At 51.0% G+C, this 131,748-nt stretch overlaps 2 protein-coding genes and 1 long non-coding RNA gene across 3 annotated transcripts; 2 read left to right on the plus strand and 1 right to left on the minus strand.

Moving 5' to 3' along the window:
- Positions 1–5,481: 5,481 nt before the first annotated feature.
- Positions 5,482–9,836, minus strand: LBHD2 (LBH domain containing 2). Its single transcript, XM_084792012.1, has 4 exons — positions 9,483–9,836; positions 7,787–7,870; positions 6,085–6,241; positions 5,482–5,807 (listed from the first exon to the last, which is right to left on the minus strand). Exons 1-4 carry the CDS (start codon positions 9,582–9,584, stop codon positions 5,722–5,724), a joined length of 429 nt encoding a protein of 142 aa, XP_084648138.1. The 5' UTR covers positions 9,585–9,836; the 3' UTR covers positions 5,482–5,721.
- An 11,536-nt stretch (positions 9,837–21,372) lies between these two features.
- Positions 21,373–27,301, plus strand: LOC311602895. The gene is made up of 3 exons (XR_014780891.1): positions 21,373–21,508; positions 25,830–25,981; positions 26,501–27,301. It is a non-coding gene; the product is annotated as an uncharacterized lncRNA (long non-coding RNA).
- Positions 27,302–31,732: 4,431 nt separating this feature from the next.
- On the plus strand, positions 31,733–121,285 carry CDC42BPB (CDC42 binding protein kinase beta). Its single transcript, XM_084793469.1, has 37 exons — positions 31,733–32,250; positions 61,633–61,724; positions 67,830–67,913; positions 68,591–68,686; positions 71,965–72,113; positions 80,242–80,335; positions 82,558–82,758; positions 87,146–87,394; positions 88,205–88,284; positions 88,763–88,929; positions 89,013–89,132; positions 90,235–90,368; positions 91,401–91,643; positions 92,589–92,699; positions 94,081–94,325; positions 94,410–94,515; positions 94,798–94,922; positions 95,255–95,360; positions 98,519–98,667; positions 99,679–99,773; positions 101,557–101,636; positions 104,898–104,987; positions 105,232–105,309; positions 106,337–106,442; positions 107,591–107,727; positions 108,320–108,459; positions 109,229–109,310; positions 110,862–111,078; positions 111,198–111,260; positions 112,579–113,178; positions 115,619–115,716; positions 115,805–115,889; positions 116,027–116,144; positions 116,263–116,380; positions 116,739–116,844; positions 116,932–117,002; positions 120,009–121,285. The coding sequence occupies exons 1-37, from the start codon at positions 32,076–32,078 to the stop codon at positions 120,138–120,140; spliced, it is 5,142 nt and encodes a 1,713-aa protein (XP_084649595.1). The 5' UTR covers positions 31,733–32,075; the 3' UTR covers positions 120,141–121,285.
- Positions 121,286–131,748: the final 10,463 nt, after the last annotated feature.

The following is a 131,748-nucleotide window of genomic DNA, read 5'->3' on the forward strand; positions in this document are numbered from 1 at the left end:
AATGTCAGAAGAGGCACGCCCCCTCCTCCATTTCAGGGGGATCCCAGACTCAGCGTCTTAGGAAAGAAACTCAGGGGAAATTCAAGGACACATTCAGGCCTGTCCCGTCCTGTGCTGCTTAGCATGGATGCTCCAGTTACAGGACGTGAGAACACAGCATCACACTTTATGCACCTTCCGGTCCTGGGGCCTGAGGGCTGAGGCCCTGACTCTTCTGAGGCTTTTCTTCCGGGTCTGCAGATAACCTGTCTCCTTCTCCTCCTCCACCTCCTCCCCTACCCCTTCCTTCTGAAGACAGGTCTCATTTGACCTGAAGCTCACCACGTAGACCAGGCTGGCTTTGAATTCACAGAAATTGTTTCTTTTCATTTCTTTTTTTGTGACAGGGTTTCTCTGTATAGCCTTTACTGTCCTGGACTTGCTTGTAGAGCAGGCTGGTCTTGAACTCACAGAGATCTGCTGGCGTGTGCCACCTCGCCCGCACAGCAAATTCACAGAAATTGGATTAAAGGCAAGTGCTCTGGAACTTCCTACTTTTGCTTGTTCTTTCCTCTGTATGTGTCTGTCCAGTTCTCTCTTTACATTGCATGTGGGGCCACCCTAATACATTCATTGTTTGTTTGTTTTGTTTTGTTTTGTGGTTGCCCCCACCTCCACAGGCTCTTATGTAACACTTCAGTATCCACCTCCCAGGTACTGGGACTGTCACCTGTGTGAGCGAGCCACCTCCGTGCTAAGGATCGAGTCCAGGGCTGTAGGAAGCTAGGGCAGCGCTCTGAGGCAGAACAGAAGGATGGGAAAAGTGTGAGGACACGAGGCATAGAAGGAGCTCTTGTGGGAGAAGCACCTCACCAACACAGAGGCCAGAATCCTGGTACAATCAACACCTGCTTAAGGCCTTTCTCCCCCGCCAGCTGTAAACCTTCGGTTTTCTAGAGCTTTCACCAAAAAACCTCATTTATAGAGAAAGGACACACACTAAACTCCTAGAGAAACCTCGTCAAATTATAATTGCATACAGGATGTCTCCATTACCACCGCCCATATATCAGAAGAGGGAGAAATGGGGAAAAAATAAACGCTTTCTTAGTAACCTCTGAGATGTAACTTGAGAGTCACCGAAAATTGCTATCTATAGCTAACGCTGAGACAGTCCGTTGCTAAGTCCCCTGAGTATCTTGCATCCTCATCTGGGTGTGTCTCGCGCTCCGCTACTCTCCCTACATGTCCTCATGTAAGTCTTACACTCTTTCTCCTAACCTTCACCTGCAATCCTGTATTAAAGTATCATTAATAAAAATCTCCAACTCAAGCCGGGCGTGGTGGCGCACACCTTTAATCCCAGCACTCGGGAGGCGGAGGCAGGTGGATCGCTCTGAGTTCGAGGCCAGCCTGGTTTACAAAGCGAGTCCAGGACAACCACGGCTACACAAAGAAACCGTGTCATGGGGGGGTGGGGGGATGAGGAGGTGGAGGGGTGGGGGGAGTAGGAGGGGGTGGGAAGGAATCTCCAACTCTACTTCAGACCAGCTAGTCCTGAAATTCTGTTCTTCATTAAAGTCACAAGTCGCAGTTTGGCATAGGTTGAGGTCTGTAAAAGATTAAAAGAATCTAAAGGGTGATGAAAGTGACAGCATGGAGCTGTGCCTCCCTGTGCTGTACTCTGAGGCGATGTGCTCAGCCTCCTACTTGGCCTGATTTTAGCCCACTGTCTTTTTAGTTTAGTTTAGCTTTGTTTTGTTTTGTTTTGTTTTCGAGACAGGGTTTCTCTGTGTAGCCTTGGCTGTCCTAGAATTGATTTTTTTTTAGACCAGGCTGCCCTCGAACTCACAGCAATCCACTTGTCTCTGTTTCCTGAATGCTGGGATTAAAGGCTCCAACTGTCTTTTTAAAGACCCTGTCTCCATATAAGGTCACACTCTCAGGTTCTGGAGCTAAGGGTTCAACATATGAATAATAGATCCAAGATACCCAGCACACAGCAGCACCTCACGCTATTTGGAGACAGGCCAAGTCAGACAGAAGCCACCAGGCCTCCAGGGCACTTTCCAGTTACTCACTTCTTCAGTACTGATAAGCCCTAGGCTCCCTAGGCAGAACCACCACCCAAGCCCAAGGGGTGCCCAGCTACACCCTCCTTCCCTGCTCAGCCTGGCCTGCCTGTTGGCTCCCTGAAGGGGGCTGCCCAGGCTGCCCTGGGCTCAGGGACCTACCCATCACCACACACACAGTCAGCCGGAGACACCAAGACTGTCTTTGAGTCCCATGAGAGTCCTGGGATCTGCAGGTTCAAGTGACCTGAAGTCTAGCCTCGGACCTCCGAGCCTGAGACTCTGGTCTCTTTCCGTCTCTGTCTCTATGGCGCGTCAGAAATCTAATGCCCAGAATCAGGAGGACTGTTCTTGGGCCTGACCCAGAGTCTCGCTGAACCTCACACTGAGCATGCCCATGAAGCTCTGGTGGTTTTTTTGTTTGTTTTGTTTTAATTTTGTTGTTGGTGGTGGTTGGTTGGGACTTTTTTTGTTATGTTTTAAACATTCTTTTCAACAAAGTAAAATTTAAAATTATATATATATATATATATATATATATATATATATATATATATATGTATTCGTTTTATTTTATGTGTTTTGCCTGCAAGTGTGTATGTGCACTCCATGTGTGCATGGTGCCTATAAGAGGTCAAGGAGAACAGGTCCCCTGGCATTGGAGTTAGGGATGGTTATGAACCATCATGTGGGTGCTGGGAACTGAACCCTGGTCTTCTGCAAGAGCAGCAGGTGCTCTCAACCCTGAGCCATCCCTCCAGCCCCAGTTTGTCTATTTTTTAATGTGTGTGGGTGCTTTGCCTGCATGTATGTCTGTGCATTCCTGGTGTCATAGTCTCTGTAAACAGGAGTTACAGATGTGACAGCCAGCATGTGGGCGCTGGGAACCAGGCTTAGTTCTCTGGAAGAGCAGACAGTGCTCTTAACCGCTGTGCCATCTCTTCCGTCCAAGTTGGCTGGTTTTTGTTTGTTTGTTTGTTTGTTTGTTTTTTGTTTGTTTGTTTTGGTGGTTGTTGTTGGGTTTTGGTTTTTTTGTTTTTGTTTTTTTGAGCCCAGGTCTCAGATATCCCAGGCTGGCCTTGAACTTGCCATGTCTTGAGGATGACCTTGCACTCCTGCTCCTGCTTTCATCTCTCAAGTGCTGGGATTCCAGGATGTGCACCACTCAACGTGATGTTTCTTCTCCTTTTCCATGCTGCTTTCCCCTGGCTTTTTCAGTAAAATCCCCAGTGGAAAAGTCCCAGGCTAGTCTGAGAGAAGCCTGGGCACGGGGACAGTCAAGCTGAGGTCAGCAAAAGGCCATTGAGAGGGGGAGGCACAGCTGGGACACAACCAAACTTCAACCGCAGCTCCCCATGACCTCGGGGGAAACATCTGTATCTCTGACCCTTATCTACTCATTAGTGAAGTGGGATTCTTTCCGGGATGACGTGAGTTCAACTCACCTGGCTTCTAGGTAGGCAAGAGCAGGAAGGACTCTCCACAGACATTTGCCTGTCTCAGGGTCAATTTTGCCCAGAATGTTAAGGGCCCAAACTGGAGGCCAGTCTAAGACTACGGAGGCAGAGTTCACCCTCTGCCCCAGGCGGCTTCGGTGTATAGCGGGGTGGGGGTGAAGGTAGATTGTGCTCCACACGGAGGTCAATTTGCTACTTGCGGGCCAACCTAAAAAGCGCCAGACGGCGGCGTCGGCTGTGTTACGTAGTGACCCCGGTGTGCGCTAGGGGGAGCCGCAGAGCGATTTCAGGCCTCCGGCATACTGAGGAGGGGCTGGGCTGGAGGGCTGGAAGGGTGTAGCCACCATCCAGGCTCTTTCCCACTGCTTGGAGAGGAGTGGGCGAAGGTAAGACCCTCCGTGCCCCCTCTAGCTCTCGGACCTGCGGAACGGGTCATCACTACTTCGGGGCTACTCTGGTAGACTACGGACTCAAACTGGGCTTGGGTCCCAGGAGACCCCCACCACCACCTCTAAGGGCTCCGGACTTGACTTCTGTGGGACCCTGTTTAATTGAGCATAACCCTGCCCTGGGGAGAGGTGGCGCCATCCCATTGCTCCATTCAGCGCGGCTTCCCGAAGTGGGCAGCACTTCCTGCCATAAGTCAGCCCCTAGCCCCCCGCCCATCCCCACACTCCCTCCCATTTCCTATTCTCTCTACCCTTGCTCTAAACCAGCTCTGGGACCCACAGGAAGGGCAGGGGACAGAGAGGTTCTAGGACAACAACACTTCTAAACTGTGAACCTGGGTTGGGCCCACAGAGACATCCTGGGCACTGGACCACATCGCCCACGGATTTAAATTTAAAGCAGACTCCCAGGCAAACTTCTGCACCTCCCCTTCCACCTCTGGCGTTTGGGGCCAGCTATATTTAGAAGGAGAGCAGGCTGGAGAAATTGCTTTACTCGTCTTGGACGTTAGCAAGGAGGCCAGGAGGGAAAGAACAGAAGACCCGTGTTTCCCTCAGCCCTGCCAGCTCACCCGGGGTGGGGCCTCCACCTGGGGGCTTTGTTGAGCTAACATTCCTGGAACTTCTTCAGGCCTGTCTCAGGTTTGGCCAAGGGAGGGCAGCACACCTAAAGAGGGGGCCCTAAGTATGGTCAACTTTCTTCTCCCCAAGCCAGCCCTGCCCAGGTACTATAGGTGCCCTCTGTAGTGAGATCGAGATACTTTGTATGTCCGGGCGGTGGTGGCGCACGCCTTTAATCCCAGCACATGGGAAGCAGAGGCAGGTGGATCGCTGTGAGTTCAAGGCCAGTCTGGTCTACAAAGTGAGTCCAGGACAGCCAAGGATACACAGAGAAACCCTGTCTCAAAAAAATAAAAGAGAGAGAGAGAGACTTTGTATGATTGTGTAGGGACATGACCATCATTTAAGGCAGGAGGACGTGCCAGCTCACCCAAGGTCCCACAAGGGTGCCATGGCCAACTTGGTGGATTATTAGCCTGAGGGTCTTTCTATTGCCTTGGCCAAAACTAGTCCAGGGACAACATTTTGCACCTAAATTTTCTCAAATGTAAAACAGGACTTTTGCAAGGAATTAATGAGGTCCAGGTTGAAAGAAGACCCCTTCACCCTGGGTACCACCCTTATGCCTTAATGTTCCCAGGAAGAAGGGCACATGGGGTGCCTGGTCCCCAAGAGGTCTCCAGCAGGGGTAGGAGGCTACCAGAAAGAGTGGCCAGAGGCCATCTAGCTGAGGAAAACTAGAGAGGCTCCCTAGGCAGAGAGAGTAGCAGAGCCCAGTCTGTAGCCCTGAGCAGACCCATCCCTGGAGCTGGCCGTTCCCCACCCAGGCTGAGTGCCATGCACTCGAGTGCTTACCCACCCAATACTCAGCCTAGGTTCTTAGGAGAGACTAGAATGCCGCCGCCGACAGAGCCAAAATTGTCATCCCTAGCACCTCAAGTACCCACCAAGGGTGCCTGTGGCCACCAGGAAGGGTGTCTTTATTTCTGCTTCAGACCACTGAACAAAGAGGGGTACGCTCCAGATCTGGGCCACGGGGCACAAAGGCAGGGGCTGAGGTCCTGGCCACACCTAGCCAGGCAGGAAGCTTGGTGAGCCGGTATCAATGGTGGGCCCGGCCTTTTCTGCAAATCAGCCAGTTGTTGTCTTGGGATCCAGGCCCCCTCAGTGGTCAGAGAGCAGAGCCTGCCATGCCTTTATCTGTTATGCCTGGCACCCAGGGCTGGCACCCTCAATGCCATCACCGCCTGTTTCCTTCCCTGGTGCTCCTTGTGGACTTGGGCAAGGAGCTGCAAAACAAAACCGAAATCAATCAGACAAACAAACAAAACCCCCAAACCCACAGAAGCGTCAATATTGATGACGGAGCTATATGTGGATTGGTCCTGGGGTCTAAGGTAAAAACGTCCCCTCACCAGGCGTGGTGGTTCACACCTTTAATCCCAGCACTTGGGAGGCAGAGGCAGGCGGATTGCTGTGAGTTTGAGGCTAGCCTGGTCTACAAAGTGAGTCTAGGACAGTCAAGGCTACACAGAGAAGCCAGAAAAAAAAAAAGTCCTCACTCACCAGCAGCAGCCTGGATCTGAGGGGTACCCCGCTGGGTGCCCTCAGGTGGCCAGCGCAGCTCCCCACTTTCCACAGCACCCACTTCAGTGGGCTCTACCACAATAGAGGGCAGTCGCTGGCACAGCCGAGGGCCCTTCTCCCGGACACCTGCTGCAGCCTATAGAGAGAGTGGGGAAGGATCAGGGCAACACTGGGCCATGGACTCCCGGCCCCCTGCCTCTCCTGCCCTCTGCCCTGTCCCAGTAGGAAGGGCAAGAACAGGCAGGGTAGATGGCTCCTCCCACTTCCCACCACTGGGCAATCCACTGGGCACCCAGGGAACACCATAGGCCTCCCCTGGGCTCAGATCCAGAGAAGCCCATTTCACGGGCCTAGCCTAAGATGGTAGAGACCAATCGTGCAGGAGGGAACCCAGGACTGAGCAACCCAGTTGCTTCCTGTACCTGGAACCCAGCACGATTTCTTTCTAGGGGCTTCCTGCTGGGTCCTTGGCCTCCTCCCTCCACATGGCAGGCCAAGGAGCTAGGAAGATGTTGCCATGGCAATCAAAGCTGGCTCTCGCTCATTGTTCAGTGCCCACACGCCCTCTGGGTGCCCTCCGCAGCTCCACCTCCCATTCAAGGCTTTTCAAGGCCAAGGCTATCTCACACAGCTCCATCCCTTAGTGCCCCAAGGCCCCGACTTGTCTGCACTGCCCCACCTCTGTGCCCTCCTAGAGCTATGGAAAAGATGCTAGCCCAGTGTATGTGCACCTTCCCGCAGTGTCACGCCGCCCTCTAGGGAGGGTGGGCGCAGAGCTGGCACACTGCCACACTGCTCCTGGATGGTTGCTTAGAACCAATGGACACCGACTCCCATGCACCCCTATGCTCTGCCCAGGACCCTTTTAGCCAAGTACTGCAGGGGTGACCCTGAAGTCTGAGAACAGGTGCCTCAAGGCCGGGCCATCTGTGGAATGAAAGAACGCACAGCCTCGGAAGACAGTAGAGCAGGGACCCTACCCTGCCCCCACAGCTGGGCCCTCCTGAGGCCGACACTGCACTGGCACTGCCAAGCCGGGCCTCCTTCCCCGTCCCGGCTCTCTCCTTCCATGCTGTTTTGCGTCTTGTCCCTCAGCCAGGGGTTCTGCCCGGAGGGTCCCCACTGTGGTCCGATGGCCAGGCCAGTGAGACCTTCAGGGAGAACTGCTCTTTCTCTGACTGGCTCCACTGACCTAACCCAGCTCTGGAACAGAGCGTCAAGGCTGTTTCTATGTGTAGGGAACTAGACTCTCACTTTATTTTACTTCTGACAGGGTCTCTCGTACCCCAGACTGCCCTGAAACCTGTGAGGTAGCCAAGGCTAGCCCTGCTCCTTCTGACTCACTCTGTAGAATACTGGGATTTAATGGGCGCATCAGTGCCCCCACTACAGACTTGAGCATCTTGCTGCATCAACAGCCCTGCCAAAAAAAAATGGATCTGAGGGCACCCTAAAATCATATCACCCTACACAGAGCAAAGTGTGGTCCTCCACTTAGGGAATAAGCCTTAATGTCCCCAGGTCCAGAAGAGGTGCTGAGTAAGCAAAGTGGCTTGCTTTCTATTGCTTTATGCACCAATTTTAAATGAAAGTAGCAACGACCTCCACACACAGAAGGGTAAACTGAGGCTGGCAGAGATAAGGGGGCTCCCTCTCATCTCCTGCCCCTTCCACCACTTACCTGCCCTGCAGGGCCTCTCGTGCCCTCCGTAGGACTCTCTGGTGCGACCGGCTGAGGAGTGTTCATGCTGCCGCCGACGCTGGGCTGCACAGAGACAAGAGCAGAACTGAGGTGTCCACGGCAGCCAGTGCTAGGTGTCCTCCTCCCCCAGAGACCCACCCTACCTCAGCCCAGCCTGGCCCGCAGCTCTGGCCTGATCCCCACCTGAGCTCTCATCGGAAGAGCACAAGAGAACAGCACAGCTGCCCTACAGCACCCAGGCCTGTAGAGAAGTGTGGCAAGAGGGGGAGAGACGGACCCAGCCTTGAGGGCCAGGAGGCTTCCCGGAGGAGGATCAGCTGGCCTGGGGCCTCCCAAAGGGATGGACAGCAGGCAGCCAGGGCAGCGGAACAGCATGCAGAGTACAGGGCAGACCCGGGGACCTGGGCAGGTTTGCGTCAGGAGGCTGGCAGCATCTGGGACTGAGTCTGAGCCAGCCAGAGACCAAGGTGCCCAGTTCTTCCCCAAGAGCACCCTTCACCCATAGACCCCTGGGCCATGCCCTGAGGGAAACTGACATCTTGCCTGCACATGGCCTTGCCTACCCAGGCCAGGCATAGGTTAGGAAGGCTGGGTCAGAGCCTCCATGGTGAGGACCCAAGAAAAGTGTCCCCGACAGAAATCATAGGCCCACCCTCAGACTTTCCCCCAGCACTGCAGTGGGGTGGGTTCTTGGGGCCCAGGCCAGGCTATGAGAGTAGGGTCTAGCAAGCATTGGGCAGATTTTAGACAGGCAGCATGGGGCCACTGGCTATAGGCCTGGGAGCTGGAAGGAGACTGGGCCAAGGCAAAGTAGTGACCAGCAGGAAGAAATGCCTAAGACACTCTGCTGGGAGGCAGGTACTCTGGGCTCCCACAAGGTCATCTGTTAGCCTGGAAAATGAGGCTTCCTCTAACAAATGTCCACCTCAGTCAGCTTAAGTTCCATGGAGTTCCAGAGAAATCTGGAAGCGGGACTTATGATGGGAACCCCCCCTCCGGCAATAAGCAGCCATGTCACCTCATTAGTGCCTCTGTCCCAGAGCCCATGGGATGCTACTATCTCTGAGACCCCCTTAGGTTCCTGCCTGCATACAGGCTGTGACCCAAAGAGATGTCTTGGAGACTGAGGGAGGGAGAGGAGCCACAGAGGCCATTCGAAGAGGTGACAGAGCTGAGAGGAGAAAGGGGCAGAGAGAGAGAGAGAGAGAGAGAGAGAGAGAGAGAGAGAGAGAGAGAGAGAGAGAGAGAGAGAGAGAGAGAGAGAGAGAGAAGACAGTCTCAGGGAAAATCTGGGGAGCCAAAACAGCAGCAAGGATGGCGCTAAGGTGGGGCAAGTGGCCACAGGCTGCCTCGCTCGCTCTTGCCGCTCTAGCCGGGTGCCTGGTGTCCCAAGGCGCCCTGCCAATGCCTCCTACACCTCCATCCACTCTGGGGTGCAGAGATCCAGGTGTGTTGGACCGCAGGCAGTAGAGGGTGCTTGGTCCAGAGCCCCGCTTTTGGCTGCCAGGAGAGACCGTGGGACCCACGCCCGTCCCTTCCTCCGGGGCGCTCCCACTAACTCCTTAGCGCTCTCCCTCCTCCCGACCCCGGGCTGCCAGGGGGCACCTGGGACGGAACACTGGGGGCGAGGGTGGGGAGGGGGCGTTGCGCCTCCCGCACACTCACCGACACTCACCGCTGGCGCTAGCGGGGCCTCCACGCTGGCTGGGGAGCTCGCCTCCCTCGATCCTCCTCCGAGCTCTCCGCCCACACACGCGCTCGCAGCCGGCCGGCTCATTCACACCCCCGCCCTCTGCTCTGCAGAGCCGCCCGGAAGACCTAGCCTCCACCTCCCCAGACACCACCCTACTCCCAGAACCTGGTCTTGGCCACTTCAGAACTCCTCCCCCAACCTCAAGGTTAGAATGTGAGGTGTGGCGTTCTGTGGAGCCGGAGCTGGTAGGTAAGAAGAGGGTTTTCTCCAACCTGGCAACTGAAGGGGGAAGTGAAAAGGACAGGGAGTGGGGCAGGTTGGGGGGATTGTATTCCCTCTCACATCTTCATCCCCGTCCCATTCCCCAGAAGGTGCTAAGCAGCTCAGGATAGGAGGTCTGGTGAGCAATTCTGCCATCCAAGGCCATGGTGCAACACCAGCACACACATAACCAGCACAATTCTCCTGCTAGGATCCACTGTGGGCTCTCTAAACCATCCCATGTCCCCGAGAGATCTACAACCAACACCCACCCCTAGGTATCCAATCACCGTGCACCCAACCGTTCAACAGCAGCCAGCGCATACCATCAACAACCAAAGTACCAGCCCACTCCCCATCTATCACTCAGCCACTCTGCAGCATCTAACACCCACTCACCACCTACCGCACAGCCACTCTGCACACATCCCCATGCTCATCCTATCATTGTACCCAGCATCCATCCCCCCATCCCATCCATCTTCTCTCCACGTATCCACGGGCTATCCTGATTATCAGTCAACATCCATTAACTGCGAACACCATAAATCACCACGCCCCATCCAACCACCTGTCCGCCACCCGCATACAATTTGCTAAACATCAACCTACACGCAACCCCCACCCAGCAGGTGTCCGTTTACCGTCCATTCATCGCCTCTCCAGAATTACCCGGTATGTAACAGTTCATGCTTCCACGCACAGCTTACCTAACTCCGATTGCCAGTTTGTTGTCTGTTTACCGCACGCGTGTGTCGTGAGCTACCTACCAGCCTCTGTCCAGTCAGTGACAACTCATCGCCTGTAATTGGGCTGTCAGTTATCACTCACGCTTTTACAGACTGTAGGACCCCTCCCTCCACCTGCTGACCTTATTGTCATCTGTCATACGGCCACCTCATCAGTACCCATCTCACGCTATCCGTCATCTGCTATAATTCTCTAGTAACCCCCAATCTGTCCAAGTATCACGGCCGTCTCCCTACTTTTCTATCCTAGAGAATTTCGCTGAGTTCCACCTCTGTCAAGCACTGTCCTAGGCAATGGCGACAGAGACGCAGCAGTGAGCGTTCACCTACTACTCACACACCACTGCAACCTCCCAGCTAGCTGGCTAGTCAGCACCCACACGTCACCTCCCAGTTAGTGCTACCGTTTGGTACCTACCTTCAGCGATCTCCCACGATCCATTTGCTATTGGACCATCTGTACATTATTTTTTAAAATATATTTTATTGATTTATTCATATTACATCTCAGTTGTTACCCTATCCCTTGTATCCTCCCATTCCTCCCTCCCTCCCATTTTCCCCTTACTCCCTTCCCCTATGACTGTTCCTGAGGGGGATTTCCTCCCCCTGTGTATGCTCATAGGGTATCAAGTCTCTTCTTGGTAGCCTGCTGTCCTTCCTCTGAGTGCCACCAGGCCCTCCTCATCCAGGGGACGTGGTCAAATAATGGGGCACCAGAGTTTGTGTGAAAGTCAGTCCCCACTCTCCACTCAACTGTGGAGAATGTCCTGTCCATCGGCTAGATCTGGGTAGTGGTTCGAAGTTTACTGCATGTATTGTCCTTGGCTGGTGCCATAGTTTGAGCAGGACCCCTGGGCCCAGATCTGCCTGTCATAATGTTCTTCTTGTAAGTTTCTAGGACCCTCTGGATCCTTCTATTTCCCCATTCTCCCATGCTTCTCTCACCTAGAGTCCCAATAGGATGTCCTCCCCTCTGTCCCACTTTCCTGATAAGTGAAGACATTCATGGGACATGCCCCTTGGGCTAGTGTCCAGTACACTAACTCATCCACTGTCTGTATCACTTACTGTCTTCCAGTCAGCCACGTCACCTCACTAGCTACCCGTCCACCATTCAACTCTCATGGATCCATTGTCCCAGATGGGGTCATCTACTGTTAACCCTGTTTCCACTCACCGTGTGACTCGCCCGCCTGCCCTGAGACCACCCACTCCTTATCCACGTCTACATGTAACCCATTATCCGTGCAGTTATCAGCCGTTCATCTGCTATTTATGATGGTCACTCTTGCTTGTAACCCTAGTGGGATCTGTGAGGTCATCTGTGAGGGATTTTCTTTCTTTCTTTCTTTTTGTTTTTTTGGTTTTTTGTTTGTTTGTTTGTTTGTTTGTTTTTTCTAGACAGGGTTTCTTTGTGTAGCCTTGGCTGTCCTAGACTCACTTTGTAGACCAGGCTGGCCTCTGCCTCCTGAGTGCTGGGATTAAAGGCATGTGCCACCATGCCCAGCTAGGGATTTTCTTGATTAGGTTAAAAACAATCTACCCTAAGTGTAGGCTGTACTTTTTGGTCCCCACTCAAATATAAGAGGTTCTAAAAGCTTTGGCCTGGTTGCCTTCACATCCCAGTGGTGAACTCAACCACTTTGGGAGAAGCTGGGTTCTGATGTCAGTGAAAGCGGCAACCACCACACCAGTAGCAGCAACAAAGCGGCTCCCCGGGAACCCTCCAGGCCTTCAGCACCGGATTAGGACTGATGGCATACCCAGCAGTGGAGGGTACTCAGGAGCGAAGCTACCAGGTTCCAGCCTCTCTTGTGTGAAGATGACCGTTGCTGGATGCCCCAGACTTTATCTGGCAGTTAATCAGGGTTTTTTTTTTTGTTGTTGTTGTTGTTGTTTTCCGAGACAGGGTCTCTCTGTGTAGCCTTGGCTGTCCTGGACTCACTTTGTAGACCAGGCTGGCCTCGAACTCACAGCGATCTGCCTGCCTCTGCCTCCCGAGTGCTGGGATTAAAGGCGTGCACCACCACGCCCGGCTTTCTGGCAGTTAATCAGGTAAATCTCCTTTTAGTGTACATTCATGCCCTTGTTCCTCTCCTCTCCAGAACTCTATTGCACCATTTATTCCCATTCATGTCCCCCCAGCCATCTGCTGACACGCTCTCGTCCATCACTCACCATCCATCCACCGACCCTGTACCCATCAACCCTTTCCACTTAGTTTACATAGACCCACCATAACCAGCCTACTATTATCCACTCTGCACCGACTTATGGCTCATCTACCAAGTGCCTCCCACCCATTATCTATTACCCTCAGATCACCTGCTATCTATAGACTGATTCACTATCTGCCCTTTGACTCTTCATCAATATCCAACCCATCCTCTAGCGTCTACCCCGCCTCTCGGCCACTTACCTTCTATAGACGCCTCTTCCATCTTCCATCCAGCCGCCGTGGTAGCACAGCCGCCTCCCTTGTTTCTAGCACCTGCCTAAGCCCTGAACATACATCCTGCTTACGTCATCCTAGCATTGTGTCCCGCACTCATCCCTCCACATAGTAACTCGCCCTACTCAGCATCCCTTTGTGTAGTCAGCTATGATCCTTCCATGGCTGACAGTGTCCGACAGTCAACTATTTTCACCTCCTTTCCTCCTCCTCCTCCTCTTCTTCTTCTTTTTCTTTGTTCTTTCTTTTTTTTTTTTTAGGATTTTTTGAGACAGGGTTTCTCTGCTTTTCAGAGCAGGCTGGCCTCGAACTCACAGCGATCCGCCCGCCTCTGCCTCCCGAGTGCTGGGATTACAGGCGTGCACCACCACGGCCGGCTGCACTTCTCTCTTTACACCTCTCACTTCCATAATTTGTCCTTTCTCCTACTTGCCATTCTTCTCTCTGTTCATGCATAAACCAAGCATTCAGTTGTCGACAACTATTAAAGGTATACATATGTTTTATATATAGGGGCTGAAGAGAAGGCTCAGCAGTCAAGAGATTTGCTGTTCTTGCAGAGGACAGGGGTTCAATTCCCAGCACCCACGTGGTGGCTCACAATTGTCCATAACTCCAGCTCTGGGGAATTCAACACCCTCTTCTGACCTCCGAGAAGACCAGGCATGCATGGGGTGTGCAGACACGCATTCAAGCAAAACACTCATACACACAAAACAAATAAACCTCTAAGAAAAAATTCAATATAATAAGCATTCATTGTTCAGTGCTAGATTCTGGAATCATGAATATAAATAAGAATCAACCTAAATTCGTGGTCTGATGATCCAAAAAGAGCCAACAAATCAGTGAGGAGTGTCAGCATAAAAATGTACATTTAGGGGCTGGAGAGGTGGCTCAGTGGAAGCCTGTGCTGCCCTTGCAAAGAACCCCACATCAGGTGACTCCTGACTACTTTTAACTTCAGCTTTGGGGGATCTGCCTTCTGACCTCTACAGAAATTCACACTTGTGTGCACACAGCCACACATGCATACATGTAATTAAAAACACATCTTTTTAAAAATATTTTTCCTTTTTGTTTGTGTTTTTGGTTTTGTTTTGTTTTGTTTTCGAGACAGGGTTTCTCTGTGTATCCCTGGCTCTCCTGGAATCATTCTGTAGACCAGGCTGGCCTTGAACTCACAGCGATTGCCTACTTCTGCCTCCCAAGTGCTTTTTTCCTTTTTGAGACAGGTTTCTCTGTGTAGCCTTGGCTGTCCTGGACTTCTCTTTGTAGACCAGTCTGGCCTCGAACTCACAATGATCTGCCTGCCTCTGCCTCCATGAGTGCTGGGATTAAAGGCGTGTGCCACCATGTCCAGCTTCAAAATAAATCTTTTTTGTTTGTTTATTTGTTTTTCGAGATAGGTTTCTCTGTGTAGCCTTAACTATCCTGGGCTCCCTTTGAAGACCAGGCTGGCCTCCAACTCACAGTAATCCACCTGCCTCTGCCTCCCAAGTGCTAGGATTAAAGGCCTGTGCCGCCACCACCAGGCAGAAAATAAATCTTTTAAAATGTACCTTTGCACTGACATTTCAGTGCCTCCGGGTGGGCGGAGGAGGGGGAGAGAGGCGTCACAGCGGGGTCTGCAGAGGTCTGGCCTGCGCCTGTGGCTGCATCCTGGGAGACCGGGTAAAGTGAGGCAGTGGAGTAGGACTGGGAAAAGAAAGTGGCCGAGATCCTGCGGAGTGGAACTTGGGGATCAATCAGCCCCTGATGTAGGGACAACAGAGAGCTCCAACAGAGCTTTGGGGAGGCAAATTCTTAGAAAGGACAACTTACATACACACACCTCCACTCCAGGACAGGAAGCCAAAGGTCAGGGCCAAAGGCTCACAGGCCAGTTGATGAGGTGCCAGGGCCACTGGCCGCGGTGGCTTCAACCGAACCCCACAGTAGGAAACGCTCTGTGCAGACATCCCCTGCCGTGCGTGCAGGGCTCCATCCTGCCCCACCTTCCTCCCACAGGGCAGGAATTGCTCTCCTTGCTTATTAGTGCAGGTGTGACTGCCACCTAAGGTGTTAGCTGACAAGAGACTCAGCTGTGGGCTTGATCCTGATAGAGCTCTCTGGAAATGCTCAAGGCTGTGATGTGTGAGCTGTGCTGTAATGGGTGGGGGTAGGGAGTGTCTATAAAGACAGGGCACAGCCCAGAGCTTCCAAAAGTCACCTTGGGGCCTTGGTTTGTTTTGGTCTCAAATTCTAGGTCTTTCCCATCTTCATGTTCCCACTTGGGGTCTTCTCCAGAGAGAAAGGCAAAGCTGACAGTAGAGCTTGGTGTCTGGGCTGTGCATCCGAGGGAACCTGGGTCACTCCCTGGGCCTCCCTGTCGACGCAAACGAGGTGAGGGACAGAGCGGCTGGAAAGGTGAGACCTAAGCACCTTTGACGTCCTCAGGCAAACCTAAGACGCCAAGTCGGGCGGGCGGGTGGAAGCCGTCTCTGGGCCTGGATGGTTTGCTCTTGTCGCCCTCTGGTGGCCACTCTGCTAAAACACACCCATACTCTTAAGATGCTCAGAGACAAAATGACAAAAGCCTGGTGAGACTCAACATGGAATGCTTTTCCAGGACGCTGGAAACTCTACAGTCCTGCATTTTGTCCTCACATACTGATTTTCTGTGAGAAGACAGGTTTAGGACTGATCATTCACTCAGACCTCCTGTGTCGCAGGTGACTACAAGGGAAAGGTCTGGCAGGGCCAGGATATTCAACTCCCCTAGCCAGGAAATACTAGTCAGCTGCAGAAAGTTTCTGGACATTGCTGATTCAAACTTTAAAACAAACAAACAAACAAAAAACTACTTTTTTTTGTATTTCGATACAGGGTTTCTCTGTGTAGCCTTGGCTGTCCTGGACTCGCTTTGTAGACCAGGCTGGCCTCGACCTGGTCATGAGCTGACACCAATGGCAGCTCATGACCATGGTGGTAGGGACAGTCCTTCTCCAGTGCCTATTGCAAATAAATGACAGTGATTGTCATGAGCCACCCTTGGAGGACAAAGTTCAAGTTCTGTTGTCAACTTGTTACACCTGGAGGGAGGGACCGTCAGCTAAGGGTCTGCCTCCAGGGGCTTAGGCTGTGGGCATGTCTGTGGGGTGTTTTCTTTCTTTCTCTCTGTGTCACCCTGGCTGGCCTGGACCAGGCTGGCCTCAAACTCACAGGGATCCCCTGCCTTTGGCTCTTGGGTGCTGGGGTTAAAGGTGTGTACCACCATGTCTGGCCCATGTAGTGTCTTTTCCTGATGAATGATTACTATGGGAGGCCCCGCCCCGCCCCGCCCCGCCCCGCCCCGCTGCAGGTGATGGCACCCCTGGGCAAGGCTGTGTGTGTGAGCAAGCTCAACATCAGGGAGCAGCTTCCTCCATAGCTGGCCTTTCAGTTCCTGCCTCCAGATTCCTGCCTGGAGCTCCTGCCCTGATTCCCCTCAGTGATAAACTGAAACCTGGGATTTGTAAGATGTAGTAAATTCTTTCTTCCTCTAAATTGGTTTTGGTCACTGTTTCTTTTTTCTTTTTTAGATTTGTTTATTTTTATTTTACCTGTGCAGGTTTTTTACCTCATGCACGCCTGGGTGCACACAGAAGGCAAAAGAAGGCATCAAATGCCCCAGAACTTATAGAGTTATAGAGTGTTGTGAACTTTCTTGTGGGTGCTGGGAGTCAAACCCAGGTCCTCTGAAAGAGGCGCCAGTGTTCGTAACAGGTGAGCTTCTGGCCAATGTTGTTGTTGTTGTTGCTGTTGTTGTTTGTTTGTTTTAGTTTTCCGAGACAGTCTCTCTGTGTAGCCTTGGCTGTCCTAGACTCACTTTGTAGACCAGGCTGGCCTCGAACTCACAGCGATCCGCCTGCCTCTGCCTCCCGAGTGCTGGGATTAAGGGCGTGCCGTGCGCCATCACACCTGGCACCAATGTTTTCTATGGCAATGTAGAGGGCACACTGGGCCAGATGGTGCCTGACTCCACTCGCTGGGCCACCGAGGAATGACCTGCTAATGAGCTGGAATCCTCTCCTCTGTGGAGCAACATCCAGACTAGCTGGTCCCTGAGACAAGGCCCACCCTCTGTCCTTTCACTCAGGACTGGAGTGCTGCTATGGCTGGGATCTTGGAGGCGGGTGGAAACAAGTTAGGTTGCCAAAGGGAGTGCTTCCGAAGCAGCCAGTGGGTCCTGTCCCCATCTTGTTACTGGTTTTTTTTTTTTTTTTTTTTTTTTTTTTGCTACCCAGACCCTGTGAAACAAGGTTGCCACCTCTACTCAACATGTGTCACATTCCACCACAGGCCTAAAACAGTAGCTCCAGGTGACCCTGACTGAACTCTCTGAAGCCATGAATCAAAGTGAATCTCTCCCCTCTGGAACCAACTGTCTCAGGCTTACTTGTTGCACCGAGGGCAGCTAATGAACACAGGTGGCAAAGTGGAGGATGGAGGAAACTGTAACATGGCCTGTTGGCTCAGGCAACAAGCCCAAAGGTCTAGGCAGGCCCTCAGCCTGAGCCTATCACAAGATTCCTAACCTCCGCACAGGATTCTGGGTTAGCAGGTTTGGGGTCTCAGGTACTGCTACTGGTCCTGTTGGAGACCACACTGGGAGCTCCATGTTGAAGGGGTGGCCAGAAGACAAGGGTGTTTGCATTCCGCCCCTCCTGGGTCTCATAGGTCCACACCTCAGGCAGGATGAGCCAGCCTTGTATCCTCTGGAGGAGAGCAGGCTGTGTCCCAGTCAGAGAGAGGCCACGACGCCAGACATTAACCTCATTTAAAAGGAACCATCCTGCAGCTCTGGGGAAGGTGGGATAGCATCGCGGGCCAGGCTGCCTGGGCTCCAGACACACCGTTCTCATGCAGGTTGGAGTGGAGGCTGCAGAGCATCTGAGCACACAGTGTCTGTAGCTGGGAAGAGAATCCCTTGACCTCCATGTGGCCTCAGAACTCCCTGTCATCCCTGAGAGAGCGGAAGCTATGGGAGATTTCAGAGCAACGTTGGGAGGCAGTCAGCCGCGTTTTTCTGAAGATGCCTCTGACAGTCACTGGGAGAGAGTGAGGCTGCCAGGAGGCGTGTGTGAGGTCAGGGGCTTCCACGGGCCATGTTGATCAGCATCTCCTGTGCCTGCCTTTTCCTTGTTGTTGTCACCAGCTGCCCTGTGTGACTCCAGAATTGTCTGTGAGGGCTGTACCCACTGTCACTACAGACTGCACCTATGAATTTCCAGAAGCCTCCCTGACTTGTGAATGAGGACCCAGGGGTCGGGGGAGGGGGGGTTGGGGTTGGGGCTCGGTGCAGCCTAAAAGTGTCCCAGGTGGGCAGCTGCCGGCCTGGCTGGGCTGGCCCTGTTAGACACGCCGGAAGCATGGCTGGCTGCAGTGGGCTTTCCCAGGGCTTGGGCTCAGTATAAAGCAGGGTGGCCAGAAACAGCTGATAGCGTGATTGCAGGAGACAGCATAGGTCACTAGGTGTCCACCTCCTGGGCTGGAGCTGCCAGCCCGAGACTCCCTCACCCAGGAGAAGTGAAGGTAGCAGAAATTGGCATCCAGGAGAGGGTCACCTCTCCTTGACTTCCTAGACAGGGGAAGAACATTTAGTCAGGACACTGCCAGGTACCAATGACAAGGAAAAAGCCTGGGATAAATGCCCCTTTCCCCTAGCTGCTTATCAGTGAACCCGTGGGCCAGACAGCTGGGTCAGAGATGATGGCACCCACACAGGCACCTCCACAGAGGTAGCACCTAGAGAGGGTAAGGTGAGCCTGGGGCATGGGTGTGACAACTCTGCAACCAGCAGCTTTTTTCCTGCACCACCCTTGTGGTCCCTACCTCTACCCCTCTGTTAGGGGGTTCTTTGTAGTAAACAGATCTTTCTGGAATAATCCTCACCTGATGGTGCCAAATTGTTCCCTGCTGGGCCCTTGCCTGACAGGGATGTTTGTTTGGTGCCCTGTGAAGGCTCCCTGGCAAACTACACCAAACCTGTCTCCTGCCTGGTTCCCTTCCCCCAGTGGACCAGTTTCCCAGATAGGCTTCCTGCCTTTGCAGTCTATGTGTTTGGTCCCAGCAACTTTGGCCCTTACGATGTGACTCCCTGGTTTTTCGCTCTTAGCTCCTCCACCACACTGCACTGCTGAACGAAGAGGAGGTGTTCAGAGAGCCCCATCTCTAACTCTGACACGCCAAGCAACACTGTCCCACAGCTCTCTCACACAGCTTTCTGCCTCTTTCCTTCACATAGATGTGACACGGGCTTTTCTTTGTGTCTGATCATGGCTGGTTCTCCCTGACCTCAGTCTTCAGTGTAGCAAGCTGGGGTGGTAAAAGGAAGCCATGCACCTTCAGGAAGAACTGTGGCCCAGAAGAGTCTGGCTAAAGGATGCTCAGGAGTGTCAGTGTCACTGCCAGGATCTCAGGGGTCTGAGGACCCAGCAGGTGAGGGAGGGAAGGAAGAGACCCTTCTCGGTAGGCAGTGGCTGTGCTTGTCCAGGCATTTGAGGGTTGGCCTACCTGCTTGCTCATCATGCACACGTCCGCACCTGCCCGGTGCTGGGGTTCTTGCATCTCCCCCATAGTGTCACCCTCCTCCCTGTAGGCAAGGCACACCTTTACATGTCCTCCATGTCCACCGTCCACTTCCTCACCGAAGGCACACTTCCCCTTTGGGGGGATGGGAGGTGGGGGGTGGGGTTCAAGACAGGGTTACTCTGTGGAACCTTGGCCGGCCTAAACTCACTTTGTAGACCAAACTGGCCTCAAATTCACAGGGATCTGCCTGCCTCTGCCTCCCGAGTGCTGGGACTAAGCAAGTGCATCGCCACCGCCAGGTTCATATTTGTTTCTTTATGGCCTGGCTTGTGGTCTAGTCCCATGGTTGGAATATACCTTATACCCAGACAGGGTTTCAAGGAGAAGATGTTCCATAGCCTTGGTTTGGTTAAAAGAGTTACTTTGCACAGTTTTTAGGTGCTATATGGAATCTTCTCTCCCTCCCTCCCTCTCTCTCTCTCTCTCTCTCTCTCTCTCTTTCTCTCTCTCTCTCTCTGTGTGTGTGTTGTTATTTGTTTATTTATTTTTGTTTCCTGGGACAGAATTTTATGTAAGCCAGGCTGGCCTGGAACTTGATATGTAGCTAAGTATGACCACGAGCTTCTCATATTTCTGCGTCTGCCTCTCAAGTGGTCTTAGCTACTTTCCTATTTCTGTGATAAAATGCCAGGACCATGGCAACTTACAGAAGAAAGAGTCTGCTGGGCTTAAGGCTCTAGAAAGTTAAGAGTCCACCGGCGTGAAGGCACAGCAGTGGCAGCAGAAGGAGGAAGCTTGGATCACAAGCACGAAGCAGAGAGGCGCAGATTGGACCCAGCCCTAGTGACACACTTCCTCCAGCAAGGCCACAGCTCCTAAGCTTTCCTCAAACAGTGCCACCATCTGGGGACCAAACATTCAAATGCCCAAGACTATGGGGGACAGTCTCATTCAAACTGCCAGGTGAGTGCTGGGAATACAGGAGTGGACCCCAGGCCTGGCTGACATGGGTGAGTGTTGGGGTTACAGGAGTGGACCCCAGGCCTGGCATAGGTGAGTGCTGGGGTTACAGGAGTGGACCCCAGGCCTGGCTGGCATGAGTGAGTGCTGGGGTTACAGGAGTGGACCCCAGGCCTGGCATAGGTGAGTGCTGGGGTTACAGTAGTGGACCCCAGGCCTGGCTGGCATGGGTGAGTGCTGGGGTTACAGGAGTGGACCCCAGGCCTGGCTGGCATGAGTGAGTGCTGGGGTTACAGGAGTGGACCCCAGGCCTGGCTGGCATAGGTGAGTGCTGGGGTTACAGGAGTGGACCCCAGGCCTGGCTGGCATGGGTGAGTGCTGGGGTTACAGGAGTAGACCCCAGGCCTGGCTGGCATAGGTGAGTGCTGGGGTTACAGGAGTGGACCCCAGGCCTGGCTGGCATTCTACCTTCTGAGTGCCCATCAGCCTGTACGGACATTTAGGCTTTCACAGTACTATTCTGCGACTGTCACTGCTCACGTGACTGGATCAGAGGCCACACCCTGCAGGAGAATGGAGGAAGCCACATGAGTGGCTTGTGTACCGGGGTGTGGGCAGGATTGGTCAGGAAGAATGAGATGGCCAACTTGTGGGTCCCACTACCCAAAAGTGGGGTGGCTCGGAGGAGGGGTGTCATAACCAGAGAGAGCAGCTCCTGAGGGAGGGCCTAAATGAGTGCTGTACTGTTGGCTACTGGGTAGCTTGTGTCTTACTAGGCACCCACTGAATCCAGAGTCTCCCCAAACAGCCCCACTTCGGAGAACAAAGTAAGATGGAATTTAGGAGCTGCAGACAAAAGACAAACCACTCAGCCTTTCAGCCCCCTTTCTCCCGTGTCCTATGGAAGAAAGTGTGTCCTGAGCTCCAAGGGCCACAGAGCTGACTGTCAAGTCTCTGGTGACCATGACAACTAGGATTGCATCTACTTGAAGCCAAAGATGTGACATCACCATCAGTCTTCACATAAGGTATGCGTGAGCCATCCTCTGACTCACGCCGCCACAGGGTCCTTCTGGAACCTTCCCATGCCCTGTCTCCCTACGGGGGCTCCTTAGCAGCCCTTTTCCTTGCCTTTGGCGAGATGATTTTTGTTCTTTCAGGACCTGACTCCCCTCAGAACCCATTTGTAGCAGGCTCTCTTTCTTTTCTGCAATAAGGACTTTTAGCTTGGTAGTGGTGGTGGTACACGCCTTTAATCCCAGCACTTGGGAGGCAGATGCAGGTGGATCACTGAGGCCAGCCTGGTCTATAAAGCGAATCCAGGACAGCCAAGGCTACACAGAGAAACCTTGTCTTGAAAAAAAAAAAAAGAATGTTTAGCAAGAGTATTAGGAGTACTTCCCTGAAATTCATAGATCTGCAAAGACCACCCCCCCTTCCCCCACCTGACTGGCCCAAGGAGCTCTGAGTCTCTGGATGGTGGAGGGGCGGGGCGGGCGGGGTGGGCGGGGCGGGGCGGGGCGGGCGGGGAGGGGCAGCCTCGGCTGTAATCCTATAATCCATCTGGACTGTGACATGATGTGACTGCGTTTCCTGAAGGAAGCATTCCTTTCTTGGACACTAGCCCAAGGTCACAGGAAGGAAAGCAAAATTCCTGTGTTAGTTGGTGTGAAGCGGGAGGGGCCTCCTCCGCCACTGGGTTCCCGGACTCATCCTGTGCTGGACTCTCGGGGGGGGGTGGGGGGTGGGGGTGGCACCACCATACCCTGCCGGCTGGGGAAGGACTAGGCCACACCTTGCAGGATGGGCCGGCCGGTGAGGCCTGTCCTAGTCAGGGGATTTCATGGGCATGAGCTTTCTCTATCCTACTTCCTCCTCCATAAAATGAATCCTTCAGCTCTCAGTGATGTTGTTTGAGTTGCTATGGTGATAGATAAATAAAGCATTCTCAAAGCCCAAAAATGGTGGGGCTAGTAGAAGGGATGTGGCTGGAAAAGCAAGCCCTTGCCTGAAATATAGACAGCCAATCACCGCGTTCTCTCCGTGATGGAGGGCGTCTGGCGTCAGTAACTTGGAGAATGGCACCAGATGAACAGCACAGCATGGTCCCTGTTGATGAGGTGTGGGCTGTGGCTGTCATGTGTCAGTCTGGGTGAAGGGAGTCTGTGCCTTCCACCCTGCCTCTTGTCTCAAGTGTACCTGAGTCCTTGAGGTACAGCACTGAGGCAAGGGATGAGCTGGTGTCTTCAGAAAGGTCCTCCGGTCCATGTGAATTCTGAGTGCCTGCTCCCTACTACACCTCCCTTGGAGAATCTTCATTCTCACAGGCTGGCTTTTTTTTTTTTTCCCTCGAGACAGGGTTTCTCTGTGTAGCCTTGGCTGTCCTGGACTTGTTTGTAGATCAGGCTGGCCTCGAACTCACAGCGATCCACCTGCCTCTGCCTCTCAGGTTGGCATTTTATACCTATCCTGAGACAGGCTGGCATTTTATACCTATCCTGAGACAACACACTATTTAGGAATCAACATGGGGTTTTGCCTTGTAGGAGAATTTCTCTTCAATGATGTCTTTTAGGAACTTACCTCACTATGGCCAACTGCCACGGGCTGGCTGAAGCCGTCACCCCCCAGCCGCCGGCAATCCTTACTTCATCCTGTGTTGACTGACCATGAGGTCATAGCTGTGGGCCACGAAGAGCTTGTGAGACAGTAGGAGCGAATACTACAGGCATCAACCGCGCTGCCTACTCAGGACATCTGCTTGCTCCTTCCAGATGTATCTGGCTCCGGTGTCGTTTACAACAGCGTGCTTGTGTGCCTACCTGGTTTGGGTTTTGTTCTCAAGCATAACATTTGCTTTTCTGATGGGCCGATAAGTCAGGTTGAATAGTTCCTTGGTATCCGTGGCCAGGCAGTCACCTTTATTAACCCAGTAGCAAGCCAGTAGGAGCCTTGGAAATGGAGAACAGTCATTGGTAGAAGAAATGGATTTTCTCCACAGGCCTGGAGTACATAGTGTGATGATTCTCCTGCCAGGACTGGCTCTACAGGCCTCTGACCACCCTTGTTCACACTGTGTATGCTCCTGGGCTGGCGCGTGCACATGTGAACATGCATGTGGTGGTCCTTGAGTGCCATTCCTCAAGAGCTACCACTTTTTTTTTTTTTTTTAAATTTTAAGGATATAGTCTGTCACTGGCATGGACTTTACAGAAGTACACTGGACTGGTGGCTATAGAGTCCAAGGCTCCTGCCTCTACCTGCCCAGGGCTGGAATTACACATGCACTTTGCTTCCATGAGTTCTAGAAAGCAAATAAGTGTCCTTGTGTTTGCAATTGCTTTACCAACTGAACTATCTGTGTAATCCCATATTTTCAAAGCTTTTTGGTCACAAGGCCGAAGTGGCAGGCAGCATTCACAAAGCCTGTGATTTCCACCCAAAACTGACCATCTTAGAGGATGGCTGGCAAACAAATCAGAGAAAACCATACCGGGTAGTGATTGTTACCTAGAAAATTCCAAGATGCATAACACCAAGTCAAAGATGGCTAGTCTCTCTTTTCTATAGTGGGAGTTTTGAGTTTTGGGTTTTTTGTTTTGTTTTTCGAGACAGGGTTTCTCAGTGTAGCCTTGACTGTCCTGGACTCACTTTATGGACCAGGCTGGCCTTGAATTCACAGCAATCTGCCCTCCTCTGTCTCCCTGAGTGCTGGGATTAAAGGTGTGTGCCACTACCGTGCCCAGTTTACTGTCCCTTTCTTTTTTTTCTTTCTTTAAGATTTATTTATTTATTATTATATATACAGTGCTCTGTCTGCATGTACACTTGCAGGCCAGAAGAGGGTATCAGATCTCATTATAGATGGTTGTGAGCCACCACGTCATTGCTGGGAATTGAACTCAGGACCTCTGGAAGAACAGTCAGTGCTCTTAACTGCTGAGCCATATTTCCAGCCCTCTATTTCTTTTCTTAAAAATTATTCCTTTGGCTGGGAGTGGTGGTGCATGTCTTTAATCCTAGCAGGGGCAGGTAGATCTCTGAGTTCGAGGCCAGCCTGGTCTACAGATTGAGTTCCAGGACAGCCAAGGGTACACAGAGAAACCCTGCTTGAAAAAAAAATGAAAATTATTCATGTTCATATTCATATTATTATTTTGATTTTTTGAGACAGGGTTTCTCTGTGTAGCCTTGGCTGTCCTGGACTCACTATGTAGACCACGCTGGCCTCGAACTCACAGAGATCCCCCTGCCTCTGCCTCCCAAGCACTGAGATTAACTGTGTGCACCACCACACCCGGCTCCACATATGTATGTTTATATACACATGTATTCCTACTTACATAAATACAACCTGCTCAGTCTGTATAGTGTTACTTGTGTGTATGTTTTCAGGGCTGCCTGTTTCCCAGTGGATAGCTAGTTGGCACGCCCTTGCCGAGGGTAGACTGTTTCCTGCTCAGCGTTCCTTAGCTGCCTGTAGTCCCTGGTGTAGGGCCGAGGCCTGCTGGCCTCCTCCCCAGCCCTGCCTACTTCAGCATGTCTATTGTTATTGTCCTTGTTCAGTTCCTGCCTAGGCAACCACGCTGCTGAGACTTTACGGATGTAGCTCCCAACCTTCCGAGGAGACACACTATCACAGCACCCTCCCTGCTCCTCCGCCCCCCTCTTCCCCAGCGATCCCCGAGCCTTAAGTTTAGGAAGTACTTTGTAAATGTATCCACTGTGACTGGACTCCAATGGCTGGTTGCCTTGCCGGTTTTCTGTGATGGTCTCTGTCCATTGCAAAGAGAAGTTTCCTTGACGGGGCATGAGAACTGTTTCGGGTTTTTTTTTTGTTGTTGTTGTTGTTTTTGTTTTTGAGACTGGGTTTCTCTGTGTAGCACTGGTGCTTTGTAGACCAGGCTGGCCTCGAACTCACGTTGATCTACCTGCCTCTGCCTACCGAGTGCTGAGATTAAAGGCATGTACCACTACACACAGCTGACGGGTGAGGACTGTTGTAGGTTTTTCCTCCCACCCTAGCTCCTGGAATAATGATTCATGAGACTCAATTATTATTTTTTTCCTTCTTTTTTTTTTTTTTTTTTTTTTTTTTTTTTTTTTTTTTGAGACAAGGCTTCTCTGTGTAGTCTTACCTGTCCTGGACTCACTTTGTACACCAGGCTGGCCTCAAACTTACAGTGATCCGCCTGCGTCTGCCTCCTGAGGGCTGGGATTGAAGGCGTGCACCACCACGCCTGGCTCAATTATTATTTTTAGAAATACTTAGGCTATATAGATGGGTTCTTCTTTGATTAGCGCATATCTTAAAATAACCTATTTATTCTAATCTACATCGGACCACAGCACATGGCCAGTTACCTGAGCTCAGGCACCATACGTCCATCCTCTTCACATCTTGCCGGCGGAATCTCAAGAACCTGGCTCTATCCCAGAATCCCTTCTGCTTATGGATGTTTCACCTCTTATATATGAAGATTTGGAGCTAGGAGGTTCAGGTGAGAGAGAACATGTAACATTTGTCTTTCGGGGTCTGGATTACCTTGCTCAGTATGATCCTTTCTAGTTCCATCCGTTTGTCTGCAAAGTTCATTACTTCATTTTTATTTACAGCCAAATAGTATTCTGTAGTTGTTATTGCCACGTTTTCATTATTCATTCATTGGTTAGAGGGCGTGGAGGTTGTCCCTGTTTCCTGCCTAGTGTGACTAGAGCAGCAGTAAGCATGGCTGAGGAAGTAAGTGTCTGTGGAGTAGGATGTTGAGTCCTTTGGGTACATGCCAAGGACTGGTACAGCTAGGCTATGTGGAAGATTTATTTTTAGCTCTTTGAGAATTCTCCACACTGATTTCCAGAGTTGTGGGACCATGGTGCAGCCCACCCGCAGTGAGTAAGTGTTCTCTTTTCCCCCATGCCCCCAGCAGCATCGGTTGTCAGTTGTTTTGTTGAGTTTTGCCATTCTGAATATTGTCATTTCTTTGTGATTTTTTTTTCTTCTCACTTTTATTTTTGTGCAGGTGTTTTGCCAATGTGTGTGTCTGTGCATCGCATCATACAATGCCCATGGAGGCCAGAAGAGGCCATGGTAGCTGCTGGGACTGGGATGACCGACGGCTGTGAGGCGGCGTGTGTATGCTGAGACTCAAACCCAAGCCCTCTGGACGAGCAGCTGCTGCTCTTACCCGTGAGGCGCCTCTCAGCTCCTGTCACTATTTCTTCAAATGTTCTCTCTGCCTTCCCCTCCCCCGCTCTGCTCTTTCAGGGTTGCAGTTATTCACGTATGGTTCATCCCTTGCTGCCGTCCCAGGGCTCCCTGGTGGCCAGGTTATTTCTTTGGATTCTCCCCCCTTTCTTATTTTGAATAATTTCATTTATCTTTTTAAAATACACATACACACACACACACACACACACACACACACACACACACACTGACTTTTAGGAATTACCGCTTTCCTTTCATCCCGTCAAACAGAGGCCGTCAAGCTGTGGCCCCATCATCTCACCTGCCCCTGAATAGTTCTACCTTAAGCTTTCAGTTTCATGAATATTAGTAATATCTAATCTGTTACTAGTTCTTTGTAGTACATTTATCACTTCAGGGGCTGCAGTTTTCATCGTTAGGTATTCAATTAAGGTTTAAATGATTTGGTTAACTTTTCACAGGGAATACAGTTACAATAACTGTGTCCATATCTTCTGCCGGTTCTCTTCTGGTGTAAACTGTGGGCTGGCTTTGACCCTTAGAGTCCTCCTTAGGGGCTGTGTTTTCCTACCAGCTTGTTTGAAAGCTTGGTTATCTTTCACTAGGTGCCAGACACTGAGATTTTGCCATTTGGGATGTTAGGTATTTTTTGCCTCCAATAAATGTTTTGTTGCTTTTGCCCTGGGATGAGGTTAACTTAATGGCGAAGAGTCTGATGTTATTTCGCCTTGTCTTGCTGATCGGTTAGGTAGAAATGGAAGAGTGTCCAACTCTTCCAGGCTAGTGGCCCCTCGGCCCCTCCTCTTCTGGGCTGAACTCTTGCTAGGCCAGAGCTCTGCGTGAAGCCAGATCCTAAACATTAGGTCTAGGGCTTTATCTAGGAAGTCTGGGCGGGGCGGGGGTCGATGTCTAGAAGTGGTGATGCCACCTCTAAGGCATAACTGCTCCCCCAAAGGCTCATACTGAATGCCTGCTCCCCAGCTGGTGGCACGGGGCTAGGGGATGGACGCCTTAGCAACTGGGGCCTAGATGCTGAAGGAAATGCCGGGGGACGTGCCGTGGAGGGTGTTCTGGGACCCTGGCCCCTTCCTCTCCTGCTCACTGCTCCCTGAGTTGCCATCACGGCAAGGTCTTTGCTCTATAGCATGACCATGTTGCTCTGCTTCTGCAGGGGCCCAGCGACAAGTTAGGAAGTCACCGAGTGCAGTTTCCAAAACCCTGAGCCACAGTAAATGCTTCTTCCCCTAAGCTTAAAAAATTTTTTTTTCTTAGCCATTTGTTCACAGTGACAGAAAGCTGACAGACATAACAACCTTCCTGGGAATTCTATCTGGTGTCTGTCAGTTATGGGGTCTTCTAGCCTGGCTTGTTGGAATACCTTTTTGTCTGTGTGTGCCCGAGAGACTAACACTCTATTCTTTCAGATGCCTCTTTCCCTGCCACTGATGTTTTCTTTGAGTATAAACACTGGTAGGTAGGCTGCTGGGTTCCTTCGCGCAGGGGGAGGGGGGTATGGGCAGGCTTCTCAGGCTCCCCAGAGCATCCCCAAAGCTCTGTGCTGTCCTGAGAGTTGTAGCTGTCCCCTCTGCCCCAGCTGCCTTTCTGTCTTGGGGAGCTCACTGGGTTCCGCCTCAGTTCTCCTCTCTGCCTGACTAGGTTGGAACATTCATCTCTGCTCAACTGTATCTCAGGGAAAGGGGGTCATGCACTGCCTGTTTCAACCGGCACAGAATTTCTTATTTAATTTTTTTTCTGTCTACATTTTTTTCTCAGGTAGAGGAACAATTCTTATCTTTGTCACCCCTTGATTTTTATTTTTTGGAGACAGGGTCTCACCTATTTTGTCTTTTTTTAAAAAAAGATTTATTTATTTATTTATTTAGTATACAGTGTTTGGGGCTGCACACCAGAAGAAGGCACCAGATCTCATAGATGGTTGTGAGCCATCATATGGTTGTTGGGAATTGAACTCATGACCTTTGGAAGAGCAATCGGCGCTCTTAACCTCTGAGCCACCTCTCCAGCCCTATTTTGTCTTTGAAGTAGCAAAGAAGGACCTTGAACTTCTGATCCTGCCGCCTTTGCCTCCAGAGTGCTGGGACTCTGTACTGCTGCCCTGTGCCACCATGTGCAGTTATATACAGTGCCACATAAGCCAGGACTTAGCACATGCTAGACAAACTCTCTCCCAGCTAAAGTGCCTTTCCCCTCCCCTAGACCCTTTTGGGCCAGGCTCTCACTCTGTAGTCCAGGCTGGCCTAGACTTCAGTCTACTGAGTACTGGAATTAAGGGGCGAACCATCATGTCCCACTGCATCTTGCCTGGAAGCAGACGTTCGGGTGTTTTTGTTTTAACACATTAGATCACGCAAATTCTCTTGTCTGTTGACCCCTGTGTTTTCTTTCTGCAGTTTATTGTTCCTATCACTTGTCCTTTCTCTTTGGGACTATCTCCTGGTCTCAGTGATTTGAAAGGATACTTTCAGGTGCAAGCTCCAAATCCTGTTCTCACACTAATTTAAAAAAAAGAAACTTTGTTTCCTTCTTTCTTTCTCCAAGAAGGGCTGTCTCTGAACCTGAAAGCCCACTGCCACAGCTTGAGCTGTGAAGCAAGTCAGCAAGCCGCAGCCCCACACAACACTGGCTTCTGTAAATAAAGTTTTACTGGCACAGAACAACCCCGTTTGTTTAGATATCATCAACGCGGATGTGGAATTCTAAGATCTGAGAGTTAACCCTCCAGATTGCCTGTGTAGCTTAGCAAGGGAAATACGTGGGAACCTGTCCCCCACTCCAGACCAAGTCTTTGCTTGTGGCTAAGTTATGTTAGTGTGTGTTTTTGAGATGCTGGGATAGGCTGGCTTGGAGTAGGGTTGGTGTGCAAGTCCAAGCACTTGACTGTGAGGACACAGTGGGTTCTCATGGATGCCTGAGAAGATAGATAGTTAGGGTTCCTTGGTCAGGGAGCCAAGAACCAGCACCCAAAGCTGTGTCGCCCTTCAGCTGGTCACAGACCTTCTGATTTCTAAAATATTAACCTGAATGACCCAACAGCAGCCACCTAAGTAAGAGTGGTAAGAACAGAGCTGTGGGCAAAGTGCTACCCAGGTGGTCCCTGGCAGAATCCTTTCCCAAACCGGCTGAAATGCATAGGAGAGAGCACTTATACTTTATTTTTTACACTATTATTGTTGTTGTTGTTATTATTTCCTTTTTTTTCAAACAGGGTTTCTCTGTGTAGCTTTAGCTGTCCTGGACTCACTTTGTAGACCAGGCTGGCCCCAAATTCAGAGATCTGCTTGCCTCTGCCTCCCGAGTGCTGGTTTATAGGCAAGTGCCACTGCGCCCAGCTGCTCTTACACTTTTAAGATACAAGGAAACCCAGGTACAGAAAGGTTTATTTATTTATTTTTGCTCTCAGGCTAGTGAGCAAGCCCAATGTGGACTCACTGTTTCAAGCTCAAAGGAAGCCTATAGAAGGCACGAAACGTGGGTTTGATCTGTCCCAGGGGCTTTAAGGCATCCTAAAAGGCAGTGAGGAAACAGATCTGTGATGAACAGACACACTAAAGGCAGCTGGGAGAGGCCCCTCAGACTGGCACAGGGGGGCAAGTGTGAAGTCCTAATTTGGAGGGATTAAATAAATACTCCAGAAGCAAGCAACCAGAGAACGGACTCAGGGACTCCAGTGGCAGTGGCTGGAAGGCGGCCTGGGCCAGCCAGAGAAGAGACTCTCGTGGAGACACTTTAGGGACAAAGAGGAAGCATGGGGGCTGTGAGGGGAGAAAATCAATTGTCTGGTCACACTATTTTGGGTCTTTGTGTCTTACAGTGTTCAGACTTTAGTTTTGGGTAGGGCGATTCTCATGGTCTTTTGCATTTTAAAAACTTAGCATCATCTACATGCAGTGACTAATGACTATACTTTGTGTATAGATTCCCTCACAATATTGGTCTGGGTTCGCTCTACCCAGCCTACTATACCGGGCTATTTTAGAAACTGCGTTTTAGAAACTAAGGGGTCTGTCTGACTGTCTGTCTGTCACACACACACACACACACACACACACACACACACACGCATTGACGCGCGTGAATTCTGAGGAGTGTGCCTCTGTAACCCCAAGCAAGTCATACATCATTCCCGGCAGCCCGGACGGCTCCAGGGACCCCTTCAGTCGCTTCCTGCGCAGGAGTCGCCATTCGCTTGCCTCCTTCCCAACCAGCGTTTTGCCTCAGGCTCCTCTCAGCTTCCGGCTTCCAAACCCCACCTGCCCCTCCTCCGCGCACCACTAGCCCCCATTCTTTTGAAGCAACCCTGGGGTCCACAAAGGGCTCCTCCTCTGCCGAGGCTGGGGGGGGGGGTTCGTCTTAAGGGATGTTCTATATCAACCTTCTCAGCCGCCGAATACAGTGAACGCGGCCACTCGCCTGGAGGCAATAGTCTACTTCCCACCAGGCCGACACCCTAAAATTCAGTCGGGGCAGACTCTGAACGGGCAGGGTACTGCGCATCCCCAGTGGCGCGCGCCCGCTGGGGAGCGCGCGGCCAGCGGATCGGGGAGCCTCCCGGCAGGTGCCCCGCCCGCGTCTCGCGTGCGCACACGGGCACCGGGCACTGTCGGTCTACAGCTCGGACGAGCTCCGACGCCACAACCGAAAGCCAGCAGAGCTGCTCCTGGGGCCGCGCCACACAGCTGCCTCGCTAGACCACGAGGATCGGCCCGGAGGCCCGAGAAACCAGCCGAACTACGGGACTCGGAGCGCACACGGCACAGCTCTGCGCCCCGCCCGGGCTCCTCTGCGCCTGCGCCACCCGCAAAATCTCGGCTTCGCACTCGGCGCCCCGCCCCACCTCGCTCCTACGGTGAAGCGCGAGGCCCAAAGCGCCGCGGATCGCCGCGGGCCGAGGGCGGGGCGTCGCGCTGAGGTCAGCGCGGCGGCGGTCGGCCCCGCGGTGGTTGGCTGCGCCGCGCTGGCCGCGCCCTGGTTGGCTTGCAGGTCGCGGGGCTGGGCGTCCGGCCGGGCTGAGGTCGGGGCTCGGGCGCCGGCCGGGTTTGCGCTGTGCTCGGGTCCGCCGCGGTCCAGGCCGGCGACGGCGCGCGCGAGGGCGCGGCCAGGCGGCAGAGGGCGGGGACGGCGTGCGGGCGTGCGGGCGGCGCCTAGGGGAGGAGACCGGCCCATGGACCCGCGGGGCCCGGTGGCCCAGACTCGGTGCCGCCGGGACGGAGCCCAAGATGTCGGCCTAGGCCGAGCTGCGACGACAAGGACTGTGCGGCTACTGGACGCCGGGGCGCGCGGCCGCTGGGCCCGGGGGTGCTGGCCCTGACGCCGGGGCGCACGGGCGACGAAGAGGCCAGCGCGTGGGGAACGGGCCGCGCGGCACCATGTCGGCCAAGGTGCGGCTCAAGAAGCTGGAGCAGCTGCTCCTGGACGGGCCGTGGCGCAACGAGAGCGCCCTGAGCGTGGAGACGCTGCTGGACGTGCTGGTGTGCCTCTACACCGAGTGCAGCCACTCGGCGCTGCGCCGCGACAAGTATGTGGCGGAGTTCCTCGAGTGGGGTGAGTAAGGTGCCGCTCGCCCCTCTGCGCCTCTCTCTCCTCGCACCCGGGCCCGGCCTCCATGGTCCTCCACGGTCCTCCACGGTCCTCCACTCCAGAGCCATATCCTCCCCACTCCCCCCACTCCCGGCCATCGCCCTGGCCGCTTCCTAGACCCACCCTCCGAGTCTGGATATCATTTCCTGCAGCGCTCCCTGGGACATCCGCCTTGCCCCCGCCCCGGACTCGCTTTTGGGGTCCAGAGTCGGGCCAGGAGATACCCCTCCCAGCCCCTAGACTCTGCCGGGTGGGAGGACAGCCTCTGTGCCTGTTTTTGCATCTCCTCATCCCCCGCCCCCGCCCGGTGGGCCTTCCGAATGCGTCGCCCCACAGCCCAGCCCCGGGGACTCCACCCAGGTGACAGCCTGTCCGCAGTCCTCATGATGCCCAGGGCCTGAGCATCTCCTTTCCTTTAGCACCTCCAAGCGAATTTTAATGTTAAAAGCTTTATTTCAAATACACCATGCAAGAGCTAATAGAATATTCCCTCCCACCCCCCAATTGTAATCGTGTTGTCAGACTCGTGATATTTTGGGGGTGGGGGCAGGAGAGCTGGAACTGTCATTGTCACTTAAGAACTTTTCTACATTCCGATCGTGGTGTTTTTGTTCACTTATGGATCTAATCCAGGGATCATAGGTCGGGTAACCCATTGTGCTCTATTAGGACAAGTGCTTGATTAAGTCACTATTGATAGGTCCCAAGACCGGTTAGAGTGAGTGTAATATTTCCCTTCAAGACCCTCGGTCTCCTCACAAGGACTGCGTAGCAGGAAGTGAGGCTTAGGGTCAGGTCGAACTCTGTAAATCTTACCCTTGGGTTGCTTTCGTCACCTAGAACTGTGCAGTTTGAACCAGTCTTTTCTAATCTTTGGGACTGATAAAGCTGATACTTACCTGAGGAAACCAAGGTGTTCCACACGGAGGCCTCCTCTTCTCAGCGGCGACTGGAGGCTAGAATTTCGTGTAGAACTTAAGTTTCACTAATTTTTTTGAGGGCGTCTGTCTGGTTGCTGTTCAGTGAGACGTTGCTGCAGATGGGTGAGAGCAGCTGGAGGAGGTGCCCCGCCTCAGGACAGTCTGGAGCTTTGTTGTGAGGGGCCTCTGCTCTTGGTTACAGAGGACCGAGCCCTTATGGCTTTCCGGGGACCTTTATCGGTGACATGATTTCCAGTTGGATAATGAAGTGACTTCAGAGTCGCTTTGAAAGCGAGGTCTTTAGTGCATGCTGCAATGTGAGACGGCTCAATATTGTATTTGTCATTCTTTTCTGAGCACTGGAACTTGAAATCCAGGCAGTTCCGCTGTCGGCTTCAGCAGGGTGCATAGCATGTGAGTAATGAGACGAGGCAGCGGAGGGAAGGCTTATTGCTAACTCCTGAGGTGTGGCCCAGGTGTCCTCTGGCCTAGGAGGCCTGCGCAGCGTCTGGGTGCTGGCCACTGGGGACTCCAGTCTTCGGGGAGGAAGCTCTTCTCAGAGCATGTGCAGAGGGCAGATTTTGTAAGCTTTGACCTTTCCAAAGCTAAACAGAAGCTCTGCTGTAGTTTAGAGTTTTAAAATTGTCTTTGGCTGTTGGAAATTGTGATTACAAATAAATTATCCTCTTAGCTCAGTTCCTATAGCCAAGTCAGTTTTCAGTTAAGAGCAGTCCTAGTGTGGTGGCGCACACCTGTAACCCCAGCATTCTGGAAGTAGACTGGAGGAGAGGAATTGAAGGTTGACCTCAGCTACATTGTGGATGAGGAAGCCAGCCTGGGGCTACCTGAGAGAGACTGTCCATAAATAACAAAAAACACAAATCAGAGAACAGGGTGGTCTTAAATACAAGGTAGCATTTTAATGAAATAGTAACATAGTTTAGACTGCTGTGTCTGCTTATATGCCCCCCCCTTTGTAACATTGAAGTTGTGTGTTACCAGTAAGAACACATGTGTAGTCACTGTTAAGGTGTTTTGGTGACAACGCGAAGAAAGGACTGTCCTAACCTAACTTCATGGCTCCGCGCTATGGCTGTGACCTGGCCTTCTTCACCAGCCTGTTTTGAAGTCTCTGGGAGCCCATTTCTCCTCACCACACAGGTCTTGGCAAGTGTCTAATGACAAGTAGATAGGGTTCTTGAAACTTCGGAAGGAAAACAGCTAAGCCCTTAGGAAACATTAGGGAATAGCACTCGGGAGGCAGAGGCAGGTGGATCTCTGAGTTCCAGGACAGCCTGGTCTATAAAGTGAGTTCAGGACAACCAGGGCTACACAGAGAGACCCTGTTTTGAAAAACCAAAAAGAAAAAGAACGGAGGAAAAAAAAACCATTAGGGAAGTCTTTGAGGAAATTTGGAAAATAAAAGTAATTTTAAAAGCTTTAAAATTTTAGGATCATTCCTGGCTCTCTGTGGCCACTGTGTTTGTGTTGGCCGCTCCACTGCAGCTTTCACTGGAAACTGCCTTACCTTTCCCTTTGATTATGTTTATCATTTGATTGGTTTCCTCTATGAAATCCCAGGCCGTAATTAAAAGTTGGGAATACCGTGCTGTGTATGTGTGTTTCTTTTTTTCTTTCCTCCTCCTCTCCCTCCTCCTCCTCTTCTGTTTACCTGAGACAGGGTTTCTCTGTGTAGGCTTGGCTGTTCTGGAACTTGCTCTGTAGACCAGGCTGGCCTCGAACTCAGTGATCTGCCTGCCTCTGCCTCTCTAAGTGGGATTACAGGTGTGGGACACTGTACCTGCCTAAGCTGTTTCTTAAAATGTAAATTAGAAGCTGCTTGAAGCACAGCGTATGAAACACTTTAAATTTCCAGTGGCAAATGGTAAAAGACAGACACCCCAACATGCTATCTTTTCTCTTTGTATAAAAATGTGTTTTCACATGCTGAGTTTTTTCACAGCTCAAGTGTAATCTTTGGAAGCTCTTCTGTTTGAAATCCCAGGTTGCCTCACTGCGCAGGCCTCTGGCCCGAGACAGGGAGACAGGGCAGGTGCCATGGCTTTCCAGTTCCCTGTCCTGGGCATCTTCTCCTGTTGTGTTGGACTTCCTAAGGAAGTCCTTCTGGTGGTTAATTCCTTGTAGTTTTTCTCCTCCCCCTCCTCCTTTTTATTTTTGGTTTTTCGAGACAGGATTTCTCTGTGTAACAGCCATTTTTGGGTTTTTCAAGATAGAGTTTCTCTGTGTAGACCAGGCTGGCCTCGAACTCAGAGATCTGCTTGCCTCAGCCTCTTGAGTGCTGGGATTAAAGGTGTGTGACATCACAGCCAGCACGCTCAAGCTCTGCCCCCCTTATTTTTATCTTGTGTGTGCACAGGCATGTGTGGTGTAGCCTGTGTGGATGTCAGAAGGCATCTAGCAGGAGTCAGCAGGTCTCTGAGTTTGAGGCCAGCCTGGTCTACAAAGCGAGTCCAGGACAGATGTGGTTGCACAGAGAAACTCTGTCTTGAAAAACAAACAAACAAACAAACAAATAAGAGATTTAGAAGACATCTTTTAATAAGATTTAAATTGGAAGGAAATACTGGAAATTGCATGATAAAAAAATAGGCTAACATAATTTTTGTTTTACAAGTAACTCCTTAAAGTGCACAGTGACACTGAGTGCACACATGAGACAGGAGAGTGGCAACAATTACACATTAACAGGTCCTACTTTGCCTCTCCTCGCACCACTTCACAGATGTTAACCGTCGCCCAGTTTAAAAAAGAGCTTTTAGAATCTAAAACCATGTATTCTTGTCTGTGACAAGCCACACCTTGGGTCCTTTTCCACTTTGGTGTTTTATTATTTACTTATTTTTAAAATGTTACTTTGTGTGCACGTGGAAGTCAGAGGACAGCTAGTGTGCTCGATCGCCCTGGGCTGTGGGGAGGAAATGGAAGATAATCAGGCTTGGTAGCAGGTGCCTTCCTTAGCCTCTGAGCCATCTCAATGGCCTGTACTTACTTTTACTTTTTATTTATGTATTTTGAGACAGGGTTTTATTTACTCCAGGCTGGCCTAGAATTCCCTGTAGCCAAAGCTGACCTTGAACTCTTAGTCTCCCTCGAGCTGGGATCACAGACACAGATCACCGCGCCCAGCTGAGGCTTTATTCTCGGGTGTGGTGTATCAACAGGACCTTCTGATGAAGATGGGGAAGGTGAGGAAGACCCTGTTCCTCAGTGGAAAGTCGTGTGTGTTGTGACAGTGTGATGTGTTTAAGGCAGTTCTCTTGCTTGTTTTGGAAGAGGCTATACTCTCAGCCCCCAGAGAGTAATTTTTTCCACAATTTTTTCTTTTAATTTAAAGTCTACCAGAAAAACTTGGATGTGCAAACAGAGTAGGCACTACCTGTGAAGTAGCGGTCAGGCTTTGAGTTTGATTTTAAACAGTCTGTGTTGACAATTAGGTTTTGGTTCATTTCATTGGTTGGTGGGTAACTATTTATTTATTTTGGCTGTTTTTAGGAATGTGTTGAAAACCCAGAAAATTTGAATTATTACACTCAAATTCTGTCCTTGGATTAGAGTTCCTTTGGAGAAGCTTCTCCCTCTCTGTTCCTCATGGAACCCATGGTCCCTGTGACCTCCGGATGAGAGTTTTACACACTGGGGTGCGCCCATCCCGTGCTCCTCTCCCCTCAGTGGCTGGCTCTGTCTCTAGTAAATGGCCTCTAAACATTCTGAGGTAGTGTCTAGCCTTGTGTGACTCTTCCCTCAGGACCACAGTCATCCTCCATCCTCTTGGCTGCCAGTTGGTAGTTGATTTTTGGCTTTTTCTATGGGTCCCCTTTAGCACTGGTCTAGCAGAAGCTCTTGACCCCCAGATGTAAGTGGGTGCTTCCCCTGTGTCAAATCCTCTGCAGGGTCAGTTTCACTGTGCTCTTCACTTCATTGCTTTTCCTGTGATGCTTCACAATGGTGCCTTTTAAAAAGTCGGCTGAAACTCAAGAGTCCAGGGGTAGGGTTTAAAATGGACGAAGAAGATCCCTGTAGCTGTAGTTTTAGAAGTTAGGGTTTGCCGGGTGTGGTGGCGCACGCCTTTAATCCTAGCCCTTGGGAGGCAGAGGCAGGCGGGTCGCTGTGAGTTCAAGGCCAGCCTGGTCCACAAAGCGAGTCCAGGACAGCCAAGGCTACACAGAGAAACCCTGTCTCGAAAAAGAACAAACAAACAAAAAAAAGTTATGGTTCAACATTCTGGACTGAATTTTCTGTACATTTAAATTTACCTTTATGAGTGTGTCACACTAGGTAGAGCCTAGAGCTGTGGAATTGAAACAAAACAGCAGCCCCTTTGCTCCCTTGGCCTCGGACTCTGACTTTTGTCTACTGTTTCCGTCTGTGAGTTAGGATCACACCACGTGCATAGAGAGGAAAACTGAGGTACAAAGCCAAGGCTGCCTTCGCTGTTGCCGAAAGTTGGGGTGTCATGTTCCAGGGTGTAAGACACCTTGATGAGATGGCTGCTTTTCCAGAGGACTTGGCACCTTTTGGTTTCCCAGGACAGGCATGGTGGCCCATAAACACCTGTACTTCCAGCTCCAGAGGACGGAGGGAACCGCCCCTTATGTGGTATACAGATACACTTGCAGACGAAACACCCACACACATTTAGAAAGTGTTGGGATGTGGATTTGGATTTGGAGGTCCTCTGACCTCCAAACTCACTTAAGGTATGCATCGGCACGTACACGCAAAACAAATAAAAATTTGAAAACTTTTTATGTCCATTGATGTTTTTGCTTACATGTATGTCAGTGTGAGAGTGCCAGATCCTCAGGAACCTGATAGGCGTGAGCTGCCATGTGGGTGCTGGAATTGAACCCAGATCATCTGGAAGAGCAGACAGTGCTCTTAACTGCCGAGCCATCTCTCCAGAAAGCATAGCTAAATTTTAACCTCTGTGTTGTCTTGGTTTTGGTTTTGGTTTTTCAAGACAGGGTTTCTCTGTGTAACAGCCCTGGCTGTCCTGGAACTTGCTTTCTACACCAGGCTGGCCCTGAACTCGCAGAGATCCCCTGCCTCTGCCTCCTGAGTGCTGGGATAAAAGGCATGCACCACCACACCTGGCCCCTCTTACTGCAGCCCACTTGCCAGGCGGTGTCCAGCCCTTCCCGTTACTGTGGAAAGCCCTCGCATATCTGTGGCTGCTTACTTAGCAGTTCCTGGCTCATTTGCTCTTGCACAGCCCACTGTGAGGCCCTCCTGTCTCTTCCCTTTGGCCATCACCTGCCTGGCTTGGCCACCTCAGTACTTACTTTCTGCATCCCTGTCTGCCACTGCTCTGGGGATTGGCTTTGCCTTCCCTTTCTTTCTCCAAACACTGTTACATGATTTAGCTTAAGTTGATACTCAGTTGCTATTTTTAGAAACAGTGAAGATTATCACAGCTAAACCATAAAGAGTTAATTTAGGAATTTTGTTATGCAATTGAAGTGAATTATCTGCCTTTTAGCTTTTCTGTAAACAGACTTGAATTTCATACTAGGTTTTTATTTTTTTTATTTATTGAAACAGGATCCCACTATGTAGCCCTGGCTGTCCCTGAGCTGGCTTTGGAAACCAGGCTGACCTTGAACTCACAGAGCTCCTCCTGCCCTGCCTCCCCAGTGCTGGTACTAAAGCTGTGCACCACCATGCCTGGCTTCATACAGAGGTTTTAAAATAAAACTCTCATGGTGTCTGTCTTTCTTGTTTCTTCTAGAGCCTTCTGTGTTTTCTGCTTTGTTTTAGGTTGTGTTTTAGGTTACTACTGAACAACTATCCATAGATTTTTTTTCATTTTTAATGGGCATTTTCTCTTTTAGGGTGTGGGGGAAGGTTTGAGGCACATCTGCCAGACTGGCCTTAGCCCTCTGTGGTCACCTCCTCAGTGCACTCCCGTCTGGCTTTCCTGGGGCTTGCCTTCATTTCATTCACTTCTGGACTGTGTCGTCTCCCTTCTACTGAGTGCTTTTTCTAGTAGCTTCTTGAGAGAATTCATCAGAGGTAAATGTTTGAGACTTGATCTGCCTAAAGATGTCCTTTCCTCCCAACCGGGATGCCATGTGCCTGGGCATGAGATGTGAGGAAGCAAAGGGCTTCCTTGAGCTGTTGAAGAATTCAGTTGCTGTTTCTGTTGCTAGTAAGGCGAAGTCCAGAACCACTGAGGCTCCAGGGCCTTCATGCCACCTGGGTCTGGAGGCCTTGGCATGTGTGATCTGTCCTGTGCTGTCTGCTCGGAACCTTGGATCCTACGGCTCTGAGTGATTCTGTTCCTGGGTTCTGTGTTGCGTGCTTCTGAGTGAAGCGGTTATTTGTATCTCCTAGTCCTTACGGAGTCTGCTTCCCTTGTACCTGCTTTCATAGCTAGGTTTTCCTGTTGTTTAGTATTTCTTTCATAGCTTCTTGTTTTGTTTTGTTTTTTAATTAAGTCAATAGCTTTTAAATGTATTTTTATGTTTTAATTGACTTATGTATCCATGTTCTCAGACATTCTCTTTTATTCTAGTTTCTTTGTCTCTGTGCGTTATACATGTGTGTGTTCCTGAGTGTGCATGTGTGTATGTGGGTGTGCATGTATGTGTAAGCATGTTCCTGTGTAGAGGCCACAGATAGACATTGGATGTCTTCTTCTATTGTTCTCTACCTTATTTTTATTTGTTTGTTTTTCAAGGCAAGGTTTTTCTGTGTATAATAGCACTGGTTGTCCTGGACTCCCTTTGTAGACCAGGCTGGGCTCGAACTCACAGAGATCTGCTTGCTTCTGCCTCCCAAGTGCGCCACCACACCTGGCTTTCTACCTTATTTTTTGAAACAATCTCTTTACTGACCCTGAAGCTCACTAGACTGCTAGACTAGTGGCCAGTGAGCTCTGGGGCTATGCCTGGCTCTGTTCCCCAGTGCTGGGGTTGCAGACTGTGTGTGTCATGCCTGTCTTTACGTGGATGCAGGGATCTGAACATAAGACCTCATGCTTGCACAGCATGACTTTCTTTTGGGGGGGTGTATTGTGTTCGTCCCCCCTCCATCCCCCGAGACAGGGTTTCTCTGTTACACAGAGCCCTGGCTGTCCTGGACTCTCTTTGTAGATGAGGCTGGCCTCAAACTCATAGAGATCCGCCTGCCTCTGCCTCCCGAGTGCTGGGATTAAAGGCGTGTGTCACCACGCCTGGCTCTGCTGTTACTTTTATCTTTCATTTCACAGTTAACTCTTTTTCAGAGCTGGAGATTGAACATGAGGCCTTATGTATACGATACTAATAGTGCACCCTTGAGCTACATCCCCAACTCTACAAAATACCATGAAGGGCTCAGGCTATGCCAGCACTGCCTGGGTCACTGAAGCTTGCATGTTCTGGTTGGGCTGGAGTCTTCCGACTGTAGGTGAAGGGCAGGCTGTGTTTTGTGGCCTGCACATGTGGCTGCGGAGTGGCTGGCTTACTCTTTTCTTTGATTTGGATATATTGCTGTGTCAGTTTCTATGCTGTTCATTCTCTTGAAAGAGACCTAGGTTGAGTAAAAGGAGGAAGTGGAAGTAAGGGAGTCAGCCTGCAGCTGGGGGGGGGGGAGGCGCGGTGGCAGGGCAGGGGGGAGGAGAGAGGCACTCCAGGCTGTGAGGGGAGTCCAAGAAGGGTTCTGCCAACAGGAGGCGCTCAGGGCGCCATTGTGCCAGGGCAGACGGGACACTGTGCCTAAACTGTCTGGAAATGACATGTGTGAATTTGTTTGGCTTCTGAGCTTCTGGTATGTAGAGAAGTCACTTAGAAATAAGAAAACTCTCACCACTCAAACATTTCTGAAAACAAAAACAAGTGAAAGGCAAAGGTCAGCAGCCCTCCCTCACCCACAGCCACAGTGTTTGCAAGGTGGTAGCTCTGGCATGTCACCCTTGGGAGTCTAAGATGTGAGTTGAGAAATGTAAGTCCGCAAGCTGAATATATTTAACATACTCTTAATTGCAAATACCATTTTGTAGTGGTTGTTTGCTATTGAGAAAGATGCTAGCTGGGCATGGTGGCGCACGCTTTTGATCCCAATATTCTGGAGGTCCCTGTGAGTTCAAGACCAGCCTGATCTACAAAGTGAGTCTAGGACAGCCAAGGTTACACAGAGAAAAAAACAAAAACAACAACAAAAAAATTTTTTAAATATTATCAAATGGCACCTTCCTAATATTTAATTTTTTGGAAACAAAGTTTATGTTCATGAAGTTTAGATAGCCCTTGTGAAATCTTTCAAGAGGATTTCAATTAAACTGAAGTCTTTCGTAAATATGAGAGAAATTTAAATTGAATTATACAGCTGGTTATTTTAGTGGGGGTTTCTTCCTTTCCTTTGTGAGTGAGTGAGTATGTGTTGTTTGAAATAGGGTCTCAGTGTGCACCTAGGCTGCCCTACAGTGATCTTGCCTGGGTTACCCTCGTGCTGGGATATCAGGATTGTGCTCCCTGTAATGCCTGGATCCCTAGTAACACGTTTGGTTTGGTTTGTAAAGAAGCTGGATGGGTGTGCACATCGCTGGGCTCAGAGCTGGGAGGTGAGGTGGCAGGAGGAGGCTGTCGTGGGGCTACCTGCTAGCCAGCTAGCCAAGCCAAGTGGGCAAGCTCCAGGCTCAGAGACCGCTGCCTCAGAAAATAAAGTGGAGAGGATCCAGTGATGTGTGACCCCTGACCCCTGGCTGACACTTGCTTACACATTAGCTTGTGTATATACCACACAAGCAAACACCAGAAAACGCAAACAACTCCCATCTACCTGCAGAGACCCTGCATGAGCCGATGGCCCCCAACTGTCCACCTTAGCTCTAAGCAGTCACCAGGCTACTTCCTTACATGGCTGCCTATGCTGTGGCTATCCCTCCCCACACCTACAACCTGGTGCCCCCCCTCCACTGTGGTGTATCTTTCTCTATTCATTTCTCTTCCTCATTGAGTACAATTCCATTGTATAGCGAATCCACGTGTTTGTCTGTCCATCAATTGATGGACATTGGCTTTCTAATGGCTATTAGGAATAGTATTATAATACTGGTGTTCAATTCCTGTATCTTCATTTCTCTCAGGTCATGGGATGGCAGCTCTGTTTCTGGTGTTTTGAGGAACGACCAGACTATTCTCCGTGGCAGCTCTGCCTGCAGAACAGGCCTACCCCAGTCTCTGGCCTCCTGCATGCCGCGTGCTCTGACTTTGTTCTGCTTATTTCTGTGGGCAGATTTCTCACTGTTAATTTGATTCACTTCTCATTAGTGGCTAATGTTGAACACCTTTTCCTCTGTCTGTTGACTATTTGTGTGTGTGTTTTTTTAAATTCAAATTCTTTGTCTATTTAAAATTGAATCCGTTTTCTTTTCATTGTTGAGCTTTGAGCCATTTACAGGATACAGTTTCATATCACACACGTGATTTGTTCCCAGTCTCTGGGGCTTCACTTAACTCTCTTCACATTGTCCTTTGAGGCACAAGGTCAATCCTGGGAAAGTCTAATTATTTATTTATTTTAGTTGCTTTTGGTTTCACAGCTCAGGAGTCATTGCCAAATCCAAGGTCACAATGTTTTACATCAGCTCTTTGCCTCTCCTCTCTCTCCTTCCCTTTCTCCTCTCCCTTTCTTCCTTTGCTGGTTAGTTTGTTTTTAGATGTGTTCTTCTTATGTAGCTCCGGCTGCTGTGAACTTAGATCCTCTTGCATCAGCCCTCTCGGTTTTTTTGAATCAGGGTCTCAGCATAGCCCTTGCTACCCTGAAACTTGCCACATACAACCAGGTTGGCCTCATACCTGCCTCTGCCTCCCAAGTGCTGGGATTAAAGGTGTGTGGCTGGCTGACACATATCTTTAAGTCCCAACACTTGGGAGAGAGAGGCAGGAGGATTGCTGTGAGTTTGGGGCTAGCCTGGGCTACAGAGTGAATTCCAGGACAGTCAGAGCTACATAAAGAGACTCTGTCTCAAACAGCAATTAAAACAGGGCCCTGCGGTGGTGCGCACGCCTTTAATCCCAGCACTCGGGAGGCAGAGGCAGGTGGACACTGTGAGTTCGAGACCAGCCTGGTCTACAAAGACCAGCCAAGGCTACACAGAGAAACCCTGTCTTGAAAAGCCAAAAAAAACCAAAAAAACAAAAACAACAACAACAAAAAAACCCCAAACAAACAAAACCAAAAAACCCAAAACAAAAAATATTAAAACAAAAATTTTATTTATGTTATTTTTAGTTGCTGGATACACACCTGTGAGTTCGAGGCCAGCCTGGTCTACAAAGCGAGTATAGAACATCCAAGGCTACACAGAGAAACCCTGTCTCAAACAAACAAAACCCCAAACATTTATTTTTATGTATGAGTGTCTTGCATGCAGTGCCCATAGAAGCCAGAAGAGGGCATCAGATCCTGGGACCGAGTTGCAGACCGTTGTGAGCTGCTGCTGGGTGCTGGGAACTGAAGCCATCCCTTGAAGAGCAGTTGTGACCACACCATCTCTCCAGCCCCTAGTGCTTAGAACTCCTAATCTGTCAAATGAGGCTGCGTGTGGTGCCACCCTCATGAATTCTACCACTTGCTAAAAAGGAAGTTTGCTTCTTTGCAGTTTGGGTGCAGTCTGTTTCTTTGTTACCCAAGAGGCCTTGGTGGATGAGTGTATGTGATGAAGGTCACTCTGGGCGACAAAGCAAACCCCATCCCTCCCCACAGAAACAACTCCTTTAACATTAGTGCTGGCCTGATACAGTTCCTGGGATCCACGTTCCAGCCCCGCCTGGCGCGAGGTCGTCCTAAATCGCAAATGGTAACTAGACCATCTGTGAACAATCCTACCAACTACTGAAATGAAGGAAGTGTAAGTGAGGAAAATCTGAAGAGAAAAGAGGGAGAAACAAAACAAAACAAAACTGCTGCCAACACGACAGACTGAATTTAGAGAAACTCCTAATTATCTCTGGCAAATATTAACGAGCAAGGCACCCTCTAATCACCGTGCTCTTTGTTGCTGAACGCCAACTGGAAGCCCAGCTCTGGTCACGGCAGCAGTGACCCGCGCGGACAGTGGCGCAGAGCGGCCAGCAGGAGCCCACCCTAGCCCTCCCCAGCAGCTCTGCAGGCCCCGCCTACTTCCGCTTACAGCCCTTTTGGTTTTGTTTGGCCATGTCTTTAGGGGGAAGACACCTCACCATGTAGCCCAGGCTGGCCTCACATGCATGCCTCAGCCACACCCAGCTACACTTACTAAAAAAATAAGTATTTTTATTTTTATTTTGTGTATTTTCCTGCCCACATGTCTGTGTACCACATGCGTGCCTGGTGCTGCAGGAGTGTGAAGAGGGTGTTGGATCCCTCGGAACTGGAGTTGCAGATGGCTGTGAGCTGCCATGTGGGTGCTGGGAACTGAACCCTGGCCCTCTGCAATCCCAGCAAGTATTCTTAACCACTGCTGAGCCATCTTCAGCTTTAAAACTCACTGTGTGTGTGTGTGTGTGTGTGTGTGTGTGTGTGTGTGTAAGAGACACACATGTACAAGCACACACACAGTCTTCCTTTTTCCCCACTTTCACACTGAAGCAGTCTCTTACCTGAACCCAGAATTCGCCCACACAGCTCGTCTAGTTGGCGTCAGTGATGTGGAATCTTCACACATTCTGGCCATCTGACCTCCAGTTCTCACACTTGCAGGTCAAGTGCTCTAACCATTGAGCCATCTCCCCAACTCTGCCATTACTTTTAATAAAAAGTGGTGATAACAACAGTTAACAGTAATGGTAAGCATATCTGCCAGGCCATATAGTATAAAAAAAATGGGGGACTCTGGGCAAGCCTGGGCACTCTGAGATCCTGTGTTTATGTGCTGTGCCACTCAACCATCTTTAAGATTAACCAAGAAAGCCGGGCGGCGGTGGTGCATGGCCTTTAATCCCAGCACTCGGGAGGCAGAGGCAGGTGGATCTCTGTGAGTTCGAGGCCAGCCTGGTCTACAAAGCGAGTCCTGGACAGCCAAGGCTACACAGAAACCCTGTCTCTAAAAACCAAAAAATAAAAAAATAAAAAATAAAGCAATGTTGGTGAGATGGCTTAGTGGGTAAAGGCAGCGGCTGCTAAGCCCAGAGCCTGCACTAGAGCTCGCAGGACCCTGCACGGCGGAAGGAGAGCACCAGCTCCTGCAAGGTGTCCTCTGACCTCTGCACACACAGTAAATAAAATGTAAGAAATAAAGGTAGGCAGATGCCAGCTTTATGGCAGATCGGGATTTGGCCCGGAAGTCTAAGATTGGCTCTACTGGTAAAGTACTGTATTTACAGTCTTAGAAGTATTCTTAGTAAAATGCACTTTAAATGTTTTTCAAAATAGAATTTGGTGTGGAAAGTTTTAATGGTTGTTTCTTATTTCCTGAGGTATTCAACAGCACTGTGTCTGAACGAGGTCCACGTGCTGGAGCAGTAGGAGAGCCTGCGCAGACCTTGAAACCAAGTCCAGAGTGCAGCTGGGCTGGCATTGGCCAAGTTTGGGAATTACAGATAGTTTATGCTGAACACTGAAGCCATCCGTCAAGTTAGCTCTGCAGGATTTGCACAGAAGTTTTACCAGCTCGTAAAACTTTTACGGCCCAGAAAGAACGCCAGCAATAAACAAAATGATTTCATAGCAGCTCGGCTGGGCACGGGGCTGGTTGTCCTGACGTCGCTCCCACTGGGATGCTATCCCACTAGCCACAAGGCTGGCATCGTGGGCTTCTGTGTCCTGCGTGGAGATGTGTACATGAGAGCCCAGTCAACAGCTGCTGTTGCATCCCCCAGGACTTGTTTTTGGCAGCTGCTTCCCTTTCCTGTCTGTCTCCCTTTGCACGGTGACTTGATTTGGCCTTCCCAGACACCTCTTCTGGTTTAGTTGGGGCTCTCACCTCGCCTGTGCTGGCCAGGTTCATCCAAGAGCTACAGAGCAGCTTCCTTGGAGCCTGTCTCTGGAACCACAGACACAGGCTGTGGACGTGTGTGGCAAGCCTTGTTCCTTCCTGCCTCCGGTCTGGTCGGAGGCTGTAGGCTTCTTAAGAGGCAGTGGTAGCCCCCTTTGCCGGGAGTGATAGGCAGGATCCCCAACCTGCTGGGACGGATATGTGTGGGGCCCTCCTAGCACCGCTGTTCTCAGAGTGTTGGAGGCCCCTTGCAATGTGTTAGTGTAGCAGGCGGGCTCATGGCTGCAGACCCTTGAGCCCTGGAGGTAGCGAGGACTCCATTTGTTTTGAGAAAGGAACTCATGCAGCCCAGGCTGGCATGGACTCCTTGTCTTCTTGCCTCTACCTCCATGCCCAGCAGGACTTGGCTTTAAATACAAACTTGAGTATTGTGTTTTAATTGAGTTTAGGAACACAAGTTGGTACTTGCCCATCTCTGTAAGCAGTGCTATGTCCAGCTACCTCAGCTGTGTTTCCTCCTCTTCCGGTCACTGGATCTTCCAGACACTTGCAGATGAGTCCAGATGGCCGTGCCGGGCCCTGGAGCCACTTCCAGCAAGAGCCCAGAGTGGCCTGTGCATGGGGTGTTCCCTGGGTGTGCTCCTCTAGGGACGGTGATTTTGTTTCTCCATGAATTGACTAATTCCACCCCACCTTTGCCTCCTCCTGGTCATAGTATATGCAACTGGTGCTAGTTTTGATAAAATCCAATTTGGTTGTTTTTGCTTCTGTTCTTGGTTTCATATTTAAAATTGTCGTGTCAAGTGTTTGCTGGTTCTGACTCTTGGAGGTTGGGGAGGCTGGCACATCACTGAAGAGGCTGCTGCTTCCTCTTGGGCTTGAGGGGGAGGGGGCAGGGGGCAGCGTCTGCTTTTGAGTGTCTTGTGGAGTCATGGTGGTCTGTGCTTGGTTTCATGTGTGGGTGTTCATGCTCCTGTGAGCCCAAGTTCAGTGTGTTGATTGTCTTTGTCACTTTCACTCCACCTTAGCTTTGCTCACTGATCAGTTGGATTTGTGGGCCACAAGTCCCAGGCATCCTCCTGCCTCTGTTTCCCCAGCTCTGGAATTACAGGTGGACACTGCCATGCCAATTTTTGGTAGTGGTGTTTTGTTTGGGTTCTGGGGATCCAAACCTAAGTGTGCAGGCTTGGTGGCGAGTGCTTTACCACTGAGCCATCTTGCTCGTGAGCACCTCTGCCCTTCCCTTTCTTTCTCCTTTGTGAGACGTTGTAGCCCAGCCTGACACTGAGCCTGTGTGACTCCTGTGTCAGCCACCACAGCACCGGGGGCTTCATGAGCTGCTGTGCTCAACATGTGCCTGGTTTCTTTAGCTTTACCCAGCTGCCCTTAGAGTCTGTGCCCAGCAGTGATTCCTGCCCCCCTCAGGTACAGTGACAGTGAACGTTTGGGGTGTTTTTAGATTTTGATGATTACAATGAAGCTGTTGTGAACTTTGTTGGGTGCCTTTTTGATAGACACATCCGATATTTCTCTTGGAGTCACCTAGTCAAGGTTTCAGTTTTTGGGCTGCACCTGTGTTAGCCAAAGAGCTTCCTGCGAAGGTTTAGGGTGGTGACAACTAGATGTGCTTAGATGACAGCAAAATACTCGGTTTAAGTTGAACTTTCCCCTCCACTGACAGCGCTCGGGACTGGACTCAACATAAGAGGAGCTACTGTTGCTAAGTTCATATAGCAGCGCAGGACGGCTGTAATGGGCCATTATGCTCAGAAGTGCAGACCAGGAGCGCAGGACGGTTGTAATGTGCCAGGAGCTGACCCTCCCACCCCCCACTCTTAAAATGGAAGCTTTTTAGTGTTTCAGGAAATATAAAAGCTGTAACTGTGGGGAATAGATATAAATACCAAATGATACTGTGACCTTGGACCTCACGTTTCCTCAGTTTGCTGAGCTAGTATCCATCCTGCAGGGTTCGGTGTGATTTCCCTGACACTTAATGTTCAGGAGACTGTAGCTGCTGTCGGCTGGGGATCTGCTTCTTACCTAATAATTGGGGTGCAGAGAGCAAACATGTTTAAAGTACTAGTTGAACCCTGCCTTTCATGTCTCTTAGGAAGGACTGTGGTTCTGAGTGGGATCCTTGCAGGTGAGTGGATTCTAGAGAAGTGTTTATGTGGCCACATGAGAAAGGTCAACAGGGCCAACAGACAGCTTCTCAGCCGACTTGCGTGCCCTTAACTGCTCAGAGTTTCCCAGGTTACTGAGATGCAGCCGCCCACCTTCACTTCTGATTTGTTCATGGAAGCAGCTCCTCCGGGTTAATCCCTGCTTCCTCCCAGTGGTGGTTTCTGCTCTAGGTTCTAGATTAGCAAATGCACTTTGTCCCAAGCCTGAGACTACTATCACAGGAAACGTGTTGGTGACTCTCTGGGGCTCAAGGACTGGAGCCGGAAGACTTGAGTTGTATTCTGTCAGAGAGCCCCAGGAGCCAAAGTTGAGTGTCTTTTTTTGTCCTTCATTCAGCAGAAAATTCATGAGCAGAGGCATTCTGGGAGGAAGAAGTGCAGACAGTCCCTTCCTCGGTGTCATGTCCTTCCTGTGGTAGCAGGCCCCAGCCCACTGTAGTGTGGGGAGCATCTGTGCATTTAGAATGGCTCAGCCCTGATCTTGGAAAGAGGGAGGGATCCGTTCCCATGTTGCTGCCCTGGAGACGGGCGGCGTCCTGGGTTCTGTCTGCCTGCTGGATCCTGTCCCTTTGATCTGGGCCACCAATCTGTAATGATGCTTTTTGTCTGAAAAGTAATTGCATAGAATTCAAGGGAGGGGATGGGTCAGTCACCTCAGCCTCAGATGCTCAGTTCACAGATAAGCCTGGAATTAGAAAGCTGTGTCTACAGCGCCACTGTCATTCTCTCTTGCTGAGCTACCAACAGACTGCACCCCATGGTATAAGATCCAGAATGACTCCATTTAGCATGCTGTGAGATCTGACTGTCAGAATATACATACAATCCCAGTGTCTGGCCTTAACAAACCGTGTCTGCTCTACACCCACCTCTGTGCTAACCTGGGTGGCATCACATAGAAAATGTTCTCCTCAGTAAATGTGGGCAGAATTAAGTCTAGACTGGACGTCTCTGTTTTTCAGATTAGATGTTGAGGGGGGTGATTAGATTGGATGAAACCAGGGCCTTTGCTCTTCTGTCCCAGTTAGAATACGTTAGCTAGAGCCCACAGATAGCAGGGGCTCTGGGTGGATGCCACACAAGATGCCAAGTTCTCTGCCTTTCAGTTTCACTCTCAGGGTGAATCCCTCCAGGTGGCGAGTGAGACTTCTTTGGAGTTGTTGTATTTGAAGAGTGGTAGGTGAAAAGGGGCAGCGAGTCCTAAAGACAGAGATGAGGGAAAGGCCTGGAGATTAAATAGTGGGGAAAGGACAAAGAGCCACAGTGGCTCCGTTCTGAGGGAGAAGTGGCTTGATGCTCTTTCCTCCACAGTTGGGCTCTTAAACACTGAGGTGAAAGAAACAGACAAATAGTTGAATTCAAGATTTTCTTACTGAATGAAATTTTGGCTGGGCATAGTGGCGCACATCTTTAATCCCAGCACTCTGGAGGCAGAGGCAAGAGGATCTCTGAGTTTGAGGCCAGCCTGTCTACAAAGTGAGTCCAGGACAGCCAAGGCTACACAGAGAAACCCTGTCTCAAAAAACTAAAACAAACAAAAAATGAAATTAGTTTCTGTCACAGGGTAATAGAAACAAGACTCTCTTGTGTCTTGGCTGTGGAACCCGAAAGCAGGAAGGTGGCTGTGGGGAAATTCAGAAGATAGCTGAAATGCCCTTCTGACAGGGATGTGACACCATCTAAGCTTTCACCTCTGTGTGTACTGTAAAAGGCCAGCATCACTGTGGTCTCCTGACACCAGCGCCTAGTTCCTGGGACAGTGTGCCCCAGGGATCCACACATTCAGACCTTCGGTCTTGGCCTGGGGCCAGGAAGCTCTGCTGTTTGCTGTCTGTGCTGTGGCCACAGCCGGGAGTTGTCTTACCTGTCGAGCAGGATGCTGCTGTCCACAGTGCTGCTGTTGGGCAGTCTGATTCACGTCTGCCCAGAGGCTGTGTGGCACTTCAGTGGCAGGTTGCTCCACACGTATGTGTGGCTGTTTCCTCTCTATGCTCAGTTTAAGTTTTGCCTTGTGTCTGGTTTTCTAAAACAGTCAAATAAAACAGTACTAAAGTTCTCACATTAAAAATTCTACTTGCTATAAGCATAAGTACATTTTAAAAATAATGTATTTATTTTTATTGTATATGCACTGGTGTTTTGCCTGCATGCATGTCTGTGTGAGGGTGTCAGATCTTGGAGTTACAGACAGTTGTGAGCTGCCATGTGGGTGCTGGGAATTGAACCTGGGTCCTTTGGAAGAGTAGTCAGTGCTCTTAACCATCTCTCCAACCTGTACTTTTTTTTTTTTTTTTTTTTTTTGGTCCTATTTTTTTCTCCAGAGCAGCAGCAGACCTCACTATCTGGTACCTCTCCCTTGGCATTGAGTTCCTGGGAGGCTCCACTTCCTGCCCAATGCTTCTCAACATTAGTCTCCATTGGGATGACACTGAGGGCAGAGCTGGGCATGGCTTTAGTGCATAATGTACTTTATTGCAAGCATGAGGACTTGAGTTCTCAGAACCTGTGTAAAAGCAGGGTGTGGTGACACCCATAACACCAGTGCTGCTGGGGCAGGCAGACAGCTGGATCCCAGAGGACCTATGGCCAGCTAGCCTAGGCAAGAGACGCATTTCAAATCTAAGATAGAACTCATCAAAGATGGCATCACACACACACTAGCACACAGGTTGGAGTATCTGGTGATGGGAGCCACCCTTGCTGCTCCTGGCTTGAATATTCTACTTCCAAAACCACCAGTTGTTTTAAAACATTTATTTGCTTATTTTGCGTGTATGTTTGGCTGGAGTGGTTGTGGTACAGATGCCACAGAGTTATGAATTCAGAGGGCAGCTCGTAGAGGTTGATTCTCCCCTTCCCCAGTGTGGCTCCGGGGGCTAAACTCAGGTCATTAGTCAACCTTGGCAGCAAGTGCTTTTACCTACTTGGTCCTACCAACACCAAAAAGTCGTCTTTTGTCTTCAGGGCACCCTTGTTCCGCTGGGCTCATTGGCAGAGATGGCTTCAGGTGTGAACCCCTAGGAAGAGAGAGAGCTGAGGGTAGAGCCTCCAACTTGCAAACTGAGGTGCTCCCAAAGATAGTCTGTTACCAAAGCTGCTCACCGTCTCCCAGCAGAGGCGGCCGGACAGGTGAACTGCTTAGTGCCAGCTTGACAACTGGAGTCGCCTGGGAGGAGGGACCCTCAGTTCAGAAAATGCCTCCATCAGATTGGACTGCAGGCAGACTGTGCCGGGAGGCATCATATTTTCTGGTGTATATCATGACCCCCAACTTTAACTCTTCCAGTTAAAATATAGAGTTTGCAGCTTGAGTCTGCTGCACAGAGTGTGTGTTGGAAAGGAGGTAGTCTTATATGGCGAATATATTCCAAACTATGTTGTAACTGGAAAAGTTAAAAAGTTGGGGGTCTTCTCGTACGCCAGAAAATATGGTAATTTTCTTGAGTAATGATTGGTGTGGGAAGGTCCAGCCCGCTGTAGACAGTGCCAGCCCTGGGCAGGTGGTCCTGTGTTCTGTAAGAGAGCAGGCTGAGGTAAGCCAGTGAGCAGCACCCTCCATGGCCTCGGCTTCCCTCCCTGCCTGGAGTTCTTTCCTCGAGTTCCTGCTCTGACTTCCCTGTTGATGGACTATGGCCTCAGGCTGCGTTTGGTCGTGTTTATTACAGCAATAGAAAGCAGACTGGGGATACTGAGGACCCCAACTTCCACAACCACTGTACGTACAGAGCAGAGGCTCCAAGAACCTTACTAACCTTGACTCATTCAACCTTCCCTGAACTTGTCAGCCATTTGCTAATAAGCATTTTTCTTTTGGGTTTGAGGTTTGGTTTGTTGTTTTTTGTTTTACATTCATTCTGTGTCCCTGTGTGTGAGTGCATGCATGCATGTGTGTTTAAAAACGGTGCATGTAGCTGGGCGGTGGCACATGCCTGTAATCCTAGCACCCAGGAGGCCGAAGCAGGCAGATCTTTGTGAGTTTGAGGCCAGCCTGGTCTACAGAGCAAGTCTAGAACAGCCAAAGTCACACAGAGAAACCCTGTCTTGAAAAAATATGACCCCCCAATAAAAAGGAAGCATGTGGAGATCAGAGGACAACTTGTGGGAGTTGGCTTTCTTTCTTTCTTCTTTTTTTCCCCCTTCCATTGTTTGAGTTCCCGGAGCTGGACCCGAGGTCATCAAGTTTGGTAACAAGCTTTACCTGTTTGCGTGCTTCTTGAGACATGGTCCCATAGTGGAGTTCAGTCTGGCCTGGGACGCGCCATGTGGCCCACCTGGCTTTGAATTGCAGTCCTCTTGCCTCCGCCCTCAGGTTGGGAGCTTACAGGTGTGTTCCACTATGTCCATCTCATCCTTTACACTTGATTTCCTTTCTCTTAAAAATTTAGGATGGATGTAGACAGGGTGCAGGTCGGAGCTTGTGGAAGGACTGGCCTGGAAACTGGTGTCCTGTGGCTGCAGCACAAAGTAAAACGGGCTGTGTGATGACGCCTGCGCTGCATGGCTGTGTGATGAAGCCCGCGCTGCATGGCTGTGTGATGAAGCCCGCGCTGCATGGCTGTGTGATGATGCCTGCGCTGCATGGCTGTGTGATGAAGCCCACGCTGCATGGCTGTGTGATGACGCCCGCGCTGCATGGCTGTGTGATGACGCCCGCGCTGCATGGCTGTGTGATGAAGCCCACGCTGCATGGCTGTGTGATGACGCCCGCGCTGCATGGCTGTGTGATGAAGCCCGCGCTGCATGGCTGTGTGATGAAGCCCACGCTGCATGGCTGTGTGATGATGCCTGTACTGCATGGCTGTGTGATGACGCCCGCGCTGCATGGCTGTGTGATGACGCCCGCGCTGCATGGCTGTGTGATGAAGCCCGCGCTGCATGGCTGTGTGATGAAGCCCGCGCTGCATGGCTGTGTGATGAAGCCTGTGCTGCATGGCTGTGTGATGATGCCTGCGCTGCAGTGCTGTGTGATGAAGCCTGTGCTGCATTGCTGTGTGATGAAGCCCATGCTGCATGGCTGTGTGATGAAGCCCATGCTGCATGGCTGTGTGATGAAGCCCGCGCTGCATGGCTGTGTGATGAAGCCCATGCTGCATGGCTGTGTGATGAAGCCCACGCTGCATTGCTGTGTGATGAAGCCTGTGCTGCATGGCTGTGTGATGAAGCCCGCGCTGCATTGCTGTGTGATGATGCCCGCGCTGCATGGCTGTGTGATGAAGCCCGCGCTGCATGGCTGTGACTTGGTGGTGTACTTCCATGTTTGAATCACCCCACTGTACACACGGTTATTTTTCGTTTTACTTTTTTGAGGGGAAGAAGTACTGCAGGGGGTGGAACCCAGGGCTTCACACAGCAGGGCAAGGCTCCGTACTGAGCTGCATGCCAGCTCCGGGATTTTAAAAAATTGATTTCTGTTCAGAGCAGCAGGGGAGCTGGCTTTCTTGTAGACTTTCTCACTCAGCAGAGGGTCTTTCCTGAAGGACTCCCGCAGGACAGTGTAGCATGTGACTGGGATCGCTGCCCTGTGGAGGATTCAAGTGCAGGGCACCATCCTTGGGCAGGAAGGCAGGACACTGAAGTGATGTGCAGCAGGGAGGTGACGGGAGCTTGTTTCTGTGCTGACAAAGCAGCTTCCACCAAGTAGAAATGGGTGAGACCAGTGGCAAAGTAGCTCTGAGTTGGTCAGGAAAGTAGGTGTGAATAGCTTCATCTGAGGTCTCCCATCTGGTGTTGACTCAGGGCAGCCTCCCCACCCCAGTGGACTTTCACTGCGCAAGCTTGTAGTTGGCTTGGCTTCTGACTCAGTGTTAAAAAGCCTCCTCTCTTCACTCTGCAGTCTCATGTCGGGCATAGTTCACCTAGAGTGCTGTGGGTCTGCGGGTCCATGGCCCCTCGCGTGGGAGGCTCTCACTTAGGGGGCTTCAAGTGGGCTGCCTCTGGGACTTCCTGCAAGAGTTGGTTCAGCTCCCAGCTCCCGGCTCATGGTGGAGGGCTGCCTGTGAGGCCGGCTGCTGCCACTTCACAGTATCTAGTTCTCTGGACCAGCGAGTGTCCTTTTGTAATTGGAGCACATTTTTCAGAACCCTATGGTGAGCGTTTATCTTATGCCCTCACTAAGGCCAGGTGCCTTCAGGGAGCTGTGAGGTGTAGTTGGCTTGCGTCTTCAGGGGTCCCTGCTTCTCTGTGGTAACCGGCTGTTTTCCTACATCCCTGAGATGGTGCTGATGCTGATGACGTTGTGCGGGAAGCCGCTCCTGAGGAAAAGTGAAGCATAATGCCTGCCTTCTGTGGGCAGCTACCTTGACTGTGGTCCTCCTTCCTGAGTCTCCCCTGCTCGACCTTCTGCTCAGGTGTCTAATCTTGCTTGTCTCTTGGAGACCAAGCCAAGGTATGAGGCATTGGTTTCTCCTTTCACAGTGATTCTCAGTCAGAGATCTTCCCTTTGCCCCTAGTTCTTCCTGACAGAGCTGTCCTGCTTAAAGGAACACTGAGCTTCAGGTTTTCTCACAAACCTCGAGTGAGTGAGCATGTGCTTGCGTGTGAACATGCAAAGGCTGAGGAGGGTATCAGCTGTCTCCTATTGCTCTCTGCCTTTTTGGCGAGGTTGGAGTTCTGGCCATTGAGCTCCTGGGATCCACCTATCTCTGCCCTTGCCGCTGGGGCACGCAGCGATCGGTCCTGTCTCACCTACTGAACCATCTCCTCGTGTAGTAGGTATCTTGATTGATGGATTCATTGCCTTTTGGGCAGTAAGAGCTAAGCTGCGTACAGAACACTTGCACAAGACCCTGGTTTGACCTCCAGCTCTACAAAGACGAGAAGCTCAGTGGGTCTGGAGGAGTAGGAAGCTAGCTGTCCATGTAGGCATGGTGGTGTGAGCCCTCCTTACGGGAAAGGTAAATCTCTTTCTTTTTCCCTCTGAAACAGGGTTTCTCTGTGTAGCCCTGACTGTCCTGAACTCACTTTGTAGACCAGGCTGGTCTCAAACTCACAGAGACCTGCCTGCCTCTGCCTCCTTGAGTTCTAGGATTATAGGCGTGCGCCACTGCACCTGGTGGTAAATCTCTTTTTTGATGACCATGATGTCATAGTGACCGTCAGTTGTCATAGGTTTGTGGCTGTGCTGGAGAGAAAGCAGTTAACCCATGAGAGGCATACCTAGGCTTCAGGTGTGCTTGTGAAGGGGAGTGTTTCAGGACTCCCAGAGGCTCCAGCTGAGAGCTCTGGCCGGAGTCCTTCCTGGCTCTACTGCAGGCCCTGAGTTAAAGGAAAGAGAGCCCATGTGCCTCCTTAGCACTGCGGGCCCTGTGGTGATTACTGACACAGTAGCATCTAGTGCTAGATAAAGAAGAGAATGTGAAGGAGCTCTTTTTAACTTTTTTCTTGTTTTTAAGGTGGTCTCTCTCTGTGTAGCCCATCCTTTTGTCTCTGCTGTCTGAGTGTTGGGATCACAGGGGCTAGCCCCCATGCCTCGCTGTAGTTCTGCTCTCCTTGAGACCTAGAATTGTATGTGGTCTTCGCGCTCCATTTGTAGTATGTGTCACTGGGAGAGTCTGAACTGCGTCACCAGTTGTAGCTGACTCATTTTCCTCAAGCCGACTGGCCGTATGTCTGCCTAAAGAGTTGTAGGAGCTGGAGAGACGGCTCAGTGAAGAGCACTGGTTGTGGCCGCTTGTAGTGTCAAACGCCTTTAATCCCAGCACCCAGGAGGCAGAAGCAGGCGGATCTCTTGAGTTTGAGATCAGCCTGGTCTACAAAGTGAGTCTAGGACAGCCAAGTCTACACAGAGAAACCCTGTTTCAAAAAGCCAAAAAAAAAAAAAAAAAAGCACTGGCTGTTCTTCAGAGGACCTGGTTCCATCCCTAGCACCCACGTCAGCTCCCCACCCACTGTGACTCCAGCTCTACGGGATCCAACACTGTCTTCTATGCACTCTGCCGCTCATGTGCGTGCTGCATAGACACATGCAGGCAACAACCACACATAGAGGACAGGCCTCTATATCGTCCTGGAACATGCTATGTAGACCAAGCTGGCCTCCAACAAAAATCTGCCTGCCTTTGCCTCCCGAGTGCTGGGATTAAAGACGTGCACCATCATGCCAGAATTTATTATTTTTAAAGTTGAGAGTATTAATATAAATAATGCTGGTGCTAGAGAGATGAGTCAGAGGTTAAGAGCACTGTGTGTTCTTCCAAAGGCCAGGGTTCAGTTCCCAGCAACCACATCATGGCTCACAACCATCCATAATGAGATCAAGTGCCCTCTTCTGGCATTCAGGGTACATGCATGCAAAACACTGTATACATAATAATTTTTTTTAATTAAAGAAAATAATATAAATAATGCTTGAAGTCACTAATCTTTGTTTATTTTTGTACTAATTGATTGATTTGAAGAAGGTCTCACATTTCCTAGGGCTCACATCAACATGCCTGGGCCAGAGGGCTCTCTGGTCATACTAGTTTTGTTTCTTTTAATTAATTAACTAAGTTTTGGTTTTTCGAGACAAGGTTTCTCTGTGTAGCCTTGACTGTCCTGGACTCACTTTGTAGACCAGGCTGGCCTTGAACTCAAGAGATGTGCCTGCCTCTGTCTCCCAGAGTGCTGGGATTACAGGTATGAGCCACTATGCCCGGCTTAGTTTTGTTTCTTATCTAACATGTTTAAGAGTATGTGACAGTACCTGATGGTTTTATCTGAGTGAAACACAGGGCAGGAGAAAATATCTTTAAAAAAAGATTTATGTATTCTATTGTATATGTATGTGTGTTTTGCCTGTTTGTAAGCATGTGTACTGCTTGAGTACCTGGTGCCCGTAGATGCCAGAAGAGGGCTCAGATCCTCTGGAGTTGCTGACGGTTGTGAGCTACCATGTAGGTCCTGGGAACTGACACAAGTGAGCCACCTTTCTAGCCTCAGTGTTCTGAATTTTATTTTATTTTTTTAAAGTACAAAACAGCAGTGGAATGTGGAATACTGTAAGAAAAACAATCACTCTGTCCTCTTTCCCTGTAGCGTTAACTGGTTTTGGTGTTTGGTTTATTTTTGGTTCTGGGGGGCATGCAGTCTGACATCACGGGCCTCCCACTTCATTAGGTTGCTGTTGTAAAGCCTCGTGCTCTCCTGAGCCCATGCTCTGGTTCCCAAGGTGTCCAGCATCCTGCCCCTCCTCTCCCCCAGGGCGGGCATGTCTAAGGTGCCCTGGCTCTCTGGGGGCATTAATGCTAATGTTCATCTGGCGAGCGGGGCTGTCCCCACAGGCTGCTTAGCTACAGCACGCCTGTGATCCCAGCACTCGGGAGGCAGAGGCAGGGGAAGCTCTGTGAGTTGGAGGCTAGCCTGGTCTACAAAGTGAGTCAAGGACAGCCAGAAATGCACAGAGAAACCCCATCTCGAAAAACAAAAAAAACAAAACAAAACAACAACAAAAAACAAAACAAAACAAAACGAAAGAAAGGAAGGAAGAAAAAGTGTTTAAAATGTCTTTCTAATGGTTTCAAATTAGGAGAAGAGTTTTAACTAACAGAAGATCTTTTCCCCAGGCATTTGAGAGTGAGCTCCACACACTGTTCCCTGGCTGTGTGTAGTGTGTCTCCTGTAAACACAGGTACCCCACGGAACCACAGCACCACCCGAGTATCAGCATGTCCCACCTGCCCATCTTTGGATGCAAGTTAGGCCTCGGGTATTCCGTTTTTCCAAGCTGAAGAACTTATTAATGTCAGTACCAACTCTGGTGTGCTGTGTGTTGATTGATGGGTTTGTGACCATTGTGGGTTGTTTTCTTGGACCATCCTTCTTTGAGGCTGTCCACACCACGTCATGCTCTGCCTTCCCTTGCACTTTGCTGCCTGGCCCTGGACTTGCCCGAGGAGATCCTGGTACTAGGCGCTTGTTTCCACTGGGGGCCCTGGAGCTTGACTGCCTGTCTGCGTGGACCCATTTATGCTGAGCCTGTTTCTCCGTCACACACTGTGAGCTCTGATTTCCTCACTCTCTGGCCTAAAGAATGTGCTAGATTTAGCCCTCTCGGACTTCCTTCCAGGGCCACTGTTGCTGCTGTACTTTTGTCCATGCTGACTTCCTGGTTTTACTCTTGTAGTTTCTTTACTGTGTCAGGTTTCCCCTTTGGTTTGTCTCTTTAATTGTCCAGTTTCTCAGACTGACCCTGATAGCTCCATGGCAACCTTTTGAGGCACACCTGGATACGGCTGCCAAAAATGCATAAACAACAGCAACAAAATGTCTGGGCAAAGAGTAGAAGGAAAGCGTGACAAGGAAGGTTAAGGAACCTTAGCACAGTTGATATGAAACAACCTGGAAAGCGGGACGTGAGGTTGACAGCCTGGGTGCCGGCTCCAGTGGGTCTCACAGTTGAACTGTCCCTGGAGTGCCGAGTGACCTCTAAGATGGTACAGCCATAGGCAGTCACGAAGTGGTGTTACGACTCGCATCTGTGATGTGATCCCACAGTGGAGAGGGCTTCTTCCTGCATAATAGGAGAATTGAGCAGAATTATGCAAATCATTTTCTATTTAAACGTCTCTGTGTGTGTGTGTCTTAAAACCAAGCATTAAAATCTGCATTTCACATCTGCTAAGAGATGAACAGTAAGTGGCATAAAGGATTAAATGTTTTTGAAAGCCATTTAACAGAAAAAAGGATTAAATAGGATCTTCAAAGGATTAATTGGTTTTCTAGACATTAATAAAACGACAGGAGAAAGAAAGAACCAATTAAAATTTATTGAGATAACTTTCTACCCTGTCTCAAAACCTAAATAAATAAATACATAAATACATAAGTAAAATGATAAATTTTAAACTAATTTCTTTAAGATGAAAAGTATTATAATTGTTTAAGAAGGGTGGCGTAGAAGAATTACACTTACAGCTGTATGTCTTGACAGAGCTGGAATAAAACAGTTAGGTGCCTAGCAGGAAGAGCACATGAGTGGCTCAGTGACAGGCTTGCAGCAGGCCAGCTTCCTCACGTAACTGGTGAGGCCTGTGGCACTGAGAACGCTCTGGGCTGGCTTTGCTCGGGAAGGCATCTTAGGAACATAAAACATCTCTGTATTCTTCAGAGAGCCCAGGGATTTCATTAGTATATGTGAAAGTTAGCATTGTAAATTTATTCACTATAAAATTACATATATTAAAATTAACATATTCAGCAGACTCAACTCATGAATCTATTAAAGTGATTGCTGAGTGATACAAAAACATGAAAATCAGAAGTAAAATTAAAATGGCACAGAATTTGTAAGCAGTAATCATGTCCCGGAACAGGAGCAGGAGCAGCCCCCAGGCAGGCTCACCCTGCACACGAAGCTTTTATAGGTGGGATGTTCTTGGCTTCCCAAGTGCTTCAGCGCCTGCGTTGTTGTGTGCCTGTGTGCCCTGCTGCTGCGGCTCCAGAGAGCCCTGCTGCTTGCATTTGTGCTGGGGAGGGAGCGCTTGCTCCGTTCCTCCCAAACACCTTTCTTCTGGCTTGTCAGGAGTCAGATTCTGTGCTTTCCTCACAGTGTAGTCAGAGGCGCTGCTTGGTTCCCTAAAAGTCTCCAGTTGCTGTCCAAAAGCCTTGCTTCCTTTGGGGGTTTTAAGAGTGGTTGTTGTTGGTGATATTTGAAAAAAGCAAATATGAACTGCAGCTGACATGAGGGTCTAACCCAAGGGTTTTCTTGCTAGGCTGGCCTTAAATTCCAGGCTTCGTACATTCCGTTTTCTGAGCTCTGTGCTGCTGTGCACTCACGGTGATGGGCCAGAGTCCACAGCTCACCCTCTGATAGTAGCCAAGAGCCTTCTGTTGCTTCAGTATTCCCAGGAACAGTGACCAGCAGTGATGGAGCAGCTGTGCAGGGAGAAAGAGTGAAGTGAGCTCAGCAGGAGGAAAGTTAGTGCAAAGCCTGTAAAATATCAGATTATACTTTTCTTGTGGGGGAGGGGGATTTGAGATAGAGTTTCTCTGTGTAGCCCTGGCTATCCTGGAGCCTGCACCACAGTCAGGTTATACATTTTGACTGAGCTAGTTTTAGATAGTGATACAAATCTATTAATTTGCCCAGTTTTGCCTAACTACTTAAACATTGTAAAAACCTTTAGGTGTAAACTTTGTAAAAACCAGGTGGCAGTAGTGCACACCTTTAATCCCAGCACTTGGGAGGCAGAGGCAGGTGGATCTCTGAGTTCAAGGCCAACCTGGTCTACAAAGAGACTCCAGGACAGACAAGGCTACACAGAGAAAAACCAAGAAAAGAAACTGCCAGTAATTGGAACAAACGCAAGTTAGTATAAAATGTGGGTTTTTGTCTGAAGGCAAAAGCAGGCAGGCATATAAGATGCAAGGAGCACACTGCCAGGTAGGCCAGACCATGGCCAGGAGGGACAGTGGTCAAGAGCACAGGACCTCTAGAGTCAGACTGAGCTGTCCTAGTGCTGCTCCTGTCACTCTTTCTGGGGAGAAGCGAGAACCTATAGCACCTATATGGGTTATTGTCATCTACCGGTAGCTGACAGCCCTGTTGTCGTGAAGGTTAAAAGAGCAAGGCAGGGTCTGGTCTGGTTGTTTCCTTGAAGGCTCAGGAAAGAACTTGTTTGCCTGTTTCAGCTCCTAGTGACTACCAGCATTCCCTGGTGGTAACTGGTTTGGGGCTGCTTCTCCTTATCTTCATGTGGCCTTTTCTCCCTCCTGCCTCTGGCCACTGTTTCTTCTTATGAGAACACCGATCGTGTTGGCTTTAGGGCACACCCAGTTGCAGTATGTGACCTTACGCTAACTTGGTTACATCTGTGAAGACATTATTTCCAAATAAAGTCACATTTTGGGGGAACACTTCCTCCCAGTACTACACCTTCCAAAGCCCAGCTGCTTATGCTGGTTGGTGGGAAGTGAGCATGCTCAGGAACGCCTGGCTGGTAGGCGTCACTGGAGGGGATTGAGGCTCTCTGAGAATGCTAAAGGCATCTTTGAGTCTCACTGTCCCGCAGGAGTCTCCTGTACCACACAAGTAGGGAACACAAATACCCACCCAGTGCTCTGTGGTCATTTGGCAGGGCTGTCCCTATGGTGATTTTTGGGACATGTGAGTTGCTCTCAGTGGACCAACCTTGGATCTGAGCAGGAAGTTTAGAGGGTTTGGTTTTTTTTTTTTTTTTTTAAACCAGGGGATTTTCACAGCAGTGATATTTGCTGCAGTAGCTACTGAATCATGGCTGTTGACAGACGTCCACATTCAGAGAAACCCTGAGGCCGTGTGGTACCTCCATTGGCTAGGGCGTTAGTGTGCTGGACTCAACTGGTGCTTTCTCTCTTTTTGTAGCTAAGCCGTTCACGCAGCTCGTGAAGGACATGCAGCTTCACCGGGAAGACTTTGAGATCATCAAAGTGATCGGGAGAGGGGCGTTTGGTGAGGTAAGAGGGACTCCCTTGCGTGGCCCAGGCAGTACTGGCTCCTTACATCGTGGGCACACTTCCACTGTGTCACCTGGAGATCTCTGGGTGGATAAACTCTGAGAAACAAGAAAACAAAGTTTATTATTGCCTAATTATTCTGCATATTTTGGGACCAAATAAATAGTTTTAAATTTCCAATTTGTTGGTTGAAATATTTTTAGATTTCTCCCTCCCTCATATTTTGTTTGTTTACTTTTTTTGGTCAAGATCTCATAAAGCCCAGCCCTAATGCTCTTGACATTTTCCAAAGACGGCAAGAGGGGCCAAGTCGGATTTACTCTGGGCCATTAGCACTGGTGCTGTCGTGTCCGTTTCTGGCCTCAGCATCTCCCCCTGCTTCTCCGGGACTGTGGAGTCTGCCCCGCTGCCCTCGCTAGCTTTGGGAGTGCATGTCAATCACTGAGGAAGACTCAGACAGTAAAAAGCCTCTGCGGCACATCCTGAGCCTTGCTCATCTGCCAGCGAGCCCCGGACGTCACCCTCTGTGTAAAGTGCTAAATGCGCGAAAGAGTCATTTTGAGAGGCAGCTGCTGAGAGTGCAAACCAGCTCGGTGTTGGGTCATATTCTTTTTTGCTGAAGTCACTTCATGATCCCCGCTACACTGCAGGGCTGTGACCCTGTGTCTTGTTACACCCTGTCTCCTGCCTCTGCTTTCTTGTGTCTCCTTTCTAGCCCCAGCTTTCTTGGCCCTTGGGGGTGAGGGGGCGGAATCCAGTCCCCAGTGGCTTTTCCCTAGCTCCAGGCTTATCTTAGCCTGCTCTGGAGTTGAAATATCACATACAAAATACACAAACTTATACACACACTTCGTGTTCTGACAGAGGCCGGTACCTCTGGAGCTAGCTGGGTGTCTCCATTCTGAAGGCTCTCTCCTGTCTCTGACAGGACCTCGCCCACACCCGGCAGCAACTCGTTAAAAACAGGGAACTTTTTCCCTGATGGAGCCACAGGAAGCCCGAGGCCCGTGGTCCGTAGCCTGCTGGGTGGTGAGCGTGGGACTAGGAAGAAGATCGAGGGTCTGCTGAGCGGCCGGCCAGGGCCCCTGGAGGGCCGCAGTCACAGCCGCAGCCGCCTCCCTCGTGAAGAGAGAGGAGGACATGGCGGGTGGGAACAGGATTAGTAGGTGAAGTGAAAGAAAGGAAGTTCCCTTGCCAAAACAATTATTGGGGTGTGTGTGTGTGTGTGTGCGCGCGCGCGCGTACGTACAAAGAACTTAATCTAAAACTCAGGGATTTTAATGATTTACAGAGATGACACTGATCAGATTAGGGCTCCTCCCAGATTGAGAACCAAATCTTGCGGGCTGAGCCCTGCCCTCCCCTCCCACATTTTTTCTAGGGCTCAATCCAGAAGGCCTTGCAACTTTTTTTTTTTTAAATGTTTTGAGACAGGGTCTTCCTATGTAGACCAGGCTGACTTCAAACTCAGAGGTCAACCTGCCTCTGCTTCTCAGAACTGGCATCAAAGGTGTGCACCGCCACATCCAGCCAATTAAAAAAAAAAAAGATTTTATTATTTTTGTTTTATGTGTACATGAGTTTATGTGTATCATGTACCTGCAGACACCCATGGAGGCCAGACGGTGTCAGATCACCTCAAACTGGAATTACAGTTTGGACTACCTGATCTGGGTGCTGGGAACTGAACCTTGGTCCTCGCAGGAGCCGTTCTCTGCTGAGCCATCTCTTCAGCCCTACCCCACCCCTGTAAGGCATAGTAACTCATGGCTTTGATCCGGCAGTTGAGAGACTGAGGTAGGAGGATTGCCATGAGTTTGAGTCTAACGTAGAAAATATGTAGTCCTATCTCAAGAAAACAATAAGTAAAATTTAAAAAGAGAAGACCCTTCTCTTTGTGTATTCTTGGTTGTCCTGTGGTGACCTCAGCATCATCCATGAGTGTCTTCTCAGGTCCCCGTGTCCTGAGCGTGGCACCCATGCTCAGTTACCCAGCCAACCTGCTTGCTTTCCTGTGGCCATGCACTCTTAGACCTCCCCTGCCAACTAAACCTTTGGCCTCTGGCCGAGGTTACCACGGTGTATGTCCCTGAAGTGTGCCAGTCTTTGCCGGTGTCTCTGACAGCACTGGGCAAGTCACAAAAGTATGGAAGTTGCCAGCCATTGCGGGGATAAACATTCTTCCGGTGTGCTACTGTTTGAGTTTTGTGTTCATGAGCATGTAATGTGTGTGCTTATGGGGCACAGGGTGTTAGTCATCCTGAGTCTTGGTCCCTGGCATTTCCCTCTCTGTCATTTCTTTTGAGTTCAGAGCCATCAAACTCCTCTTTTCCGCCTCTTTGTGAAGCACATTCTAAGTTAGGCTTTCACGTGGCACCAGGCTGCCATCTGCTCCACAGCAGCCTGAGACGTGCTCTCAGGTGAGAACATGCAGACCCAGGTGTCCTAGTCAGGGTGACTGTAGCTGAGATGAAACACCATGACAAAAGCAAATTGGGGGGGATGTTTATTTGGCTTACACTTCCACATCACAGCCCATCGCTGGCTGGTCACAACAGGAACCTGAAGGCAGGAGCTGATGCAGAGGCTGTGGAGGGTGCTGCTTCCTGCCTTGCTCCCCATGCCTGGCACAGCCTGGTACTGCCCACGATAGGCTGGGCCTTCCCATCAGTCACTCATGGAGAAAATGCCTATAGGCTTGCCTACAGCCAGCTCTTACAGAGGCATTTTCTCAACCGAGGTTCCCTTCTCTCTGATGGTAAATCTTGTGTCAAGTTGACATAAACCCACCCAGAACGCCAGGACTATGCCGGTGTTTGGTGTGCAGAGAACATGGTGTGCAGGCGGGTTTCTAAGTAGGTAAGCAGGGCCAGGACACCATCTCTGTGTCAGGGGCAGCCGTGTATGGGGACACTACCCGCTGCCTAGAAGCAGGCATGGGAGGTCTGTCTGAGGGGTGATGGGGCCAACAGCTGACTTGGCCTGAGCAGCCCTTGCATCCCATGGAAGCCTCTCGTGAGTGACCACACGAGGTGTGGCTCGTGTTGTCCGGGAAGGATAAGAGCTGTAGCAGGGTGGAGCTTGACTTGGATCTCTGAGCCCAGCCACTCTGCCTTGCTGGAGTCACATTAACAATCAGATGAGCAAACCTTTGCAAAACACTGCACGCTAACTATACGGCAAGTGCAGCAGCCCTGGGCTCAGGGGCCGGGCGGGGTATCCTTCTGTTAAGGATCACTGTGTGTGTGTGTGTGTGTGTGTGTGTATGAATGAGAGGGAGAGACAGACAGACAGACAGAGAATCTAAACCATTGAAAATAAGTTGCTTGCCCCCAGTGCCTTGGCAACTAGTTTTCCCTTTTCTTTTTTGTTTTCTTTTTCTTTGGTGGGGCTGGAGAGGAGAGCCAGGGCCTTGTGAGTGTGAGTCAAGTCAAGTGCCACTGAGCCACATCCCAAGCCCAGAGACTGTTTCCTCACACAGACTGTCTTGTGTCCGCAGTACATATAATTAATTTAAAACAGGTTTTTTGTTTGTTTGTGGGTTTGGTTTTTTTGGTCTCCGTTTTGCTTCTAGCACAGGGCCAGCGTGAAGTATTAACTTTTTTCTCGTGTTCTGTGGCCCGTCCGTCCGTCCGTCCTTCCTTCCTTCCTTCCTTCCTTCCTTCCTTCCTTCCTTCCTTTCTTTCTTTCTTTCTTTCTTTCTTTCTTTCTTTCTTTCTTTCTTTTTTTTGAGACAAGATTTCTCTGTGTAGCCTTGGCTGCCCTGGACTTTGTAGACCAGGCTGGCTTTGAACCCACAGAGATCCTCCTGCCTCTGCTTCCTGAGTGCTGGGATTAAAAGTGTGAGCCATGGGCTAAAGAGATGGCTCAGTGGTTAAGAGCACTGTCTGTTCTTCTAAAGGACCTGGGTTCAATTTCCAGCAATCACATGGCAGCTTACAACTGCTTATAACTTCAGTTCCAGGTGATCTGACACCCTCACACTAATGCACATAAAAATAAATAAATCATTAAAAACAAAAAAGTGTGAGCCACCACACCTGACCTAGGGTCAATTTTTAATGCTTTTTAAAAATTCCTTTGCTGAAATGTTTGATTTCAGACATATTTTTAGATGGTAACTGTGTGTGTGTGTGTGTGTGTGTGTGTGTGTGTGTGTGTGTGTGTGTGAGAGAGAGAGGGGGGGGGGAGAGGGAGAGAGAAGAGAGAGATTTGTACATATTTGTACTTTGGGATCCTAGTAGAGCCCAAAGGTTGACATGGCTTGGTCCAACCCAGGCGCCAGGGTCTGTTAGTGTCTGCCTCCTGCTAGCATCACCGGTGTGCCATGCTGTGTCCTTGGGCCTTGGGGATTGAGCTGAGTGCCTTAGGCTTATGTTTTATGGACAGAGCCAACTCTCTGGCCTCAAAATGATCATTTTTCTTTGAAGCACTTGGATTGAAATTTGGGCTGGGAATTTTCTGGTGAGCCAAATGAGAATTTTATGTCTGTCTTGTTTATTTTATAAGTTGTTTTAATAGTAAAATTTATCCCACAGGCAAAGATTTTTTTTCCACATTAAATTTTACTTGACTATTTCACTACTACATATTTCTAACAAGTGGTCTTTTTTTGTTTTGTTTTGTATTGTTTTGTTTTTTGTGACAATCCTGTCTTTCCATGCATTTTAATGGCTACTTTATATGTTGTCCAAGCAGTGGTTTGGGCTGGATGTGTGTCACATGAGACCAAGGCCCTGAGAAAGATCCAGTGTTGTAGGTCTTGTTCTCAGCCTCGTCTTCAGAGTGTCGGTGCTTTTCCCAAGTCAGCTCTGCTGAGCACTGCAGCAGGGAAGCCATGGTGGCTAAAATGGCAATGCCACATTCAATAGCCCATCGCTGGCTCTCAGGGGAAGAGCCGCTCTGCAGCAGGAGAACGCTGCTCTGTACAGAGGCGTGATGCACGCACCGTTTCCTGTTTCCTCAGGTTGCAGCAGGCTTGGCTGTTGCTGTCTAAGGCATAGATAAACAGCATGGGAGAGGCCGTCATGAAGAGCCACCTGTGCTCTTACCTAGGGCGAGTGTGTGGGGCAAACGCCTGTGGCCCACAAGGCCTGGAGCTGTGCAGGGGTGGACATCGCGGAGGAGCCCTTGTCCTCTCAGGAAGATGTTGACTTGTGACTCACTTTACTGTGGGCTTTAGAAGCTTGTGCTGGAGAGAAATTCTGCTGCTCCTTGCACTGCCGTTTAGACCCTCCCACCCTCAAAGCCCACATCTCTGAAAAATGGCTGTCCAGCATCCTTACCATTAAGGATTGTGAGGATTGAGCAAGGGTTCAGACTGCTCATCAGTGCTGCCTGCACACAGCACATGCTTAGGACACGTCAGCTCTCAGGCCCTGTGATGGTGCCTGTTCCACCTAAGCTCCCTGTTCATGGCTGTCAGTGCCGAGGCACTCGGCCTTCCTTCCAGAGGCCACTCACAGTGTCTTGAAGATGTAGGTCAGTGGGCAAGTGGTAGAATGTGCAAACAGTGGCACATCTTCATGCTGCTAGTCACGATGGCCAAGGTGACTTCCTGAACAAGGTGGTTTACAGTTAGGCCTGACAGTGCTCTAAGCCCCTTTTGTAGTCATGGGGTCTGAGGCCAAAGAAGTGAATCGTTTGCTATATGCTAGACCCCTCTCGACCACTACCTCCATGAAGCAGAGACTCAGATGAGTGGCTGGTGGCTGGTGGCTGGTAGGAACTGGCAGGGCGGAGTCAGAGCGTATAGATCGCCCCCAAGTATAGGGAGAAGCCTTGAGTGCTGCAAGCCAGCATAAGAAGAGCTGTGTTTGTTTTTACTGAAATTCTTGGGGTGTTGCCCCTGTGCACGACTGAGCTCTAGTTCCCATTGCTGAGTATGAAGTGGTCTTTTTAGCTGATCCAGGTGGTCTCAACCCAGCTACAGTATGGTTAAAGCAAGGCTTTCTTCTTTAAAGAACAAATTTATATATATATAGACAACTTTTCTCTTTTTCCTTCCCATCTCTCAGGGTTCCGGCCGGTTAGGATTGCCATTTAAATGTGCAAGGCTTTTGAACCATTAACTAAGTTTTTGTTCAATTCACATTTGCATTCTAGGTTGCTGTTGTCAAAATGAAGAGCACGGAACGGATTTATGCAATGAAAATTCTCAACAAATGGGAGATGCTAAAGAGAGCAGAGGTATGTGTGTGTACAGTGAGTAAAAACAACGGTGCGTGTGAGAAGGATGGTGGCCGTACAGGCTACTGCAGCCACCCGAGGCACTTCAGACACAGACACAAGCAGAGCTGATGCTGTGCAGGGACACGAAGGACCAGAGTGAAGGGGTGGGGTGGCAGAAGCCGCGGGGTCATGGTCCTGGGTCCCCGCCCCCAGCCTCTGGTCTCAGCCCTGTCACAACCTTGTCCTTCATCCCTCACAGAGGCTCTCAGGTGTCTTCTTCTTGGCACCGCTCCATCTGTCATCTCCATCCTCTCCCTGCCGGCTCCCTTGGCTTCCCCTCTTTGCAGACCTTGCCCAGGGCAGTCTAGGCTTCAGTGGAGCTGTGGCCTATGGCCAGCTCCGCCCTCTGCAACAGGGGGCTTCTGGGTGGAGGAGTCCCCCCTCCTGGGAGACCTGTCTGTGGTCTCTGGCCTCTCCCATCTGTGTTCTTTGTGGTCCCTGCCCTTGCCCAGGGCTCAGGAAAAGCGCACATACTCCGTCTCTGGGACAGGGATACATTTGGTTCCAGGCGAGATAAAGACATCAGGCTACGGGCAATCAGGAGGTCACAACAGAGTCCACTGGTATTTAGGAATCTGTTCTGTGGGACCTTTCCCTAGATGGACGCAGACTGACTGTTCTCTCGTTCCTCACAGACAGCCTGTTTCCGGGAAGAGCGTGACGTGCTGGTGAACGGCGACTGCCAGTGGATCACTGCCCTTCACTACGCCTTCCAGGATGAGAACTACCTGGTAGGTCTGCGTGCTCAGGGACCTGGTAGGTCTGCGTGCTCAGGTACCTGGTAGGTCTGCGTGCTCAGGGACCTGGTAGGTCTGCGTGCTCAGGGACCTGGTAGGTCTGCGTGCTCAGGGACCTGGTAGGTCTGCAGGCTCAGGGACCTGGTACGTGTGCAGGCTCAGGGACCTGGTAGGTGTGCAGGCTCAGGGACCTGGTAGGTGTGCAGGCTCAGGGACCTGGTAGGTGTGCAGGCTCAGGGACCTGGTAGGTGTGCAGGCTCAGGGACCTGGTAGGTGTGCAGGCTCAGGGACCTGGTAGGTGTGCAGGCTCAGGGACCTGGTAGGTGTGCAGGCTCAGGGACCTGGTAGGTGTGCAGGCTCAGGGACCTGGTAGGTGTGCAGGCTCAGGGACCTGGTAGGTGTGCAGGCTCAGGGACCTGGTAGGTGTGCAGGCTCAGGGACCTGGTAGGTGTGCAGGCTCAGGGACCTGGTAGGTGTGCAGGCTCAGGGACCTGGTAGGTGTGCAGGCTCAGGGACCTGGTAGGTGTGCAGGCTCAGGGACCTGGTAGGTGTGCAGGCTCAGGGACCTGGTAGGTCTGCGTGCTCAGGGACCTGGTAGGTCTGCGTGCTCAGGGACCTGGTAGGTCTGCGTGCTCAGGGACCTGGTAGGTCTGCGTGCTCAGGGACCTGGTAGGTCTGCGTGCTCAGGGACCTGGTAGGTCTGCGTGCTCAGGGACCTGGTAGGTCTGCGTGCTCAGGGCACAACCCCACTAAGGACTTTCCCCTAATAGTTTTGGCTCCTCCTTGCTGCCACTCAGAAAAGAGTAATACTGAGGAGAGGACATCGTCAGTACATGCTAGCCTGCGCAAAACCAAGGGGTTTGCTTCAATTTAATAGTTACCAGGTAGAATTGTTAACAGTTTCCAAAGTTTGTGCGTCATTTTTCTCAAGCCATTAGTTTACTGCATGGCTTGGTTCTTAAAACATTTAAATATTTTATTAATTTATTCATACTACATCTCAATTGTTATCCCATCCCTTGTATCCTCCCATTTCTCCCTCCTCCCACTTTCCCCTTACTCCCCTCCCCTATGACTGTGACTGAGGGGGACCTCCTCCCCCTGTGTATGCTAATAGGGTATCAAGTCTCTTTTTGGTCTTAAAACATTTTAAGTGTATAAAATGTGTTTGGTTCTGTCTGTCTGTCTGTCTGTCTGTCTGTCTGTCTGTCTCTCTCTCTCTTTCTCTCTCTCTCTCTCTCTCTCTCTCTCTCTCTCTCTCTCTCTCATTGTGTATAACTTGGCTGCATGGTAGCACACCTGTGTTCCCAGCGCTGTGAAGGCTGAGGCATTGGGTTCAGAGAGAAAAGCAACAGCACTTGGGGATTTTAGATGCCCTTGCTCTGTACTGCAACCTGTCTCTCTTTTCTCATGTGAGTCCCCAGAGACGAGTCCCTGGGCAGGGCATCATCTCAGGGCTCTGACTGAGCCAGCACTCACTTTCAGCATCTGTGCGCACTTTGGAAGGACACTTTCAGTCAGCTTGTGGTCCACACATGAGTAGAGAGTTGAGCATTGACATTGAGTGTGGACACACCTGTGTGTAGAGTTGAACATGCACACACGTGTGTGTAGAGTTGAGTGTTAACACAAGCATGTGTAGAGTTGAGCGTGGACAGCCATGCAACAGTCCTGGGCAGCCAGTTTAGAAGGGAGACCTGCTGATGATCTTGAGCCCTGAGTGGCCTTGCTTAGGAGAACATTCTAGAATGACTCAAGCCAGTACTCTTGAGATGGTTTCTGAGTGGGTTCTGTGGACCACGGAGAAGCAGGGCTGTGCTTAATCTTGTCCAGTGCTTTTACCTTGGCAGTGGCTGAGCAGGATCTGATTGCTGCTGTCCCCACAGTCTCCAAGTGGAGACCTGAGGCCTTTCCCTGTCCACAGGGCTCACTTGCTTGTTTGCCCTGGGGCGCTCCTTGGTTAAGTATCCATTTGCTGCAAAGTGTTTTTATTCATCTAAAAATAGTTTCTTCCAAACATCAGAGAACTCTGAGATTTGAACAACCAGAGTGTGGTAAATGGCATATGTCATATTGTTTATTTAGAGAGGTGTCTTTGTTTCAGCAGAGGGCAGCTGGTAACATCAGGCCTGTGGTTGTGTTGGTCAACTTTGTCAATGACTCCATGGCGTAGCTTTTGTGAGCACCCTCTTTCTGTAACTGGGGTGTCTGGGGCAGAGTGTGTGGCTGTGTGCTCACAGTCCTTGCACAGATGACATTCAGACATGTCAGGGTCCTTGTTCTGCTTTGCTGGGACAGGTGGATGATCTTCCTCAGTTTCTGAAGAAGGTGAGAGCTGTTGGTTACATGTCTTAAGACAGGGATGCTGCGGTTTGCTCACACCCAGGGGAGCACTCTCAGACGGTGGCATGGTGGTCACCTTAGTTTCATAGGGCATGCTTCTCTGCCCGGCTCTAAGCTGGGCATGAGAGGAAGGCTGTGTTGACAACAGGTAGGCATAGCATCAGCTGTCACACAGTAGAGCTGCACTAGATCTTAGCACTCTTTTTAGAAGTAGAGACGAGGCAGCCCATTTCTCTGTGTCCCAGAGGCTGGAGCTGTGGACTGCCCACCCTAGCTGTGGCGGTCCTCCCCCCACACCTCTCTGATGTACGGGATGATTCCAGCAGGGCCTCTGCAGCTCTGGGCTCTCTGGCATGAGTCTCCGAACGCTGCATGGGAGAGGCTGTTCTTGAGCAGCATGTCTGTGCAGGCACACTCTGTGTCTGGAACTCAGTGGCCTTGTAGCTGTATGAGTGAAGGGAAACACTCAGCCCTTAGCAGGAGACATTTCTCCTGGTAAAGCAGGCGCTGTGTGACCTGCTTGTGGCGGAACTCGGTTTGATGACATTATCTTTTCACAAGAGCTGCTGGTGTCTGATTCTAGATAGCACGTCTCTGTTCATATCAGAATGTCTCAAGGACGTCTGTGAGCAGAGCTTGTGTTTCAGACCCCAGGCTCTTAGGGGGCTTCTCTGTTAGCGGTGCCTTTGGCCTTTCTTCACTGACTAGGGTACTGTTTAGTGAGGTCTGTTCTCTGCTTGTCTGTATTAGGATTACAGCAACACCACACACGGTGTTTTCTGAGAGAGGAAATCATTGCGTATGCTTGCAATCCTAGCACACTGGAGCCTGGACGGCTAGCGTCAGAGCTGATGTGCTAGAGGCTCCCTGGACAGCTAGCGTCAGGCGTGGTGCTCAAAGCTGCTCTCTCTCCTCTCCCCAATCTGCAGTACTTGGTTATGGATTACTATGTGGGAGGTGATTTGCTGACGCTGCTGAGTAAGTTTGAAGACAAGCTTCCAGAAGACATGGCGAGGTTCTACATTGGCGAAATGGTGTTGGCCATCGATTCCATCCACCAGCTCCACTACGTGCACAGGTAACTGCCTTGTCATGGGATTTGTGAGCGCTATGTGAAACATTAAATTCTCCTTTTAGAGTTCCTGGCCTTAGGCCTCAGGTTCCAGGCCACCCAGGGAGTCCTGCAGGTGACACCAGTCCTTACTGAGTGACCTACATTCAGGTACAAGGTGATTTGTTTGGGCTTCCATTGCTCCTCTTGTGGTAGCCTAATGTCCAACAGCTGAGCCGTCTTGGCTTTTAGTGTTCCCTTGGCAGAGCCCTCTCTCCTGCCTGTCCTCCCTGGTGCTCATGGAGCTCGTCCCCATGCCCCTCAGAGCCCTCTCTCCTGCCTGTCCTCGCTGTGCTCATGGAGCTCGTGCCCGTGCACCCCTCTGCTCAGCCCTCCGAGGGGAAGAGAGGTTGAAGTGTGGGTATTAGTGTCACAGCAGTGGAAAGGCCAGAAGAATGGCGGCTCTCAGGGCTGCCCTTCCCTCTCTCACATTGCCCCAGTTGGTAAAATGACTTCGGGTGAAGTCAGTAGACAGTGGCTATTTGACTTCTACAGCTGAGCCTTGTGATGTATGAAAGTGGACATGTTTTAAAAAAGAATTGATTTTTATTTGTGTGTCTGTTAGTCTGTGTGTATCTGTGTCTGTACCACTTGTATGGTTGTCTAGAGACTCCAGAAGGGGGTGTTGGATTGTGAGAACGAGTTACAAGCAGTTGTGAGCTGCCTGACATGTGTGCTGGGAACCAAACATCTCTCCTCCAGAGACCAACAGATGTTTAACCATTGAACCATCTCTTCAACTGCTAAAATCCATTTTATTTTACTTATTTCATTACTGAGCTGGGAGCTTGCTGTTTCATCTAGGCTGGACAGCCAGTGAGCTCTCGGAATCTTCCTGTCCTTCCCCAGGGCTTACAGACACAGTTACATCCAGCTCTCTACAGGGTGCTGGGGATTTGAACTCATGCCCTCAGGCTTACAGAGCAGCCACTTTTAACCATCTCCCTAGCCCAAAGTATACATCCTTTGTTTGTTTTTGTTGTTGTTGGTTGGTTTTTGGTTTTTGGCTTTTTGAGACAGGGTTTCTCTGTGTAACAGTTCTGGCTGTCCTGGACTCGATTTGTGGACCAGGCTAGTCGCAAACTCTCAGAATTCACCTGCCTCTGCCTCCCGAGTGCTGGGATTAAAGATGTGCTCTACCACACCTGGCCCCCAAAATATACATTTAAAATTTTTGCTTTTGTTGTTAGATGTATTTGTTTGTTTTGGGGTGCTGTGGTGTGTGTGTGGTGATCAGAAAAGCTGTCAGAAGATGGTCTCTCCGTCTACTGTTCAGGGATGTAACTCAGGCTCGACAGCAAGCGGCTTTACCCAGTGAGCCATCTTGTTGCCTCAAGACTAGTTTTTAGATCACTTTTTGTTTCCCTGGAGTAAATGTCTTCCTGGTTCTTCTGAGTACTTTAATGAGAATCTGTCACCATCCCCATAGACCACACTCACATTAAAAGCGCTGTCCACATGGAAGGAATGTCTCTTTTTATTTATGCTTTGTTCTTCTGTTCCCCTGGGCTGATCCCTGGAGAGTGTTTTGAGTGGAGAGGCGGTCTCATATCTCTGAAATCACAGCCTGTCTTCCTTTTGTGTGGCTCATTCTTGCCTGTGGTGGTTTCTTGAGAAGGGGACCATGAGGTCTCGTATTCTGTTCCATCTACACTGGTGACTCGGGCCCACTGGGGAGAGTGTCAGGCTGCACATCACTTCCTCGGATTTTGACATTGCAGCTCCTATGTCTTCCTTCTGGCTCAAAGCTCTGCAAAGATGAAGGTCTCTGGTGTTAGTTTGCTCTGTGCTTTTCCTGTGTTTCTGGGATAGAGCCAGGGCCTGTGTGGCCTGAGCATACATTGCGGTGCTGCACACCACCAAGCTTTCCCATTTCACTGAGAGTGCTGCATCATGGGAATGCAACAGGTCCCAGAGGGTGGTGCTGGCCCCAGGGTACCCACAGGAGCTGCCCCAGAGTGTATAGTGCTCACTTTAGTTCGGAGATTGATGGGGGTGTCTCCTCCACGCATGTGCTCTGTGCTATGGGTATGCCTGCTTCTGCATGCTGTTGCGGTTCTCGGATTACGGTCAGTATTTTTCACTGCTGGGGATCAAAAGGAGAGCTGCACCATCTCCCACTGAAGTACCACCCACACAGTGTTATCAGTTGCCCGGGCAGGCCTGGCATGTGCAGTCTTCCTGAGTAGTGGGGTATAGGTGTGTGTACCGCCAGGCCTGGCCAGTGCAGCAGAGATTTGGTTTTTCTCTTTTTTCTTTTCAATAATTATTTGTATGTGTACATATCTATGCATGTGTGCCATGTATGTGCAGCATGTGTGTATGGAAGCCTGCAGATGCCAGGTGCTTGTGAACTGCCCAACATGGGTACTAGGAACCAAACTTGGGTCCTCTAGAAGAGTAGCAAGTGTTCTTAATGGAACCATCTCTCTTACCCCGACGATTTTTTTTAACACGCTCTCGCGCACATTCATTCTCTCTCTCTCTCTCTCTGGGGTATATGTGGGGGGGTGTTTGGGGGCAGGGGCGAGTTGTGGAGGTCGGAGGGCAACTTTGTGGCGTCGGTTCTTCCAGCTTGATGTGGGCTCCAGGGACAGAACTTAGGCCGCCAGGCTCGTGCCCCCAAGCTGTCACACTAGCCTCTTTGGTCCTTAGCATTTAGATTTTATTCTCTGTCTCTGTGACAAAACTCTGCCTGCTTCATAAGACAGAGCTATCTTTGCATTTGTTGCAGCCTCTAGGGATCTTAATTAGGTTATATTTTAAGTAGTTTATTCCTGTGTGCTTTCTTCTATCTAGAAAACTTCCTTTTTTCTCTTTTTTCAAATTGTTTGCTTTTATCAATGTGTGTGTGTGTGTGCACCTGCCTGTCTTTATGTGTGCCATGTGTGCAGGGCTCATTACTTGTCTCAGGTAGATGTTCTATTAGGAAGTTGAAAAAGTTATCTGACAGTGTCAGCAGTGTGTCTCTTGGGCATACAGATGGTGAACTTCTCAGCAGATCAGGCCGCAGCCTGGCTCCCTTTTCTTCCCCTGTGGCTCTGGGTCACAACTCCTTTGGGGGTCAAATGACCCTTTCACAGGGGCCTCATTCAGATATTTATATTATGATTCATAACAGTAGCAAAATTATAGCTATTGAAGTAGCAATGAAAGTATTTTATGGTTGGGGTCCCCACAGCATGAGGAGCTGTATGAAAGGGTCGCAGCCTTAGGAAGGCTGAGAACTGCTGCTCTAGGGGCTGTGACAACTGTGCACTGCCCTCTCCTCACAGCTGGACTCCTGCGACTTCACAGCGGCTGCTGGCACAGAAGCACCCAGTACAGTGTACACGGCCCCTTCCTAAGATGTCAGCCTCTGGGAACCTAGAGGGGCAGGGCACTGCAGGGTGAGAACAGCCAGTGACCAAGGCAGTAGAGATCATACAGGCAGGTTGATGGACACCCAGATGCCAAAGGAGCCTAGGAAAACACGGTGAGGGAGGGCAGCAGAGCAGACGACGAAGCAGGAGGAACTCATCGGAAGGCGTTAACTAGCCAGGTACAAGTTCTGGAGGTGGACTGCAGCCCTCGGTGCTCTCTGCAGGGCTTGACGTCGCTCATGGGAAGCAATGCCCTCTGAATCCCGGGGGCTTATCAAGACAGTCATCCTTTTGGTTTTAAAGTCTGTCCTTCACCTGCTGGTCAACAGGAATTTGGTTTGTAGATTGGTAGGTAGGTAACACCACATAGCCCAGGAGAGGAGACAGCACAGCAGCCATGAGCCATTTTCCTTCTGTAGCGAGAGGGCAGTGCCTGACCCAGCAGGCCTTAGGACTAACGGTGACATTGCTAGCTAGTGTGTAGTACTTGGTCCTGACTGAGACACCTCTTAAGCCATTGCCTTACTTGTTTATTTACATGTGAGTGCAGGTGCCGCACAAATGGAAGCTAGAGACAGGTGGCAGGAGTCGTTTCTCTGTCATGAGGGTCCCGGAGATCAGACTTAGGACCTCTGGCCTGACGACCATTTCCTTTATTCACGGAACTGGCTCCTGGGTTAATATGAACAGCTGTATGTGGCAAGAGACCACTAGAGTAGGACCCTAGAAATGTAAATTATCTTTGTGTGTTGTTTTTTGAGGTAAGGCCTTGCCTGGAGCCTGGGATTCTGTTGCAGCCTCCTAATGCTGAGCTGACAGGTGTGTCACTGTCACACCTGTCTTCTGTATGTAATCTTTGTTATCTTTTCCTAGAGATTGAATTAAGGCTTTCACACATGGCCGCAAGTGCTCTGCTGGCCTATACCCCAAGCTCTAAAATTTCCTTCTGAAACAAATGTTTGAAGTAATTTCCAGTTCATATAATGGTTGTCAGAGAAGTAGAAGATCATCCGCCCAGCTTCATGCCTTGCTAACAGTTGTCTGTTTCTCCTCTCCCTGGGTGTGCACACAGATCTGCACAGTATTTTTCAGGAGCCATCCTACAACACATTGTTGTGTGTGTCAGATGTTTTAGGATGTTGATTTGGTTTTGAGACAGAGTCTTCATTTGGAGCTCTGGCTGTCCTAGACTTCCTGTGTAGACCAAGCTGGCCTCAAACTCACAGAGTTCCATCTGCCTCTGGAGTGCTGGGGTTAAAGGCTGCGCCGCTGCGCCCAGCAAGGGGAACTTGATCTCGCTGATGTTAATGTGTCGTGTTGCACTTGATCCTTATTTTAGTTATTTTCTGTCACTGTGATAAAACACTGTGACCAACGCGACTTAAGACAGAGAAAGTTTCTTTTGGGTTAAGAGTCCATGGTGGCAGAGTTGGGGCCCAGGAACCCAAGTCAATGTTCATGTATTGAACCGCAAGCATGAAGCGGAAAGAGGAGGGAGCTGGAAGTAGCTGTCCCTAGCGTCTCGCAGCTGCCTCCGCGGACACACTTTCTCCAGCAAGGCCGCGCCTCCGAACCCTCCCCCAGCACCAGCTCAGACCACCACAGTGCTGCAGTGATAGGCAGGTCTAGGATCACACTCACCTCCCATCGCCTGGTCTTTTAAATCTGGAATGGCTCCTCATCCTCTCCTTGGTTTTTATGAACTTGGTGGTGGGGTTTTTTTTTGTTTTTGTTTTTAATATTTTATTTAATTTTAATTTATGTGTGTTGGTGTCAGATCTTGGAGTTACAGACAGTTGTGAGCTGCCATGTGGGTGCTGGGAATTGAACCCGGGTCCTTTGGAAGAGCAGGCAGTGCTCTTAACCACTGAGCCATCTCTCCAGCCCCAAAACTTGGTGGTTTTAAAGACTACTGTACCCTACTCTTTTATACTAGAACCAGGAGTGGCTGGTCCACTGGTTTTAGAGTTAAGCATTTTTCAGTTTGCTCTCAGCAGACACTGCCCATCAGTTCTGACAGCGATGAACCAGGTCGCCCAGCAATGCTTCTGTTTGGCTCTTCCTGCACTTCCTGTGCAGGAGGCACTTTGACCTTGTGTACTTATGTCTCCTCTGCGCCTGTCTCTTCCCCAACTGGTTCTGCCTGGCCCCGGGAGGTTCGCTGCAGGCATAGGTGGACTTCTGGTTCCAGGCCCTCTAGTTCATCTTCTACCAAAAGGAAGTTCTCCACTGCCCTCTGATTGGCTGCTTGTTTCCAGGGGCAATCTACGTTTTCCATATAATGTTAGTCTCCCTTGCCCTGGTCTACAGACACAGGACACTGCCTTTTTAAATCTCTGGGCCCTCACCAGATTCATCTTTACTTGCACGATGTGCTTGGGTTCTATTTGAGATGAGGGTCTTGTTTTATTATCTGGTTCCTTTGCAGCGTTCAGCGCCGTTGTGCGCCTGTTCCTCCTCCTCCTCCTCCATGTCGTCCTGGTCTTCCTTCCGTCACTGCTTTTCATTAGGTTTTGATTTAAACTCTATTTCCCTTGAGTATCTCCTAAGTTAGTATTCATTTGGGGTTACAGTGCTTCTGCTGCTGCTGCTGCTTCTTCTTCTTCTTCTTCTTCTTCTTCTTCTTCTTCTTCTTCTTCAAGTTTTTTTCTGCTATGGCATTTTAGTTCCCTTCTTACACACACACACACACACACACACACACACACACACACACACACACATATTTGCCACCTTTCTTTTTCCCCTCCCTTCTTCCTTCTAGTCTGACAATATAGCTCAGGCTGACCTCAGACTCCTAACCCTCCAGCCTCACCTTTCTGCTTTGCTACTCTCCTTCGTGCCTGTGTGAGGGTGTTTATTTTGGCCTCATGTGTTGTGCTAGTCTCCTGCCTTGACTCTTTCTTCGTAAGAATTGCTTTCCTTTGCTAGGTCTGCAGTGGGGTCTCTGCGGGGCTCTCCCACGAGGCTGTAGTGGGGTCCCTGTGGGGCTCTCCCATGAGGCTACAGTGCCCTGCGGGGCTCTCCCACGAGGCTGCAGTGGGGTCCCTGCAGGGCTCTCCCACGAGGCTGCAGTGGGGTCCCTGCGGGGCTCTCCCACGAGGCTGCAGTGGGGTCCCTGCGGGGCTCTCCCACGAGGCTGCAGTGGGGTCCCTGCGGGGCTCTCCCACGAGGCTGCAGTGGGGTCCCTGCAGGGCTCTCCCACGAGGCTGCAATGGGGTCCCTGCGGGCTCTCCCATGAGGCTGCAGTGGGGTCCCTGCGGGGCTCTCCCACGAGACTGCAATGGGGTCCCTGCGGGGCTCTCCCACGAGGCTGCAGTGGGGTCCCTGCGGGCTCTTCCACGAGGCTGCAGTGGGGTCCCTGCGGGGCTCTCCCACGAGGCTGCAGTGGGGTCCCTGCGGGGCTCTCCCACGAGGCTGCAGTGGGGTCCCTGCGGGCTCTCCCACGAGGCTGCAGTGGGGTACCTGCGGGCTCTTCCACAAGGCTGCAGTGGGGTCCCTGCGGGCTCTCCCACGAGGCTGCAGTGGGGTCCCTGCGGGGCTCTCCCACGAGGCTGCAGTGGGGTCCCTGCGGGCTCTCCCACGAGGCTGCAGTGGGATCCCTGCGGGGCTCTCCCACGAGGCTGCAGTGGGGTCCCTGCGGGGCTCTCCCACGAGGCTGCAGTGGGGTCCCTGCGGGCTCTCCCACGAGGCTGCAGTGGGGTCCCTGCGGGGCTCTCCCACGAGGCTGCAGTGGGGTCCCTGCGGGGCTCTCCCACGAGGCTGCAGTGGGGTCCCTGCGGGCTCTCCCACGAGGCTGCAGTGGGGTCCCTGCGGGGCTCTCCCACGAGGCTGCAGTGGGGTCCCTGCGGGGCTCTCCCACGAGGCTGCAGTGGGGTCCCTGCGGGGCTGTCCCACGAGGCTGCAGTGGGGTCCCTGCGGGCTCTCCCACGAGGCTGCAGTGGGGTCCCTGCGGGGCCCACACAGTGCAGTCTGTGTCTGGTCCCTGCTGTGGATGTCAGACACGCTGCTATGCATGGTGCTGCTGGAAACAGACGAGCAAATAGTCTGTCATGATCTTACTCTTAGTGCTGTAAATAGGCCTCAGCCGGGCATTTGGGTGTATAGAAAGGCGGTTGACAGCATGGGCTTTGAGCAGCTTGCCTTGGCTATGTGACTGTGCCATTTGCTGTGGTAGCTGCTGTGTACAGGCTGTTCATCCTCTGTACAGAGTAGATTCTAGCCTGCAGCAGTCTGCCCCACATCTCCCCTGCCTCCATTACCTCTTCTGTTATATTTCTCCACAGCACTTTCCCCAGGCTACAGTGTGTGGTGCCATCTGAGACAATGCTGCACATTTGCTATTTGGATGTCTTTTTTTTTTTCCCCTGAGGGCCGGGGCGGGGCAAGGGTGGTGAGCACAGAGGCTAGAAGAGAGCATCAGATCCCTCACAGCTGGATTTCCAGGCATTGTGGAACCCTTGGCTATTGTGGTTGGTGAGATCCAAAGATTGAACATCAAGTACCCTTAACTTCTGAGCCATCTCCCTAACTCTAATATGCTATTTTCTGACCCTGTGGCCTGATGAGCCTCCTCAGGAACAGGAGCTACTCAGGGAACCATAGCCAGGGAGCAAGTGACAGGAGTTGAGGTGCTGCTGGGAGGAAAGTGCTGGCAGCGCTGCTCCAGATGCTTTGCTTGCCTGTCCCACCCACAGCGACAGTTCACGTGACTCTGCTTATTTCACCAACAGAGACATTAAGCCTGACAACGTCCTTTTGGACGTGAATGGACATATCCGCTTGGCTGACTTTGGATCCTGCTTGAAGATGAACGATGATGGAACTGTAGGTATCTTTGTTGTTGTTGTTGTTGTTGAAGACTGTCATTTGCTTTTGAGTTTGGCCTGTAGTTAAAAGGGGGTTAAGTGTTCAGTTTGATATAAAATTAAGAAAACCCGGCTTATTAATTGAATTAAGAAAATGAATCTGTTTAGTAGACAATTGAAATTTTCTATTTGGGGAATTTTTTTAAAGCTTAAAAATCATGTGTATGTGCAGATGTGTATGTGAGTGTGCAGATGTGCATGGTATGTGCAGATGTGTATGTGAGAGTACAGGTGTGCATGGTATATGCAGATGTGTATGTGAGAGTACAGGTGTGCATGGTATATGCAGATGTGTATGTGAGAGTACAGGTGTGCATGCATTTGGAGGCCAGAAGACAGCCTTGGGTGTCGTTCTTCAGAAGCCATTGTTTTTTGGAGACAAGGTCCTTCAATGGCCCAGAACTTACAGACTGGGTTCTACTGGCTGCTAGTGACCCCAGGATCCACCTCTCCCTGCCTCCCCAGCACTGGGGTTAGGGGGTGTGCCTCCGTTGTTTTCATTCCCCCTCCCCCATCTGTGCACGTGCACACACACACACCCCACTTCCTTTAACGATGTGGGATGAAACTGCAGAGCTTCAGATTCCCAGTGTTGTAAGGAAAGCAGCTACCTGCACAACTGTCCTTGGCCCTTCTGTTTTGTTCTTGTGTTGGCATTCGGGTGCCCCTGGGATTTGTCAGGGTCCTCAGACCTCCTGCAGCAGGTGAGGCAGCCCTTTCCTCTGAAAAACTCTGTCCTTTTGGGAGTGGCAGGCTCCCTCCTGTTCCAGGTAGCTTTCTGCCAGTGGGCTTTCTCAAGCTGGGCTCCTTTGTACCGAGCGCTGTGAGCACCAGCTGCCGTGCTCTTGGGGGGCAGGAGGGTGCTTGGCTCAGCTGGTGCCCCAGGTCAGATCAACACTGGAGCTAAGTGGCCTGTGAGTAGTTGGTCTGTCTTACCTCATTGGCCAGCTCCCCACCCTGTTTAACTGCACCATGTGTCACTGCATTCTCTCCTGTGGCCACAGCAGCCCCTGCAGCCCTACAAGGAAGCTTTGCTCCTTTAAGTTCTACACTTAAGTATGATGCCAGATATCCCGAACGTGGATGGCCAGACATGTCCTACCAGCATGTTTTCAAGCAGCTATGGGCAAGCACCAGCTGACCGTGCCACGCAGACGCTAGCTGACTGTGCTGCACAGGCCATACAGACGCCAGCTGACTGCTGCACAGGCAGTGGTGCCATGTGTGCTCTCCATTGCACTGCACTTTTTTATTTTTAAATTTCGACCCCACCTTGACTTCTTGGCAGATTGGTGCTATGGTCCAAGCCAAACCCATGCTTCTGATGATGAGAGAGCAGTGTCCTTGGACATGTTCACAGTGTCACCCTACCACAGTGACACTTACCCTCACCACCACCTTGCTGCTTGCAGCCACTGCAGGCTGTCTATGACCTGCTGTGCTGAAAAGCGCTGGGCAGAATCCCTGCTGTCCACTCAGAGTAATACTTCTTACACTGCTCACCCCGGGCACGCTTGTCCTCAGTTGCTCCTTCCAAAGGGGACCCTAGAGAGTCTGCTCTCTTCTTAGATGGGCCTATGACAGTGCCCCATTCCTGCCTAAGCCACTGTGGTGGCCACTGCTGTGCTGTGTCTCATCTGGTCATCTAACCCTCGCTTGGTTTCCTGTGCTAATTGGTTGGCACTCCCTGATAGCAGCTTTCCGGAGTGGAACCTCTGCTTCAGGTGTGTGTCTGCTGACGTGACATGAGGGAGGATTCTCTCTCAGACTTCCAAACAAAAGTCTTTATCTTGGAAACCCAGTTCATGCTGGGCCAAATTGCCAGTTTTCCCTGTAGATACACAGGATAGGCTATGCTAGGCAGCTACAGCCCCTGGGGGCTTTTTAGGAGCTTTTCCTTAGGAAAGTCAAGGGCTAGCCTGGGCACAGTGCCCACCCCTGGGCCACCCTGGGAGCATGGGCATCAGGTGTGGATTTGATGCCTCAGGGGACCCAGGCCCACTGGGAACATCACAGCGTGGAGGCTGCGAGAGTACTTGTATGTGTTGGGTCTTGAATCATCTGGTCTTTGATTCCTGATGATCATGTTGTTCTCGGTTACTGCCACATTCTAAGGAAAGTGGTAGAAATATATAGTTAACAATGTTCTTGTTTCTCTTCCTTACCCCTTTCCCCCCCAAGGTTCAGTCTTCTGTGGCTGTGGGCACACCTGACTACATCTCACCAGAGATCCTGCAGGCCATGGAGGATGGCATGGGCAAATATGGGCCTGAGTGTGACTGGTGGTCTCTGGGCGTCTGCATGTATGAGATGCTGTATGGAGAAACGCCATTTTACGCAGAGTCTCTGGTGGAGACCTATGGGAAGATCATGAACCATGAGGTGAGAGGCTGTGTACTGTCCTGGTGCCTGCATGGGCTGGTGTGTGTGTTGAGGAGGTGGTCGGAGGCTAATGGTGTTCAGACCACAGGGGTGGAGGGACAGGGAAAGGTGGGCAGAGGTTTGAGATACCATCAAACCTGCTGCACACATGGGGCAGAAAGGAAGGCATGCTTCAGTGGTGGCTCCTGTGTAATTGACAGGGCCTGTACTCACTGCCTTGGATTCTCTGGAAGAGAAGCAGGCTTGTGTGGAATGACCATGTGCTCATGTGACTGTCAAGTGTGAAGAGCTCAGAGTGGTGTAGGGAGGTCATTGTGGACACTGGCTTCCAATGCCCCCGGGGAAAGTTAGTCCCAGTGAGCTTGCCCCACACAGGGACAGTCAGTCAGTCACAGTGGGCTTGCCTCACACAGGGACAGTCAGTCACAGTGAGCTTGCCTCACACAGGGACAGTCAGTCCCAGTGAGCTTGCCCCACACAGGGACAGTCAGTCCCAGTGAGCTTGCCTCACACAGGGACAGTCAGTCACAGTGAGCTTGCCCCACACAGGGACAGTCAGTCCCAGTGAGCTTGCCTCACACAGGGACAGTCAGTCACAGTGAGCTTACCCCACACAGGGACAGTCAGTCCCAGTGAGCTTGCCTCACACAGGGATAGTCAGTCACAGTGAGCTTGCCCCACACAGGGACAGTCAGTCACAGTGAGCTTGCCTCACACAGGGACAGTCAGTCACAGTGAGCTTACCCCACACAGGGACAGTCAGTCCCAGTGAGCTTGCCTCACACAGGGACAGTCAGTCCCAGTGAGCTTGCCCCACACAGGGACAGTCAGTCCCAGTGAGCTTACCCCACACAGGGACAGTCAGTCCCAGTGAGCTTGCCCCCCACAGGGTCAGTCAGTCACAGTGAGCTTGCCCCACACAGGGACAGTCAGTCAGTCACAGTGGGCTTGCCTCACACAGGGACAGTCAGTCACAGTGAGCTTGCCTCACACAGGGACAGTCAGTCCCAGTGAGCTTGCCCCACACAGGGACAGTCAGTCCCAGTGAGCTTGCCTCACACAGGGACAGTCAGTCACAGTGAGCCTGCCTCACACAGGGATAGTCAGTCACAGTGAGCTTGCCCCACACAGGGACAGTCAGTCACAGTGAGCTTGCCTCACACAGGGACAGTCAGTCAAAGTGAGCTTACCCCACACAGGGACAGTCAGTCCCAGTGAGCTTGCCTCACACAGGGACAGTCAGTCCCAGTGAGCTTGCCCCACACAGGGAGTCAGTCACAGTGAGCTTACCCCACACAGGGACAGTCAGTCCCAGTGAGCTTGCCCCACACAGGGACAGTCAGTCACAGTGAGCTTGCCCCACACAGGGACAGTCAGTCAGTCCCAGTGAGCTTGCCCCACACAGGGACAGTCAGTCACAGTGAGCTTACCCCACACAGGGACAGTCAGTCCCAGTGAGCTTGCCCCACACAGGGACAGTCAGTCAGTCCCAGTGAGCTTACCTCACACAGGGACAGTCAGTCCCAGTGAGCTTGCCCCACACAGGGACAGTCAGTCCCAGTGAGCTTGCCCCACACAGGGACAGTCAGTCCCAGTGAGCTTGCCCCACACAGGGACAGTCAGTCCCAGTGAGCTTGCCCCACACAGGGACAGTCAGTCCCAGTGAGCTTGCCCCACACAGGGACAGTCAGTCACAGTGAGCCTGCCTCACACAGGGATAGTCAGTCACAGTGAGCTTGCCCCACACAGGGACAGTCAGTCCCAGTGAGCTTGCCCCACACAGGGACAGTCAGTCACAGTGAGCCTGCCCCACACAGGGACAGTCAGTCACAGTGAGCCTGCCCCACACAGAGACAGTCAGTCACAGTGAGCCTGCCTCACACAGGGATAGTCAGTCACAGTGAGCTTGCCCCACACAGGGACAGTCAGTCAGTCACAGTGAGCTTACCTCACACAGGGACAGTCAGTCACAGTGAGCTTGCCCCACACAGGGACAGTCAGTCCCAGTGAGCTTGCCTCACACAGGGACAGTCAGTCACAGTGAGCCTGCCTCACACAGGGACAGTCAGTCACAGTGAGCCTGCCCCACACAGGGACAGTAAGTCACAGTGAGCTTGCCTCACACAGGGATAGTCAGTCACAGTGAGCTTGCCCCACACAGGGACAGTCAGTCACAGTGAGCTTGCCTCACACAGGGACAGTCAGTCCCAGTGAGCTTGCCTCACACAGGGACAGTCAGTCACAGTGAGCTTGCCTCACACAGGGACAGTCAGTCACAGTGAGCTTGCCTCACACAGGGACAGTCAGTCCCAGTGAGCTTGCCTCACACAGGGACAGTCAGTCACAGTGAGCTTGCCTCACACAGGGACAGTCAGTCACAGTGAGCTTGCCCCACACAGCGCATCCTTATTTCTTCCCTGACCCCAGTGTGTTCCTTTGTTTTTTCACTTTGACATTGTTTTCCTTGTTTTCTCCATCTCCATCACCACTCCACAGTGCACACTTGGTTGAGCACAGGGCTTTCTTTGCACACGCTCAATGGCTGCCTTCCACAGAGCTGCACACCTGGCCTGTACCCCAGTGGGGTAGGGTTCCTTTTCCTGTCTGCTCCTGCACAGACATGCCCTGGCATGTCTGAGTGCAGGAAACAGAGTCACATGTTGTTACCTGTCTTTCAGCCACTGTCTCCCATTAATTGCTCATGTTGGGAGCAGATTAACATAAAAACAGCAAATTGCTTTATATTTCATTTCAAATCAAAGTAAAAACTATGCTTAGACTATCTTCCGGCTGGGGCGATGGGTCCATCAGTGCTTGTGTGCAGCATGCAAACCTGGGTTTGAAGCGCACAGCTGTGCCCTGTGGAGGGCTGGGCAGGCCCTGGAGCCAGCCAGTCTGGACAAGTCAGCGAGCTCCAGGGTCAGTGAGAGACGGTTTCAAAAATAAATAAGTAAAGAAAGAAAGAGGGAGGGTAATTGAGGAAGACCCCCCAGTGTGGACCTTTGGGGTGCATGTGCGTCTGTGTGTGTGTGTGTGTGTGTGTTGAGGTACACACGCGCGCGCACACATGTACACACACGCGCGCGCGCGCGCGCCTCCAGCAGATAGTGAGAGCTGCTCTTGTGGCATGAAGGTTGCCGTTACAGTAACTGCCAGGACTTCTGTGCGGGTGTCTTCTGAGGCCATTCTCTGAGCGTTCAGCACAGCCCTGTGGAGTGTGGAGCAGACACAGCTCCTTCACGTATGTGGTGCTGCACGACAGCTCAGCCCTCCAGCCCTGCGCTGTGTGAATGGGCTTCTGTTCATGCGGGTTTGGTGTTTTTTGTTTTTTTGTTTTCTGTCACACGCAGATATGTGTTTCTTATGGTGAGTGTAAGTTCTATCCTTTTTTAAAAACAAATCCCTTTTGTAAGGATACAACTAAACATTCTCTCGGTCAGGGTACAGATTCAGTACTTTAGGAGTTTTAATCTATTCTTTGTCCCTGATACCTAGGAACATATGGTTTGTGTGGAAACGACGCTGTTTTCTTTTTTTTTTTTTTTTTTGGTTTTTTGAGACAGGTTTCTCTGTGTAGCTCTGGCTGTCTTGGACTCATTTTGTAGACCAGGCTGGCCTCTAACTCACAGCAATCTGCCTGCCTCTGCCTCCCAAGTGCTGGGATTAAAGGTGTGCGCCACCAATGCCCAGCTTTTTTGTAAAATTTTTTTTCTGTTTTTTTTTTGTTTTTGTTTTTCTGTTTTCTTGTTTAAGGTGCAGTGCTGGCCAGGCCCTGAGCAGGCCATGCTGTCGGAGTCCCCACAGCACAGGTGTATACCTTCCTTGCTGTTTTGAGAGCCAGAAATCTAACCCCACTTGTGGGCAATAGTTGACAAGTCAGCAGTGATTTACTTATGTGTGTATGATACATGTGTGTGAGTGCATGTGCTGCAGCACATGTTGAAAGCCAAAGGGAAACTTTGTGGCTTTCTCTCCTCTCTTCACATGGGTTTTGGAGATCAAACTTCTTTTGCCAGGCTGCAAAGCAAGTAAGTGCCACTTACCCACTGAGCTGTCTCTCAGGCCCAAAGGGGATGCTTTTCTTACTTGCCTTTTTGGAAATAAGATTCCCTTGCTTTAGCCGAGCCATGGTGCCTGGCCGTGGTGGCGCATGCATTTAATCCCAGCACTCGGGAGGCAGAAGCAGGTGGATCTCTGTGACTTTAGGGCCAGCCTGGTCTACAGAATGATTCCAGGACAGCCGTGGCTACACAGAGAAGCCCTGTCTCATGGGTAATTCCCGAGCTTTGTCTCACACTTGATTAATTGTGAAGTGAGATTATTTCCTTGCCCTCTGCACCCCTCAGGCTTTCCTGACTGTGCCCTCGGGCTGTCCTTTCCTCCCCAGGAGCGGTTTCAGTTCCCGTCCCACGTCACCGACGTCTCTGAAGAAGCAAAAGACCTTATTCAAAGACTGATCTGCAGCAGAGAACGCCGGCTCGGGCAGAATGGAATAGAGGATTTTAAAAAACATGCGTTTTTTGAAGGTCTAAATTGGGAAAATATACGAAACCTAGAGGCACCGTACATTCCCGACGTGAGCAGTCCTTCTGACACTTCCAACTTCGATGTGGACGATGATGTGCTGAGAAACACTGTGAGTGCCGTAACCGAGGCTCGCTTCCTGGTGGGTCTGAGTACAGCAGTGTTTCCTGCTGTTCGCCTGACGAGGCTGGACATTGCAGAACTGAAGCTGGAGGGAGTTCCTGGTGCTCTTCCCGAGGAGCCCAAGTTCTGCTCCCAGCACCCTGGCTCTCTAGCTCTAGGAGTTCCAGCGCCTTCCCTGGTCTTTGCACATGCCTGCACACACATGGCAGAGACACACACTTAAAATAAGAATTAAAGCATCTGGGTGTGCTGACACGCCTTCAGTCCCAGCATCATTGGGAGACAGAGTGACGGGTAGGTCCTCTGAGTTCAAGACTAGCCTAGTCTCCATAGTGAATTCCAGGCCTGCCACATGCACACAGTCAGACCTTGTCTAAAAATTACATTGTTTTGTAAGTTTGCCTTAAAGCCTTTAGCTTATTAGTTCTTCGTCTTCTTTTAACATATGATGGCTCACTCTGATTCAAACAAACAAAAACATGTTCCTGTGGCGCACACATGAAACAACTTTGCTTTTTTTTTTCCCATATCTTGTACCTTTTTATTCAGTGTTAGATTCACTCTTGTGCCACAGCTTCGTTGTTGCCGTGGCTCCAGGTGCTGTCAGCCTCCACCTGGTGAGCCGCCCTGCCAGCCCACGCTGCTGCTGCTGCTGCTGCTGCGCTTTATACAGCTGGAGCTCAGGGTGGTGACACAGTAACAGAGGTTTTTCAGGGTGTTTGTTTGCTTGTTTTGTGGCACTGTGCTGCTTATTTGTAGGAAGATACATTTCATTTGTGTTCTCTGTGTGCTTATGTAGGAAATATTACCTCCTGGCTCTCACACCGGCTTCTCTGGATTGCATTTGCCGTTCATTGGTTTCACATTTACGACGGAAAGGTACGGCTGGGTTGATGCTTCTCATCACTCCTCAGAGGAGTAGACACAGCCTGAGAGTGCTGGGGGGACATCGCTCCCGGGAGAGGCCCAGGGGTGGGGTAGGCATGGAGCAGCAGCGGCTGGCTTTTTCTGTAAAGGCCACGATAGTGAGTTTGATCATGTACCACATCACAGTGTTGTAAACCCAACTCACTAGGCAAAATGCCTTAGTTTTCTTTTCCATTTGAAAGTGAGCAGTAGTTTCCAAGTCAGCGTCCGTCCCCTGTTGTGTCCTGCTCAGGCTCCCACCCCCCCCCACCCCCACCCAGTCACCTGTAGTCAGGAGGCTCTTGTCCAGCATTGGCTGGGTACACAATGAAGTCTTTTCACAGGTATTTTGTTTGCCACTTTAAAAAGACTCTCATCCCAGAAAGCCTCTAAATGCTAATGAAGCCACTGCCAGTTCTCAGTAGCTAAGAAAGTCTGTCGCTGTTTGCAGCTGCTTTTCTGACCGAGGCTCTCTGAAGAGCATGATGCAGTCTAATACGCTAACCAAAGATGAAGATGTGCAGCGGGATTTGGAGAACAGCTTGCAGATCGAAGCTTATGAGCGAAGGATACGAAGGCTGGAACAGGAGAAGCTGGAGCTGAGCCGGAAGCTGCAGGGTGAGTGCCTGGAGTGGCCCGCTGCGGGCGAGGGTCCTGCCGTGCACACACGGCTCGCATTCTCAGTGTCCTGCCTCCCTTAGAGTCCACCCAGACTGTCCAGTCCCTTCACGGTTCCACACGGGCCCTGGGCAACTCAAACCGAGACAGAGAAATCAAGAGGCTGAATGAAGAAATTGAACGTTTGAAGAATAAAATGGCAGGTAAGTGCTCTGACTGGCAGCCTCTTGCTCTTTATTTTAACTGGGGAGGTAGGGAAAAGCTAAAGCATTTGCACGCTTGTGAAGGGTTGTGGCACGTTGTCCACGTTCAGAGCTGTTCCTACCTTACTTGCTTTGATAATGTAGTTTTCTCCATAAACTCTTACTTTTCCCTTGACTTCACTTGCCTGGCTGTTGCCTCAGAATTCTAGGGGTTCAGCCTCCTACCTCCACCACTTTCTTCTTCCTTTTTTTTTAAAGAGTTGTTTAGCTCATGTGTATGAGTGTTTTGCCTGTATCTGTATGTGTACTCTGCTTGTGGGGCACCTGTTGAGGTCAGACGAGGAGGTCAGGTGCTCTAGAACTGGAGTTAGAAGCAGCTGGGAGCCACCGTGCGGTGCTAGGAGCCAGAACCAAACCCAGGTCCTCTGCAGGACCATGCGCTTTTAACTGCTGAGCTGTTTCTCCAGCACCATCCAATTCTGTTGATGGTTCCTGGTCCTGAAAACTTCTGAGGCTCACATCACTTCTGAACACATCCCTTCACCCCCTGTGGGTAGAGGCTTCCACCAGCCCGTCTCCAGGCTATGTTCAAAGGTCGTCCTCTCCATTTCTGATCAGACCCACCGTCCTGATTTTTAAAAATGGGGGGGGTGGGGGGATCTGAGTCCATTATTCACTAAGTAGAGTGTTGCCTTACACCCTGGGGAAGGGCCCATGCTTGCCTGGATGACAGCGGGTTAAGACAAGGCAGAGAGTCTCCAGAGTCAAACAGAAGCATAATATAAAATGTGAGCAGGCAAATACTGGGAGGCTGTAAGTAGTGTGTAAGGAAGTGGGAAGGCTTCGGAACGAAGACCTTGTGAGCCTGGCAAGAAGGTGCAGCAGGTGCTAGCCCCCAAATCTGACAGTTGCTGTTCAGTCTCTGCTGCCCACAGTTGGCCTCTGACCTCCGTACCCTCACTGTGGTGTACACATGGGCCCACACTACACAAACACATAAAGTAAATAAATGGAAACTGGTGACGATACGTTCAGGTCATTAAGTCAGCCACTGGAAAGTCACGGTCCATAGAGGAACACAGTTCATTTCTCTTCTGTCCAGATTCAAACAGGCTTGAGCGGCAGCTCGAGGATACAGTGGCACTTCGCCAGGAGCATGAGGACTCCACACACCGGCTGAAAGGCCTGGAAAAGCAGTACCGCCTGGTGCGGCAGGAGAAAGAAGAATTGCACAAGGTAGCACAGCCTGTCTTTGTGAGGAGGCCTGGGGGGTTTGGGGGGTGGGGACTCTGAGGAGGACTGTGTGTAAGGAGGACTGTGTGTGAGGAGGACTGTGTGTAAGGAGGCCTGTGTGTAAGGAGGCCTGTGTGTAAGGAGGACTGTGTAAGGAGGACTGTGTGTAAGGAGGACTGTGTAAGGAGGACTGTGTGTGAGGAGGACTGTGTAAGGAGGACTGTGTAAGGAGGACTGTGTGTAAGGAGGCCTGTGTGTAAGGAGGCCTGTGTGTAAGGAGGACTGTGTGTAAGGAGGACTGTGTGTGAGGAGGCCTGTGTGTGAGGAGGACTGTGTGTAAGGAGGCCTGTGTGTAAGGAGGACTGTGTGTGAGGAGGACTGTGTGTGAGGAGGACTGTGTGTAAGGAGGACTGTGTGTGAGGAGGCCTGTGTGTGAGGAGGACTGTGTGTAAGGAGGCCTGTGTGTGAGGAGGCCTGTGTGTGAGGAGGACTGTGTGTGAGGAGGACTGTGTGTAAGGAGGACTGTGTGTGAGGAGGCCTGTGTGTGAGGAGGTCTGTGTGTGAGGAGGCCTGTGTGTGAGGAGGACTGTGTGTGAGGAGGACTGTGTGTGAGGAGGCCTGTGTGTGAGGAGGACTGTGTGTAAGGAGGACTGTGTGTAAGGAGGACTGTGTGTGAGGAGGACTGTGTGTGAGGAGGACTGTGTAAGGAGGACTGTGTGTAAGGAGGACTGTGTGAGGATGCTTGTGTGTGAGGAGGACTGTGTGTGAGGAGGACTGTGTGTAAGGAGGACTGTGTAAGGAGGACTGTGTGTAAGGAGGACTGTGTGAGGATGCTTGTGTGTGAGAGGGACTGGCTCAGGTGGTGAGTACCCATATCCTGTAGGGCAGCCTGTTCCCAAGAGCACTTTGCAAACCCATGACTATAATCACTCACCAGCATTGGAATCTTTTAACTTTAATATGACAAAACACAGCTTCTGGGTTTCCAAGTCTTTGTAGAGCAAATGTAAAACTTACAGAAATCTTCTGCTTCAGCAATTGGTTGAAGCTTCAGAGCGATTGAAATCCCAGACCAAAGAACTGAAAGATGCCCACCAGCAGCGCAAGCGGGCCCTGCAAGAGTTTTCAGAGCTCAACGAACACATGGCGGAGCTCAGGTCCCAGAAACAGAAGCTGTCCCGTCAGCTCCGCGACAAAGAGGAGGAGATGGACGTGGCCATGCAGAAGATTGACTCCATGCGGCAGGACATCCGCAAATCTGAGAAGTTCAGGAAGGAGGTAGCTCTTCTCTACTTTTATTTATTGGGTGTGAGATGTGGCAGTCAGAGGACAACTGGCAGGGTCACTTTTCTCTTTGCACCATGTGGGTCGTGGGGATCAGAATCAAGTCATCAGGCTGAGGGGCACGTGCCTTCTGGTTTTAGGACTGTGAGTAAAATATATAAAAAATCACCTGTCTAGTGGCTAGGTACTTGAAAAAGGAAGAGTTTTGGTATTCTGGTGCTGTCTTGGGACTCAGGTGCCCTCAGTTACCCTGGGTGGTCTGGCTGTCCTGCAGTAATGGGCAGTGCACGCTAAGCAGCACTTGCTTGTAAGTCCTGTTAAATGGCCATGGTGGACGTGAACATGGACAGCCTGGCACCGCACCATCTCGGTCCTTCATTTTCAGGCCGTTTGTTAGCCCCAAATACCTCTTTGTTTTCTTAGTTTATTTTATAACCCAGATGTGTTTGTAGTGGTGGGCCAGTGAGCTAACTACACCTTAGTGGAACTCCTGAGAATTAAGGATGAAATGACAGGGTACCTGGGCTTTGTTTTAAAGAACCTGAGAATTTGGTCATACAAAAAAAAACAAGCTTGGTCTTTAGCTTATTGTCCCCTGTCAAACTGGATCCTGGGCATGTGCGGGTTTCTCTCCTTGTTTTGAGGATGTTTGAATTTTTCATTTAAAAGAAAAAACAGATTTTAAAAATTATACCTTCCTATGTCAGGATTGTTTCCACAAATTGGGAGCTTCTCTTGAATTTAACTCTAAATTTACCTGCTTAACTAGAATGCAGGCTTATTTCATTACCAGTGGTCATAGTCAGCCATTCCTGACTCAGCCTTCAACTCATGGTGACTCTGGTCAAGTTAAGACTGTACAGAGACTCTGCTGGACCTGCTGCACCACGGCCCTGGGGCCCGTTCTGTTTCACAAAAGGCTGATGTGCTTTTCCTTAGCTGGAGTCTCAGCTCGAGGACGCGACTGCCGAGGCCTCCAGAGAGCGGAAGCTGCGTGAGCACAGCGAGAGCTTCTGCAGGCAGATGGAGAGCGAGCTCGAGGCCCTCAAGGTGAGGCTGCCCTCCCAGTGGCCACGGCCACTGTCTGCCAGGCATGGTTGTTGGACCAGGGTCTCCCAGGGCAACTTCCAGGAAGTAATGTATGAGAGGAAGTGGAGGATGTGGCCGCTGCTGTTTCAACAGTTTTCATTATAAAAGCCAAGTTCATTTCTTTGTTGTATAAAAGTTTTAGGTGTTTGTGGTCAGTATTGTCAAGTTAGCAGTGATGCCTCCTTCCTGTCCTGAGTTCCTATACTTGGTCATGCTCAGTTATGGAAAAGCCATGTCAAGCCCATGTCCTGTTTTTGATGTGACAAAGGCAAGCCGCTCATCACCTAGGACCAGCTGATGGGGTCAGAGGGCAGTAAGAAGGCTAAGAGAAGGAACTGTCGTGCGTGATCTTGGAGGAGTGGCCTACTCTTGGGGGCCTGGGCCTCCATGCCCTTGTAGTAGTGATGATATCCTCTCCTTCGAACCCCATGTGCCCACAGTTGTCTTTGCTACCACCACCATTTCCTGAGACTCTCTTTGCTACCTCTTTGCCTCTCTGTACTCCTCACACACAGCCAGCAGTGACTGTAGCAGGACTATCAGGGGGCCTACACCCCTCACACACAGCCAGCAGTGGCTGTAGCAGGACTATCGGGGGCCTACACCCCTCACACACAGCCAGCAGTGGCTGTAGCAGGACTATCGGGGGCCTACACCCCTCACACACAGCCAGCAGTGGCTGTAGCAGGACTATCGGGGGCCTACACCCCTCACACACAGCCAGCAGTGGCTGTAGCAGGACTATCGGGGGCCTACACCCCTCACACACAGCCAGCAGTGGCTGTAGCAGGACTATCGGGGGCCTACACCCCTCACACACAGCCAGCAGTGGCTGTAGCAGGACTATCGGGGGCCTACACCCCTTCTTTGGTGCCCTCTGGACCTGGTCTGCAGTGTGCTCAGCCTGAGTCAGAGCTGCTCCCTGCAGCCCTCCGCGGCCATGTCAGCCTTCCTAGTGGGCCAAGTTCATCCTCATGCCAGCGTGCCTGTGCTTAAAAGCCTCCACAGGCAAGATGGTGGCACGCCTACCTGTGTCCCGCCACTCTTCTTCCCTACTTAATGGTTTGCTGTCACCACCTCCCAGTGCCCCAGTGTCACCTCAGTCGCTGGAAGGTTTGTGACAAGGAGCCAGCACTCTAAGAGTATTGGTGGATGAATGAGTAAACAGCATGACGCTGCAGTACAACGCCAGTCACATGTCTGTCCCCAAGCTCTCCCACGTCAGCTGCTGTGCCTGGTGCAGTCCTAGATGGCAGAGGCCAGCAAGTAGAGAGAAGGAGAAGGCACCATGGCCCTTGAGGGAGGACACAGATTGTCAGCTTATTGCGACCTTTATCTGAAGGTGAAGCAGGGAGGCCGAGGGCCAGGCTCCACCCTGGAGCACCAGCAGGAGATCTCCAAAATCAAGTCGGAGCTTGAGAAGAAAGTCCTGTTCTATGAGGAGGAGCTGGTGCGCCGAGAGGCCTCCCACGTGCTGGAAGTGAAGACCGTGAAGAAGGAGGTGCAGGACTCGGAGAGCCACCAGCTGACCCTGCAGAAAGAAGTCTTAGTACTGAAAGATAAATTAGAAAAGTCAAAGCGAGAACGGTAAGTGTTGGCGGTGTCCGGTGAGAGGCGGAAGGTGTCGCCAGGCTGAGGCGTGCGCCTGAGCTTTCTCCTTCACCCGCGCAGGCACAGCGAGCTGGAGGAGGCGGTAGGTACCGTAAGAGACAAGTACGAGCGAGAAAGAGCCATGCTGTTCGATGAGAACAAGAAGTTAACAGCTGAGAATGAAAAGGTGACTTGATGTCCACACTGCCATTCGGGGGAGATGGGGAGGTAGCTGTTGTTTCACTTGGGTCTTTTGGAAGCGTAGCGCCTATTTTAAATATTTTAATATTCAGATGAAATGATACATGTCGTCCTTTAAGTGGGGTGTCTGGTTTGTCGAAAGCTGCTCCTCCTCGGGTTAGCAACAGTGAAGTCCACAGTGCTGATGAACCGCAGAGCCGGTGTCACCACGCTGCGTAGTGAAGAGGCGCCAGCAGCCATGTGATGTGATGGCATTGTTTAATTTCAGCTTTGTTCCTTTGTGGATAAACTAACAGCCCAAAATAGACAGTTGGAAGATGAGCTGCAGGATCTGGCATCCAAGAAGGAGTCGGTCGCACACTGGGAAGCACAGATCGCCGAGATCATTCAGTGGTACGTGCTAGTGGGGCGTGAAAGGCTTCTGCCTCGGCTGCACGCTTTGCCGCAGGCTGGAATACACCTCACTGCTGTTTGCCTGAACTCCTACCTCTGGAAGCAGTCAACTAGTGGTGGGGACACCCCTTAGGACTTGGGTTGAACTGTTTATGCTCCTCAGGGTGGGTGACACAGTGGGGAATGTCCATGGCCGATGTGCACACAACTGGGGAGACCCTAAAGGGGGCAGAGCCAGTCTGTGCTGTGGACGCAGCTGGTGCTCTGCCACAGTGCCTGGGGAAGGCAGATGCTGCTCATCCTCATAAGACAAACACCTGTCCCCTGTGTAGGGTCAGCGATGAGAAAGATGCCAGGGGCTACCTTCAAGCCCTTGCTTCTAAGATGACCGAAGAGCTTGAGACTTTGAGAAGTTCTAGTTTGGGATCAAGGACACTGGTAAGATGCTGTCTAAAGGTTGGCTTCTCCTAGATAGCTCACTCAGGTGCCGCTTGGGGGACACCTGGCCTCTGTCAACCCAGGCTTCTTATGGAGTGATTTCTTCAGTTGTCAACTTGTGATGTAGCCCAGGTTGACTTAGAAATCACTGTGTGACCAGTCTGTCTTCAAACTCGGGGTCCTCTTGCCACCCTCAACTCCCAAACTTCCTTTCTCAGTGTGTGTGTGTGTGTGTGTGTATGTGTGTATGTGTGTGTGTGTGTTTGCATGTGAGTATGTATGCATTTGTTTTAGCATGTGTGAAGTGTGCATGTGTGGGTATATGTGTGTGTGTGAGCATGTATGAATATGTGTATGAATGTGAGTTGTGTGTGTGTGCACATGTGTGCAAGTGTGTGTATACACGGGTGTATGTGCATGTGGGTGAGTGAGTGTGTGTGTTTATGTGTGTGTGTGGGCACGCACTTCTAAGCACATGGGAATATAGATGTTCCTACAGGCCGGAGGCATCAGAGCCTCCTGGAGTTGAAATTACAAACTACTGTGCACATCTGAAAAAGAGCCCTGGGAGCTGAACTTACGTCCTGTGCGGGAGCAGGTTCTGCCTTCAGCTGCTGGCGCATCGCTCCCGCCCGCATCTCTCTCAAGACTATACATTTATGAGTAGAATTGTGTGTGTATAAGTGATAAAAGGTCGGCTCACATTTTATCCTAGTTGAAGGGCTATTTTCTTAGGGGCAGGGTTGGGGGATGACAGGGGCACAAGGAGAGGTACTCAGCTAAGACCTGTGCTGACCGTTGCTAGCTGTGGTCACGTCCCACTTTTCTCCATTTTTGTCAAAATGCAGCAATTTAAGATCATTCTTTTTATTTTTTATTTGGCTTTTCAAGACAGGATTTCTCTGTACAACAGCCCTAGATGTCTTGGAACTCTTTTTGTAGAGCAGGCTGGCCTAAAACTCCCAAACATTTGCCTGCCTCTGCCTCCCAAGTGCTGGGATTAAAGCCTGCGCCACCACTGCACCATTCTGCCGCAGTCAGAAAGCCGCCATGCACTTTGCCCTATAGTAGATTCTAGATTAAGAAACATGAATTAGAATATTGAGTCAGTTTGGTGTTAGGGCAATAACTTAGCTGGTAAAGTGCTTGCTGTGCAAATATAAAAACTTCAGTCTTGTCCTCTGCCCCTGTCACCCTCACTGGGAGGACAGATGATGGTGAGAGGGTGCTTTTCAGAAAATAAAGGGAGGAAACTCGTGAACAATACCCGGAGTTAACGTCTGACCTCTGTACTTCGCACCCATGTGCAAACATACGCAGCAGAAACAAATAAAATGCTAAAGAAGTTAAAGAATATTCTGTAAATATATTCTATTGCCAGGTGTTGGTAGCGCACGCCTTGAATCCCAGGACTCGGGAGGCAAAGGCTCTGTGAGTTCTAGGCCAGCCTGGTCTACAGAGCAAGTTCCATGACAGCTAGGTATATACCGAGAAACCCTGTCTCAAAAAACAAAACAAAACTCCAAATGTATGTCCTGTTTCCCCTGTTCTGTCCTGGCTGTGTTTGCATGTACAGGTTTGACTCCGTTTATTTGCACTGAGGAAAAGCTGGTTTACTTTATCCACTGTGGCGTCTTTATTCTAGCAGGTTATTCCTGTATTCCTTCTTTTCCTCATAATAATTTTAGCCTTTTAGTGTAAGTAGGAATTAGTAATGACAGGCCCTAGGATGAAGAAGTAGCAAAATGTTTCAGCATATGGGGAGAAGCTAATAGACCCCCATGTGGTTTAGAAATATCCAGTGAACCCACACAGAAACGGTACCACAAAAATTAGATTTATTCTGTTTTAAAATTACAGCAGACATGATGGTGTGCACCTTTGGCCCATCACCTAAGAGGCAGAGGCAGGAAGATCTCTATGAACTCAAGGCCAGCTTGGTCTACATAAACTGTTCTAGGCTAGCCAGGGCTATACAGAGAGACACTGTCTCAAAAAAAGAAAGAACGAAAGAAAGAAAGAGGGAAGGAAGGAAGGAAAGACCTAAGTAGAGGTGCTGGAGAAACAGCCACTTCCAGATGCAGGTAAAGGTTCTTGTTGCCGAGTCTGATGGTGTGAGTTCAAGCTGCAGTGAAAAGAGTGTGCCTCCCACCCTACAGTTCCTTCTGGCCATTGCATGTGTCCCATGGCACAGCCACACACACAAATAAAAATGTTTTGTCTGCATGTATATATGTGCACTACATGTGCTCAGTGCTGGCAGAGGTCAGAAGACGGTGTTAGAGCCCCTGGAACTGGGGTTACAGATGGTTGTGAGCCACCCAGTGAGTGCTGGGGACTGAACTCAGATCCTCTGGAAGGGCAGGAAGTGTTCTTCACTGCTGAGCCATCTCTCCAGCTCAGAATGAAAAAGAGAACAGAAAAAAATTAAGCAGAGCCAAGTGTGGTGATGCACACCTACAGTCCTCAAACTGCAAGCTGCACAGGAGGGTTAGGAGCTTAAGACCAGCTATATATAGCCCGCTTGGGAGCTGGGCTACATATGAGAGTCTCTCAAAGTTTTGTTAGTTTTTTGAGACAGAGTCTTACTTTGTAACTTGGCTGGTCTGGAACTTGCTATGTAGACAGGCTGGCCTCGAACTCTGCCTTCTGAACTCTGGGATTAAGTCCCACCATACCCAGCTTAAGCTCTTCTTTCAAAGGACCTCTATGAATGGCTGGAGAGGTGGTGGTTCAGAGATGCGCTGACCTTCCATGGAACCCAGGCTTGGTTCCTAGCACCCTGGCCTGAACGCTCACAACTGTCTGTAACTCCAACCCCAGGAGATCCAGTGCCCCTGGTCCCTGTGGGTACTTGCACTTACGTGGCCATATGAACACACATACACCCATAGTAAACAAAATTATAAAAAATAATGGCTGGAGATTCATCTCAGTCCTAGGGCACTTACCTGGCAAGCCCTTGCCCAGCACTACAAAAAGAAAAAAATTGCAAATATTAAAACTACAAACAGGACTGATGAAAGTTAATTTGTAAATACAGTACTAAAGTGTAAGACTGAAAATGTGAGTTACCTGTTTATATTCATTGTATTAAGTAAATTTTATTTTTTTCATTAATTTAAAGTGTATGTTTGTTATTTTAACCAATGTCAAAGGATCCACTTTGGAAAGTTCGACGGAGTCAGAAGCTGGACATGTCTGCACGGCTAGAATTGCAGTCTGCCCTTGAGGCGGAGATCCGGGCCAAACAGCTTGTTCAGGAGGAGCTAAGGAAGATCAAAGATACAAACTTATCCTTTGAAAGGTGGGTGTCCTGGAGCTGGGGTCCTGTGTGGCCTTGGAGGATGCCCGTGAGCTGGTCCACACTTTGTTCTCCTCACCTGGGAAATCAGTGGACAGCATTTGCCATTCCAGAGGAGCACACAGGGTCCCTAAGTCAGGGTGACTAGAAATGAAAGGTTTATAGCACACGGTGCTTCTTAATGCAAGCTAGCCGGAGCGCCTGCACCTTTCCTACAGGGAACAGTTCAGTGTTCTCAGGCCATAGTGAGGAACCTCGGTGCACACCTGTGACCCCGGCACTCCAGAGTTCAAGGCCATCCTGGACTATACAAAAGTCATAAAGGGCTGATTGTGGGGGTCAGGTCAGGGGTAGCGAGCCGCCTTGCATTTGCAGTAGCCTGGATTAAGTCCTGTGACCATCATACGTCCCAGTGAGGTAGACCTTGTTACTGCTGTTCTACAGGCGGTAAGACCCAGGTGCAGCTCAATGGAGGCGAGGTCGTGTGCTCAGTGTCCTCTTGATAACGTGTGGCCAAGTCGGCTGGGTCCTGCCCTCCCGGCCAGATCTTATGTTGCTAGCTCTGTCCTGGGACAAGACGTACTTACGAGCCAGGTTCTCGGGGCCCCCACACTCGTGTGAGTTCCCCTGGTGTCAGTCATGGGAAGGTCTTTTCCAGGGCGACAGTCAGATACTCACCCTCAGCTTAATGAACTACCCTGTCCTTGACCAGGACCTTATCTAGATGCCTTTGCTTCACTGGTGTTAAGGCAAGTCTGTTGTAGGCCAGAGCCTTGTCTAGATCCTCCGTCGCTGCTTGCTGGTTGCTGGGGAAACAGACTTGCGCTCCCACAGCCCCTTAACCATGACATTAATTCTGTGTTTGAATTCATGCTTCTGAACTGTCTGTGCTGTGCTGCATGGGAGGCCCGGCATGTCATCAGCCGTTCTCAGGGAGCCAGGAGAGCCCGCCTCCTTCTCTAACACACCGTAAAACACGTACTCAGTGCACTTACAGCTATTTACTTATTTCAGCAAACTAAAGGAATCGGAAGCCAAAAACAGAGAATTATTAGAAGAAATGCAAATTCTGAAGAAAAAGATGGAAGAAAAATTTAGAGCAGACACAGGTAAATTAAAAACGTAAAGGTTTGAATTATTAAATATCAGCCTTTTCTAATGAGTGGTTTTGGTTTTATAGCTATTTTTATTTGTATAAAATACTTCCAAGGTAGTATTGATTCTAATGAGTGGTTTTCTTTTTATAGCTATTTTTAGTTGTATAAAATACTTCCAAGGTAGTAGTGGAAAAATTTTAAGACAGTATGTTTAAAAATACTTCCCCCAAATTAGTGATAGTTTTTGGTCAGTTCTTGCTTTGAAAATGAAAGCACATGCACACGCGCACGCACACACACACCTGTGCGCTCAGTTGTTACACATTCATATCCCCTGGTCACACAAAAGGTAGTCTTATTCTGTGCTGGAGAGACCACAGCCCATGGCAACCATCTGGAGCCCTTGTGCAGCTGCCTTTTGCTCAGCTGCAGGGTGCAGTGCTGTGATGTTGATGTGTAATCCCAGCACTCCAGACGCTGAGGCAGGAAGGTCCCTAGTTTGAGGCCAGACTGGAGTCTATAGATTTTAGCCTCTTGCCCGGGCACGTCAGGGAGTGGCTATGTGCGTAGGGCAGTCCATGTGTTGGGATAAAACTTTAGAAGTAAGACTTTGACCACACCTGAGGGCAGAAGGTCTCCTCTGTCAGTCTGTGACATGAGGGCTTGTCCCACAGCCCACACTCAAAATGGACTTCACATTCAGAATTCTCCACACAAATAAATAGGCGTCATCTCAGTACAGGAATTTGCGTTCGTTTGTGTCTTAAAATTTGGGTTGTCTTACATTTCAGAAGCTTTTTTTTTTTTTGGGTGGGGGGGAGGCAGTGTTTAGAGACAGGGTTTCTCTGTGTAGCCTTAGCTGTCCTGGACTCACTCTGTAGACCAGGCTGGCCTCGAACTCACAGCATCACAGGGATCCGCCTGCCTCTGCCTCCGAGTGCTGGGATTAAAGGCGTGGGCCACCACTCCCAGCTTCAGAAGCTTTTTATATATTGAGGATACAATCCTTTTTTATGTAGGTTGCTGCTATTTTTTCCTACTTTGACTTGCTAAGAAATAGCCTTTCTGGGCTAGGATTGTTGCTTAACATTAGAGTGTTTGCCTTATACACACAGAGCCCTAGGTTTGATCTCTTAACACCACAGAAACCATGTATGTTGCACATACTTGTCTCTACCTGAGACACTGCCCCCCCAAAAAAGCTTTTCATATTTTTGTGTTCAGCTTATTAATTTTGTCTTTCCTTGAAAAGGGAAATATTCCTAGCTGCAGGCTGATCAGAGAACATGAGTCCATTTTCCTGGTCACGTTATTCTGTGTATGTTGCTGGTATGCGTGTCTGCGTCACTTGCTTGCCTGGAGCCTGTGCAGGCTAGAAGAAGGTGTCAGATCCTCTGGAAGCATCTGGGTTGAGCATCTGGGCATCCAGTGCAGGTCTTTGGAGGTGTAGCCAGCGCCGTGACCATTGAATCACCTTCTCAGCCCCCTTCCTCATTTTTTAAAAACAACAAGACAGAATCTCACTGTGTTGCTCAGGCTGGCCTCAAACTCCTGACCTTCCCATCCCAGCCTTGTGAGCGCTGAGGTCATTGCCCCAGCCTGGCCTGAAGCTCATGGTGTCTCCCCAGCTCTGCTCCTTTTAGTCGAGCCTCTGACCTGTGCTCGTGGCTCTCTGGCTTTCTTGAGCGAAATGTATTAACCCCACCTACTCTGGAGTCCCATCAGTTGACACTTCCTTTAGGGAAGACTGGTGGTGTCGATGGTTTTTGCCTCAATTTTCTTTTCTTTATTGCAGGGCTCAAACTTCCCGATTTCCAGGATTCTATCTTTGAGTATTTCAACACTGTTCCTCTTGCACATGATCTGACCTTTAGAGTGAGTACTGCTTTTCTGAAAATAAGTATGCAAGTTAGAAATGGTGGGATGTAAGCTGGTGTGGTGGCGCACACCTTTAACCTCAGCAGTTGGGAGGCAGAGGCGGGTGGATCTCTGAGTTTGAGGCCAGCCCACTGTACAGATTGAGTTCCAGAACAGCCAGTGCTACACAGAGAAACTGTCTCAGAAAGAAAGAGGTGGGGGGAGGGGAAGTAGAATGTGATTTCAGTACCTGTGAGCCCAAAATGGCCCAGGAAACGAAGGTCTGACATTTATGTGAGAGTTGCACCAGGTGACGTCATGGGCAGGGAAGTCACCTGTGTGAAGGTAGAGAACGCTGAAGGTGTTGGAACTGTTCCTGGAGCCTGGGTAGAACTGAGAAAATGCTTAGCCTTTTCAGTGCGGAAATCTACTCTGGCCTCTGGCTGTGTAGTGAGGATTTGGGACAAAATTTAAAATATAAATAATAAGAGTCATGCTGCCAATCTGGGCCTTCTGTATGAGTACAGCTTGCACACAGTGGATAGTGGGAAAGTGGTTTATAAGTGAGTGACTCAATGCCATGCACTTTCCTGTTTCCCTGCCTGTCCTGCCCATCACTGACCAGTGTGGCGGCTTGTCCCCAGTGAATGCCGCGCAGAGTGGCATGAGCCCACTCCGCCTTTCACACAGCGTCCAGGGCTGCTTCTCTCCCCTGGAACAGTGGGTGGACTTGCTCTCCTAGTCCCTCGCAGCACACATGCTGTGGGAACGGTGAAGGCTGGGGTGCAGCTCAGTGGCAGCACTTGCCCCAGTACTTACAGGCGTGGGCAGCTGGGAGAATGAAAGTGCAAGTCATTAGTGGAGCTTCTGGTGAGGCACCTAATGCTGGTGCTCCAAACTTGTTATTTACTCTTGGCCCTTCCAGAAAGTCCAAAGGCAGCATTGTGAGCACTCCCCCTCACCCGGCGTGTGCTACATGTGTGCACGCCACTTCCCGCTCCGCCTGCCTCCCTCCCTCTCTCACAGACGCAGTTTGTTTTCTCTGGCCTAGTTGATAGTGGCTTCAGACAGCAGTGACCGCAGAGTACTCAGTCTCCTCTCTGTGAGCTGTAACACCATCCTAAAGCTGCATCAGCAGCATCACCTCAGGTCTGGCCTGGCTGTGTCCTGGACAGCTGGTTTCTTCCAGTTCAGGACCCACCAGGAGGTCACTGATAGTATTTAATCATCAGGGTCTAGCTAAATAGCCTGTCTCCTCCTGCTTAGGATAAAGTGGAATGCCCTGCACTGGGGGTTCATAGCATGCTCCCCCGTGGGGGGTTGGCATTGAGTCTGCACAGGAGACAGGTTTCCTTTCTGTTCAAAAGATCGCTTTGCAGCCGAATCACTAGGTTGAAGTGGCATCAGGTGGAGTCCCTCCCATTGGGAGCAGGGAGCAGTCGCAGGTGACCACAAGGGCATATTGCAGCACTTACAGCCTGAACCATGCAGGGCACTCGGGCGTTTCATTCACTAGGTTGGTTAGTTTGGTTTTTTGAGACAGCGTTTCTCTGTGTAGCCCTGGATGCCTTGGAACTTGCTCTGTAGACCAGGCTGGCCTAAGTCCTCAGTTCTTTTTTCTTTTCATTATTTTTTTTTCTTTTGTTAGTGTGTTTTGTTTCGTTTTTCAAGACAGGGTTTCTCTGTGTAGCTTGGCTGTCCTAGAGATCACTATGTAGACCAGGCTGGCCTTGAATTCACAAAGATCCTCCTGCCTCTGCCTCCCAAGTGCTGGGATTAAGGGCGTGTGCCACCACCGCCCAGCAAGCCCTAATTCTTCTAATGGATCATAACAGTGTTGCTCACGCTGGACAAACCTTACTGTGGGCAGAGCGGGTTGCAGAGAGCTCAGCTTCCCCAGCATGGGAGCCGCAGCATGGACCGTTCAGCATGGAGGTAGAGCAGTCTGCAGAACACCTCATTTGCTGTCCAGCATGCTGCCATTTTTAGAGCCTCCTCAGCCCTTTCTAATTTGAGTGGTGTGACATGTGTTTCCTTTGAGAGGATCAGGATCCATGTTAACGGTTTCCAGACTTGAGATCTACTTTGAGCTCTTCCTGTACTGCCAGATTAAACACTGCTGCCTTCTAGAAATGGGTCTCCTGGACTTTCTTGCCAGGGTGTACTGGGTGGGAAATGATCATTTGTGTCCTCCTGTCTGTTACACCAAGGACTCGCTCTCCTCCTCGTCTGCATCTTCTCTGCTGGCCTTGTGGGAGGACGTAAGTGACTGCAGATGCTCTCAGGGTCGCTCTCAGAGACAGTGTCCTATATACTCTGGTTTCTGAGTCTGTGTCCTTTGATTAACAACTTAGAAAACTGGGCTTTTACGCTGCTAAAAATTACTTTATAGGCTTGCCCTTCGCTTACCAGGTGGTTCACTAACTTGTTTGGCTTGCCTTGTGGGTGACACTCACATTTACTAGCTTTACTCATTCCCTAATTAATGTTCCTGTCCGCAGAGGGTCCGTTTACCAACTCTAGCACTGCAGTGTGCAGTTGTACCTGTGCAGGGTGTGACCCCCCCCCCCAGGACCCGTTCCCCTCTAAACATGGAGTTTACTCAGGGTCTGATCACTGCAGCTATTGGAAGCTGGGGTCCGAATGGCAGCAGGTCAGCTGTAGACGCTTCTCTGCACACTCCCATGCACTTGCTGTGTGCTGGAAGAGTGGCAACCTGTGCCCGTGTGGCACTGTATGTCTCAGGGATAGCCCTGCACAGAGGTTCCCCTCAGATAGCTCATCGTGTGGTGTGCCTGTGAGCATGGAACTGTCAGAGGAAGACCTTCAGCCAAGTGCCAGCTCTAGCCGTCAGGGCTCTGTGGGCAGGATAGAATCGTCTCTTGATTTCTGGAAGGAAGTTAATAAGCATCTGGTCTGAGGACTGCCTGAGGTTGGTATTCCCAGGTCCATAATGTATGTATGTATGTTTTTACTGTGGCCCTTGCTGGCTTAGAACTCTCTGTTTAGACCAGGCTGTCCTTACACTCACAGAAATCTGCCTACAGGATGCTGCCTAACAAGCCCAGGCCCCAGTTCTGACTTTTAAATGGCTGGAGGGAGAGAAGGCTCAAGCTAGGGAGGTGGCCAGGTAATAGGAATTTGCCACTCCCTGGGAGGCAGGATAGCTGTGAATAAACAGGTTCATGGTGAGAGCTGAGCGCAACTAGGATACAGGGGACCCTAGCCCCTGACAGAATACACTGTCCAGGAAAAAATAACATCCTTTTCTTTTCACAGACCAGCTCAGCTAGTGATCAGGAAACACAGGCTTCAAAGCTGGATTTGTCCCCGTCAGTGTCTGTGGCCACAAGCACAGAGCAGCAGGAGGTGAGACTGGGTGCTCTGTGCACCCTAGGGCCTGCTGTGCACCTAGGACCGCTGGCGGGCTCCCTGCCCATCTCTCCCCCTCAGAACTGTGTGAGACCATCATTTGAATGAGGAAAAGGGGACCTTGCCAGGTGTCTCAACAATGTAGTAAATTAGAATGTTAATAATTTATAAATTCTAGAGAGAAACCCCAGGTAGAACCTGGCAGCTAAGCTGAAACTCACCTCTCCACATTTTCTCCTAGGATATGGCTCGGCCCCAGCAGAGGCCGGCTGCTGTGCCGCTGCCCAACACACAGGCCCTCGCCATGACTGGACCAAAGGTAAAGCCTTTCTATCACTGGGTACCCTCTTGGTTTAGAAGATAAATTTTGTACAAAATACCTGTGTGGGTTTTGAACACACAGGGTTTTGAGATAGTCCCTTCCCTCTGTTTCCTTATTAGTCCCTGCTTGGTAGGCAGTGGAGGCTCTCACATCCAGTTGCTTGAGAGCCATATGGTTCCCAGAATTCAACGGAGATGTCCGCAGTGTGGGTTAAAGGGAGCTGTCCGCAGTGTGGGTTAAAGGGGGCTGTCCTCAGTGCCGGTTAAACGGAGCTGTCCGCAGTGCGGATTAAAGGGGGCTGTCCACAGTGCGGGTTAAAGGGAGCTGTCCGCAGTGCGGGTTAAACGGAGCTGTCCGCAGTGCCAGTTAAACGGAGCTGTCCGCAGTGGAGCTGTCTGCAGTGTCAGTTAAGCAGAGCTGTCGCACCATGCAGTTTGAGCCTTGGCTTTTGCGTGAGCATTTCAAGAATGTGGCACCTCGGAGCACTTGTTTGTCTTCACCTTGTTTTCCTTACGAGCCTTGAAGCCCACTGGGTCATTTTAGGTCTTAAGCTTCCCAGTTGCGCAGGCCCTGAGGTTCTAGCTTGGGTGAATTTAGCCTGTATGCCTGGCACAGGCCCTTTTTTAACTTTAGATTCAGACCTGGTTTATTAATGTTTTTCCTTGGAGACCTGAGTATAGTTTGTGCTTTGGCTTTGGGACTTAGGCTCTTGTAAAGTAAGAGTGCTGTCTTATTCACACTTAAGAGACAAATCCCAAAATCCATTTGGTGCTGCTCGTGACCGAAGTAGAACCAGTTGTGAAAGGCAACCCCGGGACCCTCCCCTGCCAGGCTTGTCTGTAATGAAAGTATCTGAAGGAAGCAAGGCTGCCTTTGAGTTCTGGCTTGGCACCTTGAGGTTAGGTGCCACTGATGAAGAACCCATAGCTGGAGAAGCGGAGTTTGTCAGTCGAGAGCAAATTGGCACACTTCTTCTTGGTTCCCAGTCACCTGACTTGTTTTACTTGGTTCCCGCCCCCTGCAGCCCAAAGCACACCAGTTCAGCATCAAGTCCTTCCCCAGCCCCACTCAGTGCAGCCACTGCACGTCCTTGATGGTTGGACTGATCCGGCAGGGCTACGCCTGTGAAGGTGAGTACCAGCCTTCCCGCCAGAGGTCAGGACAGTTATTACACCGCGAGCCAGAAGAGGGAGGTGCACCTGTTAGCAGTTTGGAGCCGACCTGTGGTTTTTACACCTGTCCTTCACAGTGTGTAGATCAAGTTGGCAGGTTACCTGTCAACTGACAGTCAGTATGAAGCTCAACACCTCCACCTGAGAGTGCCTGTAGGCAAACAGCCACAGCCGTTCCACCAGTGGGGAGACACGGAGGAGGGGTCGGAACTTGTCACTGTCATGCTGTGTGGGTTTTTGTGTTTTTGTTTTGTTTTGTTTGAGACAGGGTCTTTCTGTGTTACCCTGGCTGTCCTGGACTCACTTTGTAGACCAGGCTGGCCTCGAACTCACAGAGATCTGCCTGCCTCTGCCTCCTGAGTGCTGGGATTAAAGGTGTGCACCACCACGCCTGGCTTTGTTTTTGACTTTTTAATTAACACATATTTTTGTATGTGAGTGTGTGGCACATGTGCCATGGTCAGAGGACAACTGGAGAGGTTGAGCTCAGTCTGTCAGCCTTGGCAGCAGTCACCTCTACCCACCAACCTTCTCACAGGCCCCAGGGTGTCTAAACCCCACCGTGATTACATTGTGTCTCTTTGATGGCAGTCACTATTTTTAAATTACAAGAAATCCCTCCTGTGCTCTGCTCCATGCTGGGATTTGACTACAGGCTCTTGAGCCAGTTCCGATTGTGATGGCACACCATGAAGACTTTGAGTCCTGGGTCAGAGCTGCCACTGCTCCAAGCACACAGTGGCTGTGCGTGGCTTCTTAGAGACATTCTCGCTGGGTGTCTTAAGTCTTCTGGTTGGCTGTGTGCCACTGTGACCAGTGACCTGCAGTGACCTGTAGGTGACCCAGTGAGCATATCTGGATCTGATTGGCTGCCTTTGTGGAGACTGCCTGTGTGGAGTAATGCCTCACCAGTGTGTGCTCTTATTCAGAGCCCTCTTCATGTGTGGGTGCCATGATATATGTTGAGCGTTTACTCTGTAGCCTTTTGGGGAATTGTTTCCCAAGGACTCTTTGCTGTACTGGACCACTAGTGTGTGGTGAGCTTGTGCTCAGCAGTTCTGCCTCCTTGGCAGCACGTTGTGAGGTGGGATCTTCCTCTTTTTCAGTGTGTGCGTTTTCCTGCCATGTGTCCTGTAAAGACAGCGCCCCCCAAGTGTGCCCCATACCTCCTGAGCAGTCCAAGAGGCCTCTCGGGGTAGACGTGCAGAGGGGCATAGGCACCGCCTACAAGGGTTACGTCAAGGTAGGAGGAGGCAAGCCTCAGCCCAGCGTGGCTCGTTTTCATTAGGTCAGCTCATGGTTTCTCTGCTGAGGTGATCATAGCTCAGCTTTGCTGTGTAAACCAGCTCTCATACCACTCCAGCCACAGAACGAGGGTCTCAGGCACGACTGGTCTTCTGAATGGCCAAGAGCCTGGGAATTGTCAGAGGTGGACAGTCCACCCAGGGTTCCCACAGTAACTTCCTTGGTGTGTGGCCAGTGAACTTAAAATCAAGGTTCCAAAGCCAGGTGGTGCTTGCAAACCATGGTACTTAGGCCTTCCCTGTGTCCTACACAGCGGCAGCCTCCAGGACACAGTGTGATCCTGGGTGGCCAGCATCCCTTGTCCCCTCCTGCTATCAAGCTCCTCCTAGTCAGGCCCTGAGACTCCAGAGCCAGGACTGTCTTGCCCAGACACCAGCTTGTCTACCAGTCTGGGAAGAGGGTTGCTGGGGGAGCAGTCCCTGGGGAACCAGGACAGTCATAGCAGGTGGACACAGGCTGTCAGAAAGGCAGTCTTTGCCTGTGTCACCCAGATCTGGCCCAGGGGAAACATGGTCACTGTTGGTTTGTAGGTCCCAAAGCCCACAGGAGTGAAGAAAGGATGGCAGCGGGCTTACGCAGTGGTCTGTGACTGCAAACTCTTCCTATATGACCTGCCAGAAGGAAAGTCTACCCAGCCTGGTGTCATTGCCAGTCAAGTCTTGGACCTCAGGTGTGTTAAGTGCAGCAAGACACTGCCCTGCTACCAAGCGCCCACCGCCCACAGTGGCAAGACCTGTGCTGTCCTGCTCATTTCTCTCCTTCAGGGAGCTGTGAGAGCACAGATGGGTCACAGCATAGAATGCGCCCAGCAGTGGCATGTGCCACCCTAAGTGGCACTGTGGTCCCTTGCTACATACAGCTGTCTTAGTCACTGTTCTACTGCTGCTCTGAAGAGACACCATGGTCAGGGCAGCTCTTATAAGGAAAGCATCTCGTTGGCTGGCTTACAGCTCAGAGGCTTGGTCCATTATCCTCATGGCAGGGAGCACGGTGACACACGGTGCAGGGACAGTGGCTGAGAGCTACATCCCGATCCAGAAGCAGAGACAGAACAGAGCCGCTGTGGGCTTTAAGGAACCTCCAAGGCTACCCCCAGTGACACACTTCCTAAGTATAAGCATTCAAACATGGCCTGTGGGGACCGTTCTTACTGAAACCACCACCGCAGCCAGGTTCCATTGAGGGTGGAAGGCAGCTCAGCCTGGCACTGCACCCTGAGCTCAGCACCGTCTCCTTCTTGTTGATGCGCTGTTAATGACCCACTGCCTGACAGCACCAAGGACAAGCCAGAAGTGGAATTGGAACTGGGGAACAGTGTGACAGTGCGAGTCAGACAAGGGGCTCTGTTTTCAGTGTGCCCCCATTAAGGCATCAACTGAGTTGTGAAAATGTGGCAGCAGATCAGCAGAGCTTTTCCCATGTGCGTTTCTTTCTTCCAGAGATGAGGAGTTTTCTGTGAGCTCAGTCCTGGCCTCAGATGTCATCCATGCAACACGCCGAGACATTCCGTGTATATTCAGGGTATGTCTTTCTCTCACTCTATTTCTGGTTGTTAGTCACTTTAAAAAATAAACCACATGGAGCTGGAAAGGTGGCTCAGAGGTTGAGAGCACTGGCTGTTCTTCCAGAGGTCCTGAGTTCAATTCCCAGCAACCACATGGTGGCTCACAACCATCTATAATGAAATCTGGTGCCCTTTTCTGGTGTGTAGGTGTACATGCAGGCAGAACACTGTACACATAATAAATAAATCTTTTTTTAAAAACTACACTATTAAAAGACAGCAATTCTTTAAAAAAAGAAAAAAAAACTGTGGGCATAGTGGTGTGCACACCTTTAATCCCAGTACTTGGGAGCCAGAGGCAACAGAACTCAGTGAGTTTCTGGACATCCAGAGCTATACAGTGAGACCCTGTCCGCACACACACCAAAAAGGCAGTTCCCCAAGCATCTCACTACACATCAGCAAGCTCTGGAGAACATCCCAGAAGGGTCTCCTCCTCCTATGTTCTTCTGTGTACCAGGTGCCTGCCTGGCGTAGCTGGCCCTCAGTGGGCACAGCGCCTCCCACACAGCGGGGTTCCCTGAGGAGTCGGCCTGCCGCCTGCTTCCCATGGTGCCCCTCTCTTCACTGACCACCCTCCCTTTCAGTCCTCCCCTGAGCACCTGTCCCACCTCAGCCAGTGTCTCAGCATGAAGAGACGCTTCACGGTGGATCTGGGGTGTATCTTGCTGTAGGGTTCCCTCCTCCCTGGATCCATACTCTCCACTGAGTGAAAGGGGCGATATTTAAACGTTTGTCTGTGTTTCTCTGCCTAGGCTGGAGCCCTCTGCTCCCCCAGTCAGTGTCGTGTACGGGAGCGTCAGAGAATGCATGCTCCTTCCGGTTGTGATGTTTATAGACACGTGTGGTTGCCCACAAAGACAAGTCTAAGAGTTGTTTTCTACTGAATCACACTTTGAATCAGAAACAGCCCTTTTGTATATAATCCAGAAAATCACTACCATTCTGTGATCAAAGTGACAATTACCCTATAGCTGCAGAGCCTCCCCGTTCCTAGTGGTTCCTAGTGGTCCCTAGTAGACAGTTACTGGGGACATGCCCTAAGAGCCACATCATAATCATAGTCAAGTTTTTTTGGAGATAGGGTCTCTCTGGCTGTTGTAGAACTTGCTCTATAGACCAGGCTGGCCTCAAGCTCACAGAGATCCTCCTGCCTCTGCCTCCCAAGTGCTGGGGTCAAAATTATGTGCCACATGTGCCACAGGGCAGGGCAAGAAGGCGAGTTTTAAATGTGCACTTACACATTAGTGTTGACGACTGCAGAATTAACTGCAATCTGGCGGGGAAGGGTCTGTGTGTGCAGCGCTGCCCCTTCCGTTCAGCTGCCCTGCCAGCAGCCTGGGTGCTGGCTCAAGAGATTGGTGGTCTCTGGGGCAACTCAGGGACATTGGCGTGAGCATCTTGCCTTACCATCCCGTCGTGACCTCTGGGGCTAGGCGGTCCCAGCACAGTCCCTTGTTCTGATCCGGCTGGCAGCTCATGGCGTTGTCTTTTGTTTTCTCATGAAGGTGACGGCCTCTCTCTTAGGTTCTCCTTCTAAGAGCAGCTCACTACTCATCCTGACAGAGAACGAGAACGAGAAGAGGAAGTGGGTTGGGATTCTCGAAGGGCTGCAGGCTATCCTCCACAAGAACCGGCTGAGGAGCCAGGCGGTGCACGTCGCCCAGGAGGCCTACGACAGCGCTCTGCCGCTCATCAAGACTGTGCTTGCTGCGGCTATTGTGGGTATGTCTGCAGCGCCTGGCAAGCATGGCTGTGTGGCCCCGCCCATCTGAATGTGTGGGCAGAGTCTCCTGACTGAAGGAGCAGGCTGTGGCTCACAGGACTGTGTGTTGCTTCCCCAGATGGAGACAGGATTGCGGTGGGCCTGGAGGAGGGGCTGTACGTCATTGAGCTCACCCGAGATGGTGAGTAGAAAGCACCGGAGGCCCACGGGCTGCCTCAGAGGCTCAGTGGCGGCACTCGGACTTAGCGCGCCTCAGTGCCAGAGTGTCTGCGGCCCTGGGGTCCGTTTCCAGTGGCTGCAGAAAAGGAAGATCCTGACATGTAAATAGAGTGACAGTGTCAAGATGTTAGGAAAGTCTTAGCAAAAAGTGGAGAAAGAGCCAGGCGGTGATGGCGCACAACTTTAATGCCAGCACTTGGGAGGCAGAGGCAGGTAGATCGCTATGAGTTCGAAGTCAGCCTGGTCTACAGAGTGAGTCCAGGACAGCCAAGCTTACACAGAGAAACCCTGTCTCAAAAAACCAAAACAAAAGATTTATTTATTTACTATGTATAGTGTTTTGCCTGCATGTACACCTGCAGGCCAGAAGAGGGCAGCAGATCTCATTACAGATGGTTGTGAGCCACCATGTGGTTACTGGGAATTGAACTCAGGACCTCTGGAAGAGCAGCCAGCGCTCTTAACCTCTGAACTAGCCCCCCTCCCCCACCCTACCCTCAGGTATTTTTTTAAAATGTGCACTTACTTATTTATGTAATACAGGTTATAAAGTGGCAGGCAGTTAGTTGGTGGGTCCTGGGGCTCAAACTCAGATTTTCTAGTTTGGCAGCAAGAACTTATACCTACCGAACCATCTTGCCAGCTTATTTGTTTTTGAGACATAGCCCTGACCATCCTGGAATTCACCCTGTAGAGCAAGGTGACTGGTAACACAGAGATCTGCCTCCCTCTGCTTCCTGGGTTCTGGGGTTAAAGGCATGTGCTTCCATTGAGTCCTTTAAAGAGAATGGGATGGGTGGGTCTCCAAGCCTCTCAGGAGAACCCCGCAATGCAGGTGTACTGAGACATAGCAGGGCTCCTGTGTTCCTCCTCTGCGGGCCAGGGAAGGTGGCTTTCCCTGCCTCTCCCACTCCGAAGCCCTTTCTTCCTGTGGAGTGAGAGTGAGCCAGAGCATGCATGTGGGCAGCTGAGTCCTTCAAGCTCCAGACCAGGGAAGGAGTGGAGCTTCCAAGCCAGCTAGTGTCCTAGTTGGAGTGAGATGAGACTGGGGGATTCCAGCTGCAGCTCCCAGGACCCTACTGTGCTGTAAGTATCCAGCTAGGGCCTGCACAAAGTGAGCACAGGACAGGCAGTGGCAGGACCAGGTTGTCAGGAAGCGGAGACCAGGCTGCCACTGTGTCTCTGTTAGAGGCGTTTGCAACATTGGTTCTGGGGCGGATTGTTGGGGGACCCAAGGGCCGTGTCAGCCAGAGCAAGTCACCTGCATCCTCTGGCCACAGTGATCGTCCGTGCTGCTGACTGCAAGAAGGTGTACCAGATCGAACTGGCGCCCAAGGAGAAAATCATCCTCCTCCTCTGTGGCCGGAACCGCCACGTGCACCTCTACCCCTGGTCCTCCTTTGATGGAGCGGAAGCAAGCAACTTTGATATCAAGCTCCCAGAAACGAAGGGCTGCCAGCTCATAGCGACAGGGACACTGAGGAAGAGCTCAGCCACCTGCCTGTTTGTCGCCGTGAAGCGACTGATCCTTTGCTACGAGATCCAGAGAACTAAGCCTTTCCACAGGAAGTTCAGTGAGCTGGTGGCCCCGGGCCACGTGCAGTGGATGGCCGTGTTCAAGGACAGGCTCTGTGTTGGCTACCCTTCTGGATTCTCTCTGTTGAGCATCCAGGGGGACGGGCAGCCTTTAGACCTGGTAAATCCCACTGACCCCTCGCTTGCGTTCCTCTCACAGCAGTCTTTCGATGCCCTTTGTGCTGTGGAGCTCAAAAGTGAGGAGTACCTGCTTTGCTTCAGCCACATGGGACTGTACGTGGACCCTCAAGGCCGGAGGTCACGCATGCAGGAGCTCATGTGGCCTGCGGCTCCTGTCGCCTGTAGTATGTATATGTTTTTCTGTTGCCATATCACTGTTGCTGCTTCTCACATGGACAGTCGGCATGTGTTCTGTTTGCTTTGGTTTGTCACCCAGTCCCTGAGCTGAGAGTTAAGGAGGGGTGTGTGCAGGCCAGGTGCTGTGCTACAGCAGTGTTGGGCTGCAGTGTGGTATTGGCCAGCCACCTCACCCCCAGGACCCTGCCTGTTCCTCCACTGTGTGACAGCAAGGAAGAAAGGTAGTGGATGGGGAAAGGACCTGGAGTCTTATTTAAGAAGGCATCCCATAGTAGATGACATCACAGGGCAGCATATAGGGTCGAGTTTGAGCCCCATGCAGGCCGGAGCCTGCTGGTCTTTAATGCACTTGCTGTGAGAGCCGTCCTGGAGAAGAGTGAGGCCGGGAGAACTAAATGCGTCTGGCGTCTGGGCTCAACAGTGCTGCCGGCCAGCTTGCCACTCCGTTGCTTTTGAAGGCCCTAAGCCTTTCCACCCTGCCCAGCCAGCATGGATTTGAGGTCAGCAGCAAGGAGTCCACAGCCAGCAAAGCACAGGCTGGTTTTGGCTCCTCTGGGGTTGGTGGGATAGGCTGTGGTATCATGTTCCCCTAATGGCGGACAAGTAAAACATGTAGGCCGCCTCCTCACTGGTCTGGCCAAGCTAGACAGCCAGGGCTGTCAAAGCTGATAGCCCAGTCTGTGGTGGCAGTGCTCTCAGTCCCCTCCCTCTCTCCTTGGGAGCCCGAGCGGCGGGACGGCCAGCCTTGTGACTCCTGTCCCTGCCCCTGCAGGCAGCCAGCGCAGCACTCTAAGCCGTGCACTCCGTACTTGGGATTTCACTCTCGGTCTGGAGTTGGAAAGGGCCCACGTCCCTAAGTGCAGGTCCCATTGGCACAGATCACGAGCGTGGAAACCCAGTGTTCTGCCTCCCACTTCTGTGGTTTTTCCTTCTCAGCCCCGCATGTAACAGATCCCTGTCAGCTTTAGGAAGTTAAGGGACTTTGAAGGGGACACAGTATTCCTGTCCGTGATGCCTCCTGGTCCAGTCTGAGGAGGCGGAGAGCCTGTAGCCTGAGGTCTGCCCAGCTCCAAAGCACACACACCCTCCAAACACTTCAGCTTGAACTTCGCCTGTGTTGACGAATCAGAAGTCCCCCATATATTCAGCAAGAAAGAGTGCTTGCCTAGTGTTCCCGTGTGGAGAATTTTCATCTGAGAGATGGCCGAGGACCAGCCTCTGCACATGGCACTCAAAAATAGCACCCACCCCACCCCCACGTGTCTGAAATGCCCCTGCTAGACAGGTTTGGTGGCCAGTTCCCGCATCTTATCCTGCCTAGGCTGACTACAGGCTGCTTGGTCACACAGCCTCAGTGCGTGCTGGCGTCATCATTAGCCCGGCCTCAGTGCAGAGTGCTCTAGTGCTCCATGGGGCCTCTCGGGGTCTAAGGCCTGCCACGACCATAAAGGAAGGCCCTGGATTGTATGTGAGGACACTGAAGGTTCCTGGTGGTTGCCAGGCCATCTGCAGTAGCAGAGCCCGGGGGAAGTGGACATCCACTCCTTGTGTCTGGCAGGCCATTCAGATGGGCTTTGGGTATCTCCTTCAACCTGGCGTGCTTGGAGGCAGCGGGCCGAGGGCACGTCCCTGCAGTGTACCAGGTCAGTTGTCACAGTGTTTCTTAGAGGAGGGGACTCCATCCCAAGATGCTCCTCATCTGAGTGTGGGTTCAGAGCAGATTGCTAGCATGAGGCCCAGCACTCCCTACAGGATAAGTAGTCCCAGTGTCTCTAATGTGAAACAGGCAGAGCCAGGTCATGCCCCAGAGCTAGTGTGGGTCTTAGAAATACTCACCCAGAAACCTGGCTTCTTTCTGTCCTTTTAGAAGGCTTCGGGCACTGGAGAGGTGGCTCAGTGGTTAAGAGCACTGGCTGCTGTCCCAGGAGCTGGGACTCAATTCCCAGCGCCCACATGGCAGCTCACAACCGTCTGTAAGTGCAGTCCCGGGGGGTCCAGTGTTCTGTTACTAGTCTTCTTGGGCACTGTGTGCACATGGTGCACAGACAGACATGTAGCTCAAACATCCATGCATATAAAAGAAGGAAAAAGTGAGAAAAACATTAGGAGCTTTGCCTGGCAGCGTAGAACAGGCAGTCCCTGGCTGAACTCAACAGGTGTTGAGCTTTGCTGGGCTTGTTTCTGATAAGAGAGCTGAGTTGAGGGACGTCAGCATTTTGCTGTAGTATGGGAAATAGACCCTGGTTGTGGTAACGGGGGGATACCACAGTTAAACACATGTGACCTTCACATGAAAGTGACTTCTGGCATGGGAGCCCCACCGCAGGTGGTGCTGAGTCCCTGCTCCTCACCAGTGCCTTGGTGGCCCTAAGAGAGGGCAGGCGAGGGTGGAGCCTGTGCTTACTTGCTCTGCTTCGTCTGCACCAGGTTGCAGCTCCTCCCACGTTACAGTGTACAGCGAGTACGGGGTGGATGTGTTTGACGTGCGCACTATGGAGTGGGTGCAGACCATCGGCCTGCGGAGGGTAAGAGCATGGTGGCCCCCCAAGGGCAGCTGCCCCCTCCCCCATCTCCTGGTGCCACGTGTGATGGGGCTTCTCTGCTCCTTCACAGATACGACCTTTGAACTCTGATGGCAGCCTCAACCTGCTTGGCTGTGAGCACCCACGCCTCATCTACTTCAAGAACAAGCTCTCAGGTGAGCTTCCTCGCAGGTGGGAAGAAGGAAGGCGGTGACCTCGGGTGCCACAGGTTTGCTGGTCGGCCTTAGTTGATCATTTGCGGCCTATGTGGCTGCCCCTGCACGCAGCAGCCGTAGTGACTGTTCCCCTACAGGAGCTGTTCTCAATGTGCCCGACACCTCGGACAACAGCAAGAAGCAGATGCTACGGACTCGGAGCAAGCGGCGGTTTGTCTTCAAGGTTCCGGAGGAAGAAAGGCTACAGCAGCGGCGGTAAGGGCGGGTCCCCCTGGCTCAGGTACCTGAGTCCACGTGAGCGTACAGGGAAGGGCTTGCTGGAACCAGAGGATGGTTCCAGATTCCTGAATCTCACATGTGTACCTTTTTGCAGAGAGATGCTCAGAGACCCAGAATTGAGATCCAAAATGATATCCAACCCGACCAACTTCAATCATGTGGCTCACATGGGCCCTGGGGATGGGATGCAGGTACTCATGGATCTGCCTCTGGTAAGTGCTCAGCCAGGTGTGCGCAGGCGCACTACTGACACAGTGGTGGGTGTCTGTACTAGTGTCCCTTAGGAAACAGCTGTCAAGAAAGGGGTTTCTGGCTCCTTGTGTGATATGACAGCTTTTGTCTTTATTTTAAACAGTACACTTTCTGTAAGTTTTTTTCTACAGTTGCCGTAGCTAGTCCTTAGCTCAGAAGCATTGGTGGTGTAGCAGGGAACACAACCGCCTGCCACTCTTAGCTCCCACTGATCAGAAGCCATATCGGGGGACCGCAGCCGGCCTGTTGGTTGCCATGCCATCATGGTGGTCCCCGTCTGTGTTCACGTGCCACTCTCATGTGCAACTCTTCCCTCAGAGTGCAGCATCCGCTCCCCAGGAGGAGAAACAGGGCCCTGCCCCTGCAGGCCTCCCTCGGCAGCCCCCGCCCAGGAACAAGCCCTACATCTCCTGGCCCTCATCAGGTACCACGGAGGGATTGGCGCTGGGGCAGCGACTCCACTTTCCCTGTTCTCCGCCTCTTCCTGAGGTCACAGTGTCCTTGTCCTTAGGTGGGTCTGAGCCTGGAGTGAGTGTGCCTCTGAGGAGCATGTCGGATCCCGACCAGGATTTTGACAAAGAGGTATGTGTTGCTCTAGTGCAGAAAGGTGTGGCCACACGGGGCTGACAGAGTGGGGTCAGCAGTTCTTATGTGGGGGAAAGTACCTCATTACCTGTCACCCCAGCACCAGCTGGCCATGAACTGTAACAAGGAAGCCAACACACCTGGGAGTGCAGAGTCTGGATCCCTCTGGAGCTCTGCACAGCCTGAGCACTGTGCAGCACTGGGCACAGACCCCAGCAACACTGGGCAGCCCAAGGTGGCCAGGTACCCACCTTGAGTCATGGATCCCCCTGCAGCAGTGTAACCAAGGTTGTGGGGTCACCAGGCACACGCCCCACCTAGGGGTAAGGATTTCCCTTAGAGTTGAGCCAGGTTCTGCCAGAGGCGCCCTCCTTCTGAACCTCTTTTTTCTCTGAGGCAGGTTCACACAGCTCAGGCTGGCCTCCAGCTGACTGTAGTTGGGAATGACCTTGACCCCTGCTTGTCCAGGACAAAGCAGGACTGTGGTGTGTGTGGTCCCATGCCCTGCTGCATAGACGGCTGTGCCTAACAAACTGGCCCCTCCCCAGGCAGGGGCCTCCTAAGGCCTGTGCGTCACCATCTTCTTCCATGCTCTGGTTACAGGCGCACACCACCACACTTCCCTTCCCTCTGGACTTGATGTAGTTGGATGTTTTGTTGGTTTTTATGCAGGGTCTCACCGGGTAGCCTGCTCTGGCCTGGAACTCAGATGTTGACCAAACCTAGAGTTCACTGCAATCTGTCAGCCTTTGCCTCCTGAGTGCTGACTGGAGGTGGCCACCACGTGGACCCTGCTTGTCTTTGCTTTTCCTGACAGGGTCTCAGTCCATTGCACGCTGGCTCTGTGGAGTCCTCCCACAGCCTCCACTACCCTTCCATCTAGCCTTTCTGTGTGCTCTTGTCCTGGAGAGCCATCTGGTCACCTGTGCTGCTTCCTTGTAGAGCACTTGCTGTGAGGGTATGAGAAGGCAGCAGTGGCCCTGCCTCGGCTCCTCTCTGTGGAATGAGAGCAGATGAAACAGGACTTGTCTAGCGCCTGAGGAACTGCGAGTCTGTACGCTTTAGGGTCTTTCTGGAAAGAGGAGCTGGCCTCTTACCCACTGAGCCACCCAGCATGAACGTGGTGATTGACATGGCCACTTTCCTGCTCCCTCCACAGCCCTGAGGCTCACCATGCCAGCCACCTTCTTCTCCCTGGTGAAGGGACCTCCTTCCATCTTTCCACACCTGTGGCAAGCATGCTGGGTGACGCACTAGATTTCTCTAGTGTGCTTTCTGAAGTCAGTCTTTAAATGTGGGGGGTTTTGTTGTTTTGTTTTTGTTTGTTTGGTTTTTCGAGACAAGGTTTCTCTGTGTATCCTTGGCTGTCCAGGACTTACTTTGTAGACCAGGCTGGCCTTGAACTCACAGTGATCCGCCTGCCTCTGCCTCCCAAGTGCTGGGATTAATGTGGTTTTGTCTTTTATGTGTGTGGGTTTGCCTGCCTGTATGTCTGTGTACCATGGGTATGCCTGGTGTTCAAAGAGGCCAGAAGAGGGTGCCAGATTCCCCTGGAACTGGAGTTACGGATGATTGTGAGACATCCGTGGGTGCTGGGTACCAAACCTGGGTCCTCTACAAGAGCTGCTGAGCCGTCTCTCCAGCCCCATGTTTCACATTCTTTGTGCTGCCCTTTGGCATGTAAAAGTTACTTATTTTGACAAAACCTGATTGTCTCTGTTACACATGTGTTCTTAGCAGTTCTCGAGACTCTAGACCTGTTTTAGTTGTGTGTGTGTGTGTGTGTAGTGTATGCCGTGTGTTGCGGTCTTTTCTTGTCCATTGGATGATCTTGACAGCCTTGTTGAAAGTATTGAAATTTCGTGGCTGTGTCTGCCCCTATTTCAACCCCACACTGTTGCTTTGTACTAGACTGAATCAGAAACAGACAAATCCTGGGAATTGAACCCTCTACTGCTGAGCCTCAACTCCAGCTCACTTTGTTTTTTATTGTGACAAAGCATGAGTTTCCAGGATGCTTTGAGCTTCTCTGGCACAGCCTCCCAAGTAACCAGGATGATAGAATGGTTGGAGTCACCAGGCCCAGCTTCTGTTTGATAGTGGAAATTCAGGAGGTTACACTGAGTCAGTAGACCACTTTAGGGATTGGTACCATCTTGATAATTCAGTCTGTGAACATGGGGCCTTTGTATTTGAGTCTCCTGTATTGTTGCTTGCGTGATCTATAGGCTAGATCCTAGAGGCAGTTATGAGCTGCTTAATGTGGGTACTGGGAATTGAACCTGGGTTCTCAAAAGAGTAGTATGCACTCTGAACTGCTGAGTCATCTCACCAGCCCCTTAAGTAGCAGTTTATAGTGTACAAGTCTTTCACCTCCATTGTTTTTAAAAGATTTACTCTTTAAGTATACAGTGTTTTGCCTGCATGTACACCTGCAGGCCAGAAGAGGGCACCAGATCTCATTATAGATGGTTGTGACCACCATGTGGTTGCCTGGAATTGAACTCAGGACCTTTGGGAAAGCAGACAGTGCTCTTAACCTCTAGCCATCTCTCCAGCCCTCACCTCCATTTCTAAGGTTATTTTTGATGGTATTATAAATGGAGTTGTCGTCTGTTGCTGCTAACCCTGAGCCTGCTGTATTTACTTGTAGCTCGGTTTACTCCAAATGTTGTATGTGACTTCTTTGGACTTCGTGTACAGAGTCATGTCACTGTGAATAGTGTTATGTCCCTTCCTGTGCAGTGTTGAACTGCGACAGTAAACAGGTCTCATCCCAGTGTTGACACCTGTGGGCTTGTGTGACAGCCTTTGGCCCCGATGTTTATTCCTAGAGTCCCTGCTTGGCTCGAGGTTGTTGGTTCCTTCTCTTGTATAGGAGTCAGTTCTGAGTGCTGGGGCAGTGGCTGATGTGGTCTCACCTGCCACCTAAGGGGCATGTGCAGGGTGTGCACGCAGGCAAGGGCAAAGGGCATCAACTGTTGTCACATTTTCTCTTTACAGCCTGACTCCGATTCTACCAAACACTCAACTCCATCCAATAGCTCCAACCCTAGTGGCCCCCCAAGCCCCAACTCTCCCCATCGGAGCCAGCTCCCTATGGAAGGCCTGGACCAACCAGCCTGTGATGCCTGAGGCTGCCAGCATAGCACCGTGGGGCCAGGAAGCCCAAATGGCCCCACCACCAGTGCCAAGACTGAGCTGACCCTCCAGTGTTGTCCACGGAAATGTAGAATCAGTTTGTAGATAGATAAAATAATCTTTATTATAATGATGAGTTTTGTGCCACGTTGTTGGTGGCAACCGACCAGATGTGTTTGTCTGCACAGCCGCAAGGCAGCACTGTTCCGTTTGCACATGAAGGGCCAGCACTCACCTCTCCCACCAGGACCACCAGGCCCAGACCAGGCTTCCCAGCAGACGCTGGGGGTGTAGCCTCAGACTTCCCTCTCTCCTGAACTGTCTCTAGGACCTTCAAAGACTAAAGTTGTCACCATTCCAGTGTCACAGAGGCTTGTTTGTGGCCTTCCCATTCACTTAGCCCTGACACAGGCCGCTGCAGCAATCCTGCTGGCCGCCTGTGTCCCTGTGTCCGTCCATTCTGGGCCACAGCCATGAGATGCCCCCTGTGAAGGCAGCCGTGTACTGGCTCCCACTGCGCCTGCAGCCTGCCACAGGCCAGCACACACCTGGGGCAGGCAAGCCCATGGCCTGCTGAATTCAGAGGAGCCTGGGGAGCCATGCCCAGGCCCTGGGACATCCCCCCACCCCATCTCCCTCCGCCCCCCGCATGGAGCCTCTGGGCTTAGTAGCCCGGTCAGTCGTATAGAGTCACCAACACTTCTGCACATCAGCCCACACTGCAGGCCCAGGAACGCCACATGTAGTAACCTCATCCCTCCATGTGTCCTGTGTTGAGTGATCAGGTCTGTGGCCCAGCCCTTGAAGGCTTGTGACTATCTGGCAGCAGATGTGCCTTGTCCTCATCCTGGACAGGCCTCCCTTCCCCATTGGCGTGCTTGGTGATGCAATTCAGGGTGTGCACTTGGCCTAGTTGGCACTGAGGGTCGTGACACTGCTGGCCATGGCTGCATGTCACACCCAGCTCCTGCCTGCCTGCCCCATCCACCCTCCCCGGCTTCGTGCCGGGGCAGGCACCTGCTGGGGGTTCTGGTTTTTACTTTTTTAATGTAAGTCTGAGTCTTTGTAATTATTGAATTGTGAGAACATTTTTGAACAATTTACCTGTCAATAAAGCAGAAGGCGGCAGTTTTAAAGTTCTCAGTTGTTTGAGGGTGATGTTGCCCATTGTGCCCCACAAGTAAGCCTCCCTCTAAGACGATTAGGGACACACATGCCACCTGCATCCAGAGCGTGAGCTGCACCTTCACCTACTGAGGCCCACGGGGCACGTCACCCGTACCATGACAGGCAGGTCTGCCCAGAGGCTTTTGCCAGGCTTGTCGGGTCGCACTAAGAAGCCGCTGCAAAAAGAAAACCTGGCGTGTCAGCCTGGGCAGAAGCCGCTCACACTCAAGGGACAGGGATGGGAGGACGGCCTGTCCCTGAGCCCAGCGGAGCAGTGCATAGACACACCGAGGCCTGGCCAGCAGGACCTGCCCCACGAGCCAGCTTTCCTGAGGACCGAGGGTGTCTGCCACTCACCGAGGGCTCCAATAAGGCCTAGGAATGAGAACAATAAGGCCAGTTGGCACCTACTTAAGGCAGGCAGGGGCTCTGAGCTCACTCCCTGACAAAACATTAGACCAAGAATTAACCATCTGGAGCCCTGCGGAGGTGCTGCGTCCTTTAATCCCAGCACTCAGGAGGCAGAGACCTCTGAGTTAGGGCACCCGGGTCTACAGAGTAAGTTCCAGGACAACCAAGGCTGCACAAGGAAACCTGGTCTCCAAAGATCTACAGTGGGTGGGAGACATTCAGGAGAACAGACAACCAGAGCACAGAGAAAACCAAAGGTGGCAGCTTCGCGATGGCAGAGGCCAGTCCTGGGCCAGCAGACCGAGGAAGCCAGCCAGGAAGCAGCCCCTCCAGCCTCTGCCTCAGCTCCTGCCTCCAGTGCTGCCCTGTTTGAGTTCCTGTCCTAATTTCCTTCAGTGATTAAACAGTCTTGTGGAAGCATAAACCAGACAAACCCTGTCCTCCCCAATTTGTGTGGCACTGCTGGCACTGTCAGCCTCGGGCCCCTGCCTCAGGCCACCTGAGGAGGACACGCCCTAAAGCTGGGAGATGGGCTAACTAGGCTCTGGCTTGGGCGTTGTCCTCTGCTCCATGCTGGTCCTGCTTAGATACCTGCCCCATACTTTGCAGTTCTCACAGTGCCTTCCGGCAACACGCTGGCCCCTCAGGGAGCCCCCTTCCCTTCCTGTCTGCCTGCTAGCCCTCCGTCAACACCAGCTGCTGCTTGCTGAGAGAGGTTAGTCTAGGGAGTGCTGGGCCACTTCAGTGGGCTGTGGTCCCCCAGAGCTGCAGGCTGAAATGACCCACTGGGTCCATGCAGCGCTTGGGTGGAACCTTTCCAGCATCATCCCTAACTATGTGGCATAAGAAAAGGCCTAAATGTGCATTTTCTTGTTAGGTCTGAGCCAAGGCAGTCCAGATAAAAGTGGTGTCTTAGGGTTTCTATCACTGTAGTGAGACACCATGACCATGACAACGCTTACAAAGGAAAACATTTCATTGGGTCCAGCTTATAGTTGAGAGGTTTGGTCCATTACCATGACAGGAAGCATGGCAGCGTGCAGGCAGACACGGTGCTGCAGAGGGAGCTGCTCCTCAGGCAGCAGCAGGAGCCTGGGCCGCAGCAGGCCTAGCTGGAGCATATGAGACCTCACAGCCCCGCCCCCACAGTGCCACACTTCCTCCAGCAAACCACACCACCTAAGAGTGCCACTTCCTTTGGGCCAAGCATTTCCACACACGAGTCTGTGGGGGCACATTCCAGTTCAAACCGCAGGTGGACTGTCTAAATCCTTGTGGGTGGGACAGGCCAGTGACCAGTTAGAACCTCGGTTAGACCGTGAGAATGGAAGCTCTGGCCCCTGAGGCTGGACGTGAGATTGAGAAGCAGGAAGTCTCATCACTGATGGAGTGGCTGGGATCAGTGTGAGGTCCCTCCCAGATGGCTTCTAGAAAGAAAAACTCTAAACCATCGTTTGATTTTCCTCCCATAAGGCTCTGGAGTGTTAATCAAGCCAAACACGTGATGTGCCATATCTGGGCAGCATTTTTTCTCATCAAGAAGCTAGTGAAGGGTGCTGGAGAGATGGCTCATCCAGAGGTCCTGAGTTCAATTCCCAGCAACCACATGATGGCTCACAACCATCTATAATGAGATCTGGTGCCCTCTTCTGGCCTGCAGGTATACATGCAGGCAGAATACTGTATACATAATAATAAACAAATCTTTTTTAAAATGAAAAAAAAAGCTAGTTAGTGAGAAATAGTTGTCTAAAAATTGTCTGATAAAGCTAGGCATGGTGGCACACGCCTTTGACCCCAGCACCTCAGAGGCAGAGGTGGCAGAGCGCTGTGAGTTCAAGACCAGCCTAGGCTACAAAGTGAGTCCAGGACAGCCAGGGCTACACAGAGAAACCCTGTCCAAAAGGGGGGAAATCTGATACGGATTTAAGGATATGTCTAAGGAACGTGATCTTTGACTATTAAACACACCCAGGAAGCACACATGGGAATCTTGAGTTCAAGGCTATATAGCTAGTTCTGGGCCAGCCAGGGCTACATAGTGAGACCCTGTGGGGGCAGGGGGGGAGAGACAAAACCAACAACATGCTAGTCTTTGGTTACACTTTACTGCTGGGTGTGTAAGAATAATTTTATTCTTCTGGCTCAATTGTTGTCTGGGAGGTTTACTACCTCCTCCTGCTAATCTCTAGTCCTAGCCCTGGAAGCTTCTAGCCTCCCTACAATCTAACCTAGGCCTAGAATGTTTTCAGCCCCTGAGACTTAGTGCTTAATAAGCTCATCCTTTCTGGTTCCTACAGAGCTCTGGGCTGGCTGGTCAACGCAGCGGTTCTGGCTCAAACTCCTCCCAGCTGCTTTATTTAGTGTAGCTTCTCCCTGCCCCGGATTGCTCTGCTTGGCCTCAAACTAACTCAGTCATGTGCACTAATCTCCTGGCTTGTTCCATCTTCACCTGGTCCTTAGGGTTCACTTACTTTTGAGAGAAACCCTGGCTTCCCCAGCCTTGCTTTTGGCCCTTGCTCCATCTGCTGTGGCATCTCTTGAAGTGTAGAGGAAATCACCTCTGCACTGAACTTCCTGTTTCTATGTTGGGCACTAGTGAGAGCTCTCCAGGTGGGGTCTCCATTCCTCCCTGAACAAGAGAACAGGTGATTCCCCTTAGCCCTTCCCTAAAGCCCTCTGGAGGACCCTGACCTTGGAGGGAAAGAGTTAACTCTTCTCCCTTTTGATTCCTCTGATAATGAGGGCATAGGCCTCCAGGTGTGGTTATTGGGCACCCAGAAGGTCAGTTACACCAATACTTTATTTTTAGTTTTTTGAGACAGAGTTTCTGTGTGTAGCCTTGGCTGTCCTGCTCTCACTCTGTAGACCTGGCTGGCCTCGAACTCACAGCGATCCGCCTGCCTCTGCCTCCCAAGTGCTGGGATTAAAGGTGTACATCACACACCTTTAATAAATAAATAATAAAGCTTAGGAAAAAAATCAAACTCTTAAATAGACTTGAATTATACATTTTGTTCTTTAAGCCAGTCCTTATAATTGTTATGAAGAATATAGACCATTAACTCCATTGATTTAAGCAGAGGGTCAACATCAACACATTGGACTTTTTAGATCTTTTACAAACCTTAGGCAACTTGCTCAAGTTTGTAACCTGCTTACCTCATCTCTTTCTGTCTTAGTTAGGGTACTGTTGTGTGGCATATGCAAATTCCTCAGGAAGGAAGTCAGAACAGGATCCCGGAAGCAGGAGCTGAACCCGAGGCCATGGAGGGGTGCTGGTTACTGGCTTGCTGGGCCTGTTTCTTATAGAATCAAGGACCATCAGCTCAGGCACCACCCACAATGGGCTGGCCCACCCCCATCAGTCACTGATTAAGAGAATGCCCTCCAGGCTTGCCTACAGCCAGATCTTAGGGAGGTGTTTCCTCAGTTGTGGTTCCTTCCTTTTAAATGACTCCAGCTTGTCGAGTTGACATAAAACTAGCCAGCATATTTCTCACTCTGGGAGACACCCAGCCACCTTGCTTGAGCTGTGGCAGTCGGCGAGCCCACCAGGCTGATCACAGCAGACGCCGTGGCAGTTCTCTGGCTTGGAAGACAGTGCCTTCTAACCCCACCTTAAACAAAATCCAATCCAGACTACACGCATGTGCATGTTAAACTGTGGGGCTTGGTAAGGTCCCAGGTGCCCTACAGAAGACACAGGACCATCTAATACAGCGTGGGGAGGGCGATGCTGGAACCTTGCCTTTGGTTTTCAGCATGAGGACCATGTACAACCAGCTGCTGCTGTTGCCATCTGGAGAGCTTTTTCCTCTCTCCTTTTTTTTTTTTTTTTTTTTTTTGAGTGAGATAAATAACACCCATGGTGCCTGTACTCTTTGGTTCTTCCGCTGTCCCTTCTTGCTGTCACAGAGTCAGGGGCCAGCCTGGCTTTGGAGGACATTTGTGAGGGCCAGATCCATCTCCAGAGCCAGCTTCTCAGGGAGACTAAACAGCACATAATTTACCCAAAAGGGCTGTTTGTTTCTCTATAAAACTGATCCCAGAGGTTTTCAAGTCCAGTGAGAACTGGCTGGACCCAAAGCACCTGCCCTCATAACCAGTACAGACCCGTCGAGCCAGTCTCATCCATCACTTGGCCACACACTGGGAACGGGGACTGGCAAGAAACAAGACATTTTTCTTTCCTTTGAGAGTCTTTAAACATTATGTTCATGGGTGCGTGGCAGTGAACGCCCTGATCAAGGAAGGTCAAACTGACAGAGATATCTGCCTTTGCGGGCATCTAACCTGAGACCACCCATGGCTACCCTTGAAAGCCTCTGCCCACAGTCGGTCCCAACAAATGGAAGAAGATGACATGAAAGTCTCTGTAGTGCTGGGTTTTCTTTCTGCTCTGCTAAGCAGAAGGCTCTGAACACAGGTGAGTCAGAATCCTCCCATGGCCTGCAAGGGATTTGGAGACATGACTTCAACAAAAGAAAAAGTCAAGGTGTAGGGGTGTGTGTGTGTGTGTGTGTGTGTGTGTGTGTGTGTGTGTGTGTGTGTGTGTATGTGTATCTAGTTAGGTAAAGGTGTGTATGTGCCTAATTGTGTATATATACGGATGTATCTAAATAGGTGTAGGGGGGGTTGTGTGATTCTGCCCTGAGGGGCTGGAGAGATGGCTCAGAGGTTAAGAGCACTGGCTGCTCTTCCAAAGGTCCCGAGTTCAATTCCCAGCACCCACAGGGTGGCTCACGACCGTCTATAATGTGATCAACTGCCCTCTTCTGGCCTGCAGGCTTACATGCAGGCAAAGCACTATATACACATAATAAATACATCTTTAAAAAAAAATCTGTCCTGAGTTTGGGAAGCCAGCTGAGTGGTGACTTTGGAGGAATCTTGGGACCATCTGCAGCCAGGTGAAGGTTGAAAGAGACTAGCCAGGAGTGGGCCTGTAGCCCCAGCAGGGCAGGCAGATCGCTGTGAGTCTGAGGCCAGCCTGGTATACAAAGTGAGTCAAGGACAGCGAGGGCTTCACAGAGAAACCCTCAAACAAACAAAGACAGGAGACTGGGTCAGGGTTGCTCCTTCCTACCCACCAACCCTAGTCCGCGTGGTGGGCGGCTTCAGCAGTCAGCCTCTGTTGTCCCGAGGAGGAACTGAACTAAGCAGTGGTGTTTTTGCGCCTCCCCAGTGCCTCAGTCCCTCCCTGCTGTTCCGTGGCTCCTGCCCGGTGCCTCAGTCCCTCCCTGCTGTTCCGTGGCTCCTGCCCGGTGCCTCAGTCCCTCCGGTCAGTTCCATGGTTCCCTCCTTGAGTCTTTCTTGGACCTGCATCACCCTCTTGGCCTTCCCTGCAGGGACTAGGGCCCAGGACCCTAGACGTTTCACGTCAGTGATGTCAGCTCTCCTCCTTTAAGCCATGTGCGCTCAGAGGGAGCAGAGCCCCTTCACCTTTGCTAACAACCGTCCACGTGTGGACAGAGGTGCGCTGGAACATCTGGACCTTGCCTTCCTCTGTAGAGGCCTGTGTCCTCCTTTCCTCAGTATCTACCATGAGTGGAGGCGGAGCCGTCCTTGTTTAGGTCAGGGTTAGGCAGCCATGTTGGTGAGTCCTCATGCCTGCAGCTTGGGACATTTCTAGGGGACACAAAGACAGCAAACTGTCCACACCTTTGGCTCTTAGAATCTTCCTGCTGCTCTTGCTCTTTCCCAGTGGTCCTTGGGTACAGGAGTTGTGTTGTACATGAGGCAGTTAGCCTGGGCTCATAACTCTTGTTTTGATTGGTTGTAGTTTTCTGTAATGGGCTCCACCAACAGACGTGCTGACGTGGGTGGGGCGTGTTGGGGAGCTCAAGCCTAGACCGGGCACTACAGACAGCTGAGGGATGCTGAGTGTAGGAGAAATAGTCTTCCAAGAAAAGAGCTCACCGACTGATTGCCCAGCACCAAATGGTCAGCCCTGAAACCATGCATACATGCAAGTAGCATTGTAAAGACTGAGTAGGCTGTGTATATGTATTTAGGAACACACTCATGCGCACACACACACACACACCAAACATACATTCAACAGTAATTAAAAAGAAGCCATAAATATGAAAAAGCAAAGGGTGGGGCCACATGGGAGGGCTTTTGAGGGAAGACAGGAAAGGGCGAAAGAATACAATTATCTCAAAAAATTACTTTTTTTTTAATTAAAGAAAGAGCTGGATATGGTGGCGCACGCCTTTAATCCCAGCACTAGGGAGGCAGAGGCAGGCAGATCGCTGTGAGTTCGAGGCCAGCCTGGTCTACAAAGGGAGTCCAGGATAGCCAAGGTAACATAGAGAAACTCTGTATCGGGAAGAAAAGAGAGACAGAGACAGAGAGAAGGGGAGCCTGCTTGTAAGAGCCGTCCTATGTGACTCTGTGACCTAACGAATAAAGCACCATTCACAACAACCTCTGGAGTAAGCGGTCCTTTAACACCCTCCCTTTTTTTTTTTGGTTTTCGAGACAGGGTTTCTCTGTGTGTGCCACCATGGAAGGGCCATTTGCAAGGTCACAACTGTGATCCCCAGACAGTCTAGCTGCTCCTGCCACCTTGGCCCCTGCCTCAGAGTTCACGTCAAACATTCTTACCTCAGGAAAGCTCCGAAGGGGAGAGAGGACAAGTTTCCAGCAGCTGTGTAGTTCCTGACACGTAGTCAAAGGCTGTGAGCTGTGCCAGCACCCAGCAAAGCTTTGCTTTGAAGAACCTTCCTCCTAGCCCACGCAGAGCAGCCTGGGATTTGTCCATGTCCCACCTCAAACTCAAAACAAGCCTGGGATCTCTTTTTCCCTCTCTACCAGAAAACTTCAAGAGGTCAGGTTTGCCTGCATTCCAGATCAGCTCAAGAAGTGGCAGGGAAGCTCAGTGGATTTTCCCTCCCCCAGGCAGCCCACCCAGGTGCCTGCCCTTAGCCAGTCACGGGCTGGGGGCCCACCAGCAGCTAGGGCGAGGAAGCAATGGTGGGTCCCAGCCCACCTTGCCCAGGTGTATCCAGTGGAGCATCCCCGTGCCCTCCCCTTCCTCCACAGGGGAGTTTGCGCTGTTCTCAGGTCTCCACTCTGGTCCTTGAAGGGAACCTTGAAAGGATCCTTCCTGCCAGCAAAGATGAAACACCTCACCCCCCTCAGAGCCTGTGCCCGGCTGTCCCTTCTCCCGGTGCAGGCTCTCACCATGCCAGTCTCGATGCAGGGGGCTCACTCAGGGGCCCCTCACAATGCCTGACAATCGTGGTCACCTCCTAGTCCCTCTCCAGGACCCACAGTCTGCTATACAATTGCTCCTCAAACCCAGGATAAGTGCCCTGAAAAATCTAACAGGGGTGCTAGATGCCATTGCGAGGATCTTTGAGTTCATGCCTGGTTGGGACAAAAATAAAAAACAAAAACAAAACAAAAAACATCCAGGAAAGACAAGGCTGAGGGAAAGTAACAGATTCCTCCATTCAGGTGCGTATTTTATATGGCCCCTGGGTCCTCCCCTTCCCCCTATTGGTCCTGTTCAGACAGACAGACAGGCAGACACACACACACACACACACACACACACACACAGTGATAGGCACAGTGTAGCCAGGAAGTCTGCCACCAGCTGCAGCCCAGCAGCCCAGCAGCCCCAGGCCTCAGTGGGGCAGAAAGCAATGTGCTCTCAGGAACATCAGTCGCACCATCTTACCCACAAGAGGTTCACACAGTCCCCTCCCATTTCTTGGGCAAATCAACCACAACCTCCTGGGGAGCACAGAGCAAGCAGTCTTCCAGTGAGCCCTAGACGGGCTTAGGTGGGACCATAGTAGGCTGCTTAAGACAGAGGCTCTTCAGAGTTGGAGGCTAAAGGAGAGGGCATCAGGGATGCAGGGAGCAGCCGGGCTGGGCAGGGTGACTCCCACTCCTACTCCAGCCCCACCCCCACCCCCCACCCCTCACCCCCATCTCCCACCCCTTACCTCCCACCCCTCACCTCCCATCCCCCACCCCCACCCCTCACCCTCCACCCCTCACCCCTGAGCTGCACAAGGTAGGCTTGAGGTTTAGGGAGTGACCAAGAAAGCGATGGCCATAAGCTGGCCACTCTGGTCTGAAAATGCTCAAGCGTGAACCACTTTTTAAAAAAATAGCCTCTGGTCTACAAAGCGAGTCCAGGGCAGCCAAGGCATCACAGAGAAACCCTGTCTCGAAAAAACAAAAAAATAAAAACAAAACAAAACAAAGAGAAAAGAATCAGGAAAGGAGAGGCTCGTGCGTGTGCAGTGTGCCTCCCACAAGGCTACACAACCCACTTCTGCAGGTACATTTGCCCAGGGACTGACTTCAGTTCCCGGCTTGCCCCATTCTGTGAAGCCTTCCAGCCAGGGATTTTTCCCCCCAAGACAGGGTTTCTCTGTATAGCCCTGGCTGTCCTGGACTCACTTTGTAGACCAGGCTGGCCTCGGACTCACAGAGATCTGCCTACCTCTGCCTCTTGAGTGCTGGAATTAAAGGCGTGCACCACCACGCCTGTCTTTTTTTTTTTTTTTTTTTTTTTGCTGTTTTTAAAACCTTCCCTTTGGGGTTGGAGAGATGGCTCAGAGATTAAGAGCTCCGTCTGCTCTTCCAGAGGTTCTGAGTTCAATTCCCAGCAACCACATGGTGGCGCACAACTATCTATGTTGTGACCTGATGCCCTCTTCTGGCCTGCAGGTGTACATGCAGATAGAGTACTCATAGGCAAAATAAATAAATAGATCTTTAATGCCAGGCATTATGTCTGGAAAAACCAAACAAATGAACAAAACAACAACAACAACAAAAAGACTGGATCTGCCGCTGAAGCCTGATGGGAGCCCAGGTTAGCCCTTCAGGACCCACGTAAAAAAAGCTACATTGCAGAAGGAGCAGCCGGAGAGGTGGTCCACAGCTAAGACTTCGAATTCTTACAGCGCGCGTGTTTGGTTCCCAGTACTCACATGACTGCTTTTAACTCCGGCTCCAACAAATCCAACCTGTGTCCTCTTTGACCTCCATGGTCACCTGTACACATATTCCACACACTCTTACATGCACAAACACACAAACGATAAAAACAAAAGCTTGAAAAACAAAACAAAACTGGGAGGCAGAGGCAGGTGGACTTCTGGGAATTCAAGGCCAGCTTGGTCTACAAATTAAGTTCAGGACAGCCAGGGCTACACAGAGAAACCCTGTCTTGAAAAACAAACAAGAAAGAAAGAAAGAAAGAAAGAAAGAAAGAAAGAAAGAAAGAAAGAAAGAGCCACAGGTGTGGTGTCTCATGCCCGGCACTGGGGAGGCAAAGCCAGATCAGTGAGGCTTGCTGCCAGCCAGCCTAGCCCAGCCAGTTAGCTCCAGACTCAGTGAGGGACCTTGTCACAGAAAAGTAAAAATAAATTGGAGAGTAATAGAAGAAGAGTATGTGGAGGAATGCTGAGTGGATGTGTCAACCATCAATAAAGCGCTGTTTAGCCAATCAACTGGGCAGAAGGACAGGAAGTGGTAGGCGGGGCTTGCTGGGGGAGGAAAAGCAAGTTTGGCAGTTGAGGAGAGGGAAGGTTGACTTGGGGAAGAAGACGAAGGGACCAATGGCCTGTGGAGCATCCTAGTAGCAAATGCTTGGGGTATATGTATTATATATCAGTTTAGAGTAGTTAGTTTGTTTACCATAGTTTAGGAGAAGATTTGTATTAGTTTAGATTCTGCCCAGCGTTGTGTTAGCAGCTTTAAAGTACGCTTCAATCCCTGTGTCTTTATTTAGCTACATAAGCCGAACCGATAGGGTTTCAATGTAACGAGAGTAATAGAAGACACCCCCCCAAAAAAAAGACCCCCAAGGCCCACCTCTGGGCTCCACGTGTGCACATGCAATTCAGAGCTCAGAGATGCTGGGTCCACACAGCTAAGAAAGCTCATAAAAGCAGACAGACCATCCACGAAGCCTTGTTCCCTTTATATAAAACACTGGTTTTCTGTTGTTGTTGTTGTAATAGTTTAAGATTTATTTGTGTGCGAG

This window comes from Acomys minous (genome assembly GCF_964271855.1).
Source record: "Acomys minous genome assembly, chromosome: 8".
Lineage (NCBI taxonomy): Eukaryota > Metazoa > Chordata > Mammalia > Rodentia > Muridae > Acomys > Acomys minous.

Excerpts from the sequence above, each read along its gene's own strand:
- LBHD2 (XM_084792012.1), bottom strand. The coding sequence starts at position 9,584 with ATGAGCCGGCCGGCTGCGAGCGCGTGTGTGGGCGGAGAGCTCGGAGGA. Across the intron at positions 7,871-9,482 it reads AGGCCCCGCTAGCGCCAGCG|CCCAGCGTCGGCGGCAGCAT; the intron begins GTGAGTGTCGGT and ends GTCTCTGTGCAG. Across the intron at positions 5,808-6,084 it reads TCAGATCCAGGCTGCTGCTG|CTCCTTGCCCAAGTCCACAA; the intron begins GTGAGTGAGGAC and ends TTTGTTTTGCAG.
- CDC42BPB (XM_084793469.1), top strand. The coding sequence starts at position 32,076 with ATGTCGGCCAAGGTGCGGCTCAAGAAGCTGGAGCAGCTGCTCCTGGAC. Across the intron at positions 67,914-68,590 it reads AGATGCTAAAGAGAGCAGAG|ACAGCCTGTTTCCGGGAAGA; the intron begins GTATGTGTGTGT and ends CGTTCCTCACAG. Across the intron at positions 98,668-99,678 it reads ACAAACTTATCCTTTGAAAG|CAAACTAAAGGAATCGGAAG; the intron begins GTGGGTGTCCTG and ends TACTTATTTCAG.